Here is a 144179-nt window from a genome sequence, read left to right on the forward strand (position 1 = left end):
TTAATAATATTTTATGGTTGGTTGGCTTCAAGGACTAGGGTTAATATGATGTAGGAGCATCCTGGCCATCACGTTATCCCCCTGTTTCTATTGGTTGCTATCAAGGTACACCAATTGCTGAGTGCTAGTAATTTTGTAGTTTAAGCCAAGTTCAAGTTATCCCACATCATGTTAACACTCAGATTCACATGTTATCCCATCTCACCACTGCAATATGTGCCAAGTTTTGTAGTGTGTGCCGAGTTCCATAATGTGTGCCAAGTGATTCTTCATGTGTCGAGTAACTCTTCATGTGCCAAGAGACTCTTCATGTGTCAAGTTTTCCTGTTTATGCCAAGTGTTAGCATTTTGGACATGATTTTTACATTTTTGGTGCTAACTAACTTGCGAGATTTATTTCAATCGCACCATTTATCATGAGATCTTTTCTTTGGATGTGTCCTAACCATTGGTTGGTCAGCCTTATTATTTTGTATTTTCTAGAATGATATGTAAGCCATTTGGAAAGCATAAATAGGGTGTTTTGTCTTAGAGTTAAGCAAGCTTTTTGGGAGGAGGATTTTGGAGTAGTGAATTTGGGAGTAGATGAAGGGAAAATTTTCCTGAGTCTGTGAATAGAGCACTGAATGTGAAGTAGTTTACAATAGGATTATGGTGGAGTTATGAGTTTGGATAAGAGCTAGTGGGTGTGGTTTAGAAATAAGGAGGTTGCTTGGTGGCTTGTGAGCACAAGTTAAGATCTTGGAGGTTTCTACCAGATTGTTGTTATGTTACAGATCTAGGCTAGCTGGGATTCATTTTTTTAAGTTGGATCTTGAGGGTGTTGGATACAATTGTTTAATTGTGTGTTTTCTTTGATGTTACACAAATGTCATATTCAGATAGAGTCTACCAAGCTTAATTGGTTAGCAACTAAAATCACAGAGTCTACGAAGCTTAGTTGGTCAGAAAAGCAAAAGACAGAGTCTACCAAGCTTAGATGGTCAGAAAAGTGAATTATAGAGTCTACCGAGTGTTCCTGAATGTTACTCTGTGGAAACAGTTTCTACCGAGCTCACTCAGGCATCGAAGGTTTTTGTGGTAAAAGTCAGTTTCTACCAAGCTCACAAGTTCATCGAAGGAAAGTTAGTGTTTACTGAGTTCACTCAGTCTCCAAATGATTTTGTAGAATTTGTAGTGTTTACTGGGCTTCAGTTGGTTAAAACTAAACATCATTTCTGAAGTAGTGTTTACCGAGTAGGGTCAACCAATGAAGGATTTCATTGTTTCAGGAAATAAAGTTTAATTGTTTCATGTGATGTTTGTAGCCAAATGATGTAATAATTATTGGTAAATGTAACTTGTAAATGAGCCAACTTGATAATCTATATGATATAAATAGAAGGTCAAGTTGTGAATTCAAAAGTATGGATGAATGAATGAGGAGCATGCAAGTGAGTTAATTGTGTGAAGAGGAAAGTGTGAGCGAATTTTGAAGAAGGATCAGATATCCTTGAGGAGAAAAAAAGGTGTACTTGGTCAAAAAGGATCTAGTAAAGCAGAAAAAAGATCTGTAACAAAATTTTTTAGTTGCATCTCATTTAGGTCACTTCATTGTTACTTTTTCATCATTGTAGCAGTGATTCCTAAATCTTTTAACAGAGTTGGTTTAACAACCATTTTTTTAAATCCTCTAACAAGGTGGAAAGTTCTATTAAAATTTTCTAAAGTCCTCTAGCAAGGCCACTCCTATCAAGGTGATTAAATCCTCTAACAAAGTCACACCTAACCGTGTGTTTTGTAACCTTTAACAAGGTTGGCTCCTAATAGGGTTCACTTTAGAAGAGTGAAAATTAGTATCTAGTTACTTGGTGATTTTTTCCATATTGGGTTTCCAAGTTAAATATGGTGTCTCTTGTGTTGATGTTATTTCTTTTAGGCATGCATGTTAAATCTTTGTGAATGCTTAAAGATCAGTAATAAGGTAATATACATTTACCAAGTTACAACATTTTTTTTGTGTGGCTGCCGAGTGATAGTAGTAACTAAGTTTATAAGACATCTAAGGGATCTAGAGATTTGTTTTTGTTGTAACTGATTCACCCCCCTCTTAATTACTCCATCTATATTTCCAAAAATTGGTATCAAAGATTTTAATGCTTGCAGGAAGGATTTCAAGGATCTAAGCTAAAGATCAGGATATCTTACAAGAGGGAAATTCCAAGGCTTAATAGGGATAACTTTTTAGCATGGCAAGGTCTCATGAGACTCCATCTGGCTTCCATTGGTGATATAGAATTGAAATATCTTGATGAAGCATATGTAACTCCTTCTGGTACACTATCTATCAATGATATTACTGAGAAGAAGACTCATAATACCATGATGATAGATATTGCATCTGCCCTAATCTATGAAGAATTTGATGATGTCAAGGACTACAAAACTACCTTTGAAATGTGGAACAAGCTAAAAGATATCTATGGAGGTGATGATAATGTGAGAAGAGCCAAAGTAGAAAGTCTAAGAGGACAACTTGATTAGATGAGGATGAGAGAGGATGAAAACATTGCCAGATATGTTGAAAAGACAAAGTAGTTGTCAGGGCAATCAAGGCTTCTGGAGGAGACATTGAGGAAGAAATGGTTGTAAGTAAAGTTATTAGAAAATTACTTCCCATTTATGCAATTAGAGTTTTTGCAATTCAAGAAAGAAGATGTGAAGAAAATCATAAGATAAATTTAGAAGCAATAGTAGGAAGATTGATTGCATTTGAGCTAGATAACTATGACAACAATGTTCCAACTTCAAAGAACATTGAATCAACATTTGAAGCCAAGATTTCACTCAAAGAAAAGGGAAAGAAGATAAAGGAATATTAGTTAGAAAGTGAAGAAGAATTAGAACAGAGTTCTGATAGTGATCTTGAGGTGGTTAAAGCTCTTCTAGCAAAGAAATATTCTAGAGGCAAAGGGAAATACAAAGGTAAAGTTCCTCTAATTTATTTTTCATGTGAGGAAATTGGACATATTGCTACTAGGTGTCCAAATAAGAAAAATAAATATGAGAAGAAAGGTCACAAGTGCAATGGAAAGAAAGATTTCAAATCATTCAAGAAAAAAGGTAAGAAAACATGTTTCATGGCTAAGGATTCTAATAATTGTGATGATGGTGAAGATGAAATTGTTTACATTGCTGTAAAAGATGAATTTGATAATGATGAGGAAGATTAAATGAAACTTATCTATCATGTGAGCAAAAATGATACATGGAACATGGATAGTGGTTTCTCTCATCGTATGACTAGTGACAAAACAAAGTTTGAATATTTTGAAGACTATGATGGTGGTACTGTGAGATTTGGTAAAAATGAACCTTGCTACATGAAAGGAAGAGGAAGAATCTCACTAACCAAAGAGCTTGCATGTGATAATGCCTATTGGGTTGAAGGACTAAAAAACAATCTATTGAGTGTGGCACAACTAATCAATATTGGATTCAAAGTGGAATTCATGCATGGAAAAGTAAGACTGCTGGATGACAAAGGAAAGTTGATTGGATCAGGCATACAAACAAAAGGTAACTTGTTCTATCTTGAACTTGGTGAATGTTCATGCTTTATTGATCAAGTTTAAGAAGGTTGGTTATGGAACAGAAGGTTATGTCATGTGAACTTTGATAATCTGGTGAAAATAAGAAAATTCAGGAAAGTAAGAGGCATTCTTAGTATAAAGAAACTTGATGTTGGTCTATGCAAGAATTGTTAGATTGGTAGGATGGGAAAGAATAGCTTTAAAAGTAAGAACTATTAGGCTAAAGAAGTTTTAGAAATTGTACATACTAATTTGTGTGGACCTATTAGAATTGAAAGCTACACGAGGGAAAAATTCTTCATATTTTTGTTGATGATTACTCTAGAATGATGACTGTCATATATTTGAGAGAGCAATTAGAAGCATTTGAGAAGTTCAAATGGTATTTGGCTAGAGTAGAGAAGGAAACATGGAAAAGACTAAAATTTTTGAGGTCAAATAGAGGTGGTGAATTCATCTACCATGAGTTCAATAAATTTTGCATTAAAAGAGGAATCAAAAGACATGTATTAGCACTTGGAACTCCTTAGTAGAATGGAATAACTAAGAAAAGGAATAGATCTATCATGGATTGTGCAAGAACTTTAATGATTGAAAAGAACATTACTATCAAATACTAGAAGGAACCTATCAGCACTATAGTTGATACGTTGAACCGAGTACAACTGAAGAAAGACTCATTCAAAACCCCCTATGAGTTATAGTATGGCTATAAACCTAATGTAAATTACCTAAAATTATTTAGAAGTAAATGTTATATTTTGAAAGAATCTAGAAAAGCTAAATTTGATGTGAAGGGTGATGAAGGAATATTTTTGGGATATTCTTGCAAGAGTAAAGCATATAGATGTTTGAATTTGTCTTTTCACAAAGTCATAGAAAGTGCACATGTGAAAGTTGATGAGTTTGCAGAAAAGACTGAAGAAGAAAGCAAAATTTTTTGAGAATATTACAAGAGATTTATTTTCATTGAACCTGATACAGTGCCAGATACATCTGTCAATCAAGAAACTTCTACTCCCAAGTCTTCAGTCACTGAGTTGCAAGAAGTTCAAATTGAGTTATAGGAACCTGAGTCACATTCAGATGCTACTGAGCCAATGCCTACCGAGTCTGAAGAACCCGAGTAGCAGACAGGGTAGCCAAAACTTGAAGTTGAAATACAAGAGGATGACAATGCAATTCATTAAAAAGGAAAGGAACCTATATTAGCCAAGTATGTAAGGAGACATCATGCTCTAGATCAAATCATTGGAAACAAATCTAAAGGTACTATGACAAGAAGTAAGCTAAAAGGTACTTGTTTACTTGCTGATTTTGAACCTAGAAATGTCAAAGATGCATTAGAAAATGAAAGTTGGATTGAGGCTATGAATGAAGAGATAGAGCAAATAGAGAAGAACAAAACATGGACTCTTGTACCTAGGTTTAAAGATAAAAATGTGATTAGAATTAATTGAGTATTCAAAAATAAGTTCAATGAAGATGGTAAGCACTAGTACATTTGGGTTCACAGCTTGCCAAGTTCACCTACAAGAAAATAACCTATTGAACGGAAACCAAAGAAGGAAGAGGCAGAGCTTGGAAAAACTAAACAGACTGAGTGAGAAGATATTGCAAACAAAGAAAAATGTATTGCTATACAATATACCTTGAAAATGAATTATGAAATACAATGAGAGAGCCTGAATATAAAGCCCTCAAGGAAGCTTTTAGAACAAGCTAGAAAGTGCTAGAAGATAAGGTTGACAACTAACCATATGTCCACAAAAGGTGGGATATCCTCAAATAAGGTGAGATGATAATTATGACTTTAAATAGGAACAAAATCCCATGTTGTCAACAACTCATCAACTAAAACTATTAAATAAATGCATTAACCTAAGTAAACTTAAGTAAAAGAATAAATAATTAATAAATAATTATTTACTCTGACACCTTACCTTAAGTGCAACTTAGGGGAATGCCTAAGCTCACAAAAACCAAGATGAAATGTAGAATGGGTCCTAGCAATGAGGTCATGTTAGGTACCCATGTACAATGCAAAGAAATGCAACCTTTGAAAATGGGGAAAGAGAGAAAATCACATGGGAAAAACCCTCCACCAAAAAGAGGTAAGAAAACCTAATGAAGGACTGAAGAAGCCTCCAACTATAGGAATGTCCCAAAATAGGAACAAAGAGTGATCATGAAGAGCATCACTAAACCATTAGGAAGCTGCAAATTCTTTCATTAGAAAGAAACTGCTGATCTGAAGAACCTCCATGGAAGAAGAAGGCATAAATCAAGCGTGTCTATATGGTAGATGATCCATCTCACCGAAATACATAGGTAGCTAGCCACTACAATCACCTAGTATATAGGATCAACCACTAAAAACATAGTTCATAATATCAAACCATCGAACCAAGGAAGCATTAGAACAAAAAAAAACCCCCCTAATGTAAATGGGGTGAGATGACAAGCAACTTAAAAGGTGGGCTAAAATCCTTTGCAGAAAGAACCAAGAATGACGAGAGAGTTGAAGAGGTACAAACACTTATAAAGGTATGGTCATCGACACTACATGGGGCAAAAAAAGAAGAGGGCAAAAAAGCAGCAAACAACTATCCCCCCATGGTGCTTTATAAAATAGTGCTCGTACAACTATCTCAAAACAATGTTCATGAAACTAAAATGAAATACTAGTAGTTTATCTCAATGTGTTTGCATAAAGATGCTTACAAATGATAGCTAGAATGATTAGGAAAGGAAAAAAGCTTATATAAAAGATAGTATAGCCAAAAAAAAAAGATCCCATGCCATGAAAATGATCCTCGGACTTGGAACACCCAAGATATCCACCATAGAAAAAAAATGCCAAAATACATGATAGAAAGAGCATGGGGTAGAATTTAAAGGAAATGACAACATTTTTGATAAGTAGACAAGACTAGCTTTCCAAAATTATAATATTTTCAAAAAATAGAGATGGGATGCAAAAGATATGTTTGCTAGAATGAAAAGGTAAACTTTAGACTTTGACTACAAAAATGAGCTAAAAAATACATCAAAACCTAAAAATACCTACACCAATGTCTCCATCTCAGAACCAGCTTTCTAGCGCTTCTTTCAGATTGAAAAAATACCTTTGTATGCTCAAGTTATGGCCAAAAAACTACAAGTAGGTCAAAAAGGACCCTAAAGACCTTGCAGGTGTGATGATGTGGTGTTGACATCATTCTGATGTCAGCAAGTCATTGTATTAAAATTGATGGCATTGTAGATATGCCAACAAAAAAAGAGGCCATGTGGCATCCACGTGGCAAGATGTTGATGTGGCTAGGTGACATGACAGTGGCCACATGGAACCCGTGCCACATGTCACTTAGAGATTGGTCCAACTATGATGGAACTCTAACTATGCAACAGGTGCTAGAAGGGTTGTAGAAGGATGATGGTCACTGGTGGTGATGGCCACAATGGTGGCAGAGGCTGGCAGTACCACGGGCCATAATGGCTAGAGGGAGGCTCGATGGTAGTGACTAGGCTGTGGTGTCACCGCGGTGGTTCTATGGTGGCACAACTGACTGCAGTAGCTCCAAGGCCAGGTGCAATCTATGAGGGGGTGGTGTTATGGTAGAGTTCTAGTGGTTGCTAGGTAGTGGTGCCAAAATCAATTTTTTTTTCATACAAAAATCATCTGTATAGGTCTGTACAGCATCCTGAACAAAAAAAATTTGCCTCCCAGATCAAATTTCTCCAAAATAGACAAATTTTATATGGATCCTAACTGTAATAGGTCTTCTAAACTAAATGGTAGTATTTTTTAGGCCCAAAGTGCTTTGAAAAATTTCTCTTCCCCTGATTGAAGAAAAATGCACAAACAAACTAGGGTTTGTGTCTTCGAATCGCAACTTCAAAAATCCTTCAATGAGGAAGCAACAGGGAGGCTCCGATACCATGTAAAATTTGATGGAATCCAACTTCATAGCTCACCAAGAGCACCTACATGCAAAAAACCTGTTAAAGGGAAACCAAAGAAGGTAGAGGTGGAGCTTGGAAAAACTAAATGGACTAAGAGAGAAGATATTGCAAACAAAGAAAAATGTATTGCTATACAATATGCATTGAATATGAGTTATAAAATAAAATGATAAAGCACAAATATAAATGCCTCAAGCAAGCTTGTAGAACAAGCTAGAAAGTTCTAGAAAATAAGGTTGACAACTAAGCATATGTCCATAAAAGGTGGGATATCCTCGAACAAGGTGAGAGGATAGGTATGACTTTAAATAAGAACAAACTCTCATGTCATCAAAAACTCATCAACTACAACTATTAAATAAATAAATTAACCTAAGTAAACTTAAGTAAAAAAAAAATAATTATTTACTCTAACAATGATCTTGGAGGAACTTAATTTGTAAAGATGGTTCGTGGTAGAGGAAATGCTGATAATGCTATATTGGATCAATTGAAACAAATTTTAGTAGGATTAGATGTTGTGGAGATAGCCTAGAGGAGAGGAGCACATATTGATGATGTAAGTGATGATGAAGTAGCTGTATCAAACCATAATCTATAACTTGAAGAAGATCAAGATGAGAAAAGATTTTTGAGAGTATTGTCTAGGGAAAATTCAAAGCCTACTGTAGAAGTTGTTACTTATGATAGAAAATTGGATACCAATGTTGTGTTAGATTGAATCTCAAATATGGACAAATTCTTTGAGTATGAAAACACTCCTAATAATAAGAAGGTGAAGATTGTAGTTACTAGGTTGAAAGGTCATGCTTCACCATGGTGGGAGAATTTGCAAACTAATAGAGAAAGGAGAGGAAAGGAGAAGATCAAAACTTGGCCAAAGATGGTGAATAAGGTAAAGAAAAAATTCCTTCCTATTGATTACCAAGTTAGCTTGTTAAGATAGATGCAAAATTTAAATTAAAAGGACATGACTGTGAAAGAGTATACTAAGGAATTCTATAGATTGGACATCAAATCTGGACATGTATATGATGATGCTGAGGAAATTTCAAGGTACATAAATGGATTGAGATCTAGAATTCAAGATGAAATAATTTTTGTGAAGTTGGAAAGTGTGGAAGAAGCATATCAATATGCCTTGAAAGTTGAGGAGATCTTGACAAAGAAGCATGAACAAAGACAAAGAGGTAGAGGTGGTAGATTCTAGAGAGGTAGAGGTAGATCTTATTGAGAAGGTGGCAGATCTGATAGTTCTATGAGTGATAAAGGAAAATCTAAATGGAAAAATGATGACAAAGACAAGACTGAGTGGAAAGGTGGTAATTCATACCAAGGAGGTATTGGATCTTATCGAGGAAGATGTAATACTTATTCTAGAGGTAATATTTGTGGTAATTGTTTCAGATGTGGTAAAGAAGGAAATAAATCTTTTGAATGTAGATATTTTGAAAGTGGAAAAAATAATAGAAATGTTGTGATTCAAGGAAACATTGGGAGTTCACCAAATGGACCTGAGGCTAGAGAAAATTTGATGGTGAGAACAACCTTATGTAATAAGGGAAGTGATGAGGAACATATCCTTAGAAGAAGTCTTTTCAAGACTAAATGTAAAATGGATTGAAAATGTTGTAAGGTAATCATTGATAGTGGAAGTTCTACAAATTTGGTATCAGAAGAGTTGGTTACAAATTTGTAGTTGTAGAGGCTAAAATATCCCAAAACCTATCATGTTACATGGATCAAAGATGAGCATAAGATATTAGTAAGTGAACAATGTGTTGTGAAGTTCAAAATTGGACATTACTTTGATTAAGTCTTGTGTGATAATATACCCATGGATTGTTCTCGTATTTTGTTGGGTAGACCTTGGCAATATGATAGGTATGTTGCGCATGATGGAAGATTGAATCAATATACTCTTTGGGTAAATGGTAAGAAACAAATATTGCTACCTTTGTTTGAAAGTCCGGATGAGGTCATTCGTACTACAATAAAAGTTTGCATGGTTAATGGAAAGTAATTTGAAAAGGAAGTAAAGAGAATCAAGTTTTTTTGCTATAGTTCCTAGAGGGCTGAGTGTTGGTAGTAATGACCAAGCATCAAAAGTTGGTAATGAAAAAGTGACAATAGATAGTGGTGGCTGAGTACCAAAAGAGATTGCAAAATTATTGAATGAGTACAAAGATATTGTTGCTACAAATATTCTGGATGGTTTACCTCCAGTAAGAAGTATAATTCATTGTATGGATCTAATTCCTAGAGCTATTCTGCCAAACAAAGCACCATATAGATTGACAAGTTGGTTACAAAGTTGTAGTTGTAGAGGTTGAAACATCCCAAAACCTATCATGTTACATGGATCAAAGATGAGCATAAGATATTAGTAAGTGAACAATGTGTTGTGAAGTTCAAAATTAGACATTACTTTGATGAAATCTTGTGTGATAATATACCCATGGATTGTTCTCATATTTTGTTGGGTAGACCTTGGCAGTATGATAGGTATGTTGTGCATGATGGAAGATTGAATCAATATACTCTTTGGCTAAATGGTAAGAAACAAATATTGCTACCTTTGATTGAAAGTCCAGATGAGGTCATTTGTACTGTAATAAAAGTTTACATGGTTAATGGAAAGTAATTTGAAAAGGAAGTAAAGAAGAATCAAGTTTTTTTGCTATGGTTCCTAGAAGACTGAGTAATGGTAGTAATGACCAAGCATCAGAAGTTGGTAATGACAGAGTGAAAATAGATAGTGGTGGCTAAGTACCGAAAGAAATTGCAAAATTATTGAATGAGTACAAAGATATTGTTGCTACAAATATTCTAGATGGTTTACCTCCAGTAAGAAGTATAAGTCATTTTACGGATCTAATTCTTAGAGCTAGTTTTCCAAACAAAGCACCATATAGATTGACACCTATAGAGAATGAAGAACTTAACAGACAAGTGCATGAGTTGTTGTAGAAAGGTTTGATCAGAGAAAGTTTGAGCCCATGTGTTATACCTATTGTATAAGCACCTAAAAAGAATGAAGAATGGAGAATGTGTACTCATTTTACAGCTATTAATAAGGTCACAATAAAATATAGGTGTCCTATACTGAGGATGGATGACATAATGGATTTTTTGAGTGGAGCAAAGTATTTTACCAAGATTAATTTGAAGAGTGTCTATTATCAGATTAGAATCAAAGAAGGTGATGGGTGGAAAACTACTTTCAAGACAAAAGATGGTTTGTATGAATGGTTGGTTATGCCTTTTGGTTTGACTAATGCACCTAGTACTTTCATGAGGTTGATGAAAAAAGTTTTAAAAAGATTCTTGGGTAAGTTTGTGATTTTTTATTTGGATGACATTCTAATATTTAGTAAGACTAAGGAAGAACATCTTGAGCATGTTAGACAATTATTACAGAGATTGAAAGAGGAAATGTTGCTAATTAATCTAAAAACATGTTCTTTTATGCAAGAGGAGATTGTGTATTTGGGATTTTTTATTTAAGTTGATGTTTTGAGAATGGATCCAGAGAAGGTTAAAGCAATATTGGAATGGCCTACACCTGAGAATGTGGGTGAGGCAAGATCATTCCATGGTTTGGATATTTTTTACAGAAAGTTTATAAAGAATTTCATTGTTGTTTGTAATGCTATGGTTGAGACAATTAGGGGAGATAAAAAGGAATTCAAGTGGACACATGGAGCTGATAAGAGTTTTGAGACTTTAAAACAAAAAGTTGTTGAATTACCTATTTTGGCTTTGTCTGATTTCAATTAGGTATTTCAAGTTGAATGTGATGCAATTGGTAGTGCAATAGGAGCTGTATTAAATCAAGAAGGTAAACCTATTGTTTTCTTTAGTAAAAAGTTGAATGATGCTAAAGGGAAATATTCTATGTATGATCAAGAATTTTATGTTATTGTTCAAGCATTGAAGAAGTGGAGACATTAGTTGATTCCTAAGGAGTTTGTGTTGTATACTAATCATAAAATTTTACAATACTTGGAAAGTCAACATAAATTGAATCAAAGATATATGAAGTGGGTTGAGTATTTGTAGAATTTTACATTTGTGATTAAGCATAATAGTGTAGTTCCTAATAGAGTTGTTGATGCATTGAGTAAAAGATATTATTTGTTGACTCAAATGAAGGTCAAATTTCTTAGTTTTGATGAAATGAAAGAGTTGCATGCTGTTGATCCTAATTTTTCTAAGGCGTGGAGAGTACAGAGTACCAAATCTGATGAATCACATAAGTATGATGAGTATTTCATTCAAGAAGGTATCTTGTTCAAAGATATTAAATTGTGTATTCATAGATGTTCTATGAGGTTGAATCTAGTTAAGGAAAAGCATAGTAGTGGATTGCGTAGACATTTTGGAATTGATAAGACATTGAGTTTGCTAAAAGAGAAGTATTATTAGCCACAAATGTATAAGGATGTTTAGAAATTTATAAAGAGTTGTAGAGTTTGTCAAGTTGCAAAAGGAGTGAGTCAAAATACTAGTTTGTATACACATATTACTATTCCTGAGAAATCTTGAGTGACATCAGTATGAATTTTGTTCTTGGATTACCTAAGACAATGAACTGGTATGATTCCATATTTGTTGTAGTGGACAAATTTTCTAAGATGGCTCATTTCATACCATGTAAGAAGACATTAGATGCTGAGTATGTTGTTGAACTTTCCTTTAAAGAGATTGTGAGATTGCATGGATTAATAGGAAGTATTATTTCTTACAAAGATAGTAAGTTTGTTGGTTATTTTTGGAAAACTTTGTGAAAGAAGATGGGTACTGAGCAGAAGTTTAGTTCTACATTCCATCTATAAACAGATAGATAGATAGAGGTTGTGAATAGAAGCTTGGGTAATTTGCTGAGATGTTTAGTTGGGAATAAACCAAGTAATTGGGAGATGGTATTAGCACAAGTTGAATTTGCATATAATAATTTTGTGAATAGGAGTATAGGGAAGACACCTTTTGATATCGTTACTAGAATGAAGCCTAGACGAGTATCAAATTTGAGAGATATTGGTGGTGAAGAAAAGAGAAGTCTTGTAGGAGAAGAATTTGTTGGTTTTATTGAGTAGTTACATAAGGAATTGAAGTTGAGGATAGAACAAAGTAATTAGAAGTACAAGGAGAATGTTGATCAGTCTAGGAGACATCATGATTTTCAAGTTGGTAATGAGGTGATGGTTCATCTAAAGAAAGGAAAATTTCTAGTTGGAACATACAGTAAGATAAAGATGAAGAAGTTTTGACCTTGTAATATCTTGAAGAAGTTTGATAGTGGAAATACTTATGAAATTGAGTTACCTGATGACATGGATATATCTCCTATATTCAATGTTGTTGACTTATACAAGTATCATGAGTCAAATGATGAAATTATTGTGTCAGAGGACTATCCTAAGAAGTAGATTGAAGAAGTTGAATAGATATTGGATTAGAGAGTTGGTAAGAGAACAAGGAGAAAATATTATTATGAATATCTGGTGAAGTGGAAGAATAGACCTATGGAAGATGCTTCATGGATTTCTCAATTTGAGTTAGATTCAGCTCAAATTGTGAAATCTAAATAATTCAAGAGAATCAATTCTTCCAATCCTAGTTGTATAATGTAGGAGCATCCTAGGTTGTACTGTTATCTTGCATGTTTTCAAAATTTTCACAGTGTTGCTGAAATTGTGTTTTGCTGAATCTATATTTTGCTAAAACTGTGTTTTCTAGTTTCTAGGTGCACTTTGCAAACCAATTATCTAATTTTGTAAAATGAATGAAAGGATGCACTTTTCAAGGATAGAAGAGGGCACAGATTACTTCCTTTTATCAAAGGTACAAGTTCTAATTTCTCATAGGTTGGGAGATATGGCAATTCTTCCATAGTATTGATTTTTGGTAGTTCTATGCAATAGTTTTCGATGCTTGTCTTTTGGGATGGATGCGCACTTATCCTTAGTGAATTAGCCTTTGGGCACTTACAGGCTTGTAGAGGACCTAAAATAATACCTACAGTTTGAAGCATGAGTTCTAATTCAATTGGAGCTAGGATATATCTCATTTTTTCTCAAACATCAATTTCTAAACATTTAATTCTTGATGCAGGGTGACTTGTGGCTCTTCAAGTATTTAATGCTAGGTTTATTTTCATGATGGGTATTTAATATTTACTAAGAGTTGATTTTTTCTAGAAATATTTGTAAGCCATTTTGGCTAGTATAAATAGAGTGTTTAGGCCTAGATCTAGAGCAATTTTTAGAGATGATTTCAGAGCAGAAATGGAAAGTGTGAATTTGAAGTTGGATCTTTGATTTGAATGTATTTTGTATCTAGCCGTAACCTAGAAGGCCTTACAAATGGGAATGTATGATGATATTTTCATGAATCAATAAAAAATATTGTTCTCTCTCCATGGTGTTGTTCTCTTTTGTGTTTTTTTCCGTTGTGTTAAATCATACATGGTGGTTTGGGTAGCTAAGAATGTCATTGGCCTTAGTTACTCCTGAGATACCCTATGTCATGTACATTTTCATATATATTTCAATTTTCAATTATAGCTTCTCCTAGGTTAATGAAATTCCTAAATTAGGACCCATTTAAACACATATTTATGAACTAATTTCAAGGAACATATAGAAAATTATGATAGATACCTAATGGTGTTTGATTTCATATATTTTTCCCCTAAGCCATTCTTTTGGGGACCTGTTCGACATTAATGATAGATCTTGATGTTTGATTGTATGCTTTATCCTTAATCCATCATATTATGACCCCTATAAACATGCATCCATTTAAGCCAATTCTTTTAGCATCCCTTTCAACATTATTATTTGTTAAACATTCTATTTTACATTTCACTACTTAAACGATCCTATAATGGCCCCTTTATACATGCATGTAACACATATATGAACTATCTATATGACCTAGTTTAGAAAATTATGATGGATTAAGGTTTGATTAAATAGGTTACCCCATTTTAAGATATTTCATTAGAACCCCTTACATTAAATTATGATCTAGCTTGATAAATGTTCATTTTTAGATCATCCCTTTAAGTAATCCTATTAAGACCCCTTCAGATATCCACGTGCACGTATAAACTAGAGATCATCATGACTAGTTTGGAAAATTATGATCTAGACTAATGTTTGATTTTAGTTTTAACATCAAGACCTATTTCAACATTATGATAGAAATTTAATTTATATTTTTAGATTTTCCCCTTAAGACATCCTATTAGGACCCCTTTATTAATGTATGTACAGGATATGTCTACATTTATTTTATGTTTAGGACTTAAATATGTGCATGTTCATTTCATGTATGTATAGGAATTATATGACCATTGGTTCATTTAATTTTTATATAAATGATCTATGTGTATGTTCATTTCAAGTTTAGGAAGTTTATGTATGTACATGCATACATATGTTCATTTAATGTTTAGGAATTATATGTATGCATGTTCATTTCATGTTCTTAAATATAAATTTGATAATGTATGTGTATGTTCATTTACATATCCTAATTTAAACATGCACATATATTCATTTTATTTTTAAAGGATAGTTCATAATTGTATGTCCATTTTGAATGTTTAGGTCTTATATATGTGTATCTGAACATTTCACATGTATATGACTTAATTGTGTACGCTCTTTTCAGGTTTAGGACTTATAGATATATAAACATGTTGTTATCTAGTTTTTTAAATGTCATTTTAATAAAATTTAGGTACACACATATGCATACACATATAAAAATTTACATACTAGAGCTCAACACATGGTAAATCTGTTGACATTATGGTCAAGTTTGTTTATTATTGGCTCACACTTAGTCAAATGGTTAGCATCTACCAAGCTTATCTTGTAGTTTACAATTTTAATCGAGTTCTATAGTTGCTACCAAGTTCCAAACTTAGTATTCAGTTCATACCAAGCTCACAATGTAAGTGTTGACCAAGCCATGTAATGTTATCCAAGTGATTCAGTTTGTATGTTGAATTCATTGAGTCACCAGTGTTGACTGAGTTTAGACTACTTGGAAGTGATTAGTATGAACTGAGATTCTACATCTACCGAGAGCATGATGATGTTGATTGTTGATAATAATTGTCGAGTATCAGAACTGTTGACATTATAGTCAAGTTTGTTATTAGTGACACACACTTACTCAATTAGTTAGTATCTACCAAGCATATTATATAGTTGACAAAGTTAATCAAGCATTTGAGACTCTATAGAGTTCTACAGTTTCTACCGAGTTCAAGGGACAATATTTAGTTTGCACCAAGCAGTTTCTACCATGATGGTGATCAACAATGTAAACTGAGCTTCATAAGGTTTATCAAGTTCCTCAGTGAAAATCAAGTTGTGCAGTGCTTACATTGAGCTCATTGTGATAGTATTGACCAAGCTATACAATGTGAATCAAGTGATTTAGTTTATATTCTGAGTTTCGTAGTATTCATTGAGTCACCAGTGAAAACTGAGTTTAGACTACTTGGAAGTGATTAGTGTGGATTGAGCTTCTACATCTACTAAATACATGATGATGTTGAGCATTGACAATGGATGCCAAGTATTAGAACCTCACTGAGCTAGTCTTCAGAACCCGAGTTCTTATAGTTGGACTAACTTTATATATTTTGTGTAAACTTGTATTGTAGCCAACTTTGTTGATTTGTAAATTAGATTGGTATATCTGTAATATATTTTATCACATCCAAAGATAAGAAATACATATAATATAACAAGAAGAGAAGAGTAGAAGTGTAAAATATAAAGGCTACAATAGTATAAGGAGCAGAAAATATATATCTATCATAGTAATGTGATCATTACACTCAAAGGAATCTCATTCAGCAAACCAAGTTGCAGATTAGAGATCAACCATTTCTTCATCTTAATAGGTGGATCAGTTAAATCCTTGCATAGGCAGACTTAATAGTCTTTTGTAAATCTCTTTACCAAGTGCATGTTTCATTGTATGTTTGTAAATCCTTTTGTAAGGTTGACCTAGAAGTCCTTATTTCTCCTAAGAGGGTAGATCATCAAAAGTGATCATTTTAAGCCTTAACATTCCAATTTTGTCCTACAGTACTAAAGCTTGTGGCTATAATCCCCACCCCAATTTTACTTTCTATTTGGAAGGTTTCTGGGTCACCATATTATGTGTCAAAGTGTTATATGATTTAAATTTTTGATGTAACTAGATCAAAATACACACAAATGATTAAGTTTTATAAGTTACTGATTCACCCTTCCCCTCTTAGTAACTTAGCCTATTATATATATTTCCAACAATTGGTATAAGAGCTTTTTGGTTCTTAGGAAAGAATTTTAACAACTTTACCAAAGATCAAAGGCTATGGAGGTATTCAAACTTGATAAGTCTATTGAAAATGAAAAAATGGACTTAGAATTGGCTATTGGGAAACTCAAGAAAACAAAGGAGCAGCTCTCTCAATTCCTAAAAAGAAGAAAATATCTTGCAATTCAAATGAATGACACACACTACATTGAAAAAAGAATTGAAGACATCCATTCAAAAAGAAATTTAGTTGAAACTAATGAAGCAATCAAAGAACTATTAGAAAAGAATGGTACACTTCAAGAAGAAGTAAGAAAACTAAAAAGAGAACAAGAAATTTAGTCAGTAAGATTATGTGAAGTCATGGAAGAGAAAAATAAGATAAAAGAAGAGATAGAAGGAAAGAAAAATGAAACTCAACATCTATCCCTTCAATAAGTAGACCTCATTGATCATCTCACCAATGCAAATGAAGAAATCATGAATCTAAGATTAGAGAATGAAAGATTGTAGAATGATCTAAATACTGAAAGATAAAGCAAAGAAAGAATGATGAAATCTCAAGCGGATATAGATCAACTAAATGAGAAAATCCAATACAAACAAAAGGGAAAAGCAAGAATTGGATATATAGAAGAAGGTAGTCATCCAAGAAAGGAGCTCAAAAGAATCAAAGACCTACTTGAAATCACTATGGTAAGATAGGTCATACATAAAAAAAATATTGGAGCAATTGGAAGGCTAAATTCATGGAAAATGCTACAATTGCAATTAGCATGGTCATAGAGTTAATGAATACAAAGAGAAACCTAAGTTTGAAGGCAAATGTCACAAATATAAGAAGCACGGGCACAAATCCTTAGAGTGTACACTAAGATATTAAACCCAATAGAACAAACTATAAAAGTTACATGGGTTGGGACTATAAAACTCGGTGCAGATGTCATTATTGTGGAGAATTTGGATATTGGAATGAATTGTGTAAAACATCACATGAGGACAAGAGACACCAACAGAAGATGTTTCATTTGTACAGAATTTGTTCATCTTGCCAAGAACTAAATGAATACTAGAAGAATTAAAAATGAAAATAAGGAAAAAGATGATAACATCAAAAAGCAAATGAGACAGCAATGTATTCCAAAATCTTCTAAGAATTTGAGTTCGAGTAATGAAGAAAATGTCACTCAAGAATTGGGTGACTCAAGTATTTCTACTTGATCTCTCACAAGGAGAACTAGAACTAGGATTCTAAAGTAGACATCTTAAATTAGTTCCACTCAGCAGAATGGAAAGATCCATATCAGCATTCAATTTGCGAAGGGATCACTAAGCATTCAAAAGATGCCAATCATTACTGAATGAGGTTGGGTTGTCGACCTTACTAAGTGAGGTCAGGTTGCAAGACACTACTGAGAAAAGGTCAGGTGTAATTCATTATTTTGTGGAAACTAAGTCATAGATTTTCTTACTGAGTATTCAATGTAGGCCGAGTGGAAGATAGTCTATCATTTGAGAAAACAATCATACTAGGCATTTATGGAAATTAAAAGATGAAATTTGATAAAAGGGGTGATATTGAATTCATTTGACACCACAAATTTTCAAAAGCTATTTGTGCAAAGTGATTTTTGAAGCATCTGAGTGAATCATGCAAATTACTATTGAAGATTTTTGTATCTTTGCAAACCCTACCAAGTGATGACATCCTCTAGTAGTAAGACTCAGAAAGAGTCAGAGATGTTAATTCAAGGCATGAAATGGAAGGCACCAAACTTTAAGATAAGTCTGGCTATTGTGGAAACCCTAGATCTAAGCGGACCACAATCTCAAATTCCTTCCAAGGTACTGTTGATTAATGATATGCATTCACATTTTTGTTGTGCTATTCAAGATATTAGAAATCTTGAAATGGATGAGTCATTGGAGAAATTGTGTGTGAATGGTGCACTAAAACTAGAATATCAACACCTTGAAGATAAAGGTTTGACTCATATTCCTCACATGCCACAAGATTTTCATATTAAATGGATAAGATTTATCCTCAATGGTGTGCATAATGGACAGTTGTGGTTGGAGCAACCTATTGTGATAGCTAAGAAGATGATCCATAGGATCACTAGTATTCCTATATTGACAAAAGAAAAAATAACTAAAACCCTAAGTCAGGTTGAACTATAAAAGAAAACCCTTGCCAAGTGGGATGGAAGGGGAATGAAGACAAGATGTGTTATATATATGGAATTGAAGTTTAGGATATATATCATTGCACACAAAATATACAGCTCAAGTAAACTCAACAACATATCATGTGAAGCTATGGATCTCGCATATAAAGTGGTCAAGAATAATATGTCATTTGACCTTGAGGAGTTCATGTTGAATCAGTTCAACAATTAGTATCACAACATTGTGTTGGAAATATAAGAGGATTAATTGAGAAGTGAGGGGTGAATCAATTACTACAAAAATAAATTTATATCCCTTAGATGTCAGTACAAAATAATTCTGTGAAAACTTAATTCAGTTGATGCTCAATGAACAGAAATATTGTAACTTGCTAAACATTGTAATTGCTCAACAATTACTTAACATGAAAATCTTAAGATGTTATTTGTGATTATGATTACTTTAATGTAGCTGCAAACACATAAAAGAAATGAACACATTTGAAACTAAGATTTAATGTAGAAAGCCAATTTGGGAAAAACCACCAATTGCAACTAGTTATTGTTTTCACTCTTATGAAGTGAGCCCTATTAGGAGCCAACCCTATTAAAGGTTACAAAACACACTATTAGGTGTGACCCTATTAGAAGATTTAATCACCCTATTAGTGTATATGAGCAATGTTAGTATGCTAATAGAAACCAAATTTAAATAAAGCTTCTACAAACTAAACAAAATTCATAAACTTCAAGATAGACTAAGATGAGCTCTCAATTGAGAATATGAGCCATTAATGGGCTCTCTCAATTAGAAGTTCTCTTGTTGAGTAGCTTTGTCTAAATAGATAGGATGTATCCTCAAGCTTTATGCTTCAAAAACGGCTTCAAATGGAGTTGGAATTTGGGTGTGAGTGTATGGTTTTGATGTAAAATGGATTCTTAAAATGACATTATGAATTTATTTTATGGATTGTGTTATTTTGCAATGGGGAAGGATCCAATTTATAGGCAAGAGGCTTGAGGGATTGAGGGCTAAGATGCAAGTATGGGGAAAAGCTCATGGAGGGCTCAGATTGCATGAGAGGAGAGCACATGGATTGTGCTTCCTTACAACCAATCAGGGAGTGACACATGTCACAGGGTGAGAGGATGGAGGAAAGGGGAAGGATGAGTCAACAAAGGAGGCTCAAGGGATAAAATATTCATAAAGACCCTCATAATGGCTTGTAAGAGCAATGAAAGGGCTTTGGAAGAGTCATTTATGGCCTAGTGGGCTTCATAAAGTTTTATGGTTGGGATATTTTGAGGGAGATGAGAGGAATTTCGACTTGGGCTTGATTAGGAAGGTTTTAAGCTTGCTTAGGCTTGTGAAAATGATTAGAGGATGGATTAGGATGGTTTAGGATTAGCTTAGGGATAGGCAAGTGGATGGCATTTAATGAGGGTGGGTGAAGGAGGAGATATTTGTTAACTTTGGCTTGGGTTAGTAAGTTTTAACCCATGTTTAGGGAATGTGACAAGGTTAGGATGGGATTAGGATTAGGTTTAAAGACATCTTCTAAAAGAGTCTAGACTTTGGATGTGGATAAAGACTTTCTAGAATAGTCTAGAACTTCCTAGGATGAGGATGAAGACTTTCTAGAAGAGTCTAGAACTTCTTAGGATGAGGATAAATTAGATTTTTAGAAAATAAATAAAGTTTTATTTATTTCAAGGGTTTGGGTTGAGGAGATATTTATTAAAACTTTTTTAATAAACATGAGGATTAATATTTAATCTTAATTAAATATTTTGAGTTGGGATTAGGGGTAGGAAATGATGGGATTAGCCTTTAATCAAAATTAAAGAAGGATTAGAAGATTTTGGAAAAGGTTAGTGGTCTTAAGGAAATTGGCCAAGCTTTGGGCAAAAAATAATTTTTTAATTTATTTTGGGTTTTTTGATCAATTTATTAATTAAATAATTAATAAATAAGGAAAAAATGTTTAAATAAGATTTAAACATTTTTGGGAGGGATTCCTTAATTAAATATTTTTAATTAAGAAAAAGGGATTTAATGGCATAAAAATAAATAAATAAATTAAAAAATTAATTAATTAATAAATGATGATGTCATCAGGGACTTTTTTCAGAAAATAAAAATATTTTATTTTCTAAAGGATTTTTAGGTGTCTACATTTTGCCCCTCTTTGATGTGATGCTGCAAGTGGCATGGCATTAAAAATAAGAAAATAAGATGTCCAAGGCTAGAGCAAAAGAGGAGAGAATGGACTGCGAGATTCCCCGTCAAGAAAGTGGCGGGGAGAGAAAGTGAGGCTTGAAAACTTCTTGAAATGTACAAGAATCTTGGTGGGTGGGAGGACAAAGAGTGGATTAAGAGAAGAGGTTTAGTTAGCTCAAAATCTCACTATGGGAGAATGATAAAGGAGAGTCAGAGGCACAAGAGGAAGCAAGCTTAAGATCTCAGGGACTGTAGAGGATGAAGGAGCGAAGTGCAATAAAAAGGAATCCAGGATAGGGAGATGGATGATGGGATGATAAAGCTAATGCAACAGGATTTCAAAGAGTCAGATTGGCAAAAGATGGGTTTCGGAGATCCCTAGGACTAGGATTGTGGAGCTCAAAAGATGAGGCTTGGTGGATTGATTGGATTGGTGGATCCCCAAGACTAGGATTATGGATCCCTAAAGCTAAAAGTGCAGATTGATTCAAAGAGATACTGATGCATAAGTTGGGGTAGGAGAGACAGATGCTGGATATGGATTGGGGATAATGGAGATGAAGGGAAACCATTGAAGCTTTCTTTAGCAAGGGGATACTTCAAAGAGAAGTAACACCATGTAGTTGAGCACTAGATTTGCTATAGGACTGTTGGTTAATTGCCAAGGTTACCAAGAACATCAAGGTCGTGTCACCAACCATCCAGAGGACTGACTGACGGACTCAAAACAAACACACAAGGATTGCCCCAGCATCAAACATGAAACCCGGAGGAAATAGTGTGGAACTGACATTGGGTAACCCACAAGCAAAAAAGAAACAAATGAAAGACTTGATCAAAACTGTATAGTCAGAGTGCCCCATTCGTAGCATACCATAATATGGAAGATTGTGGCAATCTTGAGGAGGGAACAAAAAGATTGCTTGGAAAAGATACTTCAAGACCCAAAAGGGAAGATTCCAAATCAAAAGAAAGTGAAAATCCAAAAGAGAACCATTTGCCAATGAGATGGGTAGGACAAGGTACTAACAGACCAAGATCAAACATGAGGAAAGCTATATCCTAGAAGGATCTATCAGAGAGCACCTAAGTCGATGGATCTGGGTGAGTGATGTGTCTGACAAGCTGAACTAAGAAGGATGACACTTTGGTGATAGGAGATCTAGCTAAAGGATGCATTGGAATAGCTAACCAAGATGTGCGATGTGTGCAAGATGCTGATCAAGGAGGAACTGACACAAAAGCTGGATAGATACAATGGTACTAAGCTAAAGAGGATTTACAAGCTGACGGACCAAGATATGGTACCAATGTACAAGGTTGTTCATGTTTGGTTTTTGTGAGATGGAAATGTTGGTGAAGGGTGGGATGTCTGCAATAGTTGATAGGTAGATAGGTAGATGGTTTGCAAAAAGCTTAAGTGAAAATGGGATTCTTTGTGTGCATGTGATAGGATATAAACTAGGATACAAGCTTTGGACAAGATTTGGATATACAAGCTATGGTACAAGATTTACAAGGTATAATAAAAGCTCCATTAGATTTTGGATATTTGGTTGGAACACCAAAGGAACAAGTAGGTGTGTTATGGGATGGTGGGTGGATGGATGAGGGATAGGATAGTGATAGATAATGGATTAGTCTTAGTACACAAGGTGCTTGAATTACCAAGTTTTCACCAAGGTACCTATCCAAGGTGCTTGAATTGCCAAGTTTTCATCGTTGGACACTTATTTCTCTTTACTATTTTTTTTTGTATTTTTCAAAAGTTGGGTATACCAAGGATCTTCAAGCATAGAACTTCTTGAGATGAATGATGTTAGTAGGATCATTCAAGAGTTCTCATTCTGGTGTAGATAGCTGATAGGCTCTGGAGCCAAAGGAGGCAGTGACAACATAAGGACCAAGCCATGTAGGTTCAAACTTGCCTTTCTTTTCTTGATCTGCTTGGACTTTCATGTTTTCTTTGAGGACCATGTCACCTAGCTGAAAGTGTCGTGGCAACACCTTCTTATTGAAATTCCTTTTGAGATGAGTTTGATAGACTATGAGATGATCATAAGCTTGTTGTCACTTATTGTCTAAGAGATCTAGCTAGGTGAGCCGAGCTACTTTGTATTCTTCATCTAATATTTTCCCTTGCAAAGATATGCACAAGGAGGGAAGTTCAACCTCTATGGGTAGTACCGCTTTGGCACCATAGACTAGGGAGTATGGAGTTGTGATGGTGGATGTACAAAAGGAGGTTTGATAGGCCCATAGGGCTGGATTTATTTGTAGGTTCCAATCGCGACCGAAATCGTTGACAACTTTCTTTAGGATTTTGAGGAGGGTTTTGTTAGTTGCCTCTGCCTGGCCGTTACCTTGTGGGAAATATGGACTAGAAAAGTGGTGATGGATGCGGAGGGAAGTACATAATTCTTCCATGTTGAGATTTTCAAAGTTACCTCCGTGGTTGGTGAAGATGGTGGATGGGATGTCGAAGTGACAAACAATGTGGTACAAGATGAACTTGGAGACCTGAACTCTTGTAGCTGAGACTAGGGGGACTGCTTCCACCCACTTAGTGAAATAGTCTATAGTTATTATTATCCATTTATGTCCATCAAATGAGAGGGGTGTGATAGTTCCAACTAGATCAAGACCGCAACAAGCGAACGGCCAAGGAGGTGCAATAGGCTATAGATCCTGTGCTGGAGCGTGCACAAGATTTGTGTGCTGCTGACATGGGAGACACTTTCTGACAAAGTCACAAGAGTCTTCTTCAATGGTAGGCCAATAGTAGCCTGCTCTAAGGATTTTTCATGCTAGGAAAATACCACTTGTGTGGGCACCACAAAGTTTAGAGTGTACTTCTTTTAACACCATCTCGGCCTCGTTTTGGTCTAAACATCGAGAGAGAGTATCGTGATAACCCCAACGATATAGGGTATTGGCTATGATAACATAGCAGGATGATTTTTGGATGAGGTTCTGGCATTGGGTACATGTGAGGTGAGGGGATATGATACCATTGTTAAGGTAAGCATGAATATCATGGTACCAAGGGGATTGGGGACCAATCAAGAGACAAACATAGTTTGAATCCTCATTCGCATAGGCGGGTGTGAGGAGCTACTTGACTAAAAACTCATACTGTGTAGCTGCTTGGGGAATTTCCAAGAGCAAGCTGATAGTAGCCATAGCATCTGCTACTTTTTTTTGTATTCAAGGCACTTGTGTAAACTGAAGCTTTGTAAAATGCTGGGTTAGCTGATCAACTAGCTCTTTGTAGGGCAATAGCTTTTCATTTTTGGTTTGATATTCATTTAGGGCTTGCTTGATGATGAGCTGAGAATCGCCAAATATTTGTAACTTAGTGATGTTCCATTCTGCAACTATCTTTAATCTTGCTATGAGGGCCTCATATTCAACTATATTATTGGTGCTAGAGAATTGTAGCTTGAAGGCTTTTGGAATGTAATCTCCTTGAGGTGTGACCAACAATATTCCTATCCCTGATCCATGAGATGTGTATGAGCCATCAAAATAAAGTTTCCATGGGGGTTGTTCTTCAATTAGACAGATATGCTCATCTGGAAATTCTATGATCAAAGGATATGCATCTATTAGAGGTGCATTAGCTAGGTGATCTATTATAGCTTTCCCTTTGATTGCCTTTCTGTCCACATATTGGATGTCAAATTTGCTAAGGAGCATAACCCATTTGGCCAAATGGCCTGTAAGTGCCGTTCTGGAGAGCATATACTTGAGAGGGTCGATCTTGGAGACTAGTTGGATGGTATGACTTAGCATGTAGTGGCGAAGCTTTTGAGTTGAGAAAACAACTACCAAACAAGCTTTTTCCATAGGAGTGTAATTGAGTTCATAACCAACCAGGGTTCTACTGATGTAGTAGATGGTTCTTTTACTGTCGTAGTCATCGAGCTATGCTAAAAGTGCCCCTAGAGTAGTAGGCATTGCTGATATGTACAAAATCAAGGGACAACCAGGAACTAGTGGAAACAAGATAGGGGGATTGGTGAGATACTGCTTGAGCTGATCGAAGCTACGCTAACGTAAAGGATCCCACTTGAAGTTCTCATCCTTCTTTAGTAAATGTGAAAATGGTGTACACTTATCTACAAGCTGAGAGATGAAGTGCCAAATGGATTGAAGCTTTCCCTGAAGAGAGCAAAGTTGTCGCAGTGTCTAGGGAGGAGGCATGTCTAAGATAGCCTTGACCTTCTTGGGGTCGATCTCTATACCTCGTTTAGAAACTATAAAGCCTAGAAGCTTGTCAAATGTGACCCCAAAGACACACTTCTTGGAATTTAGCATGAGATGATATTTGGCTAACCTATCAAAGACTTTTTCTAGGTCAGCAAGATGATCCATGAAGGTATGAGACTTGAACAAGATATCATCCACATAATCCTCCAAAATGTTATGGACGAGATCATGAAAAATGGTTGTCATAGCTCTTATATAGGTAGCCCCATCATTCCTTAGGCCAACAGGCATCATGTTGTAGCAAAAGGTTCCCCAAGGGGTAGTGAATGTTGTCTTATGCTGATCCTCTTCTGCAATATTGATTTGATTATACCCGAAAAATCCATCCATGAGGGATAAAATTTCATGTCCAGCTGTAAGATCTACAATCATATCTATGTTGGGTAAGGGAAAATAATCTTTTGGACAAGCTTTGTTAATATCTCTGAAATCAGTGTAGATTCTGATGTCACCAGAAGGTTTAGTGATGGGTACCATGTTGGAGATCCACTTTGAGTAGTCGATAGGTCAAATAACCTTAACAGCTAACATTCTTTCTAATTCAACTTTGACCAGTAATGCCACCTTGGGGTGCATTTTTCTAAGCTTTTGTCTGACGGGCTTGATCTTTGGATCGACTGCAAGATGATGAACTACAAGCTTGGGATTAAGTCTTGGCATGTCCTGATATGACCATGCAAATTGGCCAATGTTCTCTCTTAAGACCTTGAAGAGGAGGTCAGCTTGGTCTTGTGATAGGGATGTAGTAATGTGAACAAGTCTGGGGATCTCTGAAGAATCGATGTTGACTTCTCTAGTATCTTCAATTAGAATAGAAGACACCTCTGGTTGATTATCTTGAGGAGGCAATGCTAAATCCTCATGTTCTACTTGTGGCTCTTGATTTTCTTGCTGATAGGTTCTCATCACTGCCTTAGCTAGTATCAGATTCACCTGAGTTCCAGTTTTGGGTGTATCGAAACTAGGTTGGGGATTTTCTCCAAAATACGCCTTGGGATCTAGCTTGTAGATATAGGAAAAATCTGGCTTTGTTTGCTTATGAGGAGTTTCAACTCCCATGAATCTCAGAAGTGCTTCCTCTGATGTGAACTCATCAATGTGTATGACACTTGGTTGGTCCCAATCTATGAGTTGTGGATGGGCGAGTGGTAGGTCAATGAGGTGGATGGATAGTTCTTGGAGAATAGAGTCTCCGAGGGAGATTTGGTCTAGGATATCGTCATAGGCTCTCTTTTCAACTTCCTCAGGAATGTCTTCGATTTTGACAAGGTCATGGTGAATGTTCAAAAAAGTGTGACCGTCTGTATTGGTGCCCCCAGTTGTGGGTATGCCAAAGCCAAGACCTGACTTTGATTCCCACTTGTGTGCATCAATGGGGCACTGCATGCCTCTTTCTTCTGGTCCTAGACCACCACCTTGATAGTTCTGTTTGTTAGTGATGAGCTTATGTTCTTGGGGATACTTCTGGTTGAAGTGATCAAGGCGTGCTTGATTTCTTTGAGGTGCATCCTTATGTAACCAATTGTTGATATCTAGAGTGAGCTCCTCATGAAGAGGGATTTTCAAGGATAAAAAGGTTGTTGGGCCAAACTATTTGTATCAAGGAGGTGGAATCTCCTTAGCTTTGTGACATGTTAGTCGTCCATGGGCATATGGATCAAGTGGGAGTGCCGTGACAGCGAATGCATCTGACAGACTATACTCTCCACAACCTTTGTTATTGATCTTCATGGTCGATAGGGTGGAGGTGAGGGTGGTTTCTAGGTCATTACAAGTGTGGGATGAGCTGGCGATAGATGTGCTGATATTAATTCTAGGGCAATGGTTTGTATATGAAGCTTCAACTGCATTGCAGTAAGCAAAGGGTTCTAGATCGGCATGGATGGTTACCTTAGTGCCCTGATGCAGAAATTTGACGCACTGATGGTAAGTGGATGGAACGACTTTCATGGCATGAATCCATGGGTGACCAAGGAGGATGTTAAATGGTAGGTTTAGATCAATAACATGGCAGAGTGTCTCTTGGATGACTGGCCCAATCTTGATTGGCAGCAAAATAGTTCCTTCTGTGGTTCTTTCCAAGTTGTCATAAGCTTTGATGGTGATAACCTCACTGATGATATCTGCCTCAGTATACCCAGCTTGTTTTATGAATTTTAGGGTGCAAATATTTAAGGCTAATCCATTATCTATCATTACTCTTTTCACAAAAAAATGGGATACCATGATGGCTATGTGAAGCGAAAGGGTGTGATCTGGTTCGACCATGGATATGTCAATGGGTTTGAAGGATAGGGCACATGAGGAGGATAGGTGTCCAACAAGATTACAAAAATTAGTAGCGTTGATATCTGAAGGACACAGGATTCTATGAGAGCACTGTCAAGGATGTTCTTGTACATAGGATTGGTGTGAAGAAGGTCTAAAATGGAGATTTGGGCTGGCATGTTCCCAAGGTGATCCAAGATATTGTACTATCTTTTTGATGGAGCTGATGGCGTTGGTAAAATTGGTGGCCCTGCGATGTTAAATTGCGCTCTTCAAGTAGTGACTACACACTCATTGTTTGGTCCTTGGATATTGATAACATTGACAAAAGGCTCTTTCTCGGATATACAACCTATGAGGCTACCATAGTCTATATAGGATGAAGTGTGGTCATTGTTCTTCCCATGCTATTGGTTTGGCTGGCAGTTGTTGGTGTTGTTGTTGTTGTTTTGGATAGGTGCTTTTCCAAGATTTTGATTGTTGTGAGGAGGAAAAGAATTTTGATAGATCTGTAAGCCTGCATTGGGAGAGGTTTGGGCACCAACAGTGATTTCCTTCCGATCAATGAGGTCCTGCACGTAATCTTTCAGTTTCATGCATCTGAGGGTAGTGTGACCTTTTACCCTATGAAATTTGTAGTACTAATTGTCTTTGTACCATGCAAATTTGGATTGGCTTGGGTCGATTTGCTGGGTAGGAGGAAATTTGATGAGGTTTTCCTTGACTAATTTCTCAAAAATGACATCCAAAGGCTCACCAAGGGGTGTATAGTTTCTAGGTGCAGGTTGGAATCTGGGCTTTTGTCCTGCAGCTACATTGATGGCATTAGCTTGATTACTAGACCCTTGAAAGTTGGGTCTTGGATTGTAGTTTTGATAGCTGTGGTTATTCTACTGTTGGTAGTTGATAGCTTGCTGATTGTTTGGTTGATATGGTGGGTTGGACTGGTTTTGAGAAGAACCAACAATATTCACATGTTTGGTGTCAGTGACGCCATCTGTTGCAACATACTTGTTTTTGTTCCAATACCTAGACTTGTTATTGGAATGTGATTGATTTTGGTTGGCTTCCTTGTAAATCTTGACCACACCATCTTTAATGAGTCCTTGCTCAAGGATCATTCCTTTCTCTTTGATATCTTTGTAGGTTTGCAAACAATTCATGGTCATGTGGTGAGCCAAGCTAGGATGGGCATTATCAATAAACATTTTTCACCAAATGGTGCTTTGACAAGGTGCAAGATATGCGGGTGGTAAGGGTTTGCCATCTTTGCAAATATTTGGGAAGGCTTTCTCCACCTTTTTTCTTAGTGTGGACAAGATCAACTACTGATAGCTCTATTTCAATAAGATGGGCATATTGGGCTACAAATGCCTCAGACAATTCAGCAAAATTTTTAATTGTGCCATAGGGGATTCTATAAAACCATTCAAGAGCTGGTCCAGCCAAGATTTTGGGAAAGAGGTGCAAGAGGAAGACGTCATCGTATGCCACTTCTTGGCAGTGCATGTAAAATTCTTTGATATGTGTGACAGGGTCTCCTTTTCCTCTGAATTTGTCAAACTTGGGTGTCTCAAAATGCTTGGAAAATGGTGTCATGGTAATGGCTCTGTCAAATGGGTAAGGACACACATTCTCAAACTTGAAGGTTTTTGGATCATTTCCCTCCTAGATGTTCTTCGAAGTTGTCTTCATGGCTTCCCATTCTAAATTAATGGGTGATGGCTAGGGTGCCCCCAATGTAGGAGTGCTCTGAGGTAGGTATGTGCTAGATGGGGCAATGGAATATGGATGGCTTTGAGGTATGGGCTGGTAGGGATTGTACATGGCTTGGGCAACTGAATGGTGGATGATGGGTTGCTGAGGTGGAGGTGGCACATATTGCTGCATATGTTGCGAGGCTTGCTACTGATACTGGATTTGAGGTTGGGATTGAGGAACATAAGCTGGCTATGGGATAAATGGATTTCTTTGTGGAGGTAAGGTATAAGATGGGTGTGAGGCTTGGGGAAAGGATCAGGAAGCTTGTGGAACTTGACTTTGGATTTGAGGAGTTTGAACAATATATGTGGGTTGTGCCCCCATTTGGGAAGGTGTCTACATGGCAAAAGAGGCCAAGTAATTGGTGGTTGGTGGTGGTGGATTTCCTCCTAGAAGTGGCATAAAAAAATAGTTGGTGATAGGAGGTAATGGATTAGTTGGTGGTGGAGGTGGTGGGAATTGAAAGCTTGGAAATGGAACTGATGGGGTTTGATAGCTTGGTGGCTGGATTTGAAAGCTTGGTAGAGTGGTGGCAAGAGCTTGGGTCACTTGAGAGCTGGGCCGAACATTGGTAGTAGCTTGTGGATTTGTGGCTAATGCCACTAAGCTCCAAGGACTGAGTGGAAATGATGGAATCATGTTTTGAGCTGAGGTAAACAAGTTGGGGGTGATGAAAGGTTGATTACTTGGCCCCATGGGTGGCATCCCTATTGTATATTGCTGAGGTTGGCCAAAGATACTAGCACTGATTTGGGAGATGGGTGGATTTGGAAGGCTGGGTTGGAGAGCAGCAACAACAATAGTGAAGGGAGTGAATGATGAGGTGTTTTTGGCGAAGGGGGATTGGGATGGAGTGGTATGGACCAATGGTGGAGTGGTGGTGGCTGGATTGGCTTGTGGGAGGGAGATTTCAACTTGAGTGGAGGCTGGTATGTTTGGGTCTATTGGATCATATGGGGTGGGTTGAGGCTCTTCTTTTGGCACATATTGAGGATAATTTGAATCATAAGAGCCTATGGGTGGTGGCAGTTTCTCAAACAAAGGGTAAGATGGATCTGATAAGGGGGGAGGTCTTCCAAAGTCGAAGGCTCCAATGTTGTCCCTTTGAAAGTTAGCCATGATTGTTTCCTTGTTTTTGTCTATAATGGCGTTCACCAATATTGCATTTCCTGGTTGGTTCATGAAAGCTTCAATATCAGTAGGTGATGGTATAGAATTCTTTGGGCTAAAGGATGGTTGAGTGCTCAAGGGGAGCGATGCTGTTGGATCCAAATGATAGGGCTCCATTGTTTCCTTCTTCTTCTTGCCTAAGCAAGTGACGGGTGGGATGAAAATGCAGAATGTTTCCTAGGGATGAGATGAAACAATGCTGATGGATGCAAAAGGGGAAGGCTTTTCTATGCAAATTATTTCCTAGGTTGAGGCAAAGCTATATGACAAAAACCTGAGGAGGATTGGGTTGGGGATGTTAACTTCAAAGATATTTTGCCAAAGCACGAAAGGTCTACTTTCCTATGTGCAAGCTTGGTGGTGATTGTGTCAACTTAAGGATAGACTAATGATCCTTTAGGAAGAACACGAGATTGACCACTTGTGGATCCCAACCTTTAGCTCAAGGTGATGAGGGATAACAAGTGAAAAAGCTAGATTACCCTAGACAAAGCTCTATCAAAGGGATAACCTTGGCGAGGCTAGTGGATTTGGAAGATGTTAGTAATGGCAAACTTTTGGCAAAGTGACAACAATTTTGAAGGCTTAGATGTGAAGTTTTTGGATTGTTGGCTAGATGGTTTGGTTCTAAATGAGATGGATGAGCTAAAATTCTTAAGGGGATGACTAAAGATGGCTGGCTTTCCTACAAAAATGACTCTAAAGTGAAGCTTATGCAAGAAGATGTGGAGAAACAAGGGGGTCTAATCATAGAAATCATGCCTAGTTGGTAAGGCATAAGCATTGTTAACTCCTAGATGTTGGTTAAGTTGGATGGTGCGATCTTACCAGGCATCTTGAAGGGCTTCGTCAACAGCTTCGTCCTCTGCTTTGTGGATTTTGGCAATTCGAGGGCTTGGTGTTAGTTCCTTTCTCTTGGCTGAAAGTTCTTGGTATGCTTGAGATGGTTTGAGTTTCACTTTGTGAAACTTCTGTTTGGGTTTGGGTTGTTCTTACATGAATTTTTGAATCTACTTGGCTTTGAGAGATCTTGATTGTTTTTCTTCAACTTGTTCAACTTTTGGAATAGGCAGTGACTACACTAAGTATGCCCTAAGCTAGGATTGACCAAGTTTGGCAAACATTAATTCAACAAATAAAACATCAAGCAATAGATAGAAACAACCAGATAGAAGTTTTTGATTCTTAGACTGTGATATTTGCACCAAGGAGTGTGTATGTTTTACAAATGTTTCAATCAATCACTTCAAACACATTAACATCCTAGATGGTTGTCTACAAGGCTGACAGTTGGTTTAGCTAGGGAGTCCTCGATATACCCAAGGTACGTGAGGCCCAAATCCATAGATGAAACCAAAAATATGTCACACAACCGAGAGGAGCGGTAACGCACTTCTCCTCTTTCACTTCTCAAGGGTATAAAGTTCCTTGAGGCTTAGCTCGAGTGACAAAATCTTGATCCCAAGAGAGGTGTCTTTCGATTCACCTCCTAATTCTTATACTCCGTCGGAATGCTTGTGTTGAGGTCATCCCAAGGGGTGATGAAATCCCCAAGAAGGCCTCCTAAAAATAGAAACAAGGTTTTGGATCCTAATCTTATGCACCCAAGATGGCCTCGAGAGACGACAAGGGGAGAGAAGATTTGGATGACCTTGGGGTAAAAGACAAGATTCTTTTCCAACTGACGCTTAAGTTTTTTGATCTAGACTTTGCAAGCACTCATGTTTAAGAGACAATGTTCAATTCCAACTTTGAAATGCACCAACAAAGCAAAATCAATCGAAGAATGCAAACAAGAAGAAGAGTTAGGGTCAACAAGAAAGTAAACTTGCGTGCCCAGAGCCCTGCACGTCAAGTATCGATTAATTTTCTTTAAGGCATTCAAGAGTTGGTGTGATTTTGTTTTAAGCCCAAAAAGAAAGATGTGTAAAACTCAGTTACAAGCGTGTGCCTAGAGGCCTGCCACTTCAAGATTTGTTCAAATTTTAATGCCCAAATGAAGTGTTAGCAAGCCTAATGTGCATTCAAGGAATTTTTTAAGTTAGAAAAACTAATAAAAACACAAGTAAGTGTAGTTTGATCTTTGTGGAGCACTTAACACCCTCTTAGGTGGACCCATCCCCATAGATGGTGCTGAGATTGCAACCAATGGTTAAATTGATGGCTGATTTAAGAGGGTGAGTCCAACTACAAACTCACGTAAAGCGTCTTTATTTGGTTTTTATAATTTAGAAATTTTCTAGAATGTAGATTCTTTTTATGCCCCAAAAGATGATTATTTGATCTATGGCATTCAAGATTAGATTTGTTGTTTTAATCATGCATTCATAAATAAAAAAAAACTTGATTTTAATCCATGGCACTCAAGAGTGATTTTAGCAACATGCATTCAAAGACAAGTGATTAAACATTCAAGTTTTTTTTCCTTTGAGAATTCAAGATTGAGATTTTGTGTGTTGTTTTAAGAACTTTGAAGTTCTTTGTTTTAACCTTAGATCATTCAAGATTGTTTTAGACTCAAAAGTGAAAATGACTCTTTGGACTTTGGTTTTCATTCAAGATTTTGCAACAAAACATTTGTTTGGAACAAATAACAAAGCTTTTAGGACAATTTTTGGCAACCATTTAGGACTCTTAGTTTTCATGAGATTTTTAAAAGAACTTTAAAATATTTGCAAATGAGGTTCATTTTAGCCTTGATTGATGCTTTGAGTTTGATTTAGATTTTAGCGTGCACTTAGTGTTGATTTTGAACCTTTTGAAATGGAAACTTAGTTCTTTTTAAATTCCCAAAAATGAAGTGTTCCTAACTTTGCATGAATGCATCTAAAACCTTGATGTTGCAAGGATGCAAATGATTGGATTGGTTTAGTTTCACTTGTTAAAAGATTTTTTTTTTTTTTTTTTGCAAATTTTTAATTTTTTAATGGATTTAAGTATGATATGGGGGTTCATTTTAAGCACTAAAAAGAGGTGTGTTTTATTTTTTTCCTTTTAAAAAAAAGGGCCAATATCTCCCACAAGAAGAAGAAGAAGAAGAAGTAGATGGAATAAGAAGAATATAGACAAAAAGAGGAAGAAGAATTCCAAGTGCTTTGTCCACCTATAAGCTAGAAAAATCTGCAAATACTATGAGATAGACTATGAGTTCCTTTGTCTTCTTCATGCTCATGTGGACCTACAAAACCAATTTATACAATCCTACCAATCACAAAAAAAAGCAAAATTAGCCAAAATTAGCAAATGACATACAAAACTTGACTAAAAAAGCTAATGAAGATGACCCATGCGGGGTCCCACCGGGCATGCCAAAATGTATATGAGCAATGTTAGTATGCTAATAGAAACCAAATTTAAATAAAGCTTCTACAAATTAAACAAAATTCATAAAATTCAAGATAGACTAAGATGAGCTCTCAATTGAGAATATGAGCCATTAATGGGCTCTCTTAATGAGAAGTTCTCTTGTTGAGTAGCTTTGTCTAAATAGATAGGATGCATGCTCAAGCTTTATGCTTCAAAAAGGGCTTCAAATGGAGTTAGAATTTGGGTGTGAGTGTATGGTTTTGATGTAAAATGGCTTCTTAAAATGGCATTATGAATTTACTTTATGGATTGTGTTATTTTGCAAAGGGGAAGGATCCAATTTATAGGCAAGAGGCTTGAGGGATTGAGGGCTAAGATGCAAGGATGGGGAAAAGCTCATAAAGACCCTCATAATGGCTTGTAAGAGCAATGAAAGGGCTTTGGAAGAGTCATTTATGGCCTAGTGGGCTTTATAAAGTTTTATGGTTGGAATATTTTTAGGGAGATGAGAGGAATTTCGACTTGGGCTTGATTAGGAAGGTTTTAAGCTTTCTTAGGCTTGTGAAAATGATTAGAGGATGGATTAGGATGGTTTAGGATTAGCTTAGGGATAGGAAAGTGGATGGCATTTAATGAGGGTGGGTGAAGGAGGAGATATTTGTTAACTTTGGCTTGGGTTAGTAAGTTTTAACCCATGTTTAGGGAATGTGACAAGGTTAGGAGGGGATTAGGATTAGTTTTAAAGACATCTCCTAGAAGAGTCTAGACTTTGGATGAGGATAAAGACTTTCTAGAATAGTCTAGAACTTCCTAGGATGAGGATGAAGACTTTCTAGAAGAGTCTAGAACTTCTTAGGATGAGGATAAATTAGATTTTTAGGAAATAAATAAAGGTTTATTTATTTCAAGGGTTTGGGTTGAGGAGATATTTATTAAAACTTTTTTAATAAAGATGAGGATTAATATTTAATCTTAATTAAATATTTTGAGTTGGGATTAGGGGTAGGAAATGATGGGATTAGCCTTTAATCAAAATTAAAGAAGGATTAGAAGATTTTGAAAGAGGTTAGTGGTCTTAAGAAAATTGGCCAAGCTTTGGGGAAAAAATAAATTTTTTATTTATTTTGGATTTTTTGGTCAATTTATTAATTAAATAATTAATAAATAAGGAAATAATGTTTAAATAAGATTTAAACATTTTTCGGAGGGATTCCTTAATTAAATATTTTTAATTAAGATAAAGGGATTTACTGGCATACAAATAAATAAATAAATTAAATAATTAATTAATTAATAAATGATGATGTCATTAGATACTTTTTTCAGAAAATAAAAATATTTTATTTTCTAAAAGATTTTTAGGTGTCTACAGTTAGAAGTGGCCTTGTTAGAGGTCTTTAAATAATTCAATAGAGCTGCCACCGTGTTAGAGGATTTACAAATAGATGTTAAGCCAACTCTATTAAGAGATTTAGATCACTGCTACAATGGTTAAAGAGTAACAATGACATGATGTGATTTGAATGCAACTGAATTGTTGATTATAGATCTCAATTTTGGCTTGTACTTGATCCTTCTTGATCAAATGTATCCTTTCATCTTCATAAGGATATTCTACTTATCCTTCAAATTTGCTTCCCTTTAACATCATTGAATCTTCAAAAATCTTCCATGCATTCACACATACTACACACTTTCTAGCCCACAACTTGACCTTTATTTATATCTTTTATTTTGTCAAGTCAACTCAAATAAAACTTAGAATAATTAATATTCATCTTCTCAATTGGCTAGAACCATCAAACAAATAAATTGAACTCAATATGCTAAAAAAAGAAAATCCTTCATTAGCTGACCCTACTCGGTATAAACTAACTCAGAAATGATTTTCCTATGTTAACCAAGTGATGGAGAGCATAAGAACTTCAAAGAACAGTCCTTGTAAGTTAGGTTCACTATTGTTTATTTTTCTTTGTGCAAAATTTCTTCCCATCAAAAGGTACAATCGTATGGAGGAAAGATGTCATTACTTTTTAATTTTAATTTTTAATAATTATTTTTAATATGTATGAAGAATTACTAAGAGAAGAAGCCAAGATAAGAGCTATAGTGGTAGACATATAGGACATGATTCTCCAAAACATGGATGCATTGCAAAAATATGTTGCACATGCTAAAACCCTCATCCATGATAACAACTTCTCTATTGCAAACCACATGATAGAACTTTTAGTAGAAGTTCAAGTTGCATTACACAAATGCGAGGTGTTGCATGAAAATTGGGACAAGACAATGGCACTAATTCTAATGGTACATTCATATTTCTTGTCACATTTTGGCATTACTATATAGTATATAGCATACACCTTTGGCATTAATGTCAAAAAGGGGGAGAATATGTATATTGTTAATATAAGATGTAGTATACATAAAGGGGGGGAAAATGATATATCATATGTGAAGATGGGGAGATGGGAAAACATGTCAAGTATATTGTATATATGTATGGGGGAGCAGTATCATGTTATATACATGTATAGATATTTAGAGAAACCTCTCTTATAAAAGTAATTTTGAAAAATCTCAAAAAAAAAGTACTCTACAGAGTTGAAGACACGAGATGGAGAATAAAAAGTGTTTTGAAACTTTTTGAAATTTTTGGGAATTTATTTTTGATTGATAAGTGTGTTTGTCACTAATGGCAAAGGGGGAGATTGTTGACACAATAAACTTTTTTATTAGTGACACACACTTACTCAAGTAGTTAGTACCTACCAAGTGTATTATATAGTTAACAAAGTTAACCAAGCATTTCAAACTCTATCGAGTTCTATAGTTGCTACTAAGTTCAAGGGATAGTATTTAGTTTGCGCTAGGCAGTTCTACCATTATGGTGATCAACAGTGTAAACTAAGCTTCATAAGGTTTACCGAGTTCCTCAGTGCAAACTAATTTGTGTAGTGCTTACCGAGTTCACAGTTATAGCAATTTGAATGCAATGTTGACCAACCCACTCAGTGTTAACCAAGTGACTTAGTTTATACCGAGCTCATTGTGATATCTAGCATTGATTGAGCCATGTAGTGTGAATCAACTGATTTAATTTATATGTCGAGTTTCATAGTATTCACTGAGTCACTAGTGTAGATTGAGTTCATACTACTTGGAAGTGATCAGTATGGACCAAGCTTCTACATTTATCAAATGCATGAAAATGCTAAGAGTTGATAGTGGATGTTGAGTATCAGAACCTCACCGAGCTAGTCTTAAGGCTACAGTAGTATAAGGAGTGGCAAAGATTTATTTATCATAGCAAGGTGATCATTACACTCAAAGGAAACTCATTCAACAAACCAAGTTGTAGATCAGAGATCAGCCACTACTTCATCCTAACAGGTGCATCGGTTAAATCCTTTCACAAGGTAGACTTAACAATCTTTGGTAAATCTCTTTACCAAGTGCATACTTCATTGTATGTTTGTAAATCCTTTTGCAAGGTGGACCTAGCAATCCATATTGCTCCTAATAAGGCAAATCATCAGAAGTGATCATTGTGAGCCTTAACAATCCAACTTTATACTATAGTACTAAAGCATGTGGGTATCATACGCACCCCAGTTTTACTTTCTATTTGGAAGGTTTCTGGGTCACCATATCCTATGTCAAAGTGTTATATACTTTCAATTTTTCATGCAACTAGATTAGAATACATAAAGCATTAAGATTTATAAGTTACTAATTCACCCCTCTACTCTTAGTAACTTAGCCTATCATATATATTTCCAACAAGAACCTCACCAAGTTTGTCTTTAGAACCTGAGTGCCAGTAGTTGAGCCGACTTTACGTATTTTGGTGAAAATTGTATTGTAGCTGACTTTGATGAATTGTAGTTTAGATTGATATATAAATAATGTATTTTATCACATCCAAATATAAGAATTTGAATATGTTGGTGTAAATAAGTATTTACTTATTACACTTACTTAAGTTTTACTTAGGTTAATGCATTATTTAATTATTATTTTAGGTGAGACACTTAGGAGTTTGTGAACTCTCATTGAGTTATGCAACTCTAATTATGCACATGGTGTCTACAACATAGGAGTATGCATCATTCACTGAGTTGTCATGATGACAACACAGTTATTTGCACTCCTCATTTAGCACATTTTGTCTACACCATTGATTTGTGTGCTACACCATTGTAGGCTTATCCTCACATCATCACACTTAATCCTGTGCTTAATGGAGGGTAACCCATATTTGGTGGACATGTGCTTGGTTGTATGACATATCATGATGCTAACTTCTATGCATTCTAGAAGCTCTCCTGAGGCCTTTATATTTAGGCACTCCTAGTGTACTCTCTTCCAGTTATTTAATGAATATCATCATTCTGATCATACTCTATCTATTTTGGTCTACTGTGGGCTTGTTTTGAGTTTTTTAGTTCTTGGGTGAATTTTGGCCTAAGCCAAACTCTTACATGGTATCAGAGCTAAGGGAGATTCTCATCACATAGCCGTTCGAGACCATCCATGCTTCAGCACCTCGACACGATTCCAAAGGATTCTGACCTCACTGTTGTGTTCAGAGCATCGATTCGGTGAAGATTGACTATAAATTTGCCTATATTGGGTGAAAGTTGTTGTGAGGCAAAATTTTTTTGTAAATCGAAACTCGGAGGCCCTGATTTGCAATTGGGTATGATTGTTTATTTGATCTGATTAGTTATTTTTTAGATTTGGTTCTCTGCAATTATTGAATATTTCTTTGAAAATTTTTGGAATTAATTTTTCTGTTTGGGCAGAGAAAATATTTTTTTAAATTTTTTCGTTTGGGCAGAGAAAATATTTTTTGGCCGAACTAGGCAGTGACACACCAGCCCGGCTCTGTTATTTGGTGGGTGTTATATTAATTTTGCAAGGCATCTCTATATTTTATCGAGTTATACACCTATAATTTTGGAAAACAAATTACGAATCGGTGATAGTGAATATACGGCTGCACCTTCCCTGACAAGGATACCACAATCCAGCAGGAGTCTTTCAAGCTGTGGCCAATGTTACCGGCAGCCTTGCCTTTGCACAAAGCATGAGGCATGGTCATTTTTAAAAAAGCCCCCACTCCACACTCCCACCAATGTGGGATAAAAGTTTAGCAATTCGGCAACAATAAAATGATTTTCAACATCGCAAACAAAGAATTTGGAAATTGACAATCGCTGGACGAAATCTGGTGCTGCTTTCTCGCCCAATGCAGAACCTCCACCTATCCTCCACGTGGAGAAGTGCCAATGCAGATGGCCATGTCATCAAGTAAATGTCACAATCGAATCAGCATCCATGTAGATCATCCCTGTCAGCTGCCATGTAGTTTGTCTACTTGAATTTTTTCATACAGACCGTACGATCCATACAGTACAGAATCCACATTAGCTTCCACATCATTCGAGGGCGCAAAAATTTGCTGATGTCATCAATCTCTTGTCCTAAATTTGATGCTCATTTGGATGTCATTCCAGGGCCAATTATAACTATTACAATGATCATATGACCATCAAATTTAACCCCGTAATTCACTGATGCAACCTCTCTCCAAATCAATTTTGGTTTTTGTAGTCTGACTTTGAGAGGCCATAACTCAGACATCCAGACTCCAAATAAGGTGTAATTTTTTTTGAAATTGGGTAAAATTTTATAAATTTTTTAGTGGTGCAGCTGTTTTCTAGTTTTAGTGAATGAATTTTTTAGAAATTGCATTTTTTGGTGACTATACCTGCATAATCCTACATTTTGTAACTTCAAATGCTTCGTACGAGCACATCTGGAGTCAAAAATAGGTTCTGTTTTCTTTTAAAGTGAATTTTTTTGTCTACTTTCTAGATTTGGCATTAGATTCTAGTGTTGTGTGTACAACATTGTTACTTCCAGCATAGGGCCTTTCTTTGCTTTGTAATGCTTCAGCATTGTAGCACATTGTACAGTTTTAGATTTGTACTCTATTAAGAGGTTGTAACAAGTAGAATCAAAAGTCCACAAAGGCCAAAATTGGCAAGTGGCCAATTGTAATCGCACTACTGATAAAGTGCCCAATGCATCTATTTTTGGGGGTTTTCTTGATTTAGTGAAAAGGGGGGTTGTTCTTGGTGTTGTGTTCTCTCTTTTCTACAGTTTTCTTTCATTTTCTACATTATGGGAAACATTAAGTTTCCTAAATTAACTCCTCATAACTATGCTTCATGGTCAATAAAAATGTTGTATCACTTAATGCATCATGGAGTTTCACAATATGTAGATGGTACTCTTCCTAAACTAGTAGGTGATAATGTGTTTTCAAGTGATATTTCAAATTAGGTAGCCATGGATAGGAAAGCCCTAGGTGACATATGTTTCGGGGTAGATGATAAGATCATGTATCAAATCAAGAAGTGTACTACATCCAAGGAAGCTTGGGATACCCTCGAAAGCCTTTATGGGAAAGTGTCTGAAGAGGATGTGTTCAAAATTGAAGATGAGCTTGTATCCTTAGATCCTAAGTCATATGACTCCATACAAGATTTCATCATCAAGGTGAATAAATTAAGGACAAAGCTTACTGATTGTGGGAGTTCTATAAAAGATGACAGACTGATCTATCTCATCCATAACAAGCTGCCATCCGAATATTCCACATTTGTATCTTCTTTTAACACCTCAAAGACTACCTTAGGGTCTGCCTATAGGAAAGACACTTTTGATGAATATGCTAAACTATTGGATGATGAAGAAAAGAAGTTGAAATCAATGGGGATTCTCAAATCACCTAAGTCTAAAGCATTGGTGGCCAACAATGAGGGTTCTCAAAATTTAGCTGCACAATATTCAAATAAAAGAAAGAGTAAGAAGAAATGGAAGAGTAATTCTGAGGATGCAAAAAAGACAACACCTCAATCAAATCAACAAGGCAAGTCCTCAAATTCCAACAAGAAGGGGGAAAATGATAAGAAGAAGAAGAAGTGTGCTTATTGCAAGAAATTGGGTCATGAAGAGCATGAGTGTTATCTTAAAAAGATTGATGAATTGACCAACATCATGAAGAAACATAATGTTCCATTGCCTAATGCTTATAAGGAGAAGGGATCTTCTTCAGATTCAAAGGGCAAAGGAAAAGCACTCATGGCTAATTCAAACTCTTCAAAAGAATGGATATTTGAATCAAGTGCCTCATATCACATGGGTTCTTCAAAGGAGGATTTTTCTTCATTGAATCACTCAAAGGTACTGCACATCTTCATGGGGAATGATAGAAAAATTGAAGTTGAAGGAAAAGGAAATGTGAAGATGGAAAATGGAGAGTTTCAAGAGGTTCTCTATGTTCTAAACCTAAGTTTGAATCTCCTCTCAATCTACCAAATCACTCACCTTGGAGATGGACATAGAGTTGAATTCCTTCCAGAGTCGGTTCAGGTGCATAGTCTTAAAGATGATTCCTTGGTTGCAATGGGGAAAGTGAATGATCACAAGAGGTTTTACTCTTTCTCTCATTTTATACCCAAGTCTCCTTCAAAGGCCTTGTTATCTCAATCCAATTCAAACATGTAACTATGGCATGAGTGGTATGGTCATCTTGACTATCACTATCTTTAGCAACTTTGCAAATACCACATGGTGAAAGGTCTACCTCAAATCAACTTTTCTAAGGGTGAGTGTTCAAAAAATTCAGTGGATATGCATCCAGAGGGGAAGTTACAAAGAGAAAGTCTTCAAGAGCATCAAGTGTTCTCTAGATGGTTCACATGGTATTAGCAGGTGCTTTTGCATTCAGTCAAGTTCGCTACATACTCACCTTAGTTGATGACTTTTGAAGGTTCACTTGGGTCTACTTTCTGAATAACAAGAATGAAGTGTTGGACAAGTTTCTAGACTTCAAGGCTCATGTAGAACAAAAATCCAGAAAGGCCATCAAAGTACTCCGCATGGACAATGGAAACATGGATGTGAACAAAAGACTTAAGGACTTTTGTTCACATGAGGGAATTGATCTTCAAACTCCACCAGCATTCAGTCCACATAAGACAGATGTTGCAGGATTCAGTATCCAGACTCTTAAGTCTATGGAAAGTTGCATGATTCATGCCAAGTCTCTAGATCCATCATTAGAAGTTGAAGCAATCTCTAGTGCCACTCACATTCTTAATCATTCTCCTCATCCAACCTTAGATGGAAAAACTCCTTTTGAGGCATGGTGCGGCAAAAAACCTATTGTGACACACCTCAGAGTCTTCAGTTGTCCTGCATGGGCAAAGGAATCCTCCAAGGGATGCAAGGCAGAGACATCTCAACCTTGTACCTTCATTGGTTATGAAGACAGTGTGAAGCCATACAGACTTCTAGATCCTAAGATACATCAGATATTTGTGGAGAAGGATGTACATTTTGAGGAAAGTTCACCTAGCTTATCCTCTACTCTTCACACATCATACAGTGTGGATACTGATAGTGACACCAGTGATAGTACTTCAACAGATTCAAACATGTGGGGTTCTATTGATAGATACAGTGGGAGATCACTTTATCAGTTCAATCCACATGCATACATCACAGTGATAGGTCCAGCATATAGGTTCAATGATAGATTTGGGGGATAGTATTCATGATTTGCCTCTTCTTCTTGATGCAGAAATACCTTCTTCAGTTGTTATGAGGGTTCCATCTGACTCTCTTGCTCATTCTCTACATGATCGATCCTTAAAGGTTGAAGTGATTGTGGATACTTATGATTAGCAGTTACAGTAGGGTTCTTCATCAGTTGCAGAGATAGATAGTTCTTTGGGACAAGTTCTTTAGCTAGTTAAGCATGTTTTAGAGACATCACTTATCCATGGGATTCTTTCCACACATAGTGGAAGTGTCTCATTTGTACCCTTGGCATTGTTTCTTCCTAAGGGGAGGAACAAAATTTTGTAGTCTTGGATCAGCTTCTTCATCAGAGCAATCATTGTTAGGCATTCTTCTTTGGGGGGGGGGGGGGGGGGGGAGCCCATCCTATCTCTCTTCCTCTTCTCATTATTCTCTTATGTATATACTAGATGTATGTCATAATGGGGGGGTCTTGATTACTCCATCCATCCATGCATCCTTCCTTATCTCTCTTTTTGGGGGAGGGTTTTTCCCATGACATTTTCCCTCTTTCCCCGCTTTATGGGAGATTGCATATCATTATGTACATGGGAACCTAACATGGCCTACTAGATAGGACCCATACAGTATTGCATCCTAGATTTTGTAACCTTAAGGGCATTCCCCTATGTTGCACTTAAGGGGGGGTGTTGGTGTAATTAAGTATTTACTTATTACACTTAATTAATTTTTACTTAGGTTAATGCATTATTTAATTATTTTTCATTATTTTATTATTATTTTAGGTGAGACACTTAGGAGTTTGTGAACTCTCATTGAGTTACGCAACTCTAATTATGCACATGGTGTCTACAACACAGGAGTATACATCATTCACTGAGTTGTCATGATGACAACACAGTTATTCGCACTCCTCATTTAGCGCATGTTTTCTATGCCACTGAGTTGCATGCTACACCATTGTAAGCTTATCCTCACATCATCTCACTTAATCCCATGCTTAATGGAGGATAACCCATATCTGGTGGACATGTGCCTAGTTGTATGACATATCATGATGCTAACTTCTATGCATTCTAGAAGCTCTCCTAAGGCTTTTATATTTAGGTGCTTCTAGTGTACTCTCATCCAGTTATTGAATGAATATCATCATTTTGATCATACTCTATCTATTTTGGTCTACTATGTGCTTGTGTTGAGTTCTTTAGTTCATGGGTGAATTCTGGCCTAGGCCAAATTCTTACAGAATAAAAAGTAATCATATGAGTAGGAATGTGAATTAAGAAATTTACAATCAGTATAAGGAGCAGTAAGGATTTATCTATCAGAGCAAGGAGATCATTGTTCTTCAAAGGAATCTCAACTAGCAAATCAAAGTTATAGATCAGAGATTATCCATTGGTTCATCATATCAAGTGTATCAGTTAAATCCTTTCACAAGGTAGACTTAAAAGTCTTTTGCAAATCTCTTTACCAAGTGCATACTTCATTATATGTTTTGTAAATCTTTTAACAAGGTGGACCTAGTAATCCTTATTTCTCCTAACAGGGCAGATCATCAAAAGTGATCAATTGTAAGCCTTAACCAACCAACTTTATATTGTAGTACTAAAGCTTGTGGGTATCATTCCCACCCTAGTTTTATTTTCTATTTGGAAGGTTTTTGGGTCACCATATCTTGTGTCAAACTATTATGAATGTTTTAATGCTTATAGTCTTTCATGCATGCAATCAAATTAGAATAAAAATGAAGTATTATTTAGTGTAATAAGATTAAGTTTCATTGGTTCTTAATTCACCCCTCCTCTCTCAATAACCTAGCCTATCCTATATGTCTAACAAATGGTATCAAAGCTTTGTGGTTCTTAGAGAAGAAGTTTAACAACTTGAGCAAAGATCGGACGCAATGGAGGTACATAGGCTAGATAAGGCTATTGACAATGAAAATTTGGATTTGGAATTGGCTATTGGGAAACTAAAGAAAGAAAAGGAGCAATTTTCTCAATCCTTGATAAAAAAGAAAAGATCTTGTAGTACAAATAAATGACAATCTCTACATTGAAGAAAGAATTAAAGATATCTATCCAAAGAGAAATCTAGATAAAGCTAATGAGGAAATCAAAGACCTATTGGAAAAGAATTACAATCTTCAAGAAGAAGTTAGAAAGCTAAAAAGAGAAAGTTGGAAAAGAGAAATCTATCACATGAGGACAAGAGACACCATAAGAAGATGTTTTATTTATACACAACTTAGACATCTTGCAAGGAACTATATGAACAAGTTAGAAGGATAGAAGATGAAAATAAAGCCAAAGCTAACAATATCAGAAAGTAGATGAGGCAAAAATGGATTCCAAAATCTTCTAAGAATGCAAGTTTGAGTCTTGAAGCAAATGTCACTCAAGAATTGGGTGACTCGAGCATTTCAACTTGACGTCCCACAGGAATGACTAGGACTAAGACTCTAAAGAAAACCATCTTACATCAGTTCTAGCTAGCTACAAGGAAAGATCCATATCAACATTTAAGATGTAAAAGGGATCATCAAGTTATTACAAAAAACTAAAAACCTTACCGAGCTAGGTTGGGTTGCAAGACCCTACCAAGCAAGGTCAGGATACACTAAAACATTGTGTGCACACTGAGCTATGAATAACCCTACCAAGCATTAAGGTTGAATCAAGTAGAAGATAGTCTATCATTGAATGAGAAATCATACCAAGCATTTATGGCAATTTAAAAGTGAAAATTTGTTAAAAGCAAGGAAATTGAATTCATTTATCACCATGAATTTTTGAAGAGCTATTTGTAGAGGGCGATTTCTGTGCTTCCAAGCAATTTGTTTCTTTATGATTGATTGTTTTTTTTCATAAACCTTACTGAGCATGGCATCTTCTAGTAGCAAAATAAGGAAAGGATTTGAGATGTTGGTTCAAGGAGTTGGTTGGAAGGCACCAAACTCCAAGTTGAGTCTAGAAATTGCAGAAGTGCTTGACCCAACTAGAGCTTAGTCATAGATTCCACCAAAGTTTTTACTTGTTAATGATATTTGTTCACATTTTCAATTTCCAATACAAGACATTGGAACCCTAAATATGGATGAGACTCTAACAAAGTTATGTGTGAATGGTGCATTGAAACCTAAGCATCAACATTTGGAGACCAATGGTTTAACACAAATTCTGCATATGCCCCAAGACTTTCAGATAACATGGACAAGGTTTATTCTTAACCATGTACATAATGGGAAGCTATGGTTGGAGTAGCCTATTCAAATAACAAAGAAAATGATTCATCGAATCACAGGGCTCCCAGTGTTGAAAAAATAAAAGACTACAAAAACCCTAAGTTAGGTAGAACTAGAAAGAAAAACTCTTGCTAAGTGGGATGGAAGTGGTATGAAGATCAGCAATGTGACTACATAGAGTTGAAATTTGGAATTCATATGATAACTCATAAGATCTATAGCTCTAGGCATCTCAACAACATGTCATGTGAGGAAATCAATCTAGCTCTCAAGGTAGTGAAGAACAACATGTCCTTTGACCTTGTGGATATAATGCTAAATCAATTGAACAAGAACATGGAGAACATGAAAACTTTAAAGAACAATCTGTGTAAGTTTGGTTCACTCTTGACTTGTTTATTCTTCTTTGTGCAAAATTTTTTCCCTTCAAAAGGTTCAGTCAAATGGAGAAAAGATGTACCAGTACTATATCATATTAATGAATATATAACAAAGATGGGCAAGAACTTTGTCAATATCATGGACAATTACTTTGATTTACTCAAGGAAAAGATGAACAACAAATATAGAATTCCAAAGAAACTTGTAGAAGATTACAAGGATGATGTTTGTTTTATGGTAGATTGTGATAAAGTATACATTCAAGAAGTCAAACCTAGAGTGGTGTGGGTTAAGTCTCTAAGCTATGAGGTTAACATTGATGACACCAAGGATATAATTGAGGCAATTTTGAATGAACATGTGGATACCAAGGCCACATTTTTTGGTACTTTTGATGAAGCCAAAGCTAGAATATAACTTGAAATCAACCATCCTCAAGTGGTCAGTAAGGAAAGAAGAGGATAGCAAAGCTAAGGCAGGCAAGTTCTACTCTCCTATTGATAGAATGAAAAGGAGATGATATGGAAGAAGATGATACAAAAGATGAAGCAAAAGAAAAAAAGTCTAAAGAAGATCAACCTATAAGGAAGAAGGATAAGGTCATTATTACTCAACCCACCAAGTCATCTAGTGCAATATTCATAGGAAGAGCATCCAAATCTAGAAAGAAATTGAAATTAGGTGAGGAAGATGTTGATGAAATTATTTTCAAGAAACCTCCACCTATGTTTCAAGAAAAATTAAAAGAAATTCATATAGGATTTGGAATAGAAAACTTCAAATCTCTCAGATATGAAACTAGGAATGTAGATGAGAAGAAGCAAGTTAAAGACATGATAATGTCAAAACTAGGTAAATTGAAATACTCACCTAATCAACTTGCACAAAAAATTCTCAATGAGCTTCTACAAGAAATCAAGCCAAGATGAGAAAATGCTAAGAAAACTACAAAAGATATATTTGAACAGACTCTGAGGCAGCTCATCTCTAGTCATAGTGAGAAAGAGGTGAAAGAATCCATGAAGAAAAATGAAGAAAAACTTGCTCTGAAATTCAACACATGCATGATATTCATAAATGGCATTGAACATGTGGTGAAGATAGCTACAACTACATGGAAGAATATTTACAAACTTCATCAACTAGGTGATTTTGTTGTTCATGTTACTAACATAGATAATGAAGATGACAAAGAAGAAAATGCCAATAATGAAGAAGAAGATATAGAAAAAGATGATGTAAATCTAGATGATGAGAAGCAAGAATAGGAAGCTATAGAGGAGAATCTCCCTAAGATTTAGAGTATTGAGGAACTGACCTAGAGAAGATTACATCAGTAGTGATGGCCTCATTTTCTCACTCTCTAAGAAAAGCTTTATTCCATGAAGCTCAGAGAAAGCTTCTGCCGAGTTGGTTTTGTAACCAGTGCAACATAATGCACCCAACCAATCTCTGTATTTGTTTAGCTGAGTACCATATTGATTGAAGTGATTGAAACTTCACTAGAGCTTCCTCCATAATCAAATTTGGCTACACAACAACTAGGTATTTCTACTATTAGTGCAATATCTACTTTTGTTGCTAGATCTTCTATTTCTATTGTTGCTATAATTCCAAGTATGCTAATAGTAAGTACAAAGATAGTTGAGAGCAAGCCTCAAATAAGTACTAAAGTTTCAAGAAAAGATAAGGGTAAAGAAGAATATATTGATCTTGATGAGGATATAATCATTTTGAATTGGGATATCTCTACTATGAATCCTTGTCAAATGAACATCATATGTGAACTATTGAAAAAGAAAGCTAAGTAGAAGAAGCTTAGATAAGAGAAAAGTAGAGAAAACCAAGTGCTTGAAGATGTAAAGAACATACTTATAGATGCACTAAGCACTAAGGTTGATAGCATATGACCTATTTTGGTTTAGTTAGAAAAATTTGTCCAAAAATTCAATGAAGATCTCAATGGCCAAGAAAAGTTTTTATAGAGAGAAGAGAGGAAATTTGAGAACAAAGTATTGGATCAAGTGGCACTAAAAATTACAATAAATCAAATAGAATTGTATACTATTCTTAGCTCATTAGAAACCTCTACAAATAGTGTTACTACATTATTCAATAAGTTGTGTGATTCATCTATCTTCACCTAGGGAATCAAAGATAAAATATCTAAGATAGATTAAAACTTGAAGGCAAGTGCACACTAGTTGTCACTTGACCCAAGTCATAGTTCTAGTCACTATTCAAAGATCAAATTTTTGACTAATTTGTAAGCAGAATTATTAAGGGAAGAAGCCAAGATTAGGGACACACTTTTAGGCATCCAAGGCATGATTCTCACAAACATGGATGCATTGCAGAAAACATTACATGCCAAAACTCTCATCCATGACAATAACTTCTCCATAGCTAATCACATGATGCCATTATTAGTAGAAGTACAGATTGCACTTCATATAAAGGAAAATTGGGAAAAGATAATGGAATTGATTTTGAAGGTATATTATAACTTCTTGTCACACTTTGGCATCACCATGTAGTATACACCTTTGGCAGTTATGCCAAAAAGGGGGAGAAGATGTGATATATAAAGGGGAGAAGATTAGATAAGATATGATATAAAAGAGGGAGAAGACAAGATAGGAGATATATGTATATAGTGAGAAAAGTATAATATGTGTATGGGAGAGTGGCATAATATTATACATATACACATATAGATAATAAGAAAACATTCCTTACAAAAGAAATTTTGAAAAATCTCAAAAATAGAGTATGTTACCGAGTTGAAGACACATGATGGAGACTAAAGAATGTTTTGGACTTGACATTTTGAGAATTCAATTTTGTTGAATAAGTGTTTTTGTGTGTGTAGTTAATTAAATAATAAATTATATATATATGAAATATTATATATAATAACGTTGTTATCATTTTAATGAATACATGAATATACATGTCCTATGAAGGGACATGTCTCCTCTTAATTTATTATCATATAAATAAGAGATTACTAGGAATTGGAAAACATATACTGATCATGGTAATGCAATTACATTTGAAGTGATCTTAGAAAAACATTAACAATACAGGGCTTAGTGTCCAAAGAAACCCTAAGGAGGGAATGTTTCCTTCATTATGTAGATTAAAATTTTGTGAAGGGGTATCATGAGGTGCATTGACCCAGAGGGACTAGAGCTCTAACACTTAACCAATACGAATTAAGGATCTAATCATTGAACCATCCAATGGCTCCTATTTTCTTGATCTTTCTACCAATATTAACCTACAAGACTCTTACCCCAACTTGCTTCCTAGGTATAGTTGGGTTGGTGTAGACTTCATCTCCCTTATTAAGGCACTAGTCCTACTAGCCTTTCCTTCCTTCAAAACCCTAACCCTTTCTTAGGATCTTTCTCTCTCACTTTCTTGGTTTCTACTAAAGTTTTAGATACCCTCCATATCCTTCTTGACCTATCCTAACACCTCTAGTCACATCAACAACCATTAAAACTCACTATCTTCAAATAGGGCTAATTAGGCCTATTTGCTTTAGGTTTAGTAACACTACTTTGTTCCATTTCTTCAAATTCTTCTAAATATCCCCATGAAATACCTTAGGATTCCAAAATCTATCACCTATCACTTCTAGAATCCAAATTTACAGAACCACAAAACACCCACAACCCTGTTCGCCCTCAAGCCCTAGTTTCTAGGCTATCTTTTAGGCCTCTAAACTAGTTTTCACCAAAAGACCTCTAGATCCTTTCAAACTTCAAATAAACCTTTCCAACCTCTTGTTCTATCAAGGTACCTCCTAGCGATTATAAATATTCCATTGGATTGGCCTCGTTTGATCATGGGTGTGCTCTGCAACAACATCTTCACACTATCTTAGCTCACCTACTCCCAGTAGTCAGCCTAGGGCATCACTTCATAATTTGAAAATGAGATATAAAAATACTAAGGAAAGAAAAAACCATATGTACAGAGTCTAACCTATCATCCCAAAAGGTTTCAAACATTTATTCAACCAAATATTTTTCTCATATAGTGGGGGATCGTGTATAAAACTATACATATATTTTAATGGGATGCCTAGAGGAATTGGAATATTAAAGCATTTAAGAAAAGTTCTTTCTAAATACTAACTTTTTTGTTAAAAAAAGTGTTTACACCATGATTTGAGATGTATATAATATGATTCCTAGAAGAATTTGTAAACAATATCAACTATATATTGAAGAATAACAACTCCATTTTCTTTTCAAATAGTTGCATGCACATTGTCATTGGTTTGTACATTTACATCTAGATATGTGTCATAGATAGTGTAATCCTAATTTACACAATTGAGATATATTTTGATTGCATGATTGTCTTATGTGTACAAAGATAAGTTTTTGGCCAAATCATATTCATGTGTGGTAAGGGATTTCACCAAAGTTTTTTCACATATAGTGAGGGACTATGCATAGAGCAGTTTCCCTTACTTACATATGATCCCTTTGTACTCTCTTTCATAGTGGTTATCAACTTTCCCTATGTGCTCTTTTTTTGGGTTTTCCATGATATTAATTATCTAATATGTTATTACCTGACAAAGACTTTAACTGGATTATTCAGATAATGTACAATAGTCTTACACCAAGAAAGAAGGAAATTAGTGTTGGTAAAAGATTCTAGCCTTGGGTCATGAAAAAAGGTGGAAGCAAAAGAAATGAGGGAAGTTTTTTAAAATTTTTTTCAGGGTATTAATTATTCAATATGTTGGTCCCCAATTAAGACATAAACTGGATTGTTTGGACAATCTAGCAGTCTTACACTGGGAAAGAAGGAAATCAGTATTGGTAAAAGATTCCAACCTTGTGTCATTGAAAAAAGTGGAAGAAATAGATATGAGGGAAATTAGACACCAAGAGGAAACATATGGTAATATGTTAATTGCCATGTTCTGTTGCATGTTCTCTAGCTATCATAGCGGTGATAGTGTCGTGGATGATATTTTATTCTAGTAGAGTGATTCTGCCCTTTCTATACATTATATCTATTACATAATTATGTCACCATAGTCGTGTTCATTTTATCCTAAGTTGCACACTAGAAATAGAGAAGTTGGTCATCTAAGAAATCATACCAAAAATGAGCCTTGATAGGCATTTGGTTGTGGCTACATTGTTAACTATTTGAATTGTAGAAGAACAAGGTGAACACACATTTCATAAATCTTTTCTTGGGTGTGAGAATCAAATTAGGAAAACATTATAGTTTAGTTTGTAAGTTTTCCCCCCTCTTTAGCTATATTAGATTCTTGCATAAGAGGAAACTATTATAAGTATTAAGTTTAAAGTCTACTCAATTAGAGTGAAGATAAATTCATAATTTAGTGATGCTTACAATTTTTCTATTTAATAGTTTGTATAGTACCAAAAATCAAGTGTTGAATCCAAATTGAATCCAAGTATAGATAGACATACAAACTACAAATTCTTCACCTTCATGTTTGTTCAATTTTAAAAATTTGTTTGCATGAATAATAATCAATCTAATAAAAATTTGATTAATTAAATGAAATGGTGTATATTTTTCATTTATTTTTCCCACAATTTTTTGCTTTCTTGAGCACCAGAAATATGAATTTTCAAATCAAGTGGATTTTTGAATGAGTCTAAAGTACATATGATTTTTTTGGTGTTATTTCAAACAAATTTTTCTATTAATAGAGAATACACGCTGCTTTGCAACTAACTTAGCAAAGATTTTGTATAGATTTAGGTACAAATCTCTCATTTACTTTGTAAAACTGCTCAAAAATGTCTTTCTTATGATAAAAGAAATAAGTCTAAATAAATGATAAGAAATTATACAAAATAAATTTTACTATAGAAAAAGAGAAATAAAATAGAAGTAAGTTGTAAATTTGTAGCTCTAAATATAATTGATTTTATCGATTGATTAAATGTAAGTAGAATACCTCTATTTATAGACAATTTTGAGCATCCATACATGGGGAGAAGTCTCTAGATTTCTCATATGTGGAGATCCATTCTATGCTTAATTATTAGCAAGTTTTTAGGGAAATATTTTAATAGATTAATGTGGTCAAAGTTAACACTGCAATTCATGTATAACTCCATGTATATGTGGGAGGAGATGAATTTAATATTGCCAACACTCCCTTTATAAACACTTACCCATTTTGGTTTTTCACCTTGAATGTTTAGGACAAGAATTCAAAATAGTTTGATTGTGAGGAGGAGTTTTTTTTATCTACCCTAAATGAACATTCTTGGGATTTTAATAGGCCTTTATGAAGTGTAGTATTTCCTATGGCATGCAACTGATGTTGATATTTCTATTTGTTATAGAGCCTTGGAATGAAAAGTGTATTGTTTGGATTCTATCATTATTTAATATCATTCTTATAATTTTTCTCATGTGTAGATTGTATTAAAGGAATTGAAGCCCAACGTGTTCTAGGATATTAGTTGTTTAAGAAAGGAAAACATACAAAAGTCTCTTATCCATTAGAAGGACACCATGTAGATGTGGCTAGGTAAATTGGAATTAAAATGTTTAATTTATAATTAAATTCAAACAAAAACTATATATATTTAGTCTTTGCTTGAATTTAACTTTCCTCATTTTCTTATGTTCTATTGCCTCTCTCATTTTTTCATCACATGCAAGTTATCATAATTTCTTGAGTCCTTAATGTTAGAGAATTTATCATATGATTTTTTTGGGGTTGTTGTATTCAAATATAAACCCCAAATCAAGCTCTATTATTATAATTTTTTTGAAGATATTGAAATGATATTATTGGAAATACAATAGGGAAGTAAACTTTGAGAGGGGGGTGAATCAACACTTAAAACTTTTAACCTTAAAAGCTATTCACCACACATCCATCTCACAATCTATGCATATAAATTGAAATACCAAATTAAGCATGTAAATCCATAGCATGAAAGTAAAATATTCAACACATGTATGACACAAGATATTTGGCTACTCAGAAACCCTCCAAGGAGAAGGTAAAATTGGGGTGGGGATGAAACCCACAACTTTTTAGTACTGCAATAATAAAGTGTATCCAATGAAGGTTACAATGTTTGATCATGAAACATGATCTACCCTATGAAAGGTTTTCCTTGTTAAAGGCTTACAAGATTGTTAGGTCTTTCCCTATTAAAGGATTTAAACACCCTGCTAAAAGTATGCCTGGTAAAAGGACTTTAACTTACAATGAAGTAAGCACCCTGTTGAAGGATTTACAACAACCTATCAAGACTACTCTGTTAAGAGATTTAAATAATTTTCTTGTTAGAATGTCTCAACAATGATCCATTAGTTAACACTCTATTTCTTGATGTCAGATCACCTCTATCCTAATGTATACTTGGTCCTTTCTAATCAGATGCATTTTGTTGTCTTTTGATTCCTTTCCTTTGTTCTCCTTTAACTGATTCTGGAATGTAACTCAAATCATAACACCTTAGTCACCATGGTTACTTTGTTTGTGCATGCAAACTCTCTTCAATTCTCCTTAAACATTCACAAAAAGTTTAGGGTTTATCCTCCTTAAGAAGACCTAGGTGACTTAGGGTTAGGTATGAATCAATGATAGTGATTCACCCATATTGCCACTTAAACCTTCCTTTTTTTTTATTGGATGCATTTAATGCATAAGGATTCACTACTAAGATTCATCCTTATCATCAAAGATCATAAAACAATCCTTAGGTCAGCCCAAAAATGGTTTACATAGAATTTTTTGCCATTACAAACATCTATGTCAAAACTGTGTAATTCGGCACTTGAAGTCCCTAATACTCGACATTAACTACAACTTCAATGTTGTAACTTGGCCTCTGAATGACTCAGCATCCACTGATCACTTGGCATCTGAAAAGCTCAGCACATACCATCTGCTTGATACTTGAGTGACTTGACACTTAGTAGTTACTCAACTCATACTAAATATTTGTCGCTTGGCATATACTACCTGACAACTTTATGCTCGACATGTATTACTTGTTCAACATGAACTAAGTAAATGGCTTAAGTATATTGTCACTCATATGTCAAAACCAATATGAGATTAAAAATAAGCATAAGTACAATAGGTTTAAATTTCTTCCACCAACAAATTTATTTATATTTGGTATGTTTAAATTGCACTAAGGTGTTAAGTTTACAAAGTCAAGAATCCATTTGATTAGATGAAGTTGATCTCTCTTCATGAAGTTTAGGCTTGGTACATTTAAAATTCTAAGTTTCCATGTGTATTTTTTACATTAAAAATTAAATTATTTAGATTCTTTAAATAGATCGTGAACTATTTCATTTACATTGTTGAATTGATTGCAATCATTTATTTAATTGTAAAATATATATTTAAAGCTATTTTAATTAATTATATTGACATCCCTTTTATTTATTATGGAAAAAGAACTTAGTAATTTAGATTATATTCTTAAATGAGATTAGATTTGTTATTAGTTGGAATAAGTAATTTTATTTAATTTTTTAATTGAATTTTGATTAATTTAATTTCACTTTAGATTTTATATTAGACCATGTGCTTTATTTCTCTAATTAAGATATATTTTTTTCCTATGAGTTTGGTTTACTTTAATAGCCACATATATTACTTTTTTTGTTTTATTTCAAATTGACATTATTGTCCTAAAAATAAATTAATTTAAAGTTCAAAAATTGATATTATTAAGACAACTTCTCATTTTAAAGAACTAATGTTTATGAAAATTATCTTATAGTTTGACCTAAAAATTTAATCACATATGAAATCAAAATATAAAATTGACAGTATTAAGATAACTTTTCATTTAAAAAAAAACTAGTTTCTATGAAAGTATCTTATAATTTGACCCAAATTTTTTTTTTTTTTTAATCGATAAGAGGCCGAAGCCAAGATTCATTATTATTATGTGATGTGATTAATTGTTATTATTTATTAAGCTTGTGTATAGTCAAACTCAAGACCTCTCTGATAAGAGGCTCACAATTTACCATTGTGTTTTAGGCTCTTGCCTAATTTGACCCAAAAATTTAATCACATGAAATCATATTTTTATTTGGTGATACTGTGTATGGTAAAAGCTCATGTTAAAAAGCATTTTATAGTTTGACCCAAATTATTTTTTCATTTCAAATTAGAAATGATAGTGATATTGATATAGAAAGATACAAAAAGATGGTGGAGGAGTAAAATGAATGATAGCACTTGAGAGAGAGAGAGAGAGAGAGAGAGAGAGAGAGAGAGAGAGCGAGAGAGAGAGAGAGAGAGAGAGAGAGAAAGGAAGGATGAATATGAAGATATTTAATGATGTAGAAATGATAGTAATAGTGATAGTTAGAGGGATATAAACATGGAAAGATGGAGGAGGAGTAAGATGAATGATGGAAAGAGATAGAGATGTGAGATGAAAAATAGAGACATAGATAGAGAAAGGAAGAGGATAGTGAGGAGATGAAGATATAGAATGACAAAGATGTATGAGGTGATAGAAAGACAAATAGATATAGGAGCTCAAATATAAATAGAAGAGAAACATTGAAATAAATAAACTATCTTCATCCATAATAAAGTGGCATAACATATACAATACTATCGGTTTAACCGTTGCAACCTCCCAAGATACAAGTGCTAGTTAGTCATTTCCAATTATATATGGGCTTAATAATGATAGTTCCAAATTTCCTTCATTATGTATAAGGACCTATCTATATATTCATGATTTTTTTTGCGATTCATTTATAGATATGTATTACATTAAGTAGATTGCATATTTAAATAGTATAAATATTTAAAATTAATTGTGAAGGGAAGTTTCTTTGTAGTTAAACACAGTTGAGATATAATCATATGGAATGGAGTAAAATAATGAGAATATAATGTGAAGGAAGGCTACATGATAACGTCTCACTATCAAAATCAACTCAAAACTTCTCTACATACCCATCTCTATTGGAACAAAGTGTGTCTTGCAAAAACAATTACTTTTTCGTATGCAATCTTGGAGAGCCAAATTTTGGCTACAAATAATTTTAAGAATTTTGGATTCTAGGGTTTATCTATTTTCCTCCTACGTCTTAGTAATGTGGAGAATTTCGATCACTTAAGATACGTACATGCCCCTCCTCGTTAGAATGCTAGCAATGTTTGTTTGATAAATCACGTGAAATTCCAATATTTCTAAATGACATCATCTCCCTTTTCAAATTATGGCCTACTCTTTTCAAAAAAATATCGCACGACAACCTATGAATCCCAACCCCCTCAATATTGATTTGGGAACTCTAGAAGGAGGTAAATAATAGTTTACTCAAAAACAATAAAATTGTACAAACATATCTCTAGTGTCATTGGGTAGTTGGAGGAAAATACAACTCACAATAGTATGGGCTATAATGGAAAACAAATGCCAATGATTAATGCTTCAAAAAGAGACAATCAACTTAGGAAAAATAGAGAGTTTGGGCCTATGTTCACAACCATGTCAGGGTACTAAAATGACCTTCACATACAACTCATGTTCTCCTTTGAGTATTACTCCAAAATGCATAACAACTCATACATAATTATAAGACAAATAGAGGGAGATCTATTGCAACAAGTATATCTCTCTCTCTCTAACAAATAAAGGTACAAGGCTCCTGCCTATATCCCCCTCACATTATACAACCAATAATTACTCTCAAATTTCACAACTATTCTTAACACCTAATAATTTATCCACTTGTATTGCAAGTGTTGATATCACACAATACATTACAAACATTTTGAATAAACAAATATAATTTAGATGTTGAATAAATATTTTGCATTGCAATACATTTTACATTATAACTTTTTCAATATAAATTATAATTTACATCTATTCGCACCAAAAATCCTTTTAATCGACTATATTTGAAATAATTATTCATAACAAAAACAATGTCTCATTTTTTATTAATTTATATAACACTTCTTCATTATATTTCACCTACTACTAGCTTCAATCGTGCGCGGAATACGTACATCACTTTTGTAAAAATTGCAATCTGATTACCTAAGTTGTAGGGTGGGCGTTCATTTCAACTTACCATTAAGTTTGTATTATAAAGGAGTTAAAACATGAGATATCTGGAAATGTGATTAATATATCAGGCATTGAAAGGTCAATCTTTTGGTGCAATGACAAGTCTAGCTTCTAACACTTCCTATATGGTGTGTGCAAGACAAACCATTTGTACCCACCATTGCTAAGGACCTAACCTCCATTACCTCAACCACACTCTTGCTTTCAACCTACAACTACTCAAGCATACTCACAATTATAGAAATAAATTAGTACCCATCAATAATCATAATCAAATCAAATCTCGATCATAATCAAATAAAATCATATCACATAAATCATTAATTACAACATTATGCCATACAAAATCATCACTAAATCTAATGAAATCAATATAATAACATCATCAATTTACTCATATAACATTTAATAATCGTTGTTGCATATAAACTCATGTTGTAATCAATATCAAACTATAGAAAGATCATAATTCATCATTAACATATAACATCATCATTATATATCAAATGAAACATGAAAGTAGAGAATAACATAGTCACATGGTCAAAAAACATATCAACTACAAGTCTAAGTTAAGCAACATATCAACTTTAAGTCAACAAGGTCAAAATGTCACATAAGTCCTACAAAATAGGATCCTAATAAGGTGGGTCATGACATTGCCACCATTTTTTTCTTTTCCCCATTAGGTGACTACATTAATGGTAAAAAAATCTACTAGGTTTTTTTATTTAGAAAATGAACTTTTAAATGCTAAAATGCTCATTGTAGATGTTTGATTTTTCAATACCTTGTTTTTTTACTATTTAAAAAAATTAATGAGTATGTTGTAAAATCAAGATGATATCAGTAGATGAGTCACAATAGGCCCTATGTAGCATAGTCAATTTGACAATAGAATGAAAGGAGAACAAATTGTCTTGTTTGTTTCTTGAAATATGGGGTTTTATAGAAATATACAAATTGTTTCAATTATATCAATTTCTTTTATTAACTATTGCACAAGGAAAACAAAAAAACATTGTAGTTTATTTCAAATGATTTGTGAGCAGTCCCACATATGTTTGGTGTATTCAAAAGATAACGTTTCAATTTTTAGGGTAATTGAGAAGATGTGAAGCAATGTTTTAATAACATGGCTTATTAGGTTGGTTTTTTTCTTTCATTTCAAATGATCTTCCAATACGAGATTGGAGAATAATTAAAAAACTAAGAATTATCAAAATGATCAAGCATTATGTATAGAGTATATTTGTGTTGAGTGTTACAACATATCTACTTAAGGTTAGGATGTATTAATAAGCTCCCTTATGATAAAACTTATAAAAACTAAGGATTGACATTAAATGTAAGGTAAATACATATATATTTGAACCATTCTATTACATATGACAAGATAAAAACAAAAATCACTTGATTTAACATATCACTTTCAAGATTTCCAACAATATTTATGGGGATTATGGTTGAGATTTTGGTAGTATTAAGGTTGGGAAAACCCCTTTCAAGTGCAATGTTTTGAAAACTTCCAAAATCCTAGCTTCTCCTATAGTTGAGCATATATAGACAATGTAAGATTTAGTAGGTGAAAATGTGTATAAACAATGTAAAAAAGCCCCAAATAACTTCTATGGAACTCCAAAGATCCTTGTAAAAAGCACATTTCCCATAATTACTCCAATTACTCCCCTCCCTTGTTTTCTTTGAATACTTACACATTCCTCTAAAAAGGTAAGATCCATTAGTTGGGCACCCTAACTTAAAGGTTCTCAAAATCCTATATTAAAAAATTCAAGTAACTTCAAGTTTTTTTAGTAGCTTTCTTTGCAAGTCCATGCTTTTTATAAAGCTATACAGAAAGAATAAAAGAGCAAGACCCATACTTTTGCACAAATTCATGTTTTAGACATGTGTTGATGTGGTATCACATGATTTGTTACTTTCTAGATCTAAGGAATGCATTTAATTCAATTATGGTTACTCATGCAGTAACAACTTTAATTTCACAAGAATTAATGAAATATTGGACAATAAGTCAACAAGTGCTATAATAACTATTAGAAAATGCTCAACTCATTTTTTTGAAGCATAATAAGTACTCTATCCATATGTCTTTTAGTTTTTATTAATCCATTTATGTTTGGCCCCAATTCTAATTAGTTGATTGTGCAAACAAATATTGTGATTTCTAAGTGAGATGAGCTCCCTAATTATCTCCAATTGTAAACAAAATGAGTTTACTTGAAGGTTTGTTGCTACTCTTATTGTGTTTCTTGTTTAGTCACTATATTTTAACAATAGAACAATTATATTCTTTGTATTTAACATAAGATAAGAATTCCACCACCATCATAGTTCTTATTAATACAATGATTTAAATTTCAAAATATTAAAAAAAATCAATTATAAATAATTATTTAAATAATATACTATTTAACTCATTCCTAATTATATCTCAATTATTCAAACTAATTCTCATAAATCTCTTACGAAATTTTCTAAATAAAAAAGTTAATCAATTTCTAGTTGAACTGCTTCTAAGAATTCATATAAGCTTAATTAGCTATAAGCCATCCCTACCACCTAACCCTCCACGACTAGCCCTTTAAATACTTTGTATATTTCCTTATCCGAATTAAAAATTTTCTATTTACTTATATTGGCTAACTAATTTCAAATCTTAATTAAACCTCCGTTAAATTGCTAGCATGGCAACATATTCAGAAGTAATAAGTGTATTTAATGAATCAAAAGTATACCATCTCATTCATAGATATATTTTATTTCGGCAAATCTTCCTACTAGAGAAACCACAATCTTGTCTCTATTTCAAGATGCGATCTTGCTAACTTTTACCACCCAACTTCGATTTGAATTTTGATTTTTGCTTTGCGAATTTGTTAACAACTAATCAATGACTCTCTCATAATTGGAAATAGTAGAATTACTTCACAATAAATTTGGTAGGGTTTTTACATTGAAATTGTTGCCTTTCAAAACGATCTCTTTCAGAATTAATCAATTTTTTTTTTTTGTGCAAGCCCTCGTTTTTCCATCGACTTGAATAATTCTGTAAGCCTGCCAATCCAAGCCTCTTGGAAGCTCCTAACAGAGATAATGAATAAGGTGGAGGTCAGCATGAGAAGCTCAATGAACCCCATACTCCCTTCTCTCGAAAATAACTAGAGCAGAGAAGAAGAGATGAGGAGATTACTGAACGGTAGAATAGTAGAAATGCAACGGCAGGAGAATCCCATTCCTGTTCATGTTGAAAACAGGCAAATGAGTGGTCAATCACGTAAAGAAATGGACCGTCCAATAGACAACCTGTGTCCATTGAAGAGAGTGAAGCTGACAATGGACGATGATGACAACATGGAAGTTGATCTTATTGATGACGACAACACGGAAGTTGATCTTGTTGATGATGACAACATGGAAGTTGATCTTGTTGTCCTGCTCACGCCTCCCATTGAAAATTATAGAAGAGAGTTTGAGGTCTGCCGATCATTGAACAGAGTGAAGCAGAAAATGGACGATGTTGACAACATGGAAATTGATCTTGTTGTCCCACTGACACCTCCCATTGAAAATCACCGAGATGGCCAGTCGCTTGCGGTGGACCATGAAAATGGCATGCAAGATGAGAGCAAAAGAGAGTTGGAGGTCTACCTCTCTCTTTTCGGCCAATCATTGGAGCTCCTCCACAGCTTGGCCACAAGATTTTGATGACAATCTAATATTGAGAATAGTCCCCCTTTTTCTTTCCCTTTTTGGCTTGTCCTAGTGTTATTGGAATAGCCATTCCTATTCCCAATATTACATGCCTATTCTCCATTCCTATGCCCGCGGCCAAACGGGCCCTAACTTTATCTTAGACAATTTGTAGAAGCTCGTCTATCATCTATGTCACATGTATGCACAGTGCACAAAGCTCGTCTCACTCGTGCCTCCAGTTTATTACGCCGATCTGGCAGCCTACAGAGGCCGACTGTACATCGAAGCTTCTTCTTCAAACAATACTGCGCAGATCAACGATGGCGTCAAGAATCTCATGTTCTTTCTCTGATACTCTTCATTTTCTCCTCTTACTTTTGTGCTAGACAACTTTTCTCAAGGTTAGACATCATACATTGAGCTTCATTTTAAAACTAAAAGTGTTAAATACTCAAAGTTCACTTAATTTTTTCTTTTTTGTTAGTGTTTGATGTTTAAAGGTAGCTCAGCTATTTGAGTATTTTTTGAATTGTTTATCTACCTGAAATATGATGAATGTGAGCTCTTCATAGGCCATTTTGATATATAATAAAAGAAGAAATATACTAGCAATTGCACCTTATCAAATTGATGACAAAATGATACATCGAGTAATAATATATTGAAGGGTATAACATTTCAAGATGCCATCTTGCTAACATTTACCACCCAACTTCCATTTGAATTTTGATTTTTGCTTTGCAAATTTGGTAACAACTAATCAATGACTCTCTCATAACTGGAAACAGCAGAGTTACTTCACAATAAATTTGGTAGGGTTTTTACATTGAAATTGTTGCCTTTCAAAATGATCTCTTTCAGAATTAATCGATTTTGTTTTTTTTTTTCTGTGCAAGCCCTCATTTTTCCATCGAGCTGAATAATTTTGTAAGCCTGCCAATCCAGCAGCGTACACGTACAAAGTCTTCACATTTAAATTAATATGTTCTCATTGTGAAAAATGTGGATTATACCTTGATTTCGAGCATTCAAAATTTTGAAAAATGCATGTCTTTTTATTGGGAGAAGCCATGTCTGGTTTTTCACATTTCTCTAGCTTTTGACTGGTTTGCATGTTCTCGGCATGTTATTACTTTAGACGCTGGTTAGTTGGTCAAAGAAAATTCTTATGAGTATGCCGTGCCTCAAAGATGTTGCTGTAAAAAAAACTTGATTAAGCTCGGCTTTTTCCCAAACTTTTTGGCCATGAATAAAAATTTGCTAAGCTTTGTTTGGATGATGGCACTGAAGGCATGCGTTCACCATGAATGCATGCACCGCTCATGAAGTTTTAGTTCTACTGCTCATGAGCGGAATGCACTCACAATGCATTACCGTCATTTTTTAAAGTTTAAATTTTACATTTAGTTTCACGTCATGAGTATATCTTATCGGTCTTAATTTAGATTGTTTTATTTATTTCATGCTTAATAAAACTAGATGTTGCAGTTAGTCTCACAGTCATTGGTTTTAATTATTTGTTAATTAGTAGAAGACCACTACTCCTACTGTGAATTAGTTAAATGAACGTCCGAGATTTTATGTATATATTACTTATTTCAGTATTTTATGGAGTGAAAGGTTAAGGTTAAAGATTATATTAATATTTTAAGAAAAACTATATATAAGGTTTGTTTGAATAATTCAAGATTATAATATATGTTATCCTATCATAGTGATATGTTTTACAAATAATCATTTCATGAAGATGTTTACTATTTATTAATTTTGTAATCTTTTGATGAATATTGTATTTCTTTATAATTCGTTACTCCTAACTTTTCATTGCTTCCATAACTTCTCCTCCTATTTCATTTTGATGCCTTTTTATTTTCTCCTTTCATAACAATTTTAATTTCTTATTGATGAATTCAACATTTCATTAGATTTTTTTTATTAAAAACAAAACTATGTTGACATATTTCCTTCTTCTTTTTTGGGCTCAATAACATATATGTATTTTATTAATAATAAAAGTGATTACATCAAGTTTATATAATCCCCACATATCATCAGATTTTTATACTTATGCACAAATCCATTAAATCTATCTAAGGTGTCCACATTACATAACATTTATTGATTTCATCAAAATTAAACCATCACCAAAAAGTTCATCATAAATTTACATTCTTCAGTATGAACATCAAAACCATCCCGTTAATACTTGGAATTGTGCAAACACATTCCATAGTTACTACCTTCACAAAAAAGAAACAACATATGGATAGTTAGCCTTTCAATTGTTATATGGATAGTTAACCCTTCAATCATTATATGGATAGTTAGCCCTAACCTTTGTAAGTGTTTCATTCTAAACAATTAAGACACACGATTGAATGATATTCACTTCATGTTCAATTCCTTCTCACTTAGTACCCTATCCTTTTTATTTCCAGATAACAACCTAGTTGCCTCTTGATTAATCCTTCACCCAAAGCTCTTCTCCATTAAAACTCTTAATAACTTGAAAATCTTGTTCTTAGCTAGCCTTACCTTTACTAAATTATGGAAAATAATAGTGTTCTTGTCCTCATCTTTAAGCCATATTTTCCTTCACATTTTTCCCTAATACACTTCTTCTCTTGCTAGAAACTCTTCTTATTCTTTATTCAACTTTCTCTTAGTTTCTATATCTGATTTATTCTTGTCATTGTCAATAAAATTAGAGTGTAATAATTGTAAGGATTTCTCTAGTTTGAACTGTTATCTCTAAAAGTTGTGCCTATTATTGGATTCTAACTCAGTCAACTTCGAGTAGCATGGAAACACTCCTAGGCAGTGAGAAATACCTGAAAATAGGAGTGAATCTTAGGCTAGCTCCTCTTGATGTTTCACTGATTTACTTATTCGAACAGGAAAATAAACTTGAAGTGAAAAGGGATAGAGGGATTTCTTTGGAAGGTAAATATTGAAAAAGTAAAAGGGGTAATACATCGAATGGTAAGATTGTTGGTCTGACTTGACGAAACACTTATGGGTAGCTGACAAGAACTCATATTGTAAAGAAGCATTCACATATGAATATTGTTAGAAGTTGTAATCTTTCCTTGGTGTATTTATAAACCAAGGTTAGACCTTCTTCCTTTATTGTTGTAATATATTAGGATATAAGCCAAGGTATCCTAATATATTTCTTTTTTGTCCTTTTTCCACTACATCTTATTTTGTCCTTTAGTGGAATATGTGAGGACAAATATTTATTGTAATTTGTAATTTAGATTATTCCTCCTTAAGAGGAATCTCACACTTGGCCTCACACACTTATGAATGGTGGCATTCATAGATATGGGAGTTACATTCTAACACCTCTCTCTCATCTCTATTTAAGAGATGACCCTCTTCTCTCATTTCTCAATGAGGTTTTCTTCCTCTTCTCAATTATTGTATGAGCATTGCTCTCTTGCTCTCTCTTTCTTTCTTCTTAGGCTTTTCATGCCTCATTCATAATGTCACAAGGGGTTTTCTTTGCTTTCCCCTTTCCAAATATCTTGTCTCATGGTGTTGGATCTTGAAGCTTTCTCTCTCCTATCTTAAGGTAATATATTTTCATGCATTAACTCGCTTAGATTCTTTCCTGGTATTGCTTATTTTCATATTTCTTTTTCCATTTCTAACAAATATTTCACAAGAAGGATGTAATTTAGACAAGACATTAAAAATGCTAACATTCACAATGTCACAACTTGAATGGGAATAGAGTATCTTGACTTGTAACTTACATGAATAATAAAATTTCCACTTATAGTTAAAACTGAGACAAAATCCAAGGATTCAAAGAGAAAATCTCAAGAAATTCTATCCAATCAGAAGAACTTGAACCATGAGTAGACACAATAAGGGTTCTAAGACTATTCCATCATTCAGATTTCAAAGGTCATTGACAACATTCATCCAGATTGACTATAAAAATAAAGTGATGTGCTGAGAAAGACATGAAGGAGTCCTAAGAGATCTTGACAATACTATCTTGCAAAAGACTTCAAAAAAAATGCTAGTCCCTCCTCCACATCTGGGGAATCCTTAAATAGATTGAGATTGCAACAAGCTTCAAATGGAAGGGGCACCTGTTAGAAAATCGATAGAAGAGTACAAATATCTCAGAGAATTACATTCACCATTAAGTTTTTACACCTCCCATCATGGGTAACACCAAGAGAATAATCATGAAAAACCAGGTGCTACATGGTGTAGGAGTACCTTAACTGCCCTTTTCTCCTTATGGCATTCAAAAGATCAAATCCACAACCACCCCAGCTAGTATATCATTAACAGTCACAACTGTATTTAAGAAAAGATCATATATTTCTTGGTAATCATCCCACAGAAGTGATCTGATCTAATTTCCACCATCTCCATACTCAAATGTAGATCAAACATTCATTAAATTGAGTCGTTTGGATCACCAACTTGTCCCCTTGACCAATGCCAACCCACACCACTTCATTCTGCATTGATAGTCTGCCACCTTTGGGAAAAATTTAACTAAGTGCCAAGACATATTCACATGTTACAACATGATAGGTCAGGTGTGCCACCTTTGGTTGATCTAGGAAGGTCATACACATGATTGAAAAGTCAACCTTAACTCTGACCCTTGATCACTCAATATTATGACCTTATGACATACTGAGAGAAAGACCCCTCATAATATCTCACCATAAAAATCTTGGCTTTACGATCCTATGATCACTGGAAATTATCTTGATATCACAATGTCACGAGCCAATGGAAATAGCTCAATGACCATATGAAAACCATGTATTGTAGCATTGGAATATGCCCCTTTTGGCCCTTTATGACCTTACGACCACCCTTTTCTTTACTGGCCAGCATAACATCGACAACTTGATGTTTATCCTTTACGATCTTATGATAGACCATGTATCGTAAGATCGTAACCCATGTGAATGGTGCCTAAGACCTCATGACATTATACCTATCATAGTATTAGGGCTTCAAAACAACACATGCACTTTTTTTTGCTTAATGTTCCTAGGCCCACCTTGCCCTATCTCTTAAGATCTTATGACATGCTACCTATTGTACCATCATGCCCCTTTTTTTTGGCTTTTTTGTGAACCTACGATTGTGTGTAGCAACATCAGAACCTAGAAACATGTCACCTCCTTGCCTTGTTGCTATAGATAAGGACCTTGCAACTTCCATTGGCGACGAAGCAATCACCATAGATCTGCTAGAGATCTATGATGGAAAATGTCATTGAATCTCCTATGTGCCTCTTGAAAACTCTAGTCAATAGGTATCTGTATGTAGGTCAGTTTGTCCTAACATTACTTGTGTTGTATTGTGGCCCACCTTCTAAAGATGCCCCCCACATATCCACGTGGCAACTGCTCCCTATGTCACTTTGGATAAAGAACTTGTAGTTTTCATTGGTGACAAAGCAACAACCTTTGATCCGCCGAAGATCAATTACCTTCCTGATTCCTTTGATTTTATGACAAATGGGACCCACAAAATATGAAGCTTATAATCAAATTTGTGTAACCATAGTTATGCAGACTTGGAAGATTAAAACCTAGGGATAGAACAATAAAGCATGGTCAACCTTTTATGTATCCCCTAATTGCATAGGTATTTAATGAGTTAGAAAAATAATTTTCACCACTTTAGGAAATATGGTTGATCAACCAACCCATTTGCATGGTGATAAAAATGGGTAACATGAACTTCTTCACGAAACAGTTTATAAAGTGTTCTCTATTCCATAAAACTTCTTGAAAAAAGTAAAGGCTCATTTGTTCTTTGACTAACTACAACTTCTTGAAAAAAAATAAAGAATTTGTTACTTGATATTTTAGGAGCTTGCTACCACCAATATCACACTAAATCTATAAACCTTGCCTCCCTGAACCACATTGCTTCAAACTTGAAAGGACATCAACCTTGTGTTGCTTCCTCCCACAAATATAACTTGATTAGGTAGTGATTTGACCTAGTAATAGGGGGAAAAAATGCCTCACATGTCCAAGTGACATTCGCCTAGGTTCCTGAACTAGCCAAGTTTTTCAGCAATATTCAAGAAGTCTTCACTTCTATTAGTCCATGCATAATCAACCTTTTTAAAGGGGAGGTCAATTAGACCATTTTTGACCACAAAATTGTTAAAATCGTGTTGGCTTTGTCCCATCCAACCTACACCTCCCATGTTTACTCCCGAGAATAAAATTGCATTGAAGTCTCCAGGTAGTATAAAAAATTCTCCCATAGCTTACTTGAATGTAAAACAAAATATATATGAATAGGGATGAGTTCTTGCGTAAATGCATGTAGAAGTTAGAGGAGTGCAAGTGGATTTTGCAAATTTTGGAGGTTGGTATCAAGAGGTTGCATGTTTGCGTATGAAAATAATAGATGATGCAACAAGTGAAATCAAGTGGAGGTAGTTCGTTGTGGATCAAAAGCCATGGAGAGTGAAAGAGTGGAGAGGTTATTTGGTCAAGAAGGATAGACAATGATGGTTTGGATCCCATGAAGGATAAAAGTGGAGGAGAAATACTATGGCAGAGAGGATAAAAATATGATGAATTCAAATCCACAACATAAGAGAAGAGTAGTGAGTAGAGCATGTAGGGGGAGGGTGATAGTTGTTCCAACAAGATGATGGAAGATAAAGAAAAATAAATTCTTTTTTGTGTATAATACAACCATGGAGTTTGTGATGATTAATTAACTCCATTTTGTGAGTTCTACTCAGACAACTTTTGCACCGAATGTGTCTAATGAATGAACATTCGGGGTGAATTGATGATCTGCATTAACTAAAAATGTTTTCAATTCATTGTCTTTAGTTTTGGTTTTTATTTTCAATTTTATGTATTTTTTACTTAGCTCTTTTTAGGCATGCCTCCATCCATTTTAAAGATCTTGATGGATAGAAGTGATTGACATTTTGCATGCGCTAAATATGATTCATCACATTGGATAAGATATTGCTATTGGAACATGGATTTGGCCAATGCGAAACTAAAACTTTTACCTTTTCACATACTAGGAGTGTGTGGCTTGTGAGCTTTAAAAGGAACATGTACAACCTTCAATTTATATTCAATTTTATTAGATATTGTAGTCATAAAGATAAGCCAAGCATGTGGAATGTTTGACAAAATGCATCAAAGAAGTGTGTTTAAGAATGATTGTGGATAATGCACAAATAGCTTTATTGGAAAGACTTTATGAATTTTTGAGCAACTAAACTAGTTGATCTAATATTTTCTACTGATTGGAATTGACAAAAAAGAAATGGATGAATGAATGCAGGATTTTAATGACACTCATAAGCTTGAAACAATCTAAAGAACCAAAGATATTAGAGAAAAAAAATCATAACATACAAATAGAAAAATACAAGCTGTACAATAAAAATAGATGAAAGAAAGGTGAGATGGTAACACATTATTAAAAAAAAATAAAGGACGAGTAACACCCAAGAATGGACACAACTATCCTTCATTCAAACTGTATAGTTGACCAATTTAAAAAAATTAAAAAACAACATGGATTTTTCTGAGAATTTCAGTGTTAGATTTTAATGATCTGCATAGCTTGTAGTCGAAAATAACAAAAAAATTGGAAAAAATAAAAATCACTGTGTTTTTGAGAATATGATTTTTTTTTTGACTTTGTTTTTTCTTTAGTACATTTTGAACAGAGATTATTCACTCACTCTATCAAAATACATATGAGCTATACTACTTTGATAGTTAGGAAGATTTTTTTCAAAAAACTTATTATTCAGAATATTTAATTCCCTTAAAATAAAAACAAAGTTCAACATGACATCCTACACTAGATTTCTCCACTTTTTAAAGATTTTATTTTTCATTAGCGAACCAGAATACAATGACATTCTTCTGATTGAAAGAGAAATTCATGAGATTGTTAGATGGTAGAGTAGACTGCGGTAGATTGGAAGCAATTTAAACCAAAATGGATGAGATTTTCACAGTTTAGCAGTAGGGCAATCTCACCTTTCAACCTAGGGTTTCAAAATGTAGGGGAATTGACCTAAGTTTTATTGGTTTGGGTGCATGGAGTGTTGCAGGTGGTGCATACGTATTGCAGGAAGACAAGCATTTGGTCGACCCACAGAAGCATCTGCGACTTTAAATGGAAGATGCGGTACATCTTAATGGCAATTTTATTGTTGGCTCTTTAGCTTCAACACAAGATGAAAGGGAAATTAATATCATCGAAGATTCAAAGAAGGAATACATGCAGCAAATTGTTCAAAAGTGAACAGAGTAGCTGCTCTCTAGATGGCCAATACAGAACGATTCAACGATGTTGTGGTGGTGCTGAATGACACAATGAAGGCTGTTGGGACCTCTGTAAAGGAATGATTATGCTTTTCTCAACAATAAAATTAGAAATTGCACATTGACATCTTTATAAAAGAGTGAAAAAATAAGCACTTATGTGATAAAAATTTCAGCATAGAAATTTGTATTTCTTTATCTTTCCTCCCATCTTGCTCAGGAACCAGTGTGGGTCTAGGAATGAAACAGAATGAAACACAAAACAAAAATTTGACAAAATACAATGGTCAGGAAATTAGACAATACAGTTTGATGAAGTTCGAATTCCACTCATTTCAAATGTATATATTTATCTAAATGAAATGACTTTTCAGTTCATCTTCTAGATGACTATTCAACTCCTAATGTATCTATAATTATGTATAATAATGCTGCAATGCGTACATTTTCTTCTGATGCCAACAATAATAATTGCCAATCCTTGAAAGGGGAAGTTGCTCATTAGTGAGTTCTTAGTGGCTAATGGAGCTCATAGTTTAGAGGAGGTGGTTTTTGTTTTTGAGGTGTGTGCTCTTGGGTAAAACTTATAATGTAGTCAAAATCTGATTCATAAAGAGGTTGAAGTCCTAGTCTATGACCTGATTGTAATCATTGTTTCATTTTCTAAAATAATCCTCAATATTTTCCAACTATCAATTATTGATCTGTCTTCTCATAGCTTCATATTCTTTTAGTTTCAATGTCTATGAAATGGAAGGTGACCACCTGGGGACTCCAATCTTTCGAATTATTCAGCAATTTTTTATCTTTCACTATAGTTGTCAATATTAGTTTATTGCATAATAACTGGAGACTTGGGGGTGTTGGCACTGATACGTGATTAGATATAGCATTTATATTGAGGTATATGTGTAAATGAATAAAGTTATGACTATATCATGTATTGATAAAAGCACCAAAAGATGGGGTATGTGGATGAGATTCAGTCGTCCACCTAAAATATTTAAAAATCTTGCTGATTATTGCTTTTTTTATATTATTATTTTCTTATGGAGGAAATTTTTTTCCCCTCAGATTGGTGAGAAAGGGAAGCCCTTTCTTTGCGTTGCTTGTGTTAATGGGCATGATTCTCTTTATCCGAATGCAGATGCTTCATAAAGCCATTATAGGCTACTGAAGGTAATAGTTTGATTGTCTTTGTTATTTGTCATTTATATCCTACCAAGTCTAATTTAGTGGTTAGCTGATATTAGATTAATCTTATTATATGGTGGTTGACATGGTTCTACTTATTTATTTATCTTCCAAAGCAATTGTCATTTCTAGTTTACTATTTTTATTGTTCTCTTTTCTTGTGGTGGCATTTATTTTCACTCATGAGAGGGAAGTTGCACACCTCGTGAAATCATTGATTGCTTTCTTTTGCTGATTTTAGAATCTAGATGCTTCTTGAAGCTATTTGGTGTCGCTCATAATTTTGGTACAAGGTCTTTGGTATTTCATGGGTGTCTTGATAGGGATAATTTAGTTGTTTGTGGGCTTAGATGAGCTTAATTAAATATAGGTCTATGAATTGATTGTACAAATTGCTTTTATCTTCTGAAGCAGTTTCCAGTATTAAATAACTATTTCAATTGTTATGAACATTCATATTTTTAATGGAAGCAAATATTTTATGATCATAAATATATGTTATAAAGGTGAGAATCAAAACTAGAGGGAGTAGAGTCCCAACCAAATCAACAACTCAGATAAAGGTGCAAGAACCAAAGCAGAAAATAACAAAAATAAAATTTAAAAAAAATGTAACAATGCATGCTAAACAAGGCTGCAAAATAATGCCTCAGTTGGCCTTTATATCTGCAAGATGTTATTGTTCTATTTTCTTACACATATCTGGACCTGATAATTTTTATCTAGGGTCTTTGGTACGTCATTTGCATGGTGACAAGAATTGAGGGATTTTCTTTTTGTGCTAATCTAAAATTGAATTTTGGCCTATGGCTTGATAATCAATTTAACTATTTTTTATTTTTTTTAACATTTTATTTAGAAATTGACAGTATTAAAAAACTTTTGTTAGCAATTTAACTATTTTTTATTTTTTTTGCATTTTATTTAGAAATTGACAGTATTAAAAAACTATTGTTGTGTTCAATTTTCCTGTGGTGCCAATTGTTTTTATTGGCTAAGATGGAAGTCACTAAAATACTGATTCCTAGTTTTATGAGTTGAACTGAATCTTTCTCAGTAATTGAGCTCAGCTACTACTTACAACATGCAGTGGCTGCTGCTATTCTCAGTTTTGATAATTTGTCTTCGGTATTTTTCATGTCCTTATTAATAGGTACAATGTGGCTTCTTTATGACCAATTTGAGTTATTTTAAATCATTGACAACACCTTACATGTTAATAGGAATTTTTCCAAAAAAATCGTCACTATAATTTATTTTTTCATCAACTACTTTTGTAAGGGTAGGAACTCTTTAGCAGCTCCTGTAGCTTATTAAGGGAAGCTCTTTTTAGTGATTCCTCTATTTTCTTGAAGCTCATTAGCAACTATTTTCCTTCTCTGATCCTGGTTTATGCTTAGAGTATTCAATAGTTGGCATAGCTTGTTATTTTGATTAGAAAAGGTCTTTGGTGCCTATGAGGTTTATGCCTACATGTGTCTGTAGTTTGTCTACAAGTTTGGATGAATTGTCATTTTGATCAACTGTAATTTATGTTAAACGCTTGTATGATTGGATGCATTGGCTTTTGGATATTTGTAGCTCCTTTTGGGAATAAATGTAGCTACCCATATGTCCATATGTTACTCATTTATGCTTCATTAAATTTTTTTATTAGACAGAGAGATATGAGGCTACTAATCAAAGATCTTGGAATCATTGACATTTAAGTTCACACCTAGGCTTACAAGCTTGTGAAACGGGCATTTGTTTGCCTCAGACTCTGAAATGCATAAAGTAAGGAAGGGATGCATGGTTGTATTATTTTTTAAGCAATTTACTTAAGGTCCTATTTGACAGTTATACCTTCTACTGTGGGGAAACCACTTTATATGGAAATAACTCAAGTGAGGTGATTGATAGCAGTTCCTTGATATTTTTTTCTTTACACATTTACAAAAGAAGAAACTGATATTGATTTCTTGTCTATGTATTTCATTACTTTTGGTGGATGATTTAATCATTATAATGTTTCTTGAACATTTAATTAACTGAAAATATGTGGGAGCTTTTATATTGTGTAGATTAAAATTTGAAGATATTGAGTTCTTGAACAAAGCAGAGAGAAATGACAGGGAATCCAAGGTTTCAAATATCCTCTAGTAGCCGAGATGGATCAAAATCTCCTATTAATTGGAATGTGTAGCATAGAAAGTTAACTGCTTCAAACTTGGAAAGATCAAGCAGCTCTCAGGAAAACTTTAAAAGTCAAACTTTAACAAGAAAAGCGATTTCTCCCAGGGCTAGTTCATCATTACATGGAGAAAATTTGGCTCTGTCACAAATTTTACTTCTGGTTACATTATCACTGGGAGATAAGAAACATCGTCATCATCCAGAATTGAAAAGGATAACTAATGCTGCAGCAGGAATTGTAGTAGAAGACCCATCATTGGGTTCAGTGCAGTCTAAGCCTCTTTCTTCTCTTGGAGTAGAAGAGCTGAAGCAATTAAGGAGTAGTGTCATTGAAAATTCTCACAGGGCGAGGTAGTATACCCTCCAAAGACAACAATATTACATTATGGATGATTATAGCAAGGTTGTTTTTAAAAATTTGTAGTGATTTCCATTTGTTATATGTTAAACATTTTCAAGCATAATATAGAAGTGTTTAGTGCATTTTTTCTGTCCTAGATGCCATGCAGAATGTTTATCATGGTTCGGTTGTTAACGGAATTGGTCTACATTTCTGTTCATCATACTTAATGTGAATATTCTGTGATGCAGAGAGCGAATAGTTTTTTTATTGAAGCCATATAAAAATTAGATAAATATCATAGACCACTGTTGCCAAGAAAGAGGTCTCAGACAGAATTATCATCACCCAATCTGTTATTTTTAGTTGATCGATCTGCTGACGATGGATATTTGATAAAAGATGGGCATCAGAATCACACAACTTTAGATTGTGCAGATTTTGGTTCCCATGAACTAGACAAGAGGGAATTTTTTGTTTCAAATAAATGAGTCTGCACATCCAGAATGGATATGGAGGTTTGTATCATAACTGCCTCTCCAAAATAATACTTTTTGGTAGTTATATTTTCTATGTCACTTCTTTTATGTTTTCCCTTGTTCAATTGTACTAGTTTTACTTATCTATTGATTGTAGGAGATCAAAAATTTGGTAAGAAGGTTTAGAAATTTCAGTAAACAACAGTTTTGATTGACTTGGTTTTCAATTTTTTCTTTTGTATTTTCATTCATGTCATAGATAATGATATTCTCTTGAAATTTCTAGTGTTTGTGACAGGGATTGCTACTTGCAATTTAATAATTGAATATTTTTCTTAATAGTGCAGTGAATGGGCCCATGTTGCCATCAATGGAAAGGCTATACTAAAAGCAATATGTACATTGACTTTTTGATATATTGCTTAATACTTGATGAATGGTCTCAGGTAGAAGGGTGTACCAACAATTTTATGAATGGTATGGAGCAAAGGGCCTACAGAGAGTGCCACTAAAGGCCAACTGAAAGCTATGGCTTTAGGTAGGACTTGTGATTGACACATTTTAATTTTAATTTTAATTTTTATATTGCTTCCAATCCATAATCAGATATGGCTGTCACCTATATTGTTTTGATTTCCATATAATTTTATCAAATGTTTTTAATTTCTTAAGTACTTGCATAAAGCTCACTGGCAGATGTATTCCATAATATTCTCATATTACTATTTGAGAATCTTGAAAGATTGAAACAATTTAAATGTGTAGGAACCTCTCCTTTTGTGGAGGAGATTTTACCAATCCCACTCCTAAGATAAACTTATATGCATCTGATAGTTGATTTGGAAAGATCTAATAATAAATTAAAATTCATGGTGAGGTTGCATATCAAATGATTGCTGAAAAATAAGATGCATATGTTTTGCATGACATAAATTTCATTGGAATGGGCACAAATAATACAGGAATCAAAATATTCTGTAGTTTTAACAAATTAATACAATTAAGCATTGAATTACTCATAGAAGAATCATTATATTAACATAGATTCTAAATTTTCCTCATTTACTTTTACTTAATTATTTAAGTTACTGAAAATGCTGATTTTGACCCTGTAGCCATTTCTTGATTCAGTGCAGTTTCTGATTATGGCATTGTGGAAATATGGCTGGGTTTCTCCTCAATAAACCCAAGCGAACCTAGATAGAATTCAAGTAGCTTTAGTAGTGCAAGCTAGAACCCAATCTTTTTGATAGAAATTCTAATTCTTTTTGTTTTTTTTTCTAATAATTTTCAGTGTTTGACTGATTAAAATAGACTAAAATGAATCCACAACCCTAATAATTTGGAGAAGCTAGATAGCAAGCATACTATCGGTGTGAGTGAAATGACACTGCTTGTGATTCTTTAAATAATCTTACATATCTAATGTTGATGATGATGTTTGATCTGGAACTTGGTTGTTGAACTTGACAATATATTTCTACGTTGAAGTTTGAGTAACAAATATTTTATCATATTTATATTTATCATGATATTCTTGTATATATTTATATGTATTTCATATAGAACAAACCCAAATGGAACCCCCAAATTGAACCCCCAATTTTGAACTGAGCTAAAACTGGCACCTTAGTTTAATCTCATCCCTTCACATTTGTTGACTCAAAATGGAACAAAAATAAGGACACTAAAATTTTAGTAACTGTTCAGAATTCAAACCTCTGTGAGCACTGTAATCACTTGCTTGTGTCCAACATGCCAGTTCATTTAGATGATTTTATCTAAAAATATGAATAATATGCTTTATAAGCCAACTCAAAACATGGTTACAGTTTATAAAAAAGAACGTCCACATGTACTGTGAACATTCAGTTACAACCCAAACTAATAATTAGTTAATGTTTGTAAGTTTATAGCATTTTTATAATCTAAGTTACCAGATTCTCTCTGGCAATCATCAAAGTCTGGTTCGATTCAATACAAAGTCTGGTCCTTGTCAAATTCTGTCCAAATTCTCTTGCAGAGCTACAAATTTGCTGCGAATTATGTGAGAGGAACCCTAGTAGAATTTGCAGCGAACTTTGAAGAAATTGCTGCCCAATGGCCAGACTTGGGTGAAATTTGATCTCAAAACATTTTTTTGGACATTTTTAAAGTGTTTTTAATTTTTTTGCATAATTTGGTCTATTCAATTCTCCCAACCCTAAAGTGACCACTAAAAAAACCAAAAAAGACACTTTCTATTTTATTTATGCATTTGTGAATGAAAATGAAAACTTGCTTATAGAGGAAATCCATATTGATAATAGGTGACATCCAAATTGACAATTATAGAGGAATGTCTTTTAAAAAGATATGATATCTTTGAATCCAGGGCTTAAAATTTGAATCTCAACTTTTGATCTAGCCTGGTTAGAAATCCTCTGACCAATACAAAATAAAAATTTAGATAACTGCACTTATCTTTTGACAGTTACTTTCATTCTCACCTATCCCCTTGATATGGAAATATGTTCCATGCATGTGACCAAGCAAGTGTATCATGTTGTATGTATGGCTAAATCTTGCAATTAATATCTTGTTGAATTGAAACATAGATATGGTGGTGTATTTTGTTATGTTACTTTACTATTAGCATAGTGATGTATGGACTTATTTTTTGTTGCATATATATACACACATATATTTTTTAATTTTTTTATGTTACTTTACTATTAGCATAGTGATGTATGGACTTATTTTTTGTTGCATATATATACACATACATATATATTTTTAATACTTATGTTTTTGTATGGACGAACCCAAAACGAATCCAAACCCAACCCCTAAAAAATTAGGACAAAATTCAAACCCTAATCTCGAACTCGCATCCATATCAGAATCTAAACCAGCAACTTAGTTTATAATTATGAATGAAGGCTTAAATAGAAAAAGAGATACTATGTGTCTTAAATATAATTCTTCTCAGCAGTAATTGAACCCCCAAATCTAAACCATTGATTTGAACTCGAACCAGAACTGGCAACTTTGTTTAATCTCATCCCTTCACATTTGTTGACCCAAAATGGAACAAAAATAAGGACATTATATTTCTAGTAAATGTTCAAATTTCAAACCTCTTCGAGCACAGCAATCACTTGCTAATGTCCACCAGGCCAGTTCACTTGAATGATTTTATCTTTTAATATGTATAGTATGCTATAAGGCTATAAGCAAACTCAAACCATGGTTTCAACTTATTTAAAAGAATATCTGTTTGAACATTTAGTTACAACCCAAGCTAATTATTGATTAATGTTTGTAAGTTTGTACCATTTTAAAAATTATTAATGAAGGCTTAAACAGAGAAAGAGATCAAATTAGACTTAAATAGAATTCCCCTTAGCAATAATTTACTATGCAATATAGATTTCTGCAGTAGCAACAGAGAGGTTCTCACACTTATGCATGTTGCTACCCCATAAAAGAAAATTATGTTTTCCTACCAAATTTTATCATCTTTATCTCTTAGAAATCAATCGATTTCTTTTGTTTTAATATTTTGTATTTTCGTGGATTGAGGAAGGGAAACCGCTTAGAAGTTTTGAGGCATTTGAAATAAATATTACACTTGACCTAATGTAATACTTGTTTGCAAGGGAGATGAATCCTCAATAGTGGGGCCATGTTACTTCCTGGATCAAGGGTTGAGGCTGGTTGAGGTGGCATCCTTTTTGGATCTTCTTAGAATATTTCTAGTCAAACTGTTGAACCTTGCAATTTTCTCAGATTTCACAATAGATATGCAAAGATCTTGAGAGAATTTAAAGGGTGTTACTAACAGATGTGTTTAGTCCACATAGTTTAATGCATTGGGCATCTATTCAATCTCGCTACTGGCATGACAAAACAGAGAAAATGGACCTTTGATATAAATAAGGGAGCCGTAAACCATGTTTATAAAATGGTTGGTGGAAAAAGCATTTTAGGAGAGCATCATAGAACATATAAATGTAAGCAAGAAAAGATATATATTTGCATCCATATAGATAAGAAATTTGAAATGAGAAAATCCCAAACAAGGAAAGGAGAACACCTAAAATATGACAGTTATGTCAACCGGTTCTCAAAAATAAAGCAGGACAATATGGTTAGAAGAATAGTTATGGATCATCACTAATCTCCAACATCTCAAATTACAAGGAGCTATGAGTAAAATTCATGGATTTTTTTCATCCTTAAGCTATGACAATAAAGATTTAGAAAAATAGAGGAAAAAACTTGAAATAATGCAGAATTATGATAAGAGGATTGTAGCATGTGGTAATCAAGGAGAACAGAGAGACATTGAATTCAAAAAATGATTCATTGTTCTGCAAATCAATCTATTTGTAGTTGACTCACATCTATGATCTGCCAACTTTTGGAACAAGCTAGCTTGATTATCTGCATTACTTTGTATTGTTGGAAAAATTAAGAAAACTTGCATGAACAACTTGCTCTGTTAAAAATTGTGGCTGTGGAAAACCATATCTTTAGACTTACACTTTCTTAGAATTGCCTTCTTGAAGTTGGGTTGTCAAAATTTAGAATTTAAAAAAATATTTTCCTCATCTTTTAAGCTTTATTTTGTTCTTTGTTTGGAAATATCTATACTTGAGACATTCTATTTTGATATTTCTTGAAGTAATATTCCTTTTGAGAGAATACTGGCTCCTGGATAAGTGAATGCTAGAATAAAATGAACAAGTTCTATCTCTAAGTCTGCATGCCATGGCTAGATATAGATTTGATTGTGCACTTTCTGCAAATGAGAAGTGGTATTTTTTTATTGGTTCAGAGAAGGATCAAACCATTAGTAAGAGCAGTTTTCATTATGATTCTTAGGCTGTTATCCTTTCTTATTTTTCTTTAGTTGTCTACTTTGGTCAAGTTTTATAACTTCATTCCATTTTGAAACTGAATTCCTGCATATCTTCACAAAGCCTAGGTCATGTATGCATACATATAATATATGCAATAGCTAACGATATAATTTACCAATTCCTTTGGAAATATCCATAATTATTATTAAAATTTGAGCTTATCTTGTTACTGTCTTAGAATTCAATACCTTTATGTTATTTTATGCGTAGGTCAAACGTTCATGACCAAAATCATGTAGTAAGACCAGCCATAATTACAAAGGGAAATTCTTCTTGTGCACCTCCCTCGGGCTCAGGTACATTTCGGGTCTCAATTAAAACTGCGTTGCATAGCCACTATACTTAAGATAGCTGGAATAGACTTCAAATCTAAATAGTCAGATTGTTGGTGGCTCTAATTGTCACAAGCTCCTTTTTTCAATAGTATCTTCATCAATTCCTCTTGCCCAGTGGGGTAAGAAAAAGCCACCAAAGCATCAACGGTCAAAAAGAACAAACTTAGTACCACTAGTTTCAAATGGCTACAATTTATTGGAGAGGTTTTCAAATCTTGAGTTAGTTGCTAAACCCAATTCAATTGTAAGGAGCGGTCAAGGTTTTCTAAGACACTCTTTTGCAAATAATGTTCTCCAACAGAGCAGATTGACATCTAAAAATATCTCTTCTTTGGCTGCATTTTGTGAAATTGAGGAATCAGGAGTTGGTGATAAGTTTAAGGACAAGAATAAGAAACAAGTAGATGCAGATGAAAAAAATGCACCTCTTTATCAAAATGTTGAATTGTTCGCATTGCTTCCAAAGTAGACAAAAACTGTCACTAAAGAAGAAAGTGGGAGGTCTAGCACTCGCCTTAGAGTGAATGCTCCTCCAAATGAAAAGCTTGAAAATCTAGCAACAACAAATTATCTGAAAAAGACAAAATCTTACATTGACAAATGGGCATGGTGAGCAGTGTTATATATATAATTCTAGTTTTTCATGATTAAATGATCAAGAATCATTGAAAAGAAATGGCTATTATATGAGCATGAGTGATTTTAACCTATTGGTTTCTTCAGTAAGAGAGGTCAACATCCAACCAAGAAATCTCCTTTGGATCGAAAGCTTGTTACATGGCCAAGCCATTGTGTGAATGATAGATTGTCAGACTGTACAGGCATGCTGTTTTTATACCCTGAAAATTGAATATTTTCTTTTTGTGGATCTTCAGAATCATTTCTGTACGGTGGAATGTGATGTTAACATTTGGCTGGCGATATTGTAGCAGAATTGATTGATGATCATGAGGAACTGGTGGCAGCTGCAAATGCTGCTATTAATATAAGTGGTATGATTTCCAATATTGTTGGATTAGGATCAGAGAATTGGCAATAGCTCAGAACTCAGAATTTTTGATACATAGCTAGACTGAATTTGAAAATGTTAATTGTTATGATCCAAGATATTGTTAAAATTTTCTTTCGTCCAAAAGAAAGTAAAAGCCTTATATGACATTGTGTTTCAATTCCTAATTTTCTCAATAGAGTTAGTTTCATTGAAATTTTTGAGGAAGTTTCATCTAATTATTGTAACATGGTCTCTGACGTTAATATAGTCATAATTTGACTAAGTTTCTAAAAGTCAAATCTGCTATTTAGGATAATTCTGTTTGCAATTTTTTGTTTGACCTATTAGTACTTGTGGCAGATGTTGCATGCCAGGGAACCTTTTGGAAGCAAGTAGAACCCTTTTTTGCATTTCTCATTCAGGATGACCTAGATTTTCTCAATCAACTAGTAACTACTACCAATACATATATTCAAGGGTTACATTTTGAAAAGTCACATAATTATATTGTTTCCTTTGATTGGATTCTTTTTTTGGCTAATGTGCACGATATATATGGGATTGGTTCATGCAGGTCAGAGAGGTAGAGTGTGTAGATGCAACAGTGGTGGGTCTTGGTAGTAATCAAACTAGAAAGGTGCAAGACAAATTCATTCATGTAACATTTTAATTTTATTATACATGAGATTCTGAGTTTAGGAGACAATTTAGAGTCTTGAAAATGACTCATTTACTTCATTAAATATTGTTTATTAAGTGTGAAGGTTGAGGGTGAATGTTGTTCATAGTTGTAGAGGTTTTGCAGGTTTGCAATTGCCTTTGATTTATTAATATAGGTATCAAGTAAAGATTATTTTTTCTTAGGATCTTTTTAATGCTTTAGTTTGACAAATAGTTTCTCTTTTGTCAGGGAGATTTTATCTACAGTACCCTGCCGAAAAACCCAAGTCCAATTATTTCGAGTAAGAAAAGAAGTTTTGTGAATGAGTGTTTGGATAGTGAGTCCTTGAGGCCTTCTAGAAAATTGAGTGCAATAGAAGAAATTGAGAGACCTAGAAAATTTAGATGTTTTGACAGGATGCTTCCACTTTCTCAAAGAATCCTTTCAGCTTTAATTGCTGAAGAAGATTTTGGGGAAGTAGAAAGAAGTTTCTATGATGGACCACAAGCTGACTGCATTCAGTACACAAATAATGGTTCTTCTTGTGGAAATTGTAGTCATATTAAAAGTGAGACTAAAAATGCAGGGAAACAGGAATCAGAGATAGAGCAAGGCATTAAGATGAAAAATGGGAAGCATCACATGTTGGATTGTTGTAATGATAATAGTCATTTTGTTAATGAGCATCAGGATAATATGGCAAAAAATATTTACAGTGATGGTTTCAGGCAAGATGATATTGTAGTGCACTCAGAGGTTTTAGGTTTTAATAAAGAGTTTAGAGGCTTGGACAAACAATATAGACATGTAGTGAAAAAAGGAAAATTTGATTTGCAATCCAATTGTCAGACATTAAGATTAATTTCAGGCAATGTTGCATCTAACATTCAATACCAAGATATGGATCTGAATGAGCAAATTTTAGTGGAACTCCAAAGCATTGGATTAAGTCCAGAACCATTGGTATCATATCTAATCTAACACTATCTCTATCATTGTGTGTGAAATTTTTTGGATTATTTTATATGTAAAAAATACTTGCCTTAGGTTTTTAGTTTTTGCTGTGATATTCTTTTGATACATTACAATATCCCTTGTTCAGCCAGATCTAGCACAGAAGGAAGATGAGAAAATAAAAGCATATATTTACAAGCTTGAAGATGAGCTCCAGCAACAAGTAATTTTCATCAAATTCGTTAAAAGTACATCAATATCCTCTCTTATTTCTCGCTTTCCTCAAAGTTGATAAATATAAGTTATAAAAAGTGATGAGAAAGTGGATATATATATCCATGAGAAATGAAAGAGTCCTTTAGACAAAGGGTAATTTTCAATATTAGTATGATTGATTTCATTTCCCTACACCTTAAGTGTATTTTGCTTTGATATATAATGGTAGTTCTTTTTATGATCTTAATAAAGAGAGGTACTAGTGGATATTCACTCTTTATGTGTATAATACTGTAGCTTGTGAAAAAATAAGTAACTTACCATCCTTTGTTGCATCTCTAGGTATCCCAAAACAAGCACCATCTTCACAGACTAGAAAAGGTTGTCCTTAAAGGATTGGAAGTTGAAGAAAGGTAAATAGATTTTTGCTACAATAGATGTTCATTCAATAACATCAATATTGGTGTATTCACCTTATTAGTTTGACATTTGTTTGGCTAAGCAATAGTTTGCAATCATTATAGTTAAGCTGATCATGAGGCATGGATATATGCTTTGTATTGATTCTACATTATGTACTTTTTAATACATTACTGAACAAAAATTGCACCTTAATCGTATGGAATTGTTTTTGGTTGCTTTCTATTTGTCTAGAGTACCTAATACTTTTTGGTTTATTAATGATGTTTTCAGAGAGCGTGAAGCTTTGTGCATGAACAAGCTGGTGGAATCAACATATAATAAACACATGGTATGCACTCTAAGATAATCTCAACTAATATTTGGTTTGGTATTAGATATTAGCCTCTTATGCACACTGATTCCAGAGATTTATGCCAATCTTTTCAACATAGCCTATACATATATTTAAGGTTTCAAATTGTACATAATTCTTTGTATGATACTTTGATGCTTATTATTTCTTTTCTTTTCTTGAAAGTAGTTCTTTAGTTAACAATTGAGAGTTTTACATAATCTTTCTTTCAATAGAATTATCAAAATCATTAACTTTATAGGATAAAATTTATGCTATAATGACTTGGAAAAATTCTAGAAAGCACGTATAATATATAGATGACTTAGCACTGCCTCTTTATGTGTGCTTTACTTAATGAATGGAGTAACACTTAATGGCACTTCTATATAAACTATGGGACCAATAGTGATACTTAAACATACCATCTTCAAATGACTATAGTATTTAGCATTAGTTGCTAGTTCAGGTTTGAATCTTGCTTTGTGTTCACAGATTCGACTCATTGAAGAGGCAAATTGTTTTTGTGGGTTAGCGTCATTTTTTTATGTTTGGCTATAGAAAACATATACATATATGCATGTATGTTCTTACCACCAAGTCAATGATAGCCATAGATAATAAAATATTAAACCCTCCAAAATTTTACAAGGGCTCTCACCAAATTTATCATTATGTGATGTCTTCTTCTTTCCTAGAATCACAATTACAAGTTAGGGTTAGGGTTAGGTTACATCTTTACCAAGTAAAATATCTTCTTGAATCATACGGTCCTGGCTTTGGATCCCGCAATCATAACCAAGGAACACACATACACATACTTCCAAGTATTAGGGTTAGGTAATAACACATTATTCTTATAATATCTATATTATTGTTTAAACGTATTGGGGTTTGGAGGGAAGGTACATGATAGGTCTTCCCAAAGCGATCTCTACACTAAGCGCAAGAGTGGACACCCACTCTCTTGGTCCTGGTGGGTAGGCAACATGGACATCCATCGAGGTGGCCTACTTAGTGGGATGCTTGTAATTGCTTTCTCTACATATGCCTCATCCTTCCAAGGTCAATGACCATCATTATAGAAACGAAGAGGAAGTTGTAAAGAGATTTTTTGACTGTCCTATCTAAGAGAAGATATTTTCCCTCTTGGCCCCAAGGGAAGGTAAAATGGACATCCCTAGGGTGGCCTACTTAGATAGCAATCTTATAATTCCCCTCTTTCACCTCCTACCTTCCATATCATTTGGAGGTTTCATACAGTTTCATCATGACATACATTTCAAATTCAATCATAATTAAGGTATAATTATTGACCAACAATGCATAAGCTAAATAAGATTATTAAATGCTTGGTAAAACTGATCTGAAATGAGTATAAGCCTGTTGTGCTCAAGTTGACCTGAATGCAACCCACTGATGATAAGACTTTATTTTATGTGTTGATGGAATCACTGGTGCCTGATCTTATGTCTGCTTGCTTCCTCAAATCAGAATGCTTGCTCATTCAATGTAATCTGGGAAATAATTTCTTGTATGTTAGATGCCACAGCCAAGTCGGACACTATTTTGACGTATGGCACTTTCACTGTGGAATCCTAGAAGGGTAGTTTTACTTATTTCCATTAACTTCGTCTGTTGTTCAGCTTCAAATTTTGTATCTTGGGTTTTAGCCTGGTGAGCTCTGCAATGAAATGGTTGGTTGCTATCATCAGTTGTGTGGAATAATTTGATAATCAATAAAATAGTTAAATAGATGTTCACAATGTATTAGTAAATTTTTCCAAATTCAAAATTTCTTCCAACTTTAATATACATTTTTTTTTACATATTTAGAACTCAATTGTGGTCTATCTTATTCAATTGCAAATCAATTGATCTTTATGGTGTGCTTTTATTTATTGATGATTCTATATTTCATATTTTTGTTCTTGAAAATTGTGTATATTAAGTGGGCATCATGTGGAGACTGGACATGGTTTCAAATTTCAAGAAAACATTCTTAAATTAAAACTAAATGTAATGTCATGTAGATATATTAAATGTGACTGTGTTAAGTACTACAAAATTACTTTTAATTTCTACTTGTAGCAGCATAAAAGATTTCAGAAAATTATCATGGAGAAATAATTATCTATGTTTATTATTAGGTCTTCATACGAGAGATGTTTTTTTCATAGGGATTGTGAGGCACCAATGCATCTGGTGGTAAGCGTGGAAGAAAAAAAGTTACAAAGAAAGCTGCTGTGGATTTTGTCAAATGAGCATTGTCTAAGTGTAGAATGTTTGAAGAGACTGGCAAGACCTGCTTTTCAGATACACCTTTAGAAAAAAGAATGTTTTCAATATCCTCAAAGAAGATGGCTAAAAAATTAGGTGGGTATGCTGTCAAAGGAAACACTTCAAATATGCTTGCTGACAATGCTTATGCTCTCTCAGATATCAAAGCATCAGGTGTTGTACATGTGTCCTAAATTTTGCCATTTCATTCTAGAATAAGGGGGATATTCTCTACCAATGCTTGTAGTTCTTATCTTATTATTAATGGCATAAAAATGATTAACGTATACATATGTTACGGATAAATATTTAATTATAATTATTATGCATTAAAAGCTCTCAGATACTTGTTACTATTCTATGAAATCATATTTTTTAAATGGCCACAGAGTATGGATCAAGTGTGACATTTCTAACTTTTATGAGTAACATAAATGCATTCTATCATTGTTGTCTTTATAGTTAATCCTACCATCCCTTCAGAGCAAGGTGCACATTTTGTTGACCAACATACAGAGAAGCTAAAGAATCAAGATAGGAAATTATGTAACCCAATGCAAAGGGTGGCTTCTTATCCGGAGAAAACTGTTGTGAAAGATAAGGTGCAGTCAACATTTTGTAGAAAGAGAGCACTGCCACTTGAAGAAATTAATGGTAGTGGCATTCTGAGGGAGACAGCCGCTCTTGAAGCTACTCTACTTATGGGGGCTAAAAGAAAACACATTAAAATAGACAGAGAAGGTCAACTGCAGACCAAAGTGATCTTAACCAAATCTAGTTCCACTCGGAGTGGTCAGCCTGATCTGGGCAAAGCCAAGATTGAGAGGAAAAGAAAACTTAAACCACGGCAAAAGACTGCTTAGTTGTCAGCTGTAGAAAATGGCTTTCTTCATAAGCCAGCTAAAGTAAAAAAGCCCAAGGTTGAGAGGGAAACCAAACTTGAACTACTGCAAAAGACTTCTCAGTTGTCAGCTTGTAGGAATAGCCTTCTTGGGAAGTCAACTGAAGCCAAAAACCTAATGTCACCTGTAAATAATTGTGAAAAAACTAGTGATAAAATTGTTAAATTGAAAGATGATTTTCCTTCATCATAGATCTCCATTGCTGAAGATGATGGATTTCATGATAATTCCCCTGTACCTTTGTCACATTTAGTACCTTATATGGAGGACTTTGATTTGGAGTTTGGAGACCAAGATCTGAGTTCTTTGTTGAATTTTGAGGATGATGGCTTGCTAGATGCTGCTAATGATCTTATAGGTCTTGTTGTTCGAGTGGATGATCTAGTAGACCTGAACATATTCCATTGCTGATGATGGAGCCCATGATAAAAACCCTCCAGATTTGTCGCATATGCAACAACCAAGTTTGGAAAACTTTGATATGGGAGGCTAAGATTCGAGTGCTTGGTTGAACCTTGAGGATGATGACTTGCCAGATGCTACCAGTGATCTTATGGGTCTTGCTATACCAATGGACGATCTAGCAGACCTAAACATATTCCAAGAACAAGATGGAGCTACTATAGTGTATGACTTAAAACTTGAAGCTGTCAAAAGAAGCACTTGTCAGAAGCTGATCAATAACATAAGTTATCTTTGTTTTGGATACTTGAATTACACTAGAAAATTTAATTGTTATTGAAGATCTCTGATATTGAAGATCTCTTGGTTGGGAGAAAATTTGGTTTTAGCCATCATAGGAACTGCTTCTGTTCTAAGCAGAAAATTGTTACTGCACCGCACTTGGCTATGACTTGTACAAGAATTTTTTTTCTAAATCAAAGCTTATGATGAGAGTTCCTTCCTAATCAATGTTTTCAAACAAGATCAAGAGGCAAAGGGGATAGTACATTCATTCTCTGTCATAAAAAAATGATGTTCATGATTTTTGATATGGCCATCTCTTACAAGCTACATGCATTTAAACTCAGATTGTTTATAGGCTAAAATCTCACAATTTGTGTAATGGATTCTTCTAGACCGTGCTCAGAAGTCATGTACTATATATTTTCTATCTGACTGGTTCAATTTCAGGCCAAATTTCATGCAAAAGTTCCATAGTTACACTGCCCTGGGGGATGTGGGGACAAGTTTTCGGGATGGGGGACAGAGGGACCTTACTTTGGGGATGGTGGGGGGACGGCAGCAGGGAATAGGAGAGGGGGTATATATATATGCATATGGTACTTAAAATGCTAGTTATGAAAATATGTATTGCAATATAAGATATAAAGATGTAAAAAAGTAAATAATTGAACATTGCATTGAATTGGAACATCGAACATTTAACATAAATAATCAAATTTGCAAATAGTCAACACCGGGATGTCCCCCATCCTCAGTGGAGGTTGTGGAATCTGGTGTCGCTGCTATGGATAGGGGGTTGGAGTCCCCAAGTCCCCTATGCAATGAAGTCTCTGGGACATGGGACAAAAGTGGGAGGGGGGGAGTGATGCATCTCCGTGTTAGTATGTGCGAAACTGACTTCGAATTTATTTTTTTGTAGATGCTCAGATGTACTTTCCTTCTCCATAATAAATCAATTTGTGTAACAATTGAGAGACTTTGTTCACCTTTGAATTCCAAATTTAACTCTAGTACTAGTTCAAAAAAAACATTCCACTTATGATTCTTCCAATTTGTATCTTTACTAAATCTGCTAAATTTGTAACTAGGCAACTTTGCAGTCCTAACTTTTGAAATTTGATTTTTGATAGCATTAACAAAAGCAGTCAATCATAATAAGAGCAGAAATTCAATGAAATTTTTTTTGGTTTTATGTTAATGCATATATTATAGCCAAACCAATCTAAGGTTTCCAGCATCCTTCAAGGAAATGCTATTTTGTATTAAGTCAAGAAGCTTTGTTTCTAGACGTGGCAAGCTTCCAATTCATTGCTTGTTGAAATATGAATCTATAGCTCCCACATTAATACCCAATCCATTTTTCTTCATGATTGTTGCAATTCTCAGGAATTGTGCAATACATGTTCATATGCTCAGGTCAATATATAATGGTAAGGTGCGTCCTCAACTATTTAGGAGCAGTTTAATGGGAGCTTACTGATTGTTTTCTTGTTTTTGTAGGTTTATCATTCTGTAATTATCTGAGCTGATATAGAAATTTCTAGTGCCAATTTATATTGGTTCATCAGTAATTTTCTCTCTTTATAATTTTAGTGAGTACTTATAAATGCTATGTGCTATTTGCTATTTGCTAGGGGGTGTGTCTGAGCTGATATAAAAGTTTGTAGTGCCAATTTGTATTGGTCAATCATTAATTTTTTCTATTTATAATTTTAGTGAGTACTTTTAAGTGTTATGTTTCTAATTGCTAAAACAATTCATAAATCAATTTGGGGGGTGAGGTGGGGGATCATAAACTTTTAGGTTTTCTAGTGTTATATCTGTGCACATTGAGCACTAAGTAACTGATCTCAGTAGAGTTCAGTATGGAACTATTGTCAGGTTAAACTCGTAACTGTATTTTAGATGTTAGGCTGTTTTGGTTGAACCATCCATTTCACAATACTTTAATATTAATTCCCTGAATAATTTAAAACTGTGATATGTTGTACATTCTTTTTGCAAGTTTAGAATATGTATCTCCTCTTCTCAGTCATAAGTGGTTCCATTTTTTATATATGATCATTATACTAACAAAATGCATATTTAGGTATAATTGAGTATTACTTTGAAGACATATATGGTAAGTAAAATTATAACATTTTACAATAGTATAATTCAAATTTTCATTTACATTTTAATTACAAATATTTATATATTTTATAATAGAGTATATTTTGGAGGACATATATAAGTAAAATTGAAATATTTTTCCATATTATTATCTGAAATATAAACTAAATCTATAATTATTGATCATTTTTAAGAATATAATATTAAAGCATCTACACAAATCACATTCATCAATCTAAACCATTATGCAAGGATTGAAGTTGAAGCAAAAATAATTAAAGTAACATATGCAATAGTTCATAATTAACCATATGAATTGTTTGATTCAAAAAGTTTGGAATAGTCATACAACCATTACCATATCAATTATAAACCATAACAAATTTCATAGGTCAAATTAACAAATTTGATAGGTCAAACTATGTAGCTTATTGATACAATTTAGGAGTTTATAAATGTTTCAAATAATTGTTATTTAGAAGTTTGGTGATATTACAAGTCACAATGATCAATCTAAACCATTACAGAAAGGTTGGAGTTTAAGGCATACTAATTATTTGATTCAGAATAGTTGAAAAAGTTCTACAACCATAAGCATATAAACTATAGAGCATAACAAATCATAGGTCAAACCTTGTAGTTTATATCACAATTGAAGAGTTTAGAAATGGTTGAAATAACTCTCATTTAAAAGTTTTGTGCTGACAAAGTGGAAATTACGTAAAGAGCACTTCATTGTAATGGTGCAAATACATTGCATATTCTTTAGTGATTAGAATAGTATCACGACCTTTATTATGCAATTGATCATGATATACTTCTTCCATAAAACTTGTGAAGACAACCACCTTTGTATATGTTTCCTTAACCTTGTGTGCAACATCTTTCATCCTCATTATTTCTATCTCTTCAACGTAATCAATGGATAATGCAGTGTTTTCAATAGCTTGAAGAATTTTAGAGTGCAACACTGTAAAATTGATGTTGTGCATTTATCAACGGGTGTTTCATCAAATGGAGTAGAGTTGACTGAGATGTTTGGACTTGCATCAACAATTTCAAATTCATTGTCTGATAGATCCATAGAGAAAAGTGTTACCTAAGAATCAAACAAAATCAAATCAATTCTAGTATATATAATTTAAGATAATTTAAATTTGAACATCAATAGGAAAAAACAATTTGTAGTTTTTCAATTTTGTGTACTTATATATACATGCAAGTTTATATGGATGCAACCATTTTAAATTCATTATTATTTGAACTTATATAATGGACCAATATATTGTAATTAAAGAAATATCAAAAATAAAATGAATACCTTAATATTCTTCTAAACATTTGAGTCTATTTTCTTTAGCTTTTCTTTTGGAAAGTTGTATGCCATTTTTCATTTTCTCGTAACGGTCATATGTGAATGGTGGTGTTATTCTAAGACTTTGTAAAGACTTCACACGAGATATTGCCACAAATGTCAAATCTATTCTCTCTCTTGGACCTATATCAATTGTAGCTTTTGAGAGAGTTAGTCCTTGTGATTTATGAATGGTCAATGCCCATGCCAATCTTAAAGGTAGTTGAAGAGTTCCACCCCTTTTTATTGGTATTATTGGGACTATATTTGGTTGATAATCTTGAAAAGGTAATCCAAAGAAATTATCAAATTCAACCAATACATATGTTGGTGGCTCTAGTGGTTTACTTTCTGGCTTGTAGATAATCTTTCTAATATACCCTAATGCTCCATTTACAAGACCTGCCTCTACCCAAAGATTTATAGTCAATACCACTCTTGAATTGTTACTGATTAATAATTCAATCTCAAGCTCTCCATTTGAGCAATCTTCTATTGCATTCAAACTTCCTACTTTTGTTGCAAGACTTCATGCAAAAAGATGCTTTAATGAATGTAACATTATCTTTGTTATGGTTATAAACATTGTCATTTGTGGAGAACAAATGGACACATTTTGAAACTCATCATTTGTTGAAGCATTTAAATTGATAGGAGTTCTCATCATAAGTAATTTCTATTCTTCAATTTGTGGGTCAACATCTCTTAAGATTTGTTAGAAGTTGACGAAATCTTTTTTGTTCAATGTTTCCCCCCTCTTGTCTAAAAATCTTATGTAAAGTTACCATAGTTTTCAATTCCTTCCACAATAATTTTGCTCATCTTTTGCTATCATATGCAGATCTGTCACTCACTGGAGGCAATTGACACAAGTCTCAGACAAAAGTCATAGATATACCTAAACAAATTTAAAATAATTTTTTTTATAAGTTGTTCTAAATTTATAATGTGTTTAATATTTATATATTGTACTAAATATGGCATAATATGATAACATGTACTAATAGAATTGAAAATATACTTGCAAATATTTTTTTAGAACTTTGTGGAAATGTTTGCCTTAATCTTGAATCTATGTTTTCCAACATAGTCTAACCAATGAAGCTCATTTCATCAATCAATATGTATTCAAGATATGTTTCATTTCCTCTTGGAAACTTGTAAGACATGATCCTTCTAGTTGTGAAAAATCTCTTACTGGTATTCTTAGCTTTGAGTGAATAGTGAAAGCTCCAATATTAAATGTTGCAACTCCTATTGGTGCTAGTAAAAAACGGGGAGAAGGACCCAAAAAACATGCATTTTGAAGGGCTTCATGAATGACACCAATCCAATATGACTTTCCTATTCATGTTCTTCCTTGAATTATAATGAACAATGGGCCTCTATCTTCATTGGTATGGTAGTGTGTCCTAACTATGTTTATTGTCTTTGTTGTTTATTGCTAAGGGTTGTATAATTGAAGCATTGAGGAATATCATCATATACGAGACATCCATTTTCCTTCATATTTTTATGAAATTGACTGCTCTCATTGTACACTCCTCACCTTGATATTCAATAGACCAATTTTTATTGTTATCAATGTCTCTTCTTCCTAACATATTTGTTTCTAATACTTGCATATTTTGACCATTGTGAAGTCTAGATATGATTTCCCATTCATTCTCTATAGTATTACTTGCAATAGCTTCATCTTCTTCAATATTTGAACCATTAAAATTTTCATTTTCCTCTATAATTGCTTTTCTTTGTACATGCCAAGCATTATAATTAAATGAGTCCCACTTTTCTACTATGGAGTCAATATCCACACCAATATCCCTTTCTATGTCACAAAATAGTTTGTATAGTAATAACTCTGTAAAACAGAATTCTGACCATTTCTGTGAAGCATGTGGAGGAATGGATGTAAATCTTGGAAAAACTCTAACTAAAGTTGCTTTTTCTCTTGACTCCCATTTATTTTCTCTTTTTCTTTTAGAATTGTCTATCCATGATTTGGTTGCATCAATTAGTGCGATGCCTTCCATGCAAAGAGGCCTTTGTTTATATCCATCAATGAAACATTTTTCTTTGTCATCATTTTTCTCCTCATTACTTAGAGTTATAGATTTGAACATTTCATGTGAGACATTTAGATTGACAAATCTTCTACTAGTCCATGAGTAGAAGCTCTAACAACATGTGACATGTTTTTTGAGCTCCAATGTCCCTTTCTATCATAGTTTCTATTAGAAGCCTTCTATATGCATGTGTAGCTAAACCATCAGGGTTTTCCATGTTTGAAAGACGCATCAACATCTGGTGGTTTGTTTCAGAGATCTTCTCATCTTTTGATGCATACTTTTCTATGTGTTTAATGACTGCATGTTTGGACAAAACAAGTTGCCAATCTATATTTGCTCTCAATAATTGCAATATGTGAGTTCATTCTATCATCATTTCTTGCTGACTCAATTTTTTTTCACCTATTCCTATGTCTTTGTATAATTTAGATCTAGTAAGATTCAATACCCAAGGAACATGATATATGAAAATACTATAAGAAGGTGAATGATTAATTATTTCATTAAATAAATAATATGTTGTACTATACAAATACTAATAACTATAATAGTTACTTTCAAACCATCTTTCCTTGCTTTTTGCATAGACATGCACCCTCTCTACAAATCGTGTGATGCTCAACACAATTTAGTATTTGTTCCTAGTCATTGTCAATATCCATATTGGTAAGCTGTGTTGTATTTTTGAGACATGGATTTCGACCAAATTTTTGGAATGCCTACAAGAAAATAAAGATATTTGAGATATTTTCATTATATAAATATAGTTTTGAAATAATATTTTATATAATAACAAGATATTTTACAGAAAAACAATTTGAAAACACCTGTATATTTCTTTGATGTGGATCTTCTCTAGGATTCTATGCATGAATAATGCGAAGAAAATATTGCTCAGTTGTTCTTCATTCCTCCTCATTTGACTAATCAATATTGTCCATATTGGGAACACCATTGATCCATAAAAATCCATGTGCATGTGAGAACCTCTATGTTGCCATTCATACCTACACCAAAAATCTTTGACATCCATTCCATTCTCTAGAATTTCTTTTCTGAATATTGTATGTCTTAAATACATGTAATGTGCAACTAAATGAGGATAGATAATAACATTTTGTTTTCTCCAATTTTGAGCTTCTAACATATTAGTTGGGCATGTTCTGGGCATGAGAGCATGTAGACTAGGCCATTGCATATCTGTTGCATTTAAGGTGAAAAATATTGTTGGAGTGCCAATTTGATGAAGCATGTCTGTCAATTTTGCACGATGTTTAGTCCAGTATCACTATGTTCTCCTTAATATTATTCCAAACTGCATCAAATTATAAGCTAAATGAGATTGTGGCATTAGTTCCATATGCTCATGTAGCACAGTGATAGTAATGGACATGTCTTGCATATTTCTTTTCACAAACATGATAGATGAATTATATGCTCGGTGTCTCATTATCATGTTCATCATAAAATATCTAAATCATGGATGTTTACCAAAACTATGATCCCTATGCCAAAATAAATGTTTGACAAATTCATGTAGATGCACATGCCGCATTCATGGTTCTAACTAGTCACAACTTCCATTAGGGAATAGTATTGGAAATGCCATTCTAGTAAACCTGATGTTACATACTCATTGATAGGAGAAGAACCAATACCAAGCCAATCAATCAATGTTGTTGGTTTTGCATCAGGGTTATTAATCCACAATTAGATTAATTCTATTTTTGTTTGAGCATTTGGTGGTTTTGAAGCCATTGATGTAGTGTGCTCTATTGTATTACCTTCATCAATCTCCAATATAAGACTGACATATGCGACTTCATTGGTATCTGAGTCAAATTCCATTTTTACTATAGTTAATCTACTAAATATATTTTCATCTGTATTCCTTGGTAGGTCATTGAGAGCATTTTCATCAATAATAACATCTAAATAAAATTTGTCATGCTCTATTTTACATTTTGGTGCTTTGTAAACATGATCTCTATTGACAGTGAAATTATAATTTGTGTCACATTGATTCCTTCTTCTAACAATTATAATGGGCAAATTTTGTATTGTGTGTGGCAATATTTTTGAAACCTGTTGTACATTTTGAGGAAAACTTATGGTGTGACCTTTGTATTTATATTGACCACCTTTTGCATGGGCCACTTGCAGTATTGGGCTTACACGTGCAATCAACATTTCCTCTACTTATGTCAATTTGAAAAATCCTCTGCTTGTGGTCCAGGATCCATATTATTTGAAGATGAAAATCTATGAATTCATCTTTCTTGTCTACATCTATTGCATATAGGACCTTCAAAATTTCAGGATACTTTGGTTCCAATATATGATTCTTGACAAACATTACTCAGATAATATAAAACATTACAAAATCAAAATATTCTTTAAATTTATTAAAGAAAAATTCATGGAGTCACATTCAAAAGCATTTCGCGGTGACACAACCTATGAAAATGGACCCACTAACAAAGGTATCAAATAGAGTAATCCAAAAATATTTCAATCTAATTTTATGAGGTGTAAAAACCTGATGTGATCGATCTTCTACATATTTTTATCCAAAAATCCTTCTTTCCAAAATCATAGGTCTTACAGTAAAAAAATAGTTTTAAAGAGAACAATGGACAAATTGATTCAATCACACAATCCATATTCTCATCAGTTTTGCTTTGAATTTTATTTTGGAAAAGAATTTCAAATGAAGGAGAATAGAATAAATTAGCAAATCAACTTATATGATAAAGCTTTTAAAGTTATATACATATATAACAGAGCATAAAATAAAATAACCAGATGATTTGATTCTTGAAAGGAAATATTGTAAAATGATACATTTCAACAAAACTTATTCCAACTAATAAAAAGAAAGAACAAATTCACTAAGTTGTGCGCTCGATTTTTGTGAGGCTATTGTGTGTGAAGAGTTAATGGTAGATTTAACATTTATAAGATTTTTTCAGTATTGACATCTCTAATTTTGTGGAAAAATGATGATGCACTACAAGTAGTTGAAGGGTTAAAATGGAGAACTGGACTTGTTAGCAACAAGTATTCAATTTTGATCTATAGTTGTAGTTGAAAAATGATGACATAGTGCAAGTTTATGCAGGGTTAAAATAGAGAACTACAGTTGTCATCCTGAAGTGATCATTACAAACTGTCAAACTATAAATGATATTTATCATAGAAAGATCAATGCAAAAGTCAAACTACAGCTTTCATCGATAAGTATTTCTCACTGAATAACTATGGTACTTATCGCATAATCATTAATGACAAAAATTTTGCAATTAGGTGGATCCAACTTGATGTGTGGATGGTTGATAGGGTCACATGAAGACATCAAACTGAAGACAACAAATTGTAGTTGTATCTGATTTTTGCCTCCACAGTGGATTTCCCACCATTACTTTTGTCACCAAAATAACTTGTTGTAGCTGAATGCAAAACTTTGCTTGGGTGTTTGAGCAGGATTCAAAGTAGGTAGAGAAAGATCATGGACATAGAATATCTCATGATCCTTCTTCCATTGTAGGATGCCTATCAACATAATAAAGACAAAGATCAATGGGTTTTCCATTTAATCCATGTAATTGGGTTGTATGATGACTTTAAAAATAATAAAAACTTAAGCTGGACAGATAATTTTCTTTGGAAATATTATATTATAAAAAGAATTATTTCAAGACTATAATTTATTGTATAAACCAAAAAAGATTGTGATTTTCTATCATGAAGGAAAAAACATCCACCGTCAATATTGTTCTTTGTATTTGTTTACAATATAGATTTTCTTTGAACACAAAAAGTAATAATTGTAATTTATTATTATAAAGGCAACAAGATCAACAATAAGCGGCATGGTAATAATTTTTTTTATTATAATGATTTTCTTTGAGGGTTTTCTCCCTACCTAGTCTAGTATAGATTTTCTTCAAAAATTTCTTTCCCAAAAATCAAAGGATCCAATAAAAGAAATGTTGGAAATGATTGAAAAGATCATGAATAATGGAACTGGTAAAGAATGTTTTCAGTCATTGTTTGGTCATTGATGTCAAACTTGATACTTGTATGAATGACAATTGCTTAAGTGATCCAAGTACTATCAATTGGTTGATTGACAAGGAGGTGGCAATCAATAAGATGTAACTAGAGTACCTAGAGAAAGGTTGAAGTTATGATGTTGTAATGAAGTATAAGGATCAACTAAGCCATTTCTGAAATAGTGTATTGATGACATACTCTAAGACACAGAGGATGGACACACTGAGACACATCAAAGATGTAAGGTTTAACTAAGTCATTTGTAAAGCTTAAGTAAGTTCATTAGAGAGAGCCGAGCAAGCTAGTTAGAGCTGAGCAAATTCTTAGTTGAAGTCAAGCAAGTTTAAATTTAGTGTGTGCCGAGCAGCCTTCAAGTGTCGACTGAGGATCAAGTGCCGAGCAAGATACAAGTGCTGAGCAAGATACAGGTGCTGAGCAAGATATAGGAGGCGAGTCTTCAAGTGTCGAGCAAATAAAAAATGCTATAGGTGTCGAGCGCCAGTAAAATAGCAATAGAAATTGAGTAACATAGAAGGAGCCAAGCATCAGTAATCCAATGATGCCAAGTTGCTACATTATTTGTTAAGTCAAAGATTTGCTAGATCAGTGATGATAAGTTTGTTACATCAAATTTTGTGAATTAGTTGGATGATAAGGATGACGAGTAGATGTCACAAAATTCTATGTAAACCATGCAAACCAATTCAAGGTGAAGGCTGGTGGACTTATCATGAAGTTTCTAGAAGAAACAATTTGGAGGGAAAACAATACCATTTTCTCAAGATCAAATTAAGATTTGAGTGGGAAATGAAGAAAAAAACTTCTTTAAAAGGAGTTACAAGTTAGAGATCAAGTGCACATGCATGAGAGGGAGTTGGTCTTAAGTGTGGTCATGCGAAGAAGCCAAGAAGAGTAAGAATAGAGCATCAAGGCTCTAAATTGATCAAGTGACCATAGAGAGCATTGGCATAACAAGTGGAAGAACTCAAGGAGATAGATCTTGAAGGGTGAACAAGCTGTCAGCACTACAAGGGAGGAAAGCCAAGCAAAGAAAAGGACTGAAGAGCAATCTTAAATCTGCAAGGTTGAAGTTGCAATCTGTATCATGTCAAAACCCTTCTAATACTTTATTACCATTGTATTAGATATTGAAATCCTACAATGCTAGGTTAGATTAACAGTTAGGTGGATAAGCCTTAGGAGAAGGATAAAGAGATCCTCAAGAGAAAGATAAAGAGATCCTTAGGAGAAGGATAAGAGATCCTTAGCAGGAGGATAGGAGATCCTTAAAGAGGGATGAAAGATTCTTTTGAGAAGGTGACTGTAAATCCTATGGACTTGGGTGAGCCTAACAGCTCTATGTAAATTTTTTAAGAAGGTGACATTCCAAGTTGAATGTTCTTAAGTCCTCTAACAACGCACACTCCTAACAGGGTGTAGAAATCCTTTAACAGGGTCACATTTAACAATGTGTTGTAGCCTTTAACAGGACCGGACATCAGAAGTGGTTGAAATCAATTGCGTAGTTATTTTTTGGGCATCATCCCCACCATATTTTTACCTTTTTATTCCTGGACGATTTTGGGGTCATCAAAATCCTTAGTGTCATGGTGTGATGCATGTTTTCTTTCATGGTTGTTTAATGTTTAATTGCATGCATGATAATTTTAGTTATGTGCCAATAAGGATTAGAAGAAAAAGTTGTATTGGACATCATTAGACCTTGGATAACTAATTCACCCCCCCTCTCAGTTATTCTAAAGAATTCTAACGATTGGTATCAGAGCTCACTACTGATTTGTTTCAAGGTACTAGCAGCCGAAAGATCAAGATGTCCAAGAGAGAAGTTCCCAAGCTGAACATAGACAACTTTGCTGCATGGCAAAGTCTAATGAAGCTACACCTCGGATCAATAGGTGACTATGCATAGACCTCAATCACAGTTGATCATGTGGACCCTGCAGGACCCCTCACTGTAGATGACATGAGCAAGAAAAAGGAGCACAATCAAGTAATGTTAGATATTGCTTCAACACTAAGCTATGCCGAGTACAATGACATCAAAGGATGTGATACTACACATCAGATGTGGAAAACATTGTCAAGAATCTATGGAGGAGATGATAATGCAAAGAGAGCCAAAAGAGAGATCCTAAGAGGAAAATTTGATGATATGAAAATGGAAGGAGAGAATGCTTCTCAATACAGTGCAAGGATGAAAGAAGTTGTAAGTGCAATAAGATGCCTAGGAGGATAGTTAGTAGAAGAAATAGTATATAACAAATACTTGAGAACTTTGTGTCCTATCTATGCTATAAGAGTATCAACCATCCAAGAGCTAAGGTGTGTACCAAGCAATGCATTCTCATTTGAAGGAATAATTGGAAGACTCACTGCCTTTGAGCTATCCAACTTTGACAACTACAAGCTACAAAAATTTGAATTTGCATTCAAAGCCAAGATGACAATAAAAGACAGTGATGAGGTGCAAACAAAGAAAAAAAATGGAAAAGGAAAGTATGTATCTAGTGACAATAGCACTAATGAAGATGATGTAGACCAATTGGAGGCATTACTAGCAAGGAGATTTCACAGAGGAAGAGGCAAATTCAAAGGTAAGCTGCCAATCATTTGTTTTAATTGTAATGAAGTTGGTCACATTGCAGCTAGATGCACACAAAAGAAAAATTACAAGGATGGACGAAACTTCAAGAACAAGAAGGAGGATAACAAGGACTATAGAGGTAAAGGCAAAAGATGCTACATTGTTGAAGAAGACTCTGACAAGAATGATGATGAAGTAGTCTATGTGGCTATGAAAGATGAATCAGATGAAGATGAAGCAACTGCCTCGGTAACCTGCATGAAAAATAATGATAGATGGATCATAGACGGCGGATGCTCTCATCACATGACTCGAGACAAAAGTAAGTTCATTTCCTTTACTCAATATGAGGAAAATAGTGTTAGATTTGGTAGCAATGCACCATGTCAGATCAAAGGGAAAGGTAGTATCAAGCTTATTGAAAAGATATCATGTGATAATGCATACTATGTTGAAGGCCTAAATTATAAATTTTTAAGTGTCTCACAGTTAGGCAACATAGGGTACAAGGTTGAATTTGGAAATGGAATTGCTAATATCTATGATTCTCAAGGAAGTCTATTAGGAAAAGGTGATTAGACTAGGAGTAATTTGTTTTACCTAGACATGGAAGATGCTTCTTGCCTCATTGTTCAAATTGATGATGTATGGTTATGGCACAAGAGGCTATGTCATGTAAATTTTGACAATCTAATAAGCATCAGCAAAATGAAGAAAGTTAGAGGTCTACCAAAGTTGAAGAAACCTAATAACACCATGTGCAAACAATGCCAACTAGGGAAGATGACCAAGTCAACATTCAAAAGCAAGGCTTATACTTCTAATGAAGTATTAGAGCTAATAAATACTAACTTGTGTGGTCCTATTGAAATGCAAAGCTAAAAAGGTGATAGATACATAATGCTATTTGTAGATGACTATTCAAGGATGATGACAATAATGTTCCTAAAACTAAAATTAGATGCATTTCAAATGTTCAAATGGTACTTGGCCAGAGTAGAGAAAGAAATTTGAAAAAGCCTAAAATGTCTCAGATCTGATAGAGGAGGTGAATTCACATCAAGAGAATTTGAAGAGTTCTGCAATGAAAAAGGAATCAAAAGGCAAAAATCAACACTTAAGACTCCACCACAGAATGGTATAGCAGATAGAGGGAATAGATCAGTTATTGACTGTGCCAAGACCTTAATGACGGAGAAAAATGTTGCACTCAAGTACTAGAGAGAAGCTGTAAGTACTACAGTTTACACACTCAACAAAGTTGAAGTCAAGAAAGGTACAAATGTAACACCTTTTGAATTATGTTATGGGCATTCTCCTAATGTAAAAAATTTCAAAATATTTGGATGCAAATGATATATATATATATATATATATATATATATATATATATATATATATAAAGAGTCTAGAAATGGAAGGTTTGACGCAAAGAGTGAGGAAGACACATTTCTTTTTTATTCTACTAGAAGCAAAGATTATAAGTGCTTGAATGTTAACACTAAAAAAGTAGTAGAAAGCACAAATGTGAAATTTAATGAGCTTGCAGAAGTTCAAAGCATTGAAGACACCAAGAAAGAAGAAGAATACAAGACCTTTGTATAATTTTATGAAGGAATTCCTAATAATGGCAAAGTTGCAACTCAGAATGAAAATCAGCAACAAAATCCAGTATCTACCGAGTCACAGACAATGAATGTCAAACAACAAACACATTCAAAAGTTGAGCTGCAGAATGCAGAGAATGTTCATTCAAATTTTGAAGGAAATGAAGAAATATCTGATGAAAATATACATGAAGATTTAGATTCTGAAAGAAACAACATGCAAACAAGGAAAGAACCAATATTGGAAAAATATGTAAGAAGAAATCATCCTGTAGATCAAATTATTGGAAACAAAGAGGCAGGACCAATGACAAGGAACAGACTCAGAAGTGAGACATGTTTGCTTAGCAAAATGGAACCAAAAATAGTAAATGAAGCCATAAAAGATGGTGACTGGTACAATGCTATGAAAGAAGAAATAGAACAAATAGAGAAGAACAAAACATGGACCTTAGTCTTAAGACGAGCTAACAAGAATGTGATAGGAACCAATTGGTGTTTAGAAACAAGTTAGATGAGAATGGTAGAATCATAAGGAACAAGGAAAGACTAGTTTGTAAAGGGTATGCACAAGAAGAAGGACTAGACTATGGAGAAACTTTTGCTCCAATTGCCAGAATGGAAGGAGTAAGGACCTTACTGGCATATGCAACCTTCAAAGGGTTTAAAGTCTATCAAATGGATGTTAAGTCTACATTTTTGAATGGTATACTTGAAGAGGAAGTCTACATAGAGAAACCAGAAGGATTTGTTGATGAAAATAACAAAAACAAGGTATGTAAATTGCATAAGGCTCTATACGGATTAAAGCAAGCCCCTAGAGCATGGTATGAGAGACTTTACAAGTATCTAGTGCAAATAGGATTTGAAAGAACTGATGATAACATCAACATGTACATCAAATCAGAAGAAGGTAAGGATATTCTTGTATCTGTATTATTTGTGGATGACATAGTTTTTGGAGGAAAGGAAGTACTTTGCAAAAGTTTTGCTGACAAAATGAAACATGAGTTTGAGATGTCAATGTTTGGAGAAATCAAGTTCTTTGTTGGATTGCATGTACATCAACTAAAACGTGGTATATTCATGACACAATCAAAGTACATCAAAGAGATACTCAAGACATTTGGATTAGAAGACTCCAAACCAGTCAGAACACCAACGACAATAGGACATAAGCTATCCAAAAATGATGAATCAGCTGAAGTCAATCAAACAATTTACAGATCCATGATTGGAAAACTACAATATGTTGTACATAGTAGACCAAACATAGCATTAGCAGTTGGAATAGTGGCTAGATTCTTTGCTAATCCTAGAGAAAATCATCTCATGGCAGTAAAAAGGATAATGAGGTATCTCAAAGGAACTGATGATTTTTTCCTATATCACAAAAAGAATGAGAAGTTTGAGCTCAATGCATACACAGACACAGATTGGGGAGGAAAAATCGATGATAGGAAAAACACAAGTGGAGGAGCATTATTCTTAGGAAGAAGGCTAGTTACTTGGACTAGCAAAAAAAAAATGCACATCTCAGTCCACTGCAGAAGCAGAATATGTGGTAGCAGCAGTCAATTGCACAAACATTGTGTGGCTCAAACATCTATTGAAAGGAATGAAAGAAGAGGTAACCAAACTTGTGATATTGTATTGTGATAATACAAGTGCTATAAACATATCTAAGAATCCAGTAATGCATGCAAAAACCAAGCATATTGCAATCAAGTATCACTATGTCAGAGAATTGGTGGAAGACAAACAAGTGAAGATGGAGTACATTCATGCAAAGGAACAAACTACAGATATCTTCACTAAACCATTGCCTAAGGATCCTTATGAATATCTTAGAGGCAAGTTGGGGGTAATGCCCCTAACTCAAGCAGTCTAAAGGAACAAAGAAGCTGCCCTGCATCAATAGGAGTAGATCACTGAAATATCAAAATAATGATGTAGAGGATGACAACAGGAACAACAATTCCAGATCAGTCATAAGCATGGTAACAGAGGGAGAAAACATGAAGATGCAAAGCTTATATTTAGCATGTTGAAGATGCTACATCTTTGGCATTTATGTCAAAGAGGGAGATTTATGAGAAACTGATCAATGAAAGGTTAGAGGGAGATGTATATGTATGCAAGGAGAGATGAAAGAAGGAGATTCAAAAGAGATAAGAATCAACAAGCAACTATGAAGGATCAGGAATACAAAGTAAGGATGCAGTAGTCTAGAGGGAGAAGTATAACAAAGGATTCAGTTTGTATCAGTTGTATCAGCAAAAGAAGGAGTTATATACCAAGTAGAAAATGTATGTAATTTTGGTGGTAACTAAGTTGATCAATTGATCAATTTTTTTGCCATCAATGCCAAAGAGGGAGATTGTTGGAAGTGATTGAAAAGATCATGAATAATGGAACTGGTAAAGAATGTTTTCAATCATTGTTTTGTCATTGATGTAAAACTTGCTACTTGTAGGAATGACAATTTCTGAAGTGATCCAAGTACTATCAATTGGTTGATTGACAAGGAGGTGGCAATCAATAAGATGTAACTAGAGTACCTCGAGAAAGGTTAAAGTTATGATGTTGTAATGAAGTATAAGAATTAGCTAAGCCATTGATGAAATAGTGTATTGATGACATACTCTAAGACACTAAGGATGGACACACTGAGACACATCAAAGATGTAAGGTTTAACTAAGTCATTTTTAAAGCCTAACTAAGTTCATTGGAGAGAGCCAAGCAAACTAGTTAGAGTTGAGAAAATTCTTAGTTGAAGCTGAGCAAGTTCAACTTTAGTGTGTGCCAAGAAACCTTCAAGTGCCCAATGAAGATCAAGTGCCGAGCAAGATACAGGTGTCAAGCAAGATACAGGAGCCGAGTGAAGATCAAGTGCCGACTCTTCAAGTGCCAAGAAAAGAAAAAATGATATAGGTCTCGAGTTCCAGTAAAATAAAAATAGAAACCAAGTAACACAAAAGGAGCCAAGCATCAGTAATCCAATGATGCTGAGTTACTGCATTATTTGTTAAGTCAAAGATTCGCTAGATCAGTGATGATAAGTTTGTTACATCAAATTTTGTGAATTAGTTGGATGATAAGGGTGATGAGTAGATGTCATAGAATTCTATGTAAACCATGCAAACCAATTCAAGGTGAAGGCTAGTGGACTTATCATGAAGTTTCTAGAAGAAACAATTTGGAGGGAAAACAATACCATTTTCTCAAGATCAAATTAAGATTTGAGTAGGAAATGATGAAGAAAACATCTTTATAAGGAGTTAGAGGTCAGAGATCAAGTGTGCATGCATGAGAGGGAGTTGGTCTTAAGTGTGTACATGCAAAGAAGCCAAGAAGAGTAAGAAAAAAACATCAAGGCTTTGAATTGATCAAGTGACCATAGAGAGCATTAGCATAACAAGTGGAAGAACTCAAGGAGACAGATCTTGAAGGGTGAACAAGCTATCAGCACTGCAAGGGAGGAAAGCCAAGCAATTAAAAGGACTGAAGAGTGATTTGAAATCTACAAGGTTGAAGTTGCAACCTGTATCATGTCAAAACCCTTCTAATACTTTCTTACCATTGTATTAGATATTGAAATCCTACACTGCTAGGTTAGCTTAACAACTAGGTGGATAAGCTTTAGGAAAAGGATAAAGAGATCCCTAGGAGAAGGATAAAGAGATCCTTAGGAGAAGGATAAGAGATCCTTAGGAGGAGGATAGGAGATCCTTAAAGAGGGATGAAAGATTCTTTTGAGAAGGTGACTGTAAATCTCATAGACTTGGGTGAGGCTAACAACTCTATGTAAATCCTATAACAAGGTGACATTTCAAGTTGAATGTTCTTAAGTCCTCTAATAGGGCACACTCCTAACAGGGTGTAGAAATCCTTTAACAGGGTCATATTTAACAATATGTTGTAGCCTTTAATAGGGCAGGCCTTTAACAGGGTAGACCATTAGAAGTGGTTGAAATCAATTGCACAGTTATTTTTTGGGCATCACCCCCACCCCAATTTTACCTTCTTATTCCTGGAGGGTTTCTAGGTCATCAAAATCCTTAGTGTTATGGTGTGATGCATGTTTTCTTTCATGGCTGTTTAATGTTTAATTGCATGCATGATAATTTTAGTTATGTGCCATTAAGGATTAGAAGAAAAAGTTGTATTGGACATCACTGGACCTTGGATAACTGATTCACCCCCCCTCTCAATTATTCTAAAGAATTCTAACAAGAAATTGCCATTATATCATTATTATTACTTGAAATTTGAAATTTGGACCAAATTGACCCACATTTAGAAATGTTAGTATTATTAGAATAAGACATTATTATTATTAGAATAATACTAATATTTTTTTTCAATAGTCTCATTTCAAGTTAAGATCTTGGAGGTTTCTACCAGATTGTTGTTATGTTATAGATCTAGGCTAGCTGGGATTCATTTTTGTAAGTTGGATCTTGAGGGTGTTGGATACAATTGTTCAATTGTGTGTTGTCTTTGATGTTACACAAATGTCATATTCAGATAGACTCTACCAAGCTCAGTTGGTCAGCAAATAAAATCATAGAGTCGACCGAGCTTAGTTGGTCAGCAAAGCAAAAGATGGAGTCTACCAAGCTTAGATGGTCAAAAAAGTGAATTACAGAGTCTACAGAAAGTTCCTGAATGTTACTCTATGGAAACAATTTCTACCAAGCTCACAAGGTCATTGAAGGAAAGTTAGTGTTTACCAAGTTCACTCAGTCTCCAAAGGATTTTGTAGAATTTGAAATGTTTACTGGGCTTTGGTTGGTTAAAAATGAACATCATTTCTGAAGTAGTGTTTACTGAGCAGGGTCAACCAATGAAGGATTTCATTGTTTCGGGAAATAAAGTTTAATTGTTTCATGTGATGTTTGTAGCCAAATGATGTAATGATTATTGGTAAATGTAACTTGTAAATGAGCCAACTTGATAATCTATATGGTATAAATAGAAGGTCAAGTTGTGAATTCAAAAGTATGGATGAATGAATGAGGAGCATGCAAGTGAGTTAATTGTGTGAAGAGGAAAGTGTGAGAAATTTTTTAAGAAGGATAAGATATCCTTGAGGAGGAAAAAAGGTGTACTTGGTCAGAAAGGATCTAGTAAAGCAGAATAAAGATCTGTAACAACAAAGTTCAATTGCATCTCATTTAGGTCACTTCATTGTTACTTTTTCATAATTGTAGCAGTGATTCCTAAATCTTTTAACAGAGTTGGTTTAACAACCATTTTTTTAAATCCTCTAACAAGGTGGAAAGTTCTATTGAATTTTTCTAAAGTCCTCTAGCAAGGCCACTCCTAGCAGGGTGATTAAATCCCCTAACAAGGTCACACGTAACCATATGTTTTGTAACCTTTAATAGGGTTGGCTCCTAATAGGGTTCACTTCAGAAGAGTGAAAATCAGTAGCTAGTTACTTGGTGATTTTTTCTATATTGGGTTTCCAAGTTAAATCTGGTGTCTCTTGTGTTGATGTTATTTCTTTTATGCATGCATGTTAAATCTTTGTGAATGCTTAAAGATCAGTAATAAGGCAATATACATTTACCAAGTTACAACATTTTTTTTGTGTGGCTGCCGAGTGACAATAGTAACTAAGTTTATAACACATCTAAGGGATCTAGAGATTTGTTTTTGTTGTAACTAATTCACCCACCTCTTAGTTACTCCATCTATATTTCCAACAATTGGTATCAGAGCTTTTGGTGCTTGCAAGAAGGATTTCAAGGATCTAAGCTAAAGATCAGGATATCTTAAAAGAGGGAAATTCCAAGGCTTAATAGGGATAACTTTTTAGCATGGCAAGGTCTCATGAGACTCCATCTGGCTTCCATTGGTGATATAGAATTGAAATATCTTGATGAAGCATATGTAACTCCTTCTGGTACACTATCTATCAATGATATTACTGAGAAGAAGACTCATAACACCATGATGATAGACATTGCATCTACCTTAAGCTATGCTGAATTTGATGATGTCAAGGACTGCAAAACTTCCTTTGAAATGTGGAAGAAGCTGAAAGATATCTATGGAGGTGATGATAATGTGAGAAGAGACAAAGTAGAAAGTCTAAGAGGGCAACTCGATCAGATGAGGATGAGAGAGGATGAAAACATTGCCAAATATATTGAAAAGTCAAAGTAGTCGTCAGTGCAATCAAGGCTTTTGGAGGAGACATTGAGGAGGAAATAGTTGTAAGTAAAGTTCTTAGAACATTACTTCCCATTTATGCAATTAGAATTTCTGCAATTCAAGAAAGAAGATGTGAAGAAAATCATAAGATAAATTTAGAAGCAATAGTAGGAAGATTGATTGCATTTGAGCTAGATAACTATGACAACTATGTTCCAACTTCCAAGAAAATTGAATCAACATTTGAAGCCAAGCTTTCACTCAAAGAAAAGGGCAAGAAGACAAAGGAATCTCAGTTAGAAAGTGAAGAAGAATTGGAACAAAGTTCTGATAGTGATCTTGAGGTGGTTGAAGCTCTTCTAGCAAGGAAATATTCTAGAGGCAAAGGGAAATACAAAGGTAAAGTTTCTCTAATCTATTTTTCATGTGAGAAAATTGGACATATTGCTACTAGGTGTCCAAATAAGAAAAATAAAGATGAGAAGAAAGGTCACAAATGCAATGGCAAGAAAGATTTCAAATCATTCAAGAAAAAAGGTAAGAAAACATGTTTCATGGCTAAGGATTCTAATAATTCTGATGATGGTGAAGATGAAATTGTTTACATCATTGTGAAAGATGAATCTGATAATGATGAGGAAGATTAAATGACACTTATCTCTGATGTGAGCAAAAATGATACATGGAACATGGATAGTGGTTGCTCTCATCATATGACTAGTGACAAAACAAAGTTTGAATATTTTGAAGACTAAGATGGTTGTAGTGTGAGATTTGGTAAAAATGAACCTTCCTGCATGAAAGGAAGAGGAAGAATATCACTAACCAAAGAGCTTGCATGTGATAATTCCTATTGGGTTGAAGGACTAAAACACAATCTATTGAGTGTGGCACAACTATTCAATATTGGATTCAAAGTGGAATTCATGCTTGGAAAAGTAAGACTGCTGGATGACAAAGGAAAGCTGATTGGATCAAGCATACAAACAAAAGGTACCTTGTTCTATCTTGAACTTGGTGAATGTTCATGCTTTATTGCTCAAGTTGAAGGAATTTGGTTATGGAATAGAAGGTTATGTCATGTGAACTTTGATAATTTGGTGAAAATAAGCAAATTTAAGAAAGTAAGAGGCATTCCTAGTATAAAGAAACTTGATGTTGGTCTATGCAAGAATTGTTAGATTGGTAAGATGGGAAAGACTAGCTTTACAAGTAAGAACTATTAGTCTAAAGAAGTTTTAGAAATTGTACATACTAATTTGTGTGGACCTATTAGAATTGAAAGCTATACGAGGGAAAAATTCTTCATTTTTTTGTTGATGATTACTCTAGAATGATGACTATCATGTATTTGAGAGAGAAATTAGAAGCATTTGAGAAGTTCAAATGGTATTTGGCTAGAGTAGAGAAGGAAACATGGAAAAGACTAAAATGTTTGAGGTCAAATAGAGGTGGTGAATTCATCTCCCATGAGTTCAATAAATTTTGCATTAAAAGAGGAATCAAAAGACATGTATTAGCACTTGGAACTCCTTAGCAGAATGGAATAACTAAGAGGTGGAATAGATCTATCATGGATTGTGCAAGAACTTTAATGATTGAAAAGAACATTACTATCAAATACTAGAAGGAACCTATCAGCACTATAGTTCATACGTTGAACCAAGTACAGCTGAAGAAAGACTCATTCAAAACACCTTATGAGTTATAGTATGGCTATAAACCTAATGTAAATTACCTAAAATTATTTAGAAGTAAATTTTATATTTTGAAAGAATCTAGAAAAGCTAAATTTGATGTGAAGGGTGATGAAGGAATATTTTTGGGATATTCTTGCAAGAGTAAAGCATATAGATGTTTGAATTTGTCTTTTCACAAAGTCATAGAAAGTGCACATGTGAAAGTTGATGAGTTTGCAAAAAGGACTGAAGAAGAAAGAAAAAAGGAATGAGAAGATTACAAGAGATTTATTCTCATTGAACCTAATACAATGCCAGATACATCTGTCAATCAAGAAACTTCTACTCCCAAGTCTTCAGTCATTGAGTTGCAAGAAGTTCAAATTGAGCTATAGGAACTTGAGTCACATTTAGATGCTACTGAGCCAATGGCTACCAAGTCTGAAGAACCTGAGTAGCAAACAGGGTAGCCAAAACCTGAAGTTGAAATACAAAAGGATGACAATGCAATTCATTAAAAATGCAAGGAACCTGTATTAGCCAAGTATGTAAGGAGACATCATGCTCCAGATCAGATCATTGGAAACAAATCTAAAGGTACCATGACAAGAAGTAAGCTAAAAGGTACTTGTTTACTTGCTGATTTTGAACCTAGAAATGTCAAAGATGCATTAGAAAATGAAAGTTGGATTGAGGCTATGAATGAAGAGATAGAGAAAATAGAGAAGAACAAAACATGGACTCTTGTACCTAGGTTTAAAGATAAAAATGTGATTAGAATTAATTGAGTATTCAGAAATAAGTTGAATGAAGATGGTAATCACTAGTACATTTGGGTTAATAGCTTGCCAAGATCACCTACATGAAAATAACCTATTGAAGGAAAACCAAAGAAGGTAGAGGCGGAGCTTGGAAAAACTAAACAGATTGCGTGAGAAGATATTGCAAACAAAGAAAAATGTATTGCTATACAATATACCTTGAAAATGAATTATGAAATACAATGAGAGAGCCTGAATATAAATCCCTCAAGGAAGCTTGTAGAACAAGCTAGAAAGTGCTAGAAGATAAGGTTGACAACTAAACATATGTCCACAAAAGGTGGGATATTCTCAAATAAGGTGAGATGATAAGTATGACTTTAAATAAGAACAAACTCCCATGTTGTCAACAACTCATTAACTAAAACTATTAAATAAATGCATTAACCTAAGTAAACTTAAGTAAAAGAATAAATAATTATTTACTTTGACACCCTCCATTAAGTGCAACTTAGGGGAATTCCTAAGCTCACAAAAACTAAGATGATTCCAATATTAAGATGATATATAGTAATGTGAATCCAATATTGACTGAGCCACTCAATGTTAACCAAGTGATTTAGTTTATATCGAGCTCATTGTGATAGTATTGACCAAGCTATACAGTATGAATTAAGTGATTTAGTTTATATTCTGAGTTTCATAGTATTCATTGAGTCACTAGTGCAAACTGAGTTTAGACTACTTGGAAGTGATTAGTGTGGATTGAGCTTCTACATCTACTGAATGCATGACGATGTTGAGCATTGACAATGGATGCCAAGTATTAGAACCTCACTGAGCTAGTCTTCAGAACCTGACTTCTTATAGTTGGACTAACTTTATATATTTTGTGTAAACTTGTATTGTAGCCAACTTTGTTGATTTGTAAATTAGATTGGTATATCTGTAATGTATTTTATCACATCCAAAGATAAGAAATACATATAATATACTAAGCATAAAAGAGTAGAAGTGTGAAATATAAAGGCTACAATAGTATAAGGAGAAGCAAATATTTATCTATCATAGTAAGGTGATCATTACACTCAAAGGAATATCATTTAGCAAACCAAGTTGCAGATGAGAGATCAACCATTTCTTCATCTTAATAGATGGATCAGTTAAATCCTTGCATAGGCAGACTTAATAGTCTTTTGTAAATCTCTTAACCAAGTGCCTGTTTCATTGTATGTTTGTAAATCCTTTTGCAAGGTGGACCTAGAAGTCCTTATTTCTCCTAAGAGGGTAGATCATCAAAAGTGATCATTTTAAGCCTTAACATGCCAATTTTTTACTGCAGTACTAAAGCTTGTGGGTATAATCCCCACCCCAATTTTACTTTCTATTTGGAAGGTTTCTGGGTCACCATATTATGTGGCAAAGTGTTATATGATTTCAATTTTTGATGTAACTAGATCAAAATAAACATAAAGGATTAAGTTGTATAAGTTATTGATTCACCCTTCCCCTCTTAGTAACTTAGCCTATCATATATATTTCCAACAATCGGTATAAGAGCTTTGTGGTTCTTAGGAAAGAATTTTAACAACTTTAGCAAAGATCAAAGGCTATGGAGGTATTCAGACATGATAAGGCTATTGAAAATGAAAAAATGGACTTAGAATTGGCTATTGGGAAACTCAAGAAAACAAAGGAGCAACTCTCTCAATTCCTCAAAAGAAGAAAATATCTTGCAATTCAAATGAATGACACACACTACATTGAAAAAAGAATTGAAGACATCCATTCAAAAAGAAATTTAGTTGAAACTAATGAAGCAATCAAAGAACTATTAGAAAAGAATGGTACACTTCAAGAAGAAGTAAGAAAACTAAAAAGAGAACAAGAAATTCAGTCAGATTATGTGAAGTCATGGAAGAGAAAAATAAGGTAAAAGAAGAGATAGAAGGAAAGAACAATGAAATTCAACATCTATCCTTGCAATAGGTAGACCTCATTGATCATCTCACCAATGAAAATGAAGAAATCATGAATCTAAGATCAGAGAATGAAAGATTGTAGAATTATCTAAATACTTAAAGATAAAGCAAAGAAAGAAAGATGAAATCTCAAGCGGACATAGATCAACTAAATGAGAAAATCCAATACAAACAAAAGGGAAAAGCAAGAATTGGATATATAGAAGAAGGTGAATCATCCAAGAAAGGAGCTCAAAAGAATCAAAGACCTACTTGAAATCATTATGGTAAGATAGGTCATACATCAAAAAAATATTGGAGCAATTGGAAGGCTAAATTCAATGGAAAAAGCTACAATTGCAATCAGCATGGTCATAGAGTTAATGAATACAAAGAGAAACCTAAGTTTGAAGGAAAATGTCACAAATATAAGAAGCACAGGCACAAATCCTTAGAGTGTACACGAAGATATTAAACCCAACAGAATAGACTATAAAAGTGAGATGGGTTGAGACTATAACACTTGGTGCAGATATCATTATTGTGGAGAATTTGGATATTGGAATGAATTGTGTAAAACATCACATGAGGACAAGAGACACCACTAGAAGATGTTTCATTTGTACAGAATTTGTTCATCTTGCCAAGAACTAAATGAATACTAGAAGAATTAAAAATGAAAAGAAGGAAAAAAATGATAACATCAAAAAGAAAATGAGACAACAATGTATTCCAAAATCTTCTGAGAATTCGAGTCTGAGTAATGAAGAAAATGTCACTCAAGAATTGGGTGACTCAAGTATTTCTACTTGATCTCTCACAAGGAGAACTAGAACTAGGATTCTAAAGTAGACATCTTAAATAAGTTCCACTTAGCAGAATGGAAAGATCCATATCAGCATTCAATATGCGAAGGGATCACTAAGCATTCAAAAGATGCCATTCATTACTGAATGAGGTTGGGTTGTCAACCTTACCGAGTGAGGTCAGGTTGCAAGACAATACTGAGCAAAGGTCGGGTGTAACTAATTATTTTGTGGAAACTAAGTCATAGATTTTCTTACTGAGTATTCAATGTAGGCTGAGTGGAAGATTGTCTATCATTTGAGAAAACAATCATACTAGGCATTTATGGCAATTAAAAGATGAAATTTGATAAAAGGGGTGATATTGAATTCATTTGACACCACAAATTTTCAAAAGCTATTTGTGCAAAGTGATTTTTGAAGCATCTGAGTGATTCATGCAAATTACTATTGAAGATTTTTGTATCTTTGCAAATCCTACCAAGTGATGACATCCTCTAGTAGTAAGACTCAGAAAGAGTCAGAGATGTTATTTCAAGGCATGAAATGGAAGGCACCAAAATTTAAGCTAAGTCTGGCTATTGTGGAAACCCTAGATCTAAGTAGAGCACAATCTCAAATTCCTTCCAAGGTACTGTTGATTAATGATATTCATTCACATTTTTGTTGTGCTATTCAAGATATTAGAACTCTTGAAATGGATGAGTCATTGGAGAAATTGTGTGTGAATGGTGCACTAAAACTAGAATATCAACACCTTGAAGATAAAGGTTTGACTCATATTCCTCACATGCCACAAGATTTTCATATTAAATGGATAAGATTTATCCTCAACAGTGTGCATAATGGACAGTTGTGGTTGGAGCAACCTACTGTGATAGCTAAGAAGATGATCCATAGGATCACTAGTCTTCCTATATTGACAAAAGCAAAAACAACTAATACCCTAAGTCAGGTTGAACTATAAAAGAAAACCCTTGCCAAGTGGGATGGAAGGGGAATGAAGACAAGATGTGTTATATATATGGAATTGAATTTTAGGATATATATCATTGCACACAAAATATACAGCTCAAGTAAACTCAACAACATATCATGTGAAGCTATGGATCTCACATATAAAGTGGTCAAGAATAATATGTCATTTAACCTTGCCGAGTTCATGTTGAATCAGTTCAACAATTGGTATTAGAGCATTGTGTTGGAAATATAAGAGGAGTAATTGAGAAGTGAGGGGTGAATCAATTACTACAAAAATAAATCTAGATCCCTTAGATGTCAGTACAAAATAATTCTATGAAAACTTAATTCAGTTGATGCTCAATGAACAGAAATATTGTAACTTGCTAAACACTGTAATTGCTCGACAATTACTTAACATGCAAATCTTAAGATGTTATTTGTGATTATGATTACTTTAATGTAGCTGCAAACACATAAAAGAAATGAACACATTTGAAACTAAGATTTAATGTAGAAAGTCAATTTGGGAAAAACCACCAATTGCAACTAGTTATTATTTTCACTCTTCTGAAGTGAGCCCTATTAGGAGCCAACCCTATTAAAGGTTACAAAACACACTATTAGGTGTGACCCTATTAGAGGATTTAATCACCCTATTACAAGTGGCCTTGTTAGAGGTCTTTAAATAATTCAATAGAGCTGCCACCTTGTTAGAGGATTTACAAATAGATGTTAAGCCAACTCTATTAAGAGATTTATATCACTGCTACAATGGTTAGAGAGTAACAATGACACAACGTGATTTGAATGCAACTGAATTGTTGATTATAGATCTTAATTTTGGCTTGTACTTGATCCTTCTTGATCAAATGTATCCTTTCATCTTCATAAGGATATTCTACTTATCCTTCAAATTTTCTTCCCTTTAACATCATTGAATCTTCAAAAATCTTCCATGCATTCACACATACTACACACTTTCTAGCCCACAACTTGACCTTTATTTATATCTTTTATTTTGTCAAGTCAACTCAAATACAACTTAGAATAATTAATATTCATCTTCTCAATCGGCTAGAACCATCAAACAAATAAATTGAACTCAATATTCCAAAACAAGAAAATCCTTCATTAGCTAACCCTGCTCGGTATAAACTAACTCAGAAATGATTTTCCTGTGTTAACCAAGTGATGGAGAGCATAAGAACTTCAAAGAATAGTCCTTGTAAGTTAGGTTCATTATTGTTTATTTTTCTTTGTGCAAAATTTCTTCCCATCAAAAGGTACAATCGTATGGAAGAAAGATGTACCTATTCTATATTGAATTAATGAGTATATTATTGAAATGGGAATAAACTATGTTAGTATTATGGGGGTAAGAGTACAAAGTTGTGTCACCTTTTAGGTTGACTTTTTAGAATGACGAAATTTGAGTATTTTTATCTAAAACTAAATTTTGTTCAAGCATATGACCTTGATAAATTTATTCTAAGTTATATATGGTCTCACAATTTTCCAATTGGAAATCTCTATTAAATGCATGTTTAATACTAGTCAGTATTCAATTACTAAAGAAATATAATTATTTCAGAAAACTGACATTTCAATAATTCTTACTATTTTTTATGATTTTTTTTAATAACCTATAAAAATCATTTTATAGATCTCATAGTCAAGAATATTCACATATAGAGTGCATAGTGTTTTAATTATATATAGTATTTGTAACTAAAAATTCTACAAGTACGTATTTTAACACTCAAGAAGACGTCAATTTTAAGAAATAAAAAATATTAAATCAAATCAATAAAAATTAAAAATTTTATGATGTTCTAGAGGAGAGAGTCCTCTTTCGGAATCTATAAGTTTTCTTTTGGTTGGAATATAATTATTTTGAAAAATGTGGTGGGATATGAAAACTATCGATTTGAATAAGTTGAATTTGAATCATTATAAAAGAGAAAATATAGGTCTAAAGCCAATTTTTAGTTTTTATTGTTCTAGATACATATGTTATCTATAAGATAATATTAGATCAAAGGGAAATAAGTATATTTACATGTAATTTTGTTGTGAAAACTAGACCCTTGATTTCTAGGATTTTTTAGCATCTAAAAAGCTATCATAAAAAATAGGAAAATATATCATTTTTTATTCCAAATAATTATTAAAAATTAAAATCCTAAACTCCATCCATTTCTATAAATTTCATTAATTTACTTCATTTCTAAATTCTAAATAATACTACCAACTTTATGTCATTGATGGTGAACAATTATACTTCTGTTAGCCTTTTGCTTTGTAAAAGTGTGACATAGGTTTGTGCTTTTACCCATGGATAACTACTTTGATGAATTTAAGAACAAGATGAATAAAAGATTCAGTATTCTTAAGAAACTTGTAGATAACTGAAAAGATGATATTTGTTTCATGGTTAACTGTGATAAAGTGTATATACAAGTAGTTAGACCGAGAACTATATGGGTCAAGCCTCTAGGTTATGAGGTTAATATAGACAAAACCAAGGATATCAGTAAAGCACTAATAAATGAGCTCGTGGATCCAAAAAATGCATATTTTGGCACATATGAGGAAGAAAAGGCAAGAATAGAACATGAAATAAAACTTCCTCAGGTGGTCAACAGAGGAAAGAAGAGGATAGCAAAATTGAAACAATCTAGCTCCACTCTTCTCCTGACTGAAGGGAAAGGTGATGACATAGAGGAAGATGACGCAAAAGATGAATAGAAGGTAGAGGAAGAAGAGATAGTAAAGAAGAAAGGTAAGGTTATTATAACCAAACCTAAAAAAACATCCGTTGAAGTGTTCACAAGGAGGGCATCTAGGAGAAACTTGATAAAGGAGGAGCTGTGATTTTTAAGCAGCCTCCACCCACCTTTCAAGAAAGATTAAAAGAAATAGATTCAGGATTTTGCATAACAAACTTTAAATCATTAAGGTATGATACAAGGACTACAAAGGAGTAGAAGCAAGTAGAAGACATGATAATGTCTAATATTGGTAAATGGAAGTATTCTACAAATTAACTTGCTTAGTAGATTCTGAGTGATTTAATGGAGAAAGTCAAACCAAGATGGGAGCATGCTAAGAAAAGTGCTAAAGAAATTTATGAGTAGACCCTAAGGCAACTCATGCTGAGCTTTAATGATAAGGAGGAGAAAGAATCCATTAAGAAGAATGAAGAAAAACTTACCTTGAGATTCAACACTTGTCTAATATTGATGAATGACATTGAACATGTGGTAAGAAATGCCACCAACACATGGAAGAACATTTTCAATCTTCACAAATAGAGAAATTTTGTGGTTCATGTTAGTGAAAAGGAAGAAGATGATGGTGTACATGACAAGGAAGAGGAAACTAATGATGAAGAGGTAACACATTATGATAATATAGATGATGAGGAACAAGAATAAGAAACTACCGAAGAAGACCTACCTAATTTTCAAAACATTGAGGAGACCAACCCAGAGAAGATTGCAACAGTGATCATAGTCTCACTTCCTCATTCTCTAAGCAAAGAATTGAAAACAAAAAGCTTGGAGAAAGCTACTGCAGAATTGATTGTGCCAAACACTGCAAGTACAAACACTCAATCAATTCTTGCACTTATTTAGCTTAGTACTTCATTGACAGAAGTGACAAGAACTTCATCTATTGAGTAGACAAAACTTCCTCCTCCATCAATTTTTATCACTCAAGATATTTCTTCAATAAGTGCAGTATCTATTTTTTCTACCAGCCCTACTATTTCCACTATTGTTTATATTCCTAGCACACAAAGAATAAGTACAAGGATAGTTGAGACCAAGCTTCAACCAAGGACAAAAGTTCTGAGAAAAGGCAAAGAGAAGGATGAAGAAATTGATCTTGATTAGGAGATAGTCATCCCAAATTGGGATATCTCAAATCTTAATCCTAATCAGATGCATATATTTGGAGAACTACTTCAAAAGAAAGCTAAGCAACAGAGGCTTATAGAAGAGATAAATAAAGAATTTCAAGTGGTTGAAGATGCTAAGAACATTCTTGCAGAGGTACTCAGCATAGGGGTTGACATTTCTCAACCAATTTTGGCTCAATTAGTAGAGGTAGTCTAGAAATTCAAGGAAGATTTGAATGGACAAGAGAAATTGTTGCAGAGAGCTGAGAAGAAATTTGAGAATAAAGTTTTGGAGATAATTCTAGAAAAGATTGCAATTCATCAAGTAGACTTGTCTACTATTCTAAGCTCATTGGAGACCTCTTGCAACAATGTAACTTCATTATTTGGTAAACTCTGTGACACATCAAATTTTACCAAAGAAATTAAAAATTGATGAAGATGTAAAGGCAAGTGCACATCAGTTGCAACTTGACCTGAGTTATAGCTCTTCCCACTACATAAAGATCACATTTTTAACTAATATGTATGAAGAATTACTAAGAGAAGAAGCCAAGATAAGAGCTATAGTGGTAGACATATAGGACATGATTCTCCAAAACATGGATGCATTGCAAAAACATGTTGCACATGCTAAAACCCTCATCCATGATAACAACTTCTCTATTGCAAACCACATGATACAACTTTCAGTAGAAGTTCAAGTTGCATTACACAAATGCAAGGTGTTGCATGAAAATTGGGACAAGACAATGGCACTAATTCTAAATGTACATTCATATTTCTTGTCACATTTTGGCATTACTATATAGTATATAGCATACACCTTTGGCATTAATGTCAAAAAGGGGGAGAAGATGTATATTGTTAATATAAGATGTAGTATACATAAAGGGGGAGAAAATGTATATATCATATGTGAAGATGAGGAGATGGGAAAACATGTAAAGTATATTGTATATATGTATGGGTGAGCAGCATCATGTTATATACATGTATAGATATTCAAAGAAACCTCTCTTATAAAAGCAATTTTGAAAAATCTCAAAAACAAAGTACTCTACTGAGTTGAAGACACGAGATGGAGAATAAAAAGTGTTTTGAAACTTTTTGAAATTTTTGGGAATTCATTTTTAATTGATAAGTGTGTTTGTCACTAATGGCAAAGGGGGATATTGTTGACACAATAAACTTTTTTATTAGTGACACACACTTACTCAAGTAGTTAGTACCTACCAAGTGTATTATATAGTTAACAAAGTTAACCAAGAATTTCAAACTCTATCGAGTTCTACAGTTGCTACTAAGTTCAAGGGATAGTATTTAGTTTGCACCAAGCAGTTTCTACCATTATGGTGATCAACAATGTAAACTAAGCTTCATAAGGTTTACCGAGTTCCTCAATGCAAACTGATTTGTGTAGTGCTTACCGAGTTCACAATTATAGCAATTTGAATGCAATGTTGACCAACCCACTCAGTGTTAACCAAGTGATTTAGTTTATATCGAGCTCATTGTGATAGCATTGATTGAGCCATGTAGTGTGAATCAAGTGATTTAATTTATATGTTGAGTTTCATAGTATTCACTGAGTCACTAGTGTAGACTAAGTTCATACTACTTGGAAGTGATCAGTATGGACCAAGCTTCTACATTTATCAAATGCATAAAAATGCTAAGAGTTGATAGTGGATGTTGAGTATCAAAACCTCACCAAGCTAGTCTTAAGGCTACAGTAGTATAAGGAGTGGCAAAGATTTATTTATCATAGCAAGGTGATCATTACACTCAAAGGAATCTCATTCAACAAACCAAGTTGTAGATCAGATATTAGCCACTACTTCATCCTAATAGGTGCATCAGTTAAATCCTTTCACAAGGTAGACTTAACAATCTTTGGTAAATCTCTTTACCAAGTGCATACTTCATTGTATGTTTGTAAATGCTTTTGCAAGGTGGACCTAGAAATCCATATTGCTCCTAATAAGGCAAATCATCAGAAGTGATCATTGTGAGCCTTAACAAGCCAACTTTATACTATAGTACTAAAGCATGTGGGTATCATACGCACCCCAGTTTTACTTTCTATTTGGAAGGTTTCTGGGTCACCATATCCTATGTCAAAGTGTTATATACTTCAATTTTTCATGCAACTAGATTAGAATACACAAAGCATTAAGTTTTATAAGTTACTAATTCACCCCTCTACTCTCAATAACTTAGCCTATCATATATATTTCCAATAAGAACCTCACCAAGTTTGTCTTTAGAACCCGAGTGCCAGTAGTTGAGCCGACTTTACATATTTCGGTGAAACTTGTATTGTAGCTGGCTTTGATGAATTGTAGTTTAGATTGATATATAAATAATTTATTTTATCACATCCAAATATAAGAATTTGAATATGGTGGTGTAAATAAGTATTTACTTATTACACTTACTTAAGTTTTACTTAGGTTAATGCATTATTTAATTATTTTGTATTATTTTATTATTATTATAGGTGAGACACTTAGGAGTTTGTGAACTCTCATTGAGTTATGCAAATCTAATTATGCACATGGTGTCTACAACATAGGAGTATGCATCATTCACTAAGTTGTCATGATGACAACACAGTTATCTGCACTCCTCATTTAGCACATGTTGTCTACACCACTGATTTGTGTGCTACACCATTATAGGCTTATCCTCACATCATCACACTTAATCCCATGCTTAATGGAGGGTAACCCATATCTAGTGGACATGTGCCTGGTTGTATGACATATCATGATGCTAACTTCTATGCATTCTAAAAGCTCTCCTGAGGCCTTTATATTCAGGCACTCCTAGTGTACTCTCTTCCAGTTATTGAATGAATATCATCATTCTGATCATACTCTGTCTATTTTGGTCTATTGTGAGCTTGTGTTGAGTTCTTTAGTTCTTGGGTGAATTCTAGCCTAAGCCAAATTCTTACATGGTATCAGAGCTGAGGGAGATTCTCATTATGTAGTTGTTCGAGACCATCCATGCTTCAGCACCTCAACATGATTCTAGAGGATCCACAAAAATTGGGAGCATCTAGAGCTAGATCTGACCTCATTGTTACATCCAGAGCATCGATTCGGTGAAGATTGACTATAAATTTTCCTATATTGGGTGAAAGTTGATCGTGAGGCAAATTTTTTTTGCAAATTAGAACTCGGAGGCCCTAATTTGCAATTAGGTATGATTGTTTATTTGATCTGATTAGTTATTTTTCAGATTTGGTTCTCTGCAATTATTGAATATTTCTTTGAAAATTTTTGGAATTAATTTTTCTATTTGGGCAGAGAAAATATTTTTTAAATTTTTTCGTTTGGGCAGAGAAAATATTTTTTGGTCGAACTGGGCAGTGACACACCAGCCTTGCTCTATTATTTGGTGGGTGTTATATTAATTTTGCAGGGCATCTCTGTATTTTATCAGGATATACACCTACAAATTTTGGCGAAAAAATTACGAATCGGTGACAGTAAAAATACGGCTTCACCTTCCCTGACAGGGATACCACAATCTAGCAGGAGTCTTTCAAGCTACGGCCAATGTTACCGGCAGCCTTGCCTTTGCACAAAGCATGAGGCATGGTCATTTTTAAACAAGCCCCCACTCCACACTCCCACCAATGTGGGATAAAAGTTTAGCAATTTGGCAACAATAAAATGATTTTCGGCATTGCAAACAAGGAATCTGGCAATTGACAATCGCTGCACGAAATCCGGCATTGCTTTCCCGCCCAACGCAGAACCTCCACCTATTCGCTACGTGGAGAAGTGCTAACGCAGATGACCATGTCATCAAGTACATGTCACAATTGAATTAGCATCCACGTAGATCATCCCTATCAACTACCATGTAGTTTGTCTACTCAAATTTTTTCGTACAGACCATACGATCTGTACAGTACATAATCCACATTAGCTGCCACATCATTCGAGGGAACAAAAATTTTCTGATGTCATCAATCTCTTCTCCTAAATTTGATGCTCATTTGGACGTCATTCGAGGGATAGTTATAACTGTTACAACGACCATATGACCATCAAATTTAACCCCGTAATTCACTAATGCAACCTCTCTCCAAATCAATTTTGGTTTTTGTAGTCTCACTTCGAGAGGCCATAACTCAGACATCTGGACTCCAAATAAGGTGTGATTTTTTTTGAAATTGGGTAAAATTTTCTAAATTTTTTAGTGGTGCAACTATTTTCTAGTTTTAGTGCACGAATTTTTTAGAAATTGCATTTTTTGGCGACTATACCTGCATAATCCTACATTTTGCAACTTCAAATGCTCTATACGAGCACATCTGGAGTTGAAAATAGGTTTTGTTTTCTTTTAAAGTGCATTTTTTTTGTCTACTTTCTAGATCTGGCATTAGATTGTAGTGTTGTGTGCAAAAAATTGTCACTTTTAGCATAGGGCCTTTCTTTGCTTTGTAATGCTTCAACATTGTAGCACATTGTACAGTTTCAGATTTGTACTCTATTAAGAGGTTTTAACAAGTAGAATCAGAAGTCCACAAAGGCCAAAATTGGAAAGTGGCCCATTGTAATCTCACTACTAATAAAGTGCCCAATGCATCTATTTTGGGGGGGTGTTCTTGGTGTTGTGTTCTCTCTTTTCTACAATTTTCTTTTATTTTATGCATTATGGGCAACATTAAATTTCCTAAATTAACTCATCATAACTATGCTTCATGGTCAATAAAAATGTTGTATCACTTAATGCATCATGGAGTTTCACAATATGTAGATGGTACTCTTCCTAAACTAGTAGGTGATAATGTGTTTGCAAGTGATATTTCAAATTAGGTAGCCATGGATAGGAAAGCCCTAGGTGATATATGTTTGGGGGTAGATGATAAGATCATGTATCAAATCAAGAAGTGTACTACATCCAAGAAAGCTTGGGATACCCTCGAAAGCCTTTATGGGAAAGTGTTTGAAGAGGATGTGTTCAAAATTGAAGATGAGCTTGTATCCTTAGATCCTAATTCATATGACTCCATACATGATTTCATCATCAAGGTGAATGAATTAAGGACAAAGCTTACTGATTGTGGGAGTTCTATAAAAGATGACAGACTGATCTATCTCATCCATAACAAGCTGCCATCTGAATATTCCACATTTATATCTTCTTTTAACACCTCAAAGACTACCTTAGGGTCTACCTACAAGAAAGTCACTTTTGATGAAAATGCTAAACTATTGGATGATGAAGAAAAGAAGTTGAAATCAATGTGGATTCTCAAATCACCTAAGTCTAAAGCATTGGTGGCCAACAATGAGGGTTCTCAAATTTCAGCTACACAATCTTCAAATAAAAGAAAGAGTAAGAAGAAATGGAAGAGTAATTCTAAGGATGCAGAAAAGACAACACCTCAATCAAATCAACAAGGCAAGTCCTCAAATTCCAACAAGAAGGGGGGCAATGATAAGGAGAAGAAGAAGTGTGCTTATTGCAAGAAATCAAGTCATGAAGAGCATGATTGTTATCTTAAAAAGATTTATGGATTGACCAAAATCATGAAGAAACATAATGTTCCATTGCCTAATGCTTATAAGGAGACGGGATCTTCTTCAGATTCAAAGGGCAAAGGACAAGCACTCATGGCTAATTCAAACTCTTGAAAAGAATGGATATTTGACTCAAGTGCCTCATATCACATGGGTTCTTCAAAGGAGGATTTTTCTTCATTGAATCATTCAAAGGTACCGCACATCTTCATGGGGAATGATAGAAAAATGGAAGTTGAAGGAAAAGGAAATGTGCAGATGGAAAATGGAGAGTTTCAAGAGGTTCTCTATGTTCCAAACCTAAGTTCGAATCTCCTCTCAATCTACCAAATAACTCACCTTGGAGATGGACATAGAGTTGAATTCCTTCCAGACTCGGTTTCGGTGCATAATCTTAAAGATGATTCCTTGGTTACAATGGGGAAAGTGAATGATCATAAGAGGTTGTACTCTTTCTCTCATTTTATACCCAAGTCTCCTTCAAAGGCCTTGTTATCTCAATCCAATTCAAACATGAAATTATGGCATGAGTGGTATGGTCATCTTGACTATCACTATCTTTAGCAACTTTACACATACCACATGGTGAAAGGTCTACCTCAAATCAACTTTTCTGAGGGTGAGTGTTCAACAAATTCAGTGGATATGCATCCAGAGGGGAAGTTACAAAGAGAAAGTCTTCAAGAGCATCAAGTGTTCTCTAGATGGGTCACATGGTATTAGCAGGTGCTTTTGTATTCAGCCATGGTCACTACATACTCACCTTAGTTGATGACTTTTCAAGGTTCACTTGGGTCTACTTTCTGCATAACAAGAATGAAGTGTTGGACAAGTTTCTAGACTTCAAGGCTCATTTAGAACAAAAATCTAGAAAGGCCATCAAAGTACTCCACATGGACAATGGAAACATGGATGTGAATAAAAGACTTAAGGACTTTTGCAGACATGAGAGAATTGATCTTCAAACTCCACCAGCATTCAGTCCACATAAGACAGATGTTGTAGGATTGAGGATCCAAACTCTTAAGTCTAAGGAAAGTTGCATGATTCATGCCAAGTCTCTAGATCCGTCATTAGAAGTCAAAGCAATCTCTAGTGCCACTCACATTCTTAATCGTTCTCCTCATCCAACCTTAGATGGAAAAACTCCTTTTGAGGCATGGTGCAGCAAAAAACCTATTGTGACACACCTCAGAGTCTTTAGTTGTCCTGCATGGGAAAAGGAATCTTCCAGGGGATGCAAGGCACAGACATCTCAGCCTTGTACCTTCATTGGTTATGAAGACACTGTGAAGGCATACAAACTTCTAGATCCTAAGATACATCAAATATTTGTGGAGAAGGATGTACATTTTGAGGAAAGTTCACCTAGCTTGTCCTCTAATCTTCACACATCATACAGTGTGGATACTGATAGTGAAACCAGTGATAGTACTTCAACATATTCATACATGTGGGGTTCTATTGACAGATGCAGTGGGAGGTCACTTCATCAGTTCAGTCCACATGCATACATCGCCACAGTGATAGGTCTAGCATATAGGTTCAATGATAGATTTGGGGGATAGTATTCATGATCTGCCTCTTCTTCTTGATGCAGAAATGCCTTCTTTAGTTGTCATGAGGGTTCCATCTGACTCTCTTGCTCATTCTCTACATGATTGATCCTTAAAGGTTGAAGTGATTGTAAATACTTATGATCAGCAGTTACAGCAAGGTTCTTCATCAGTTGCAGAGATAGAAAGTTCTTTGGGACAAGTTCTTTAGCTAGTTAAGCATGTTTTAGAGACATCACTCATCCATGGGATTCTTTCCACACACAGTGGAAGTGTCTCATTTGTACTCTTGGCATTTTTTCTTCCTAAGGGGAGGAACACCATTCTGCAGTCTTGGATCAGCTTCTTCATCAGAGCAGTCATTGTTCGACATTCTTCTTTGGGGGGGGGGAGCCCATCCTATCTCTCTTCCTCTTCTCATTATTATCTTATGTATATACTAGATGTATGTCATAATGGGGGGGTCTTGATTACTCCATCCATCCATGCATCCTTCCTTATTCACTGAGTTTTTCATGATGACAACATAGTTATCCGCACTCCTCATTTAGCACATGTTGTCTATGCCACTAATTTGCATGCTACACCATTGTAAGCTTATCCTCACATCATCGCACTTAATCCCATGCTTAATGGAGGATAACCCATATCTGGTGGACATGTGCCTAGTTGTATGAAATATCATGATGCTAAATTCTATGCATTCTAGAAGCTCTCCTAAGGCTTTTATATTCAGGCACTTCTAGTGTACTCTCATCCAGTTATTGAACAAATATTGTCATTCCGATCATACTCTATCTATTTTGGTCTACTATGTGCTTGTGTTGAGTTCTTTAGTTCTTGGGTGAATTCTGGCCTAAGCCAAATTGTTACAAAATAAAAAGTAATCATATGAGTAGGAGTGTGAATTAAGAAGGCTACAATTAGTATAAGGAGTAGTAACTTGATTTATCTATTATAGCAAGGTGATCATTGTGCTTCAAAGTAATCTACCCTAGCAAATCAAAGTTATAGATCCGAGATTAGCCATTGGTTCATCATATCAAGTGTATCAATTAAATCCTTTCACAAGGTAGACTTAACAATCTTTTGCAGATCTCTTTACCAAGTGCATACTTCATTATATGTTTTGTAAATCCTTTAACAAGGTGGACCTAGTAATCCTTATTTCTCCTAATAGGGCAGATCATCAAAAGTGATCAATTGTATGCCTTAACCAACCAACTTTATATTGTAGTACTAAAGCTTGTGGGTATCATTCCCACCCTAGTTTTATTTTCTATTTGGAAAGTTTTTGGGTCACCATATCTTGTGTCAAACTGTTATGAATGTTTTAATGCTTACAGTCTTTCATGCATGCAATCAAATCAGAATATAAATGAAGTATTATTTAGCGTAATAAGATTAAGTTATATTGGTTCTTAATTCACCTCTCCTCTCTCAATAACCTAGCCTATCCTATATTTCTAACAATTGGTATCAAAGCTTTGTGGTTCTTAGAGAAGAAGTTTAACAACTTGAGAAAAGATCGGAGGCAATGGAGGTACATAGGCTAGATAAGGCTATTGACAATGAAAATTTGGATTTGGAATTGGCTATTGGGAAACTAAAGAAAGAAAAGGAGAAATTTTCTCAATCCTTGATAAAAAGGAAAAGATCTTGTAGTACAAATGAATGACAATCTCTACACTGAAGAAAGAATTAAAGATATCTATCCAGAGAGAAATCTAGATAAAGCTAATGAGGCAATCAAAGACCTATTGGAAAAGAATTGCAATCTTCAAGAAGAAGTTAGAAAGCTAAAAAGAGAATAATAAATTTAGTCAGTAAGATTATGTGAAGTCATGGTAGGAAAAAAAAAATCCATAGAAGAGATAAAAGAAAAGAATAATAAAATTTATCATCTATGTGTTCAACAAAAAGACTTCATTGATTAGCTCACAAATGCAAATGAAGAAATCATGAATCTAAGATCGGAGAATGAAAGATTGCAAAATGATCTAAACTCTCAAAAGAAAACCAAAAAGAGGATGATGAAATCTCAAGAAGAAATGAATCAGTTAAATAAGAAAAGTCAATACAGATAGAAAGGAAAAAACAGGAATAGGAAACACAAAAGAAGGTGAATCATCTAAGCAAGGAGCTGAAAAGAATCAAAGGACTACTTGCAATCGTTGTGGTAAGTTAGGTCACACATCAAAATTTTTTGGAGTAATAGTAAAGAAAAATTCAATGGGAAGTGTTACAATTGCAATAAACATGGTCATAGAGAAAATGAATGCAAAGAGAAACCTAAATTTGAAGGTAAATGTCACAAATGCAAGCATGGAAACAAATCTTTTGAATGCAAATCCAAGATATTGAACTTAGAAAAATTGATTGTGAAAGCTATATTTGGATGGGACTACAACACATGGTGTAGATGCCACTACTATGGAGAATTTGGGCACATTTAAGCAAATTGTGTAAAACATCACATGAGGACAAGAGACACCACAAGAAGATGTTTTATTTATAAAAAACTTAGACATCTTGCAAGGAATTATATGAACACTAGAAGGATAGAAAATGAAAATAAAGCCAAAGCTAACAATATCAGAAAGTAGATGAGGCAATAATGGATTCCAAAATCTTCTAAGAATGCAAGTCTGAGTCTTGAAGCAAATGTCACTCAAGAATTGGGTGACGCAAGAATTTCAACTTGATCTCCCATAGGAATGACTAGGAATAAGACTCTAAAGCAAACCATCTTACATCAGTTCTAGCTAGCTAGAAGGAAAGATCCATATCAAAATTTAAGATGTAAAAGGGATCACCAAGTTATTACAGAAAACTAAAAACCTTACCGAGCTAGGTCGGGTTGCAAGACCCTACCAAGCAAGGTCAGGATACACTAAAACATTGTGTACACACTGAGCTATGAATAACCCTACCAAGAATTAAGGTTGAATCAAGTAGAAGATAGTCTATCATTGAATGAGAAATCATACCAAGCATTTATGGCAATTGAAAAGTGAAAATTTGTTAAAAGGAAGGAAATTGAATTCATTTATCACCATGAATTTTTGAAGAGCTATTTTTAGAGGGCAATTTTTGTGCTTCCAAGCAATATGTTTGATTGTCATTGAATTTTTTTTGTTTTCATAAACCTTACTGAGCATGGCATCTTCTAGCAGCAAAAATAGGAAAGGATTTGAGATGCTGGTTCGAGGAGTTGGTTGGAAGGCACCAAACTCCAAGTTGAGTCTATAAATTACAGAAGTGCTTGACCCAACTAGAGCTTAGTCATAGATTCCACCAAATTTTTTACTTGTTAATGATATTTGTTCACATTTTCAATGTCCAATACAATACATTGGAACATTAAAGATGGATGAGACTCTAACAAAGTTATGTGTGAATGGTGCATTGAAACCTAAGCATCAACATTTGGAGACCAATGGTTTAAAACACATTCTGCATATACCCCAAGACTTTCAGATAAAATGGAAAAGGTTTATTCTTAGCCATGTACATAATGGGCAGCTATGGTTGGAGTAGCCTATTCAAATAACAAAGAAAATGATTCATCGAATCACAGGGCTCCCAGTGTTGAACAAACCAAAGACTACAAAAACCCTAAGTTAGATAGAACTAGAAATAAAAACTCTTCCTAAGTGGGATGGAAGAGGTATGAAGATCAGAAATGCAACTACATAGAGTTGAAATTTGGAATTGATATGATAACTCATAAGATCTATAGCTCTAGGCATCTCAACAACATGTCATGTGAGGCAATCGATCTAGCTCTCAAGGTAGTGAAGAAAAACATGTCCTTTGACCTTGTGGATATAATGCTAAATCAATTGAACAAGAACATGGAGAACATGAAAACTTTAAAGAACAATCTGTGTAAGTTTGGTTCACTCTTGACTTGTTTATTCTTCTTTGTGCAAAATTTTTTCCCTTCAAAAGGTTCAGTCAAATGGAGAAAAGATGTACCAGTACTATATCATATTAATGAATATATAACAAAGATGGGAAAGAACTTTGTCAATATCATGGACAATTACTTTGATTTACTCAAGGAAAAGATGAACAACAAATATAGAATTCCAAAGAAACTTGTAAAAGATTACAAGGATGATGTTTTTTTTATGGTAGATTGTGATAAAGTATACATTCAAGAAGTCAAACCTAGAGTGGTGTGGGTTAAGTCTCTAAGCTATGAGGTTAACATTGATGACACCAAGGATATCATTGAGGCACTTTTGAATGAACATGTGGATACCAAGGCCACATTTTTTGGTACTTTTGATGAAACCAAAGCTAGAGTATAACTTGAAATCAACCATCCTCAAGTGGTCAATAAAGGAAAGAAGAGGATAGCAAAGCTAAGGCAAGAAAGTTCTACTCTCCTATTGATAGAAGAAAAAGGAGATGATATGGAAGAAGATGATGCAGAAGATGAAGCAAAAGAAACAAAGTCTAAAGAAGATCAGCCTATAAGGAAGAAGGATAAGGTCATTATTACTCAACCCACCAAGTCATCTAGTGCAATATTCATAGGAAGAGCATCCAAATCAAGAAACAAATTGAAATTAGGTGAGGAAGATGTTGATGAAATTATTTTCAAGAAACCTCCACCTATGTTTCAAGAAAAATTAAAAGAAATTCATATAGGATCTGAAATGGAAAACTTCAAATCTCTCAGATATGAAACTAGGAATGTAGATGAGAAGAAGCAAGTTAAAGACATGATAATGTCAAAACTAGGTAAATTGAAATACTCACCTAATCAACTTGCACAACAAATTCTCAATGAGCTTCTACAAGAAATCAAGCCAAGATGAGAAAATGCTAAGAAAACTACAAAAGATATATTTGAATAGACTCTGAGGTAGCTCATCTCAAGTCATAGTAAGAAAGAGGTGAAAGAATCCATGAAGAAAAATGAAGAAAAACTCGCTCTGAAATTCAACACATGCATGATATTGGTAAATGGAATTGAACATGTGGTGAAGATAGCTACAACTACATGGAAGAATATTTACAAACTTCATCAACTAGGTGATTTTGTTGTTCATGTTACTAACATAGATAATGAAGATGACAAAGAAGAAAATGCCAATAATGAAGAAGAAGATATAGAAAAAGATGATGTAAATCTAGATGATGAGAAGCAAGAATAGGAAGCTATAGAGGATAATCTCCCTAAGATTCAGAGTACTAAGGAACTGACCTAGAGAAGATTACATCAGTAGTGATGGCCTCATTTTCTCACTCTCCAAGAAAAGCTTTATTCCATGAAGCTCAGAGAAAGCTTCTGCCAAGTTGGTTTTGTAACCAATGCAACATAATGCACCCAACCAATCTCTATACTTGTTCAACTGAGTACCATATTGATTGAAGTGATCAACACTTCACTAGTGCATCCTCCATCATCAAATTTGGCTATACAACAACTAGGTATTTCTACTATTAGTGCAATATCTACTTTTGTTGCTAGATCTTCTATTTTTACTGTTGCTACAATTCCAAGTATGCTAATAGTAAGTACAAAGATAGTTGAGAGCAAGCCTCAACTAAGTACTAAAGTTTCAAGAAAAGATAAGGGTAAAGAAGAAGACATTAATCTTGATGAGGATATAATCATTTTGAATTGGGATATCTCTACTATGAATCCTTGTCAAATGAACATCATAGGTGAACTATTGCAAAAGAAAGCTAACTAGAAGAAGCTTAGAGAAGAGAAAAGCAGAGAAAACCAAGTGCTTGAAGTTGTAAAGAACGTACTTATAGATGCACTAAGCACTAAGGTTGATAGCATATGACCTATTTTGGTTTAGTTAGAAAAATTTCTGCAAAAATTCAATGAAGATCTCAATGGACAAGAAAATTTTTTATAGAGAGAAGAGAGGAAATTTGAGAACAAAGTATTGGATCAAGTGGCACTAAAAATTACAATAAATCAAATAGAATTGTATACTATTCTTAGCTCATTAGAAACCTCTACAAATAGTGTTACTTCATTATTCAATAAGTTGTGTGATTCATCTATCTTCACCCAGGGAATCAAAGATAAACTATCTAAGATAGATTAAAACTTGAAGGCAAGTGCACACTAGTTGTCACTTGACCCAAGCCACAATTTTAGTCACTATTCAAAGATCAAATTTTTGACTAATTTGTAACCAGAATTATTAAGGGAAGAAGCCAAGATCAGGGCCACACTTTTAGGCATCCAAGGAATGATTCTCACAAACATGGATGCATTGCAGAAAACATTACATGCCAAAACTCTCATCCATGACAATAACTTCTCCATAGCTAATCACATGATGCAGTTATTAGCAAAAGTATAGATTGCACTTGATATAAAGGAAAATTGGGAAAAGATAATGGAATTGATTTTTCAAGGTATATTCTAACTTCTTGTCACATTTTGGCATCACCATGTACTATACACCTTTGGCATTTATACCAAAAAGGGGGAGAAGATGTGATATATAAAGGGGAGAAGATGAGATAAGATATGATATAAAAGAGGGAGAAGACAAGATAGGAGATATATGTATATAGTGAGAAAAGTATAATATGTGTATGGGAGAGTGACATAATATTATACATATACAAATATAGATAATCAAAAAACATTCCTTACAAAAGAAATTTTGAAAAATCTCAAAAATAGAGTATGTTACCAAGTTGAAGACACATGATGGAGACTAAAGAATGTTTTGGACTTGAAATTTTGAGAATTCAATTTTGTTTAATAAGTGTTTTTGTCACTAATGCCAAGGGGGGAGATTGTTGACATTATGGTCAAGTTTCTTTATTAGGGGCTCACACTTAGTTAAATGGTTAGTAGCTATCGAGCTTATCTTGCAATTTACAGTGTTAACCAAGTTCTATAGTCACTACCGAGTTCCAAAATCAGTATTTAGTTCATACCAAGCTTGCAATGTTAGTGTTGACTGAGCCATGCAGTTTCAACTAAGTAATTTAGTTTATATGCTAAATTTACCAAGAAACTAGTACTGACTAAGTTCTAACTACTTTGAAGTGATTAGTATGAACTGAGCTTCTACATCTACCAAGAGCATGATTATATCGACTGTTGACAATGGTTGCCAAGTATCACCACCTCACCAAGTTTTTCTTCAGAACATGAGTTCTAGTAGTTGAGCTGACTTTTTGTATTTTGGTGAAACTTATATTGTAGCTAACTTTGATGAATTGTAGTTTGGACTGATATATAAGTAATGTATTGTATCACATCCAAAAATAAGAATGTCAATAAAAAGAAATCATATGAGCAGTAGTGTGAATTAAGAAGGCTACAAGCAGTATAAGGAGCAACAAAGATTTATCTATCATAACAAGGTGATCAATACACTTCAAAGGAATCTTAACCAGCAAATCAAAGTTGTAGATTAGAGATCAGCGACTGGTTCATCCTAACAGATGTATCAGTTAAATCCTTTCACAAGGTGGACTTAAAAGTTTTTTACAAATCTCTTTATCAAGTGCATACTTCATTGTATGTTTTGTAAATCCTTTAACAAGATCAACCTGATAGTCTTTATTGCTCCTAATAGGGTAGATCATCAAAAGTGATCAATTGTAAGCCTTAATTGGCCAACTTTATACTGTAGTATTAAACCTTGTGGTCATCATCCCCATCTTAGTTTTACTTTCTATTTGGAATTTTTCTAGGGTACCATCTCTTGTATCAAATTGTTATGAAAGTTTTAATGCTTTCAGTCTTTCATGCATGCAATCAAATCAAAATATAAGTGATGGATTATTTGGTGTAATAAGAGTAAGTTTTATTGGTTCCTAGTTCACCCCTCCCCTCTCAATAACCTAGCCTATCCTATATTTCCAACATGATCAACCTATTCAACCTCAACAACCTATCCCCCCACAATAGCCTATCCCCCTAGCAAGCTTCTATTCCACCCTAGTAGCATCCTATTCCATCTTAGAAGAAATATTATTGCACTAACTAGGACATTCAAAGACTTAAGAAATCCTTGGTTACTGGTACATTCTCTTGTGTATACAATAGTATATGCTAGAGTATTTAACATGGACTAATTTACATTCGAGATGAGATTCATGGTGCTTCTCCTGATGCTACACACACCATATAGGGAGTCCTTGAGAGTAAGAGATGAGAAGTCTCTTCAGATCTTACTTTGTATGAGGCATATGTTGATGTTTGGTAGCTTCAATAAAATTTGAGACTAAATTGAAGTTACATACATACATACATACACACACACACACACACACACACATACATACATATGTAGGTACATATATACATATATATGTATATGTATGTATATATATGTATATAAATATATATGTGTATATATATGTATATCTATATATGTATATGTATATATATGTATATATATATATGTATATGTATATACATATATGTGTATATATACATACACACACACACAAACGCACACACATATATATATCATACACACACACACATATATTTGTGCATGTAGTTAATTAAATAATAAATTATATATATGAAATATTATATATAATAATGTTGTTATCATTTTAATGAATACATGAATATACATGTCCTATAAAGGGACATGTCTCCTCTTAATGGACATGTCTTCTCTTGATTTATTATCATATAAATAAGAGATTACTGGGAATTGGAAAACATATACTGATCATGGTAATGCAATTTCATTTGAAGTGATCTTAGAAAAACCTTAACAATACAGGGCTTAGTGTCCAAAGACACCCTAAGGAGGGAATGTTTCCTTCATTATGTAGATTAAAATTTTGTGAAGGGGTATCATGAGGTGCATTGATCCAGAGGGACTAGAGCTCTAACACTTAACCAATACGAATTAAGGATCTAATCATTGAACCATCCAATGGCTCCTATTTTCTTGATCTTTCTACCAATATTAACCTACAAGACTCTTACCCCAACTTTCTTCCTAGGTATAGTTGGGTTGGTGTAGAATTAATCTTCCTTATTAAGGCACTAGTCCTACTAGCATTTCCTTCCATCAAAACCCTATCCCTTTCTTAGGATCTTTCTCTCTCACTTTCTTGGTTTCTACTAAAGTTTTAGATACCCTCCATATCCTTCTTGACCTATCCTAATACCTCTAGTCACATCAACAACCATTAAAACTCACTATCTTCAAATAGAGCTAATTAGACCTATTTGCTTTAGGTTTAGTAACACTACTTTGTTCCATTTCTTCAAATTATTCTAAATATCCCCATGAAATACCTTAGGATTCCAAAATCTATCACCTATCACTTCTAGAATCCAAATTTACAGAACCACAAAACACCCACAACCCTGTTCACCCTCAAGCCCTAGTTTCTAGGCTATCTTTTAGGCCTCTAAACTAGTTTTCACCAAAAGACCTCTAGATCCTTTCAAACTTCAAATAAAACTTTCCAACCACTTTTTCTATCAAGGTACCTCCTAGGGATTATAAATATTCCATTGGATTGGCCTTGTCTAATCATGGGTGTGCTCTGCAACAACATCTTCACACTATCTTAGCTCACCTACTCCTAGTAGTCAGCCTAGGGCATCACTTCATAACTTGAAAACAAGATATAAAAATACAAAGGAAAGAAAAAACCATATTTATAGAGTCTAACCTATCATCCCAAAAGGTTTCAAACATTTTCCACAATGGATGATCAAGTTAGAGCCATTAATGTGACAACAACCCTATGAATGGAAACCATAGACCAGTCACCAATAAAACTTCCACAACTCACCAACCTTGTAACTTCAAACTAAGTTTTTATATTCAAAATAAATATGAAATACTACTCTACAAAATCTAGAAGTCAAATGATCTATCCCAATCCATACATAGTCATACTAGGGCATTAAACTTTGCAAAAACCATGACAAATAAAGTAAATTATCCATACAATAGGTTCACACATGTCTAATATGAATGAAAACATTCTAACCTCCCAAAATATTCTTCTCATACTTGAATACCTGAGCATGGGTGGTTACAACTTCCCAAACTATCATTTACAACTTTTTGCAAAAATTGATTAAGTTGTTCAGGCAATTTTTTGAGCAACTTTGCAACATTTGAGCAATTTTTGCTTTTTACATCTTTTGATCAAATGGGTTAAAGGACTATTATAAGACCCTAGTTAGTCTATATGAGCAATGTTAGTAAGCTAATAGAAACCAAATTTAAATAAAGCTTCTACAAACTAAACAAAATTCATAAACTTCAAGATAGACTAAGATGAGCTCTCAATTGAGAATATGAGCCATTAATGGGCTCTCTCAATGAGAAGCTCTCTTGTTGAGTAGCTTTGTCTAAATAGATAGGATGTATGCTCAAGCTTTATGCTTCAAAAAGGGCTTCAAATGGAGTTGGAATTTGGGTGTGAGTGTATGGTTTTGATGTAAAATGGCTTCTCAAAATGGCATTATGACTTTACTTCATGGATTGTGTTATTTTGCAAAGGGGAAGGAGCCAATTTATAGGCAAGAGGCTTGAGGGATTGAGGGCTAAGATGCAAGGATGGGAAAAAGCTTATGGAGGGCTCAGATTGCATGAGAAGAGAGCACATGGATTGTGCTTCTTTATAGCCAATCAAGGAGTGACACATGTCACATGGTGAGAGGATGGAGGAAAGGGGAAGGATGAGTCAACAAAGGAGGCTCAAGGGATAAAATTTTCATAAAGACCCTCATAATGACTTGTAAGAGCAATAAAAGGGCTTGTAAGAGTCATTTATGACTTTGTGGGCTTTATAAAGTTTTGTGGTTGAGGATATTTGTGAGAGATACCATGAAATTCGAATTTGAGGGTTTAGGAGGGTTTTAAGCTTGCTTAGGGTTGTAAAAATGATTAGATGAAGGGTTAGAGATGGCTTAGGACTAGGCAAGTGGATGGCAAGTGGATTGCAATTAATGAGGGTGGGTGAAGGAGGAGATATTTGTTAACTTTGGCTTGGGTTGGTAAGTCTTAACCCATAATTAGGGAATGTGACAAAGTTAGGAGGGGATTAGGATTAGGGTTAAAGACATCTTCTAGAAGAGTCTAGGCTTTGGATGAGGATGAAGACTTTCTAGAAGAGTCTAGAACTTCCTAGGATAAGATTTTATGAAATAAATAAAGTTTTATTTATTTCAAGGGTTTGGGTTGAGGAGATATTTATTAAAATATTTTTAATAAACATGAGGATTAATATTTAATCTTAATTAAATATTTTGAGTTGGGATTAGGGGTAGGAAATGATGGGATTAGCCTTTAATCAAAATTAAAGAAGGATTAGAAGATTTTGGAAGAGGTGATTGGTCATAGGGAAATTGGCCAAGTTTTAGGCAAAAAATTTTTTAAAAAATTTATTTTAGGATTTTTGGTCAATTTATTAATTAAATAATTAATAAATAAGGAAATAATGTTTAAATAAGATTTAAACATTTTTGGGAGGGATTCCTTAATTAAATATTTTTAATTAAGATAAAGGGATTTAATGGCATAAAAATTAATTAATAAATGATGATGTCATCAGGGATTTTTTCAAAAAATAAAAATACTTTATTTTTTAAAGGATTTTTAGGTGTCTACATTTTGCCCCTCTTTGATGTGATGTTGCAAGTGGCATGGCATCAAAGATAAGAAAATAAGATGCCCAAGGCTAGAGCAGAAGAGGAGAGAATGGACTGTGAGATGCCCCCTCAAGAAGGCAGTGGGGAGAGAAAGCGAGGCTCGGCGGCTTCTTGAAAAATACAAAAATCTGGGATGAGCAAGGAGACTCAGATTGGATTAAAAGAAGAGGTTTAGTTAGCACAAACTCTCACTGCGGGAGAATGATAAAGGGAGAATCAGAGGGACAAGGGGAAGCAAGCTTAAGATCTCAGGGATTGCAGAGGATGAAGGAGCAGAGTGCTATAAAAGAAATCCAGGATGGGGAGATGGATGAGGGGATTAAAAAGCTGATGCAACAGGATTTCAAAGAGTCAGATTGGTGGAAGATGGGTTTCGGAGATCCCTAGGACTAGGATAGTGGATCTTGAAAGATGAGGCTTTGTGGATTGATTTGGATTGGTGGATCCCTAAGACTAGGATTGTGAATCCCTAAAGCTAAAGGTGAGGAGTGATTCAAGGAGATACTAATGCATAAGCTGGGGTAGGAGAGACAGATGCTAGATATGGATGGGGGATAATGGAGATGAAGGAAAACCATTGAAGGTTTTTGAGCAGGGGGATACTTCAAAGAGAAGTACCACCATGTAGTTGAGCACTAGATTTGCTATAGGACTATTGGTTAATTGCCAAGGTTACCAAGAACATCAAGGCCTTTTCACCAACTATCCAAAGGACTGACGAATTGACTCAAAACAAACATGCAAGGATTGCCCCAGTATCACACATGAATCCTAGAGGAAGCAGTGTGGAAACGACACTGGGTAACCCACAAGCAGAAAAGAAAAAAAAACAAAAGACTTGATCAAGACCTTATGCTCAGATTGCCCCATTCATAGCATACCATGATATGGAAGATCGTGGCAACCTTGAGGAGGAAACAAAAAGATTGCTTGGAAAAGATATTTCAAGACCCAACAAGGAAGAGTCCAAATCAAAAGAAAGCAAAAATCCAAAAGAGAAACGTTTTCCAACAAGATGGGTAGGACGAGGTACTAATAGACCAAGATCAGACATGAGGAAAGCTATATCCTGCAAAGACCTATCGGAGAGCACCTAAGCTGGTGGATTTGGATGAGTGATGCATCTGGCAAGCTAAACTAAGAAAGATAACACTTTGGTGACAGGAAATCTAGCTAAAGGATGCATTGGAATAGCTAACCAAGATGTGCGATGTGTGCAAGATGTTGATCAAGGAGGAACTGACACAAAAGCTAGATAGATATAATGGTACTAAGCTAAAGAGGATGTACAAGTTGACAAACCAAGATATTTACAAGCTGAAGCTGACCAAGATAGTTACAAGCAGGCAAAAGCTCAGGATGATAGGATAGCGGGATGGTTCGATTTTGTGTAAGATGCAAAAGCTAAGAATGAGGTGATAGCGTAAGATATGGATTTGGAAGGATGCATCCAATGATGATGATAGATGTGCGACCAAGGATGGGGACAATGCTAAGGTTGGTGGTAGCTAAGCTGATAGACAGAACTCGAGTGAATGGCTAATGAGAGGATGACATTGGATTTGCATGAGGATAGCCTAGAGCGAGGTACCAATGACAAGGGAGGATGGACAAGACAAGATCTCCAAGGACTATAGTGCCCCCAGTTAGAAGATGACATGCGGAAGGAGGTCTTACAATGAATGTGATAGGATTGAAGCTAGGATGGAAAAGCTGAAGGTGCTAGGGAGATGGATGATAGCTAGGATGATGGGGTGAGGTTGCAAAAGATAAGTGGATAGTGCTAGATAAAAGCTGGAGGATGAAAGATAGGTGGATAGTGATAGATAAAAGCTGGAGGATGAAAGATAGGTGGATAGTGATAGATAAAAGTTGGAGGATGAAAGATAGGTGGATAGTGATAGATAAAAGCTGGAGGATGAAAGATAGGTGGATAAATTGGAAAATGGAGCTGGATGGCAAGATGTGACCAAAAGCATGAGGATGATAGGCCAAGCTGGGGATGGCTAGATTACGCATGACGCTTGTTTGCCAAGTTTTCATCATGGTACTTGTCCAAGGCGCTTGAATTGCCAAGTTTTCACCAGTGGACGCTTTATTTTTCTTTATATTTTTTTTTTTTGACTTTTTGACTTTGGACTTAGCTGGAATGATTTTGACTTTCTTTAGCTATTTTTGGCTTTTTTGGGATTTTTCACTGGCTTTTGGAATGTTCAATTTTATTGCTAGTTGTTGGTACACCAGATGTGTGATTTATGCAATAGATTGGATTAGATGGGATTGATGGTAGGAGATGGAGGGATGAAAAGGTTGGAAAGGAGCATGATATGGGGATGCTTGCAAGAGCAACATTGGCACATGTTGGGACGGGTGTAAAAAGAGCATATGGGGGAATAGATGGTAGATGCGGGCATGATGGAGGATTTGTGGAAGCGTGCTTGGGGATATAGGCACCCAAGCTGGATTTAGGAGATGGGGGACATGAGTCACTAGATGGGGGGATTAGCAATGGTGGGTACCATTATGCATTGGGTTTCAACTTTTTTCTTGGGGATCCACATGGTTTTGGATTTTATTTTCATAGGCTTTTGCATTGTTTTGCATTCTTTGATTGGATTTTTCCTTTTTGGAGTATGTCTTTTAGAATAGACATATGATTGCCTAGGATGTGAATTTTTAGCTTTATGCATTTTGAAGTTGGCATTCACATTGCTGTGGTAAGCTTTGGGAAGATGGTTAGGAGAAGCTTTGTGAGATGGAGAGGATATGAAAGTGCATGTAGGGGGATGATGATGGATGATGTGCCCTGATATGTGCCTTTGTTGATCTTGCATAGGAATGGATGGAATAGGATTTTTATGATGGCTGATAGGAGGATGGAGGATGGTAGATTTTGGGACATAGGGACCCAAAATGGATTTAGCGGATGAAGGGGGGATATGGTAGGTTTTTTTGGGTTGCAAAGATGGTGGAGGGGGGATGAAATAAGATTTCTTGAAGGAGTGATGGGAGGCTGACATGGTGGGCTTGGAGATAGGCTTGGTTTGGGGGTGTGGTGTACCAACACCTTTAGATGGTGAGCCTTTGGATACATATCCAAGACCATGAAATCCTAGATTTTTTTGTGCAATAATAGGCTCTCTGATTCCTTGCTCTTGTGGTCCTAAACCTTGACCTTGATAATGCCATCGATTGAGCATTTGAACAAGCTAAGGAAACTTTTTGCTTGCAGAAAATGGTAGAAGTGATTTATTAGGTGTATTACAATGGGGAGATATTATTCTTAATTCTTCTGCTGAGAGAGGGCCACCGTGGATGAATGTAAGTGAACCGAGAGGGTAGATTATAGATGGTGGAATAGCTTGGATAGGTGGTAAGATGGAAGCATGGAGCGGGGGAGATGGAAGGATAGGATCTTGATGTAGCTGGTGGGATGACAAGATATCTTGTAGTGGAGGAGATATGGCTTGAGGTTTTGGAGATGGAGGAGATGGTGACTACACTATGGATGGAAGACATGGTACGATGATATCTTCATTTATGCTTTGGGGGATGTCAACATGCTTTTGGGCAGGATCTTGATAGGATTGGTTTGGAGTGGATGGTGCGATAGGAGGTGAAGGGATGGATTCTTCAAAGGTAGGGGATGGATATATGGGAGACTCAGTAGTGGAGATGGGCGAGTAGAAGATGGATGCATAAGGGTCATTACGAGAGATTTGGGAAATGCTTGGAGGCGATGTGGATAGGATTTGGAGGGATTTGATAGGTGGTGGAATTTTGATGCTTGCAGGAAGTGGAAGGATTTTAAGCAATTTTATGGATGGTATGGGGATGATAGCTATGGGAGATGGAGGTGATATTATAGATGGGGAAGCTTCATCACTGACTACTTCACATGGTTGGATTAGATGACATGGCTTATTGACTGTTGGAGGCAAATTTTCTTGTATTTCCTCTAGGAGATTCCTTGGAGACTTGTGTGTCAAAGGTGGAGGTGGATTGACAAGAATAGCTAGTGTGATGGGGGTGGAAGATTGGAAGCTTGGTTGATGGGGTGATGGAGGGGAAGCTGGGATATCAGATGGCATGACTAGATAGTTTGGAATAACTCTTGGATTTTGGGGGATGCTTGGGGGAATGTTTCTAAGGCTTTCAATATACCCATCATAGTCAACAAGATTTTCATCACCATTGGAATAGGAGGTGGTAGGAGCAAGGACAATGTGACCAAACACATCATGATAGGATTGGTACTTCATGCTTTAATGATGAGTTTGATGGGGATGGGGTCTTGCATATGGATGAACACGGAAGCTCATGGTTGGATTTGGATTAAGCACAAATTTTGGATTGGCTAATGAAGGATTTCCTAGGGAGAGTCAAAGCTATATGACAGACCTAAGGAGGATTGGCTGGAGATTTTTGGCTTTTCTGTGGATGGAAGAATTCAAGGGCATGCTATCAAAAAGTGAGAGTTTTTCTTTCCTATGCACTGGATTGGTGGAGATTGTGTCAACTTAAGGATAGACTAATGATCCTATGGGCATGACACGAGATTGACCACTTGTGGATGCCAACCTTTAGCTCAAGGTGATGAGGGATAACAAGTGACAAAGCTAGATTACCCTAGACAAAGCTTTGTCAAAGGGATAACCTTGGTGAGGCTGGTGGATTGGTCGGATTGATTGGCTAGCAAATTCTAGAAGAGTAACAACAAATCTTTAAAGGCTTGGGTGATTTTGGATTGGGTTGCTAGCTGGCTGGGGGGATGATTTGGATGGACTTTGTATTTGGGATTGTTCTAAGGCAAAGAACTAGATAGATACAGTTGCAGCGGGGGAGCTTGGATGATTTTCTGATGAGGCAGTGACTACATGAAGTATGCCTTGAGTTGGGAGATTTCTACTTTTTTGGGATTTTGACCAAATTTGGCAAGCATTCATTCAAAAGCTATGAACAAACAAGCAGACAAAAGTTTGGAGCAAGCACGTCAAACACACCAACATCCTAGGAAGCTTTCTACAAGGATGAAATTTGGTTTAGCTAGGGAGTCCTCGATATACGCAAGGTACGTGAGGCCCAAATCCGTAGATGAAACCAAAAAGATGTCACACAGCTGAGAGGAGCGGTAACCCACTTCTCCTCTTTCACTTCTCAAGGGTATAAAGTTCCTTGAGGCTTAGCTCGAGTGACAAAATCTTGATCCCAAGAGAGGTGTCTTTCGATTCACCTCGCGGTTTTTATACTCCATCGGAATGCGAGAGTGGAGGTCGTCCAAGGGGTGATGAAATCCCCAAGCAAGCCTCCTAAAAAGAAATAAGGTTTTGGATCCTAATCTTATGCACCCAAGATGGCCTCGAAAGACGACAAGGGGAGAGAAGACTTGGATGACCTTGGGCTAAAAAAAACATGCTTGTTCTTTTACCAACTGACACTTATGTGTGTTAATCTAGACTTTGCAAGCACTCATGTTTAAGAGACAATGTTCAATTCCAACTTGAAGCGCCAACAAAAGTAAATCAATCGAAGAATGCAAACAAGAAGAAGAGTTAGGGTCAACAAAAGCAAACTCGCGCACCCGGAGGCCCTCCACGTCAAGTATCGATTAATTTCCTTTAAAGCATTCAAGAGTTGGTGTGATTTTGTTTTAAGCCCAAAGCAAAGATGTGTGAGACTTGATTTGTCAAGCGTGCGCCTGGAGGCCCTCCATGTCAATAGTTGTTCAATTTTAATACCCAAATGAAGTGTGATCGATTTAATCTAAATTTTTGGTCATTTAAGAATTTTGATAAAGTTAAAGAAAACATTCAAAGACCAAGTGAGTGAGTTAGATTGTGGAACATTTAACACCTTTTTCAAGTAGACGCATCCCCATGAATGGCGTTGAGATTGCAACCAATGGTTAATATTTGATGGGTGATTAGAAAAGAGGTGAGTCCAAGGAACTACTCAAATTAATTTTTGCAAATTTGTGTTTAACTTAACGAAATTTCTTAAATGTCCAAAAATCAAACTTTGCCTAAATTGCATGTGGAAAAGAGATTTGTTTTGTTCAATTTTAAAAGCTCCAAATGAAGTGTTTGATATTGCAATGGTTAATTGATCCTTGGAATTCAAGATTGGATTTGTTATTTTAATCATGCATTCAAGGAAAATTTGATTTTAATCGATGGCATTCAAGAGTGTGTTTAGCAACATGCATTCAAAGACAAGTGATTAAAAATTCAAGTTTTTTTTTTCTTTGAGCATTCAAGATTGAGATTTTGTGTGTTGTTTTAAGAACTTTGAAGTGCTTTTTTTTAACCTTAGATCATTCAAGATTGTTTTTGGACTCAAAAATGAAAATGACTCTTTGGACTTTGCTTTTCATTCAAGATTTTGTGTTCTAGTTTGCATGTTTTAAGCCCAAAAATGATATTCCTAGATTGTTTTGATACATGAAAAACTTAAGAAACATTCAAGATTTTGCAACAAAACATTTGTTTGGAACAAATAACAAAACTTTTAGGACAATTTTTGGCAACCATTTAGGACTCTTAGTTTTCATGAGATTTTTAAAAGAACTTTAAAATATTTGCAAATGAGGTTCATTTTATCCTTGATTGATGCTTTGAGTTTGATTTAGATTTTAGTGTGCACTTAGTGTTGATTTTGAACCTTTTGAAATGGAAACTTGAAGTTCTTTTTAAATTCCCAAAAATGAAGTGTTCCTAACTTTGTATGAATGCATCTAAAACCTTGATGTTGCAAGGATGCAAATGATTAGATTGGTTTAGTTTCACTTGTTAAAAGATTTTTTCTTTTTTGCAAATTTTTAATTTTTTAATGAATTTAAGTATGATTTGGGGGTTCATTTTAAGCACTAAAAAGAAGTGTGTATGATTTTGCTTCCTTAAAAAAAAAAATGGCCAAGATCTCCCACAAGAAGAAGAAGAAGAAGTAGATGGAATAAGAAGAATATAGACAAGAAGAGGAAGAAGAATTCCAAGTACTTTGTCCACCTATAAGCTTGAAAAATCTGCAAATACTATGAGATAGACTATGAGTTCTTTTGTCTTCTTCATGCTCATGTGGACCTAAAAAACCAATTTATACAATCCTACCAATCACAAAAATAAGCAAAATTAGCCAAAATTAGCAATTGACATACAAAATTTGACTAAAAAAGCTAATGAAGATGACCCATGCGGGGTCCCATCAGGTGTGCCAAAATGTATATGAGCAATGTTAGTATGCTAATAGAAACCAAATTTAAATAAAGCTTCTACAAACTAAACAAAATTCATAAACTTCAAGATAGACTAAGATGAGCTCTCAATTGAGAATATGAGCCATTAATGGGCTCTCTCAATGAGAAGCTCTCTTGTTGAGTAGCTTTGTCTAAATAGATAGGATGTATGCTCAAGCTTTATGCTTCAAAAAGGGCTTCAAATGGAGTTGGAATTTGGGTGTGAGTGTATGGTTTTGATGTAAAATGGCTTCTCAAAATGGCATTATGACTTTACTTCATGGATTGTGTTATTTTGCAAAGGGGAAGGATCCAATTTATAGGCAAGAGGCTTGAGGGATTGAGGGCTAAGATGCAAGGATGGAAAAAAGCTTATGGAGGGCTCAGATTGCATGAGAAGAGAGCACATGGATTGTGCTTCCTTATAGCCAATCAAGGAGTGACACATGTCACATGGTGAGAGGATGGAGGAAAGGGGAAGGATGAGTCAACAAAGGAGGCTCAAGGGATAAAATCTTCATAAAGACCCTCATAATGACTTGTAAGAGCAATAAAAGGGCTTGTAAGAGTCATTTATGACTTTGTGGGCTTTATAAAGTTTTGTGGTTGAGGATATTTGTGAGAGATACCATGAAATTCGAATTTGAGGGTTTAGGGGGGTTTTAAGCTTGCTTAGGGTTGTAAAAATGATTAGAGGAAGGGTTAGAGATGGCTTAGGACTAGGCAATTGGATGGCAAGTGGATTGCAATTAATGAGGGTGGGTGAAGGAGGAGATATTTGTTAACTTTGGCTTGGGTTAGTAAGTTTTAACCCATTTTTAAGAAATGTGTCAAGGTTAGGAGGGGATTAGGATTAGGGTTAAAGACATCTTCTAGAAGAGTCTAGGCTTTGGATGAGGATTAAGACTTTCTAGAAGAGTCTAGAACTTCCTAGGATAAGATTTTATGAAATAAATAAAATTTTATTTATTTCAAGGGTTTGGGTTGAGGAGATATTTATTAAAATATTTTTAATAAACATGAGGATTAATATTTAATCTTAATTAAATATTTTGAGTTGGGATTAGGGGTAGGAAATAATGGGATTAGCCTTTAATCAAAATTAAAGAAGGATTACAAGATTTTGGAAGAGGTTATTGGTCATAAGGAAATTGGCCAAGTTTTAGGCAAAAAATAAATTTTTTATTTATTTTAGGATTTTTGGTCAATTTATTAATTAAATAATTAATAAATAAGGAAATAATGTTTAAATAAGATTTAAAAATTTTTGGGAGGGATTCCTTAATTAAATATTTTTAATTAAGATAAAGGGATTTAATGGCATAAAAATTAATTAATTAATTAATTAATGATGATGTCATCAGGGATTTTTTCAAAAAATAAAAATACTTTATTTTTTAAAGGATTTTTAGGTGTCTACAGTTAGGATTCCTAGGACCTATTAGTTACCCAAATATTTTGGTTTCCTATCCTTAGAAACTTTTAACATATTGAGTAAATTTTGACAACTCTAGGACCTAATGAGCAATTTTGGCTCTTTTACAAACATATTGGGACTAGTTGAATTCCAAGGACCATTGCAACTTATTAAATATACACATCCTCTTAACTAACCCTTCATAACTCAAAAAACCAAAAAGAAGGGGGGTGCCCTGCACCGTGCATGGATCCACATATGGCTGCATTGATATACCCACACTTCCTTGTTGCTTATGGTCATTATCCAAACATTGACTGAATTCCACTCTATTTTTCACAACTACTTTTTTTCGGGGTTTGATCAAGAAGGCTAGTGAATTATACTAATGTACCATTGCATTTAGGATAGGGGCATAGTACACTAGTTGA

Source organism: Cupressus sempervirens, chromosome 11 (genome assembly GCF_028749045.1).
Source record: "Cupressus sempervirens isolate cs-2001-9-10 chromosome 11, ASM2874904v1, whole genome shotgun sequence".
Classification (NCBI taxonomy): domain Eukaryota; kingdom Viridiplantae; phylum Streptophyta; class Pinopsida; order Cupressales; family Cupressaceae; genus Cupressus; species Cupressus sempervirens.